This window comes from Hypomesus nipponensis, chromosome 2 (genome assembly GCF_054491055.1).
Source record: "Hypomesus nipponensis isolate SF chromosome 2, ASM5449105v1, whole genome shotgun sequence".
Lineage (NCBI taxonomy): Eukaryota > Metazoa > Chordata > Actinopteri > Osmeriformes > Osmeridae > Hypomesus > Hypomesus nipponensis.
The window spans coordinates 8,811,395-8,933,290 of record NC_140362.1 but is presented as its reverse complement, the minus strand read 5'-3'; the positions used below and the strand labels follow the sequence as shown (position 1 = coordinate 8,933,290).

The window sequence follows — 121,896 nt, the reverse complement described above, 5'->3', positions numbered from 1 at the left end:
AGCTTTGTATTAGCTCAAATTGAGGAAACAGTCATGGCTGAAATGTTTGGCGCAGACATACAAAACTTTGTGAAGTTGTGTCAGTGCATTTCCAGAGAAAATACAATTAAGACACTGGGTCTTCACTGTAAAAATACTTTAATTTTCCTTTGTACATCCAAACTGAGCAAATGTAATGCTTCGTTCGTTTGCAAGCCATGATGTCTCTCGAGGATAAAAACCCTTGCACGGTCATGGCTCAGTTTCTCATGGGCGGGCCAGATTATCTGGGCGGGTAAAGCAGAGAGAAGGGAGGTAACCTTCCTCCTCATATGTCACAAGGAGGAGATTTTCAAACCGAGCGTTTGAGCTTTCTTTTTCTCAAAGGCAGAGAAGAATACCCAGGACTAGGTTTACACCTATCGAAATTTCTAGACACTGGGGGACCAAAGGCAGGCTAGGGGAACTCATATTAATGTTAAATAACCTCCTAAAGTGAAGTTTTCATGTCATGTGACCTTTAAGGCTGCTTAATAGACCAATTATTTGTTTGTAAACATTCGGGATGCGCGCGCAATGTGGCTGCAGAAAACCGGGAAAGGATAGCATTTTAAATGGCAAAAGGACCACACGGATAATACAAATAGTTAGATTTAAAAAGATCAAAAGGGTCGAGGAGGACAGCCTTTGAGAGAGAAAGCAATTACCCATTGATCTGTCGCATCAGTATTTTTTGATTCGGGTCACGAAAGTCTTGAAATTTGAGTGATAATGTCGCCCAGTAGGGCTACAGACCGCATAATCGAGCGGCAACCATTCACGTCATGTCACAAAGTTCATAATTTTACAGTTTTACAGTCAATTCTACATCTAAAAAGTCGAGCAGGGCAGCTTTCAAGAGGTATGGGAATTCTGCTTTTAGCCAACTGGTCCGATTATTTTTCAGATTTTTTTTAACTGGCAATCTGAGTGAGACTGCATCCCTGTTACACTGTTTTGACGTTAGCCTCAGTCAGACTGGCTCACTGGCAGTGTGCACAATGTTGTATTTCACTCCATACTACACCAGAAACGTCAGGGAGGACTGCCTATAGTAGATACGAGCCTGATGAAGATAACCTGAATCTCGGATTTCTTTAACCGAGCCTGTTTCATTCGTCATTTGCCTGAGAAAGCGACCTCCGTTAGCCAGGCTAGTTTTGCCCGATCACTTGGTCAGGCTATTTAAGAGTATTGGGTTCAATTGACTTTTGTGCATAGACAAGTGAAACGTAAATGTATTTGTCCAAAGGCCAAGAGCCTCAAAAAGTTAATATCAAGCCCTGTAATCCAGTGGTCCAGAGATATATGATGACCTGATCTACACTGTAAGTGCAATAGACCGGGGAGAAGTTCGTGTTTTTCAACCGACATGCGCAGTGGAGCCACCTTGACAATTGTGTGACATAGGGTAATAATTGGTCTATTGTTCCCCTTCTAATGCTCATGCATAAGCTCTTTTACTATTTACCACATACCACATATTTTTGTTGTCAACCATAGAAAACTAACACTATCTTTATAGATATATCATAGTGCCATGACTCCAGAAAGTCATGGCACTACATTTGACTGTAAAGTTTGTCAGATGATGGTCAGCCAACATGGTCACCCTAACTGATCTGGTGTCTGTCATGAGTTACTGTTTGAAATCCAAGCTTACCCGGGCCCAAAAAACATCAGGACAAAATCTCTAGTTTATATTTTTATATATAAATTAAAGTTTTATACATTAGCGATAAAGAAAAAATACCAAAAACAAATCCATCTTTCACGTGAAAATGTACACAACATATTCAATAACTTACAAATTCTTATTTGCATAAAAATATAGCTCTTTACAAAATATTTTGGACACAGACATATACACTGGCTTTGAATTATTTTAAACCAAATGACTATTTAATTTGAAAATGTTAAGCATTCTAAACTGAATGACTAACTGACTGACCGACTAAGGTAGATTTTTCATCTATTGACAAGATGGTTTTGTCGTCAATAAGAAATGCAAAATTACAAAATATGTTACATATTAATGACACAAGACATTTGCCAAATAGAATGCCATCAAATATCGAAACTGTATAAATGTACAAAATATCACTACAATGATTGGATAAACCTAGTGATACAAACAGCAGCAATGTTATTTCAGATCATTTTTGGCAGACATGCACAGGTATGAAAGTATGAGCTACTATTAAACGTCTCTTCTTCCAGATAACAAAGGCTGACATCAAATACAAGAAATCCTCAGAACACTTTAGATTCTTCACGTTGTTGTTTTGACTGATTAAATAATAATAATGTCTTTACTTAATCTTGCCCCACATATTCAAGACACTGCAATGATACTTGATTTTACAATCAACACTCATTACTCCATATACACTCACAGAGACTGAAATAATATAACACTGACCAATGGGACACTGATCTTTGAAAGTGTGCACATTCTTTATATACAGAAATGTTGATGTGGAAGCCAATGGCCCATTAGACATAAACAGCCATGTATCATTGGATGCCGACTGAAAAACACACATCAACACAAACTATGGCACTCATTAGTTACATGCCACCAAACCCTAAGGTCTCAACTAATCAAAAACTTGATAACATAACTTTTGATTAATCTTAAACAACTGATCTCACTCAAATTTGCAGTCACTTGGCAAAACCATATAAAGTATAATTTGCCATATAGGTTCTATGGTACTGTGAGGGTATCTAAAGATTTATCTATCTTGCCTCCTCATCTCCTCTTACTCCTCTTTGATTACAAAATGAGCTTCACAGATTACCTTGATTGAAGCACAGTTGAGAGCTTTGAACTTCAGAATTATAGTATTTATAAGAACCAATGTACAGAATATATGGCTACCAGGGGCCATACACTTTGTAACAGTGGGAATAAAGGTTACATTTGGTTTGGCTGTGAAATACATTATATCCGCAAAAGCAGTTCCGAGCATAAATATACTCAATTTACAAATACACCAGAGGATATTAATAAAGCACACACTCACAGAGTGTAAGAGCAGTAGCTATAAGAACACTTCACCAACACCAATCTCGTGAAGATCTAAACTCATACACATAGGCGCAAACACACGTACAGACACCATACACAAACGCATAACTACAGTGTCCATTCCTGAAAGTGTGCTTTGAATTTCTGAGGATGCAGTCCTTCAGAAATGTGCCGTTACTAATGTCTTCATCCAGAATGAAAGCATGTGAGGCCAAACATCAGACCATGGTGCAGACAGTGTTGAGGTTGGGATCGAAACGGACAACTTTTCCCTCAGTTGCTTTTGCGTTGGTGTTGTACATAGGGTTTTCAAAGGTGGCTTGGCCATTGTTGTTTTCATGGACCGAGCAGCCTGTGTATTGAGTCTTATCTGTTTTCCTGAAAAAGCAAACCACACAAGGGACATCAGTCAGACAATCATGTGAAATTAGAGGTGTTAAGCTTTGACAATAGTATTGCTTTTGAAAGTCACAAGCCTGTATCGCTAACTTTTTATACTTCTCTCATGTGGGGCTACTGTAAGGATCAACCGTTATTTCCTAATTAATAATAATAAAATATTAGTGACAACTAATTAAATAACAATTACATTTTAGTATACAGTACCAGTCAAAAGTTTGGACACATGGAATAGGAAAATGTGTCCAAACGTTTGACTGGTACTGTACGTAATGTGAACAATGTGATACTTTGCCAACCTGTGTTTTGCTTGTGTGTGTGTGCATGTGTATCCGTGTATCTGTGTGTGTATCTGTATGTGTGTCTGTGTGTGTTTATGTGTGTGTGTATGTTTGTGTGTGTATGTGTATGTCTATCTGTATGTGTATCTGTGTGTGTGTGTGTGTGTGTGTGTGTATTTGTATGTGTGCATGTGTGTATCTGTGTGTGTGTACAGTACCAGTCAAAAGTTTGGACACATAGGAAAATGTGTCCAAACTTAAAATGTGTCCAAACTTTATATTTTTATACTGTATATAATTTAACTTTATACCCTTTACTTTCAGAAACAATGTAAAAATAATTGTGAAGACACGAGCGGTCACATGACACCTGATGGTCAATTAAAAAAAACATGTAACATATGAAATCACATGTGACCTCCATACCTCTTCTTGTACAGATAAAAGGCCAGGCCGGCCAAGATGAGGGCAAAGAAAGGCACCAGAATCGCGACGGCCACAGAACTACTTTTGGTGCCATGAGGGGTGTCAGGAGTCGTGGCATTCTCCTTAACAGTCATACCTGGCCAAAAAATAAGACGACATCATCGCAAACTCATTTTTGATCATTGATCACAGTGTCGAAATGAACCAGTGTATAGGATGCTATGGCCACCAAGCAATTCGGTGACCCACACAGCATCTTGTACTGAGAATGTGGTGGAAGTTTTGATGAGGATGGCCATGCTGAGGATGGGGATGACTATGACAATGATGATGTACAACAATAGGGGTGCTGATTTTAATGACCAATGACCTTGGAGTGACAGTAATTAGAGCTAAAACCTAGTCTCTGCAGTCCAAACGAGCCGTAGTCTTTGCCTTGTATGAAGCCTTGAAACACATAACTGCCACTATCGTGTTCAGCGGAAACCTTAAATAAGGCACAAATAAGACAACACAAAGTTTTTTCAGAAACATATTTGTCTCAAATTATGCTCAAATGACATCAGACACACTGTTGCAGAAGAAAAGCTATCTATGGAGCATGGCGACAAAACAGAGCCACATAATCAATGCTTAGTGTCATTTTGAAGGACATTTTAAAAGTTGGTGAGTGATGAGGCAGAACTGTATTGCACTTACAAAGCCATCCATGGCCCAGGTCTCGTTGGTGAACTTGCTGAAGGTGGTGTGGACCAGAGCCCTCATGTTGTACAGCACCAGCATCAGACGAGCTTCCTGGTTCTTATACACGCCTGCAGAGGAGAGTGTTTAACTAATACAGTCCATGACAACCTTAGACATATTTTTAAGGGGGGGCCAGATGTCTGAGTGGTTAGGGAGTCGGGCTATGAATCAGAAGGTTGTCGGTTCGATTCCCGGCCATGCAAAATGACGTTGGGCATGACTTGCCTCGGGGAGAATGTCCCTGTACTTAGTGTAAGTCGCTCTGGATAAGAGGGACTGCTAAACAACTAAATGTAATGTAATGTTAATCAAATAGTCATGGACAAGAACATACAGAAGGATAGATTTTGAGTTTGATTTAACCAACCTGACGATTGAAGGGAACAGGAAGGGGGAAAAGTAATTGAGGTAACTCACCCGAGAGCAGGAACTCCATGCTGCTGTCAGTCAGAGTCACGTTGACTTTTCCTGTGGTCATGTTGAATCTGGTGATTGTCAAAGTCATCGGCTGCTTCTGCCCCTTGTAGTGATAGGAGCCTTTCCAGATGAAATAAGGAGCGAAGACATCATCAGGGACTGCAGAAACAAGAAATCCATATGGTTAGACTTCTGACACCACGTAGTAGCAACGAGTCAGGTTCCAGTGGGATTTCCAGCACATAATCATGTTTTTTTGCCGTCATATTTTCCTTAGGTATTCTCATCTGGATGAGTTTAGCTGACATCTCTGAAGGCTGGCTATGAGACATAGGTAACAACATGAAGTTAAAGGTCAAACCACATGTTATTTTGAGGGTGAGTTGGCACCCTTGCTAAGACGTACTTAAAGAAACATTATTGGTAAGTACACAAATTGAAAAAAGATTTGCCATAGCACGTCTGATGGTTCAGTCAGGTGGAGTTCACAGATGTTCACAAATTGAAACACAATGTGTTTTCATGTCTTGAAATTTGTACATGCCTATAATTATAAATTGAGTTCTGTACTCAGAAGATTGGCATACTAAAAGGTGTCATACAAGTGAATGTGAACACAGTGTTGCTGTTGTATTCCTCCCATCACCTTTGGTGCAAGAATTATGTTGAATAATGGGTCAAGTCTACATTCGTATTAGTTTTAGTTGTTACATTTGCAGGTCGGACAGAAAGATAGAAACAACATTCAGTTTCTATCAGGATGTTCTTGTTTAAGGAACAAACGCGTGTCGTCTATCCTTCTGTACGAACTGCAAATGCCACCACTCAGCCACCACTCCTCTCGTCTTACCAATTATTTTTGGACTTGGTGTCCCTGGAAGTAGTTTTGTAGTTTTCTCAGTCAATTTGGAGCCTACTAAAGAGACATAAATATGCACAAATCAGCATCCACACACAGCACAATGAGACACCCTAAGGATGTCCGACAAATAAACACTGCTAGACTATAACATTTTGCCAACACAGCACATTCCCTTCATTTTGCATTCTGCTAACTCACTAGGATCTCTTGCCATGTCGATTTTTATGGTGACCATTAGCTAATCACCTAGTGGGGGTACGGTTGATGTTGTAAATGTCCATTGTAAGGGACGCAAACATGCACGCACACGCGCAAGATCTATGCAAGGGAGCCAATGAAAGGAGAGCCATGTGACAGTTGTATGAACCAATGTCGGTGAAGAGCGGTTTTGTTTAAATAGTTAGCTAGCACAAGATGCTAGTGGACAAACTTTGTATCACCATGTCGTGTGATGTTTTTGTCTCCTTGTGGGCTGGCCGCAAGCCATAAAGCTTTCTTAACCTTTTGACCGACTGACTGTGCAATACTAGATAGATTAATATTTCTGACACCAGGGCTTCCAAATCATCTTTGCAAGATCACTGAAGTAACATCAATGCAGACATCATACATCAATGACATATTGGCAAAGAGGTTTCCAGAGCAACTTCAAATTATTTATACATTTGTGTACAAGAAGTTGAGATAACAACATACATTTGAACATTACCAATATAGCTACGTGTTGGTGGTTTACATTACGTTTGAGAACTTGGAAAACACACATGTAAAACACATGGAATTAATCTTTTGTGTGTCAGAACATTTCTCAGTGATCACAAGTCTCTCTCGGATAAATCTAATCATATGAGAGCAGAAAGAGGCGTGTGTGTAAATACCTCGGCACACAGGGACCTTGCCGCTCCAGCTGCCGTCAGAACGACAGACACGATGCTCAGAGCCTCCAGATAGGATGTAGCCGGGCTGGCAGCTGTAGACCAGGGTGTAGCCATAGCTTGGTAAGTCCAGACCAACCACATCAGCATTGGCTGGGTTCTTTGGCTGCTTGCAGGAGTGAGCTGCACACACATATGCACACACAGACATGTGAATACACACACACACAGAAAGCAAGATGATTCGGTTTTTGATGTTCAAACTGTTAAGATCTTGCATACCAGTTGATATTCACAGGGACATTTGAAAGCATGGTTGTCTTATGACTGTTGATTATGACTGTGAATGGAAACTAATAGCAGAGTTCACAAAATATTATTTTATTTATAAATCCATCTTCACGTACCATAAAATGTCAATAATCAATTCATTTCAAACCAAAAACATACAAATACACTGTTAAAAAAAAGCCTGTGATAGAAGAACTGAAAAAGGGGTGCATTAGCAATGGAATGAATGGTCAGATGTCAAATACGAGACAGCTATCTGTGAGTCATGGCATCAAATTGGCCCTTCATGGCGTTGACATTAACTGTGATTGGGTGTGAATGGAAGCAAGGAAGATGAAAGCCAATGTTTTGCAGAGATTCAGATAGCTAGCAATTAATTAATAATAATAATACATTGTATTTTTAATGCATTTTTCTTGCAAACAAAGCGCTTCAGTACATTATGATTACAGTCTTAAAACATAATATATAATAACAAAAACAACAATCACAATCAAAATAACAATTAAAAACCCTGTTTAACCTAAGTTCTAAGCGTGCATGTCTGTGGATGTATGTGTCAGTTCATGCATGAGTGTATGTGTGCATCCGTGTGTGTGTGTGTGTGTGTGTGTGTGTGTAAGTCTGCGTGTGTGAACTCCACACCATGACATGGACAAGCTTCGGCCTGTTAGGCTGCTGGAGACAGTATGGACCAGTCCTCACATGCTTTAAAGCACCCTCCGTTACAACATGATGTTCTAGCAACACATATCTAGCAGGATGATGGGTGTACAGAGAGCACAATCCCAGATGACTTGTTCAAGTATATATCATGTTCTTTGCATTCAGAACATTGGATGACTACAACATTTCACGTCAATTGTGCTTCTAGCCTCTCAACAAAAGTCCAGTCAGTGCTTTGTGGCGGAAGGAGAAAGGGGGAGGACCAGCCTTGAAATTATTCCCAAGAGTCACAGCAATTCCTGACCTGATGGAACACACACCCATACAAACCGCAGTGCAGCAATGAGATCCTTCTGGACTGTTGAGTTAGGGATTACAATAGAACACACACTCTCTGTCTGCTGTCTCACCAGATTTCCCCTCAAAAAAGGGGATACATCTCCTTGGATGATTTAATAACATTAACGTCATTATCCCTTCCGCCCGCTCAAATATTTACCGTATTCTACAGAGTCAGATTCATATTGAGGTTTTGCAGCACTGCGTCAATCCGTCATAAATGGCTGTGCATGAAACTTCCTTACAAATATGAAACACCTGCTGACTACACAGGGTGAAAGTAATGATGGGAGCTCAGGCAGAGTTGTTGGGCAAATATATTCCCTGGTGGAGAGACAGCCACACTGTAATCACTGTCAAGACCCCATTCAGAAAGGCTGGAGAGAAGGGAGTCTGAGGCAGGGGCAGCCATCTTTGAAGAAGAGGAGGGAGGGGAGTGAAAAGGAGGCTGGTAGAGAGGAAAGGTGAACAAGAAAGAGAGAGAGAGAGAGAGAGAGAGAGAGAGAGAGAGAGAGAGAGAGAGAGAGAGAGAGAGAGAGAGAGAGAGATAGAGAGATAGAGAGATAGAGAGATAGAGAGATAGAGAGATAGAGAGAGAGAGATAGAGAGATAGAGAGATAGAGAGATAGAGAGAGAGAGAGAGAGAGAGAGAGAGAGAGAGAGAAGAAGAGAAGAAGAGACACTCACAGATGCATTTGGGCTGAGAGCCACTCCAAGTCAGGTCAGGCATGCAGAGTCGAGTGGTGGAGCCCTGGAGCAGGTGGCCCTGCTGACACAGGAACTCTACCTTACTGCCCACCTGGAAAATACACACAAACACACCATTTATAGATGTCAAGGCATTTAGATAGGGCCTAGATATCTACAACCCCAAAAAGTTGGGACGGTGTGTAAAATAAAATAAAAAATTGAATAAAATGATTCATAAACCCATTATGCTATTCACAATAGAACATATAAAACATGTCAAATGTTTAAACTGATGAAATGTAAATTATAAATATTTTTTGGAATCCTTGGACGCTGCAGCTTGTTATCAGCACTCAGTTAAAATTGTGCAGTCCAGGTGCTGAACTGGCCTGCTTGCAGTTCAGAAATGTCACCAGTTAAAAACATTTGGTGAATCACAAAATGAAAAATATGACAAAGACCCAGGACTGTTGAACAGCAATAATCCTGTATCAGACACAAAAGGGACAACATTCCTCTCCCACAACTCCAGCAAATGGTCTTCTCAGTTCCCAGACAGATACAGACTGTTGTTAAAAGAAGAGGGGATGCTACACAATGGTGAACATAGCCTTGTCCCAACCTTTTTGAGACGTGTTGCTGCCATCAATCTAAAAATTACCTTATTTTTTCCTTAATTGTACATTTAATCTGTTTAAACATTTACATGTTTTATATGTTCTATTGTGAATAACATAATGGGTTTATGAGATTTGTAAATCATTATATTCCGTTTTTTTATTATATTTCACACGTCCCAACTTTTTTGGAATTGGGGTTGTATATTTACACCATATTTACACATCACAGGTGCATTCCCAATCCAATGTAAACATTAAATATTTATAGATGACCGTAATACATACAACATAACCACAAGAAGGCAGGGAGGTTGTCACAGCAAACAGGTTAAGGCTGGCATCAGGGAAGCAACTGTTGTACATTGCGCAATATAACATCATAACAATCTGGTAGCAGAGTATGTATGTCAGAGAGTGCTTTCATGTAATTACAAATACATAATTATGGAAATAATTGGAAATGTGAGGAAAGTACTATTCTGTGTTGTCTACTGCATATTCAGTGGACATTGCTTGACATCAAAGCTGGTTTGCATAACGATTCAGTGTGAAAATGTATCTTGGTCTCCTTCACTTAGGCAAATCTCTCTGCTATCCTAATTGTGAGGAATTTACCACAGTAAACATACATTTTGTTAAGAACGATAAATATCAAATAGTCTTAGAGGACAAAGGTCTTGGACAAAATACGCTGCACTTCAAGATAATGAAAAAAAACAGAAAAACTCATTAGGATGAACAAATGAAAGATGTGTCTTCTCTGTGTCCTGTTGTGATCAAATATGAGTTAGGGGTGCATGTCCTTGCACCGACATAACATCATCCAAAGGAATACAAGATATCCCAGATCTTGGAATTATAAGATCTGGGATATCCAAAGCTATACAAAACAGTTGAAAGAGCCATTTTGTCCAGTTATAACAAAACAGTAAGGTTTTATAGCAAAAACATGGAACGGTTAATGACAGTCCCCTGAACTTTACTTACACTCACCGGCCACTTTATTAGGTACAGCTGTTCAATTGCTTTTTAACACAAATAGCTAAAGAGCCAATCACATGGCAGCAACTCAATGCATTTACGCATGTAGACAGCGGGCCCTATCTTGCACCCAGCGCAATTGACTTTGTACCCCAATGCATGTATCATTGCTATTTTGCACCCGACGCACAGCTGAGTTTTCCCTCCACAAACGCACGTTGATGCCAGACGGGCTGGTCTGAGTATTTCCGAACCTGTTGAAATGTTCACAACACGTCAAACCTTGAAGCAGATGGGCTACAGCATTAGAAGACCACACCGGGTGCCACTCCTGTCAGCTAAGAACAGGAAACTGAGGCTACAATTCGCACAAACTCACCAAAAGCAGGATAATGCACTATGTTCCAAACCTCAAATCATCTCAAACTAGTTTCTTGAACATGACAATAAGTTCACTGTACTCCAATGACCTCCACTGTCATCAGATCTCAATCCAACAGAGCACCTTTTGATGTGGTAGAATGGGAGATTCGCATCATAGATGTGCAGCCAACAAATCTGCAGCAACTGCGTGATGCTATCATGTCAATATGGACCAAAATTTCAGAGGATTGTTTCCAGTACCTTGTTGAAAGTATCCCACAAAGTTCTGAAGGCAAAAGGGTGTCCTACCCCGCACAAATAGGTGTACCTATTGTAGTGGCCAGTAAGGGTATATTTAATAGTTCAACCCGGAAATAATCAGGGTGTGTTTTTTGGGGAGCACTTTATCTTTTAATGGTTCATGGCAACTCAACTCTGTTATCAAGCCTGGGGCCTAATTTATAAACATTGCATATGCACAAACGAGTGCATATGCCAGTTTGTACCCAAACTTTGGGATTTATAAAAAATTAACTTGTGACACTGTGACCCATGCTTACACACAAAACCGGGAAATGTGAAACTGCGACTCCGATGGCAGAAGGATGAAACTGGTAGTTGATAGCATTGTGAAAAAGAAATCGAATCATAACTTCACACGTGTTCACTGGAGTGGATGATTTCCGATAAATAAAAATGGAGATATCTGTTTATGCAAAAGAACCCCCTCAAATAGTTGTACAGTTTAATCGGGAATAATATTTGATATCTATAATCATTCACCACGTCTTGCATGTTATGAATTGTATTCTCAAATAATTAGGTGAACATGCAGACAAATTCGGCAAAAACTGATGATGTTGCTTCAGTCAGGCAGATGCGAATGCACAGTGTCATACCACACCTGAAAATGTTACTAACCCTTTTAATATTAATTGGGGCATGTCAGTGACCATTTATAGGCAATTATGGGCGTTACTTGGGTGGGATAAGAAGCTTGGCATATGCGCTTAATTTCCAGTTATTTGTGATGTATAAAGGAAAACCAGAGTGGGATGTGCAATCTGTGTTTCATTCATATGCAACGTGTTCATGTTAATTCTACGCACAGTTTTATAAATGAGGCCGCTGGTATGGTAAAGTTTGTGTACTGTACCTTGAAACCCAGGCTAATATTCATAGAACCATTTTCAGGTGTTCCTGGGTTTTCACAGCTACTCCTGCTGGGATCTAGTACAAAGGAGAATGTGCACTGTATTTTAGATGATAACAATAGAATCAAATAAATGGAGTAAGAATCTATTAATCATCATGGCAGAACTAGCTTTAATGAAGGAAGGAACAGAGATGGCTTCATTTTACCAGACAAAATAGTCAAGAATTTACCAAACCCAAGTTTAGCTTTGCGAGCTAATCCAATTTTATGTCTGTGGTGAAATTAAATTATAATAAATGAACCTTTTGCAGATAGTTATTGTAGCCTACCAATGCAGCGTGGCTGTGACCCACTCCAGGTGCTATCCTCCTTGCACACACGTGTAGCTGAGCCCACCAGGACATAGGGAGCGTTGCAGCTGAAAGTCACTTCTGACTTGAATATGAAACTACGTCCCTCTCTCCTGCCTTGGGCTGGGGTCCCCGGATCTCCACAGAACTCGGCTGGAAGGACAAAAAAACACTTGGTCACTCCTGCAGTAACATGACAGGTTGGCTTGGCCATTGTGTTGGCATCTTTCATGTAGAATTCAGCTAAACTCAAATAGGATTTCAATAATTCCAAACCACTGGTTAATACTTGTGGGAATGCAGTAAATTCTCAGACTGTACTATCAGTGGCCTCAGGGGCGCATAGGGTGGACTCACCCCATTTTAGATCCAAATAATTATCCTCTGAAAATTAAATTTTCTGACAGTGGCTTGGGGTTAAAACAGCTGAAGCCATCTGTGCTGATCGTTTTAGAACCTCTACATGGTTCTCTGAGGGGGCTTCAGTACCGGCACCATCCCTAGATCAACCCTAGTTCACTGTACACCTCATCAAATGGATTATCATCACAGGAGAGTGGAATCAGCAGTCTTCCCCATCACTTGATACTCGTCAGCAAGGGGACTTGTTTCCTTGAGGCTTTAGTCTGCTTTATGAGAAAGCAAAGGGACCAGAGAATCTTGGTGTTCCATCACACTAGCAGCCCTGAGAAGCTAGCACGAAGGGGATCAAGTCAATAATGGGTCTCTAACCTGACATCTGTTCCACACGGAGGGTCTGGAGCCAGAGATAAGTTCCTGCTAGCTCGCTCTGCTCTAAGCGCAGCCAGGAGACAGTGTCTCAACAATATTACTACAGAATACCTCCACATAAGCAGGGGATGGGAATACTGGTGATAGAGGCAGACCCAGTAAGCAACAAAGTAACTATTGTCTAGCAGCACAACATATAAACTTTCCTGGTATTTGTCTCAATGTCTGACAACTGATTCTGTCCCCCCCCCCCCCGGCCCCCTTCAGCAAATAGCCAAGCAAACTTTTCATGGGCCAACAAAGAAATATGTAGATGAATCTCATGGGTGTGTCCTGACGTTTATAAATGAAACAAAATCAGTCTCTGTATTCCATAGGAAAACCAAGGGTGCGGGGGGAGGGAGGGAGATGATAGCCACCAAACAGGTGATATGTACATCACTCACAGGCTTTCAGAGACTCCGTCATGATCTTGTATTTTATGGAAATATAATGGAGATGGCCCCTCGCCAAAAACAACGGGTGCATATGAAATGTGCCTGGAGAAGACAAATCCAGAGCCTTAAACTTTTTATTATTTCATGCGATGAATTATCTATGCTTTTGATACATTAAAAAAATTGCATCTGCATACTGATGTAAGAACCCCACTCTCAGACATGTGAATGTCACAGACCAACTTGTTTGTTCTTGTTGTTGTCCCACATGATTGGTGCTACAGAACCAGTGATAATACATATGTCTGTGTTACTGATAACTGTTGGGTACCCTGTTTTGGTTCTACTCTGCTTTTGATAATGGCTAGGTAATGCTTTAATGCAGAGATGATCACTTCTGTTGCATTACATGTGTTCAGCACCTTCATCCCAAATCATTAAAATACAAATCTGCATTTACATTATGATGTATTCATTACATCGTCATTACAACACAAACTGTAAACATGTTCCTATAAATCTGTTTTGAAGAGCCTTCTCGCATTCTATAGGTATTTTAGTGATTAAAATAACTAATTAGCAACTAGAACAACAGATGAATACACAAATACCGTGTCTCTACGGCAATGTACAGTGTGTGTCCACTTTTGCGCTCCTTTGAAGTGCTATAGACAGCCTCTGTGGGGTGTCGACTCACGTAGACACTGAGGCACGTCTCCTCTCCAGGTGCCGTTCCCCACGCAGGTAAGTACTGCTGGGAAAGAGAGCTCATAGCCTTGCAAGCAGCTGTAACTCACGCTGGTGCTCCACTCAAACACAGTGCCCTCCAGACGCCCATTAGCAATGGGTGGGGGTGGAGAGCATGTAACCACTGGGGAGAACAAGAACAAGAGTTAGTGACAGACAATTTATTGCAATCTTTCTTCCAAAATCTTTTTCCCCCCCGTGCTGTGAAGATGGTGGAAGTATTCAGACATGTCTTTGTTAGAAATAGTCACAGAGTAAACATCAAATAGAGTTTCTCTATTCATAAATCAACATTGTTCCACCTTTGCAAGTAGGCAAGGTAGAGCTCCAGGTGCTGTTGTGGGTACAGGTGTGGGTGACAGAACCGGAACCAGAGTATCCCTCAATCTCAAACCCTGGCTGGCACATGAATGTCACGTTATGCCCCACAGCAAAGTTGTCCCCAAACCTGATTCCATTGCCAGGCACACCTGGATCGCCACAGGTGATTACTGTTAAGGGGTGGGGGTGGGAAAAGGGTGTAGAATGAGAGTTTTGTTAGTAATAGTGTGTTGCTTTTGAGGCTCAAGTTGGGGGTTCAAATTCTGCTCAGGTGACACACACAAATGGGTACATGGCCAAGATATATGTATACTTATTTCTAGCTAAGATTATTGAAACAATATTAAGGTAGAGAAACAGTATCAAGTCAGACATGTCCGAGAGTAGCTTACATCTGATATTTACAAACTATCTTCTTAGTTTTTGGGGCTGTCTAATCAGCAAACTCAAATGGATACTTGCATCTCATTCATCTCTTCACTTACATTGGCCGTGTTTCCCAAATTCGTTAAGAAGCTCTTAACGCTAAGAGCTTCTTAGGAGCGTTCCCTTGTGACTACATTAGCATATTTTGGCAGCCAAGCATCACTCACTTGGGTGCTACATATTCATAATGGATGAGGTGTTCTACAACCCTGCTCCCGGTCCCCCACTCCACCACTCTCTTCTTCTCATGGTGCCTGATACTGGCAGCAGAGTATCACCTAGGTGGGTGGCTCACAAGGGTTATGATAATGCTATGTGTATTGTTACCATAATGTATTGTTAAGCTGTGTGCTGTCAGTTTTCCAAACTATATTTGAACAGATACCCCCTCTCTCCTATACACACACATATAGCCACAGAAAATCTCAGCAGATTGGTAAGGGGAATATGCCGAGCTGAGAAATCAACACAGCCAATGGGTGTGCTCAGCAAACCCTATCACAGAACTGTTTGAATTTCAAAACTCCCAGCGCTCTGTCAAACTTTTTGTCTCCTACCTGTGTGGCTTTGATCTTGTAACTAAATATCTAAATAACTCATGAACCATGAAATGGCAGGCTCTCTAAATGGAAGCATAATGAGCCAAGCATTCCCCAGTTTTTGTGTCCCTGGACTGGTCGGATAGATCTAAAGTGAAGCAGTTGCGAGCATCTGGGTTATAATAGGGGGTGAAACATCCAGAAAAAAATCTAGCTGCATAGGGGCCTTCTGCATATCTGAACACAAACTCTTTTTATTGTTCCTCATTTTGCTTCTCCACCTCTGTCTTCCTGTTACTGTAGCCCACCCTCTCTTCGAGGGTTTCTTAATTCCTGAGGAGACTAATTTAACTTCAAATTGAAATGTTCAGATCATACATCTCTTCATTGCTATTACTATATAGAAGGAGAAGTGCAAAACATTTTTTTTAGCAATTAATCAAGTTCAAATTGAATATGGATCGACATGCTTCTTAATTACAGCAGGCTCGACTTGCAAGGATGCGGTAAATAAAAGCCTATTCTGTCAGTTTCAGCATCTTGTAGCAATAGAAGATTCATGACTTTCATTTCAGATTTGGGTCTGCATTTTACACACATCAATCAGCCTGTTTCGATTGGCAGGAAGGAAACACTTACGGGTACAGTTTGGGGCAGTGCCAGACCATGTGCCATTGGCCAGACATTGACGTGTGGGCAGGCCTGAAAGGAGGTAACCGTCCATACAGGAGTAGACTATTGAGTGGGAGAAGGTTGTGCCATCAACTCGGAATATCCTACTGTGGGCAGGGGTTCCTGGATTCCCACACTGCTTTGCTACATAACAGAATGGAGGAATACAAGATAATTTAATACATTTGTAAAAGAATTGTCAACAGTTTCCTCTTTCCTATTATGACATTACTGACTTGCCCCCTCTAGAGGTAGGAAATCATTGGCCACAGAACGCATCCATCAGTGGAGACGAACACAGAATCCCAGGGGTCATTAATAAATCCTGGGACAAAATTCTGGGACAAAATTCCCATAGTTTCTAAAGATTGGGAAACACTTGGATGACAAGTTACAGCTTAACAGATGACAAGTTTTCATCAAAACGAGGGAAAAGCTGGACTTGAGTGAACACCCCCTGTTGGGATACTGGAGAGCTGGAGAGTCTTTAAATCAGCTCCAGTACAGGACAAGGGTTGAGAGTGCACCAGCCTGTCAGATTAAAACTGACACTGTAGACATTGTTAGGCTGACAGAGTTTGTCCACCAAAAAGACAATATTGTCAGAGATTTACTTCAATTTCCGTTTGAAACCCTCAAGCAATATACAGCTCTGGAAAAAATGTAGAGACCACTGCAACACAATTTCTGAAACCTTGCTCCATTTTCTGAAAACATTAAACACACAACCTCATCTTCAAGCACTATTTACAAAACCTCTGACTCCAGATGCAAAATGAGACTTTCCCCTCAAAACTGTTTTACCTGTGCTCAAAATCAAACACTGCTCCCAAATCATGAACAAAATGATCAAAATAATATACACTATCAAGCAGTCATTGAACAATACACCAAACAATTGAAAACACATTTTTTAAAACATAGGTGTCAGGGAGAAATACATTTTTAATCTCAAAACAATTATGTATTTATCCGTCATTGTCTTGATGAACGAACACATGTTATCACAGTACCTCAAAATTGATCTAAAATGACTACTCTGCTCTAAACCAATTTGTCAAATCAGACACTTTTGGCAAAACACTACACACATTCTCATTCACTTAACACATTTTGCACTGTGATGCACTTGGCGCATGCTGCAAAATGGTAAACACAGGCAGCAAACAGTGAACACAACAACAACAACACAGTTGTCATCTGTTAAACACAATGACTCAAAATTGTTCACACTTGTTTCTAATGCTGGTTTGGGACAATGTCAGCTTTCACCGTGTACAAGAATAGTTCAACATCAACCAGCATTTTTTACAGTTAATGTTTGCTTTCCACCATACAGCCCTTTTCTCAACCCAATTGAAGAGTTATTCTCTGTGTGGTGGTGAAAGGTCTATGACTGGAATTGGCCTGTGGTGACATAGGTGTGGAGTGTTTTCGAGGCTGGATCCAGCACACCAGAGGGTTTTTCTTTGTTCTTTGTTGACAGTACTATGTAAGTTGTGAGGGTTACTTTACGTAAGAGATTTGATGGCAAAGAGTCATCTTGCAAAGGTAGTGTCAGGTTTACCATTTTGTGTATGAGCTTTTCAGTTTTGTGTATGCAGTTTTGATAAAGCCGTTGTTTTGAGAAACGTGTGTTAACAATTGTGAAAAACTGTAATATTTTCAAATCAAATTTACAGTATTTGTATAGCCCTTTTTTACAAGCAATGTCACAGAGGTCTTCACATACGCCCATAGAACTGCCCCATGCCAACCTCAAGCTTCAAGGAAGACAAGGAAAAAACTCCCAGAAAAACTCACTTGAGGAGAAAAAATACTAAGAAACCTTGGGATGAGGAATTCAGTGAGGGATCCCCTCCTCCAGAGATGGTTGGTGAAAGAGAGGTGCAGAACACAGGCTAAACATAGTAATACATCAGGAAAGTGTCAATAGGTGTGGAAACACCTCAACCAAAATCCATTGTCTTTATTGCTACGGTAAATTAATTTACTGTGTAAACATAAACAAATGATTCTTTACATGTAACTACATGCCCTGGATGCTGTGTTCTCCATTTTTTGTGTTGCGTCTAATGATTGCACCAGAATGTTTATATATTGATTGGTTGTGTTTATGATTTGAAAGCATAGTTTGATTTTGAGCACAGGTTACATGGTTTTGGAGCGAGTGTTTGATTTGGCCGGAAGAGTCAAAGGTTTTGGAAATGGAGTTTGAACATTTGGTTTTGTGTTCACAGTTTTGAGAAAATGGTTGACTGTTTCAAGAAATGTGTTTTCGCAATCGTGGAAAACTGTAAAAGGGACAAAAATCTAAGGAGTAAACATGTGATCAATGTGCTTCTTCTTGTCTTTGGGCTGGATCAGGCCAGAGCACTTCATATTTTTCCCACTTTCAACAACCTGTTTGCTCTCTGAACTGGCTTACATTTGAATCATGTGAAATCCATTTTGAGTGGTTGTGTTTCATCAATGACATGTTTTCTCTATTTTTATTTAATTGTTGCCTTTTGTGTTTACCAGTACGGATGACATATGCATTAGAGCAGCGGTCCCCAACCCCCGGGCCGCGGACCGGTACCGGTCCGTGGGTCATTTGGTACCGGTCCGCAGAGAAAGAATAAATAATTACATTATTTCAGTTTTATAAAAAATAAAATAAAAGTTTTATTTTGAAAAATGACCGGATTCCCTCTGGTTGTTACACCCGTCTATCACATACTCTTGTAGCTTGTCTCGGTTACTCGGTACGTTGCCGCTCAAATGAAACCTACAACTTGCTAACAAAATGAGTAAAAAACAAACGTCTTTAGAAAGTTTCTTTGGGAAGGGGAAAAGGCCCAGTGAGGAGACGGAAGAAGAGCCTACGACTTCCAAGAAAAAGAAAGCTGCATTTAACAGACACTATCAGGAGTCCTACTTAAAATATGGCTTCATCGCAACAGGTGATTCCCGTGCATCAAGCCCGCTCTGCATTATATGCAGCGAGCGGCTCTCCAATGAGGCAATGAAGCCTTCAAAACTGCTTCGCCACTTGGAGACCAAGCACCCTGCATTAAAAGACAAGCCTTTGGAGTATTTAGAAAATGCCACCGTTTGTATGCCGGTCGTATCATTTTATTTGATGTATTTATGCGCCACGCCTTAAAGGCCGGTCCGTGAAAATATTGCAACATTAAACCGGTCCGTGGCGCAAAAAAGGTTGGGGACCGCTGCATTAGAGTACAGAATGTATTTTGAGAATGAGAATGTGTTTAAAGTTTTGCTGAAAAATCAAAGTGAGATCTGCAAATTGTGTTTTACCATATGAAATGGTTTAAGGCATTGACAACAGACTTCACAGTTAGCTAAATGAGTTCAGGCAACTGAGAACTTTGTTCAGCCAATGGGTTTCAGTGTTTTAGCAATTGAGAAAAACTGTAAAAAAAAATTGGGAAGCACAATTTTGAGTGAGGAACAGTTTTCAACCTTTTTTTTAAATGAAAGAGGTGCAATGCCGTTTCAGAGTTAGAGTGGTAGCCAGAGTGGCACTGGACCCCCGTGATATTGGACTGGCAACCCCAGGTGCAAAACTGAATTTGCTATCCTTGGCAATTGGATGCTGATTGACATTTAATTCATCTTGTTAAAAGAAGCGTTGCGATTGACACCTGGCAGTAGGGTTGGCAACTTCCCCCCAACCTCAAATGAGGGACACTTTCTTCCAGGTGCACACACGCACGCCAATGGCTGACCAACAATAATGGAAATCGCAAACTTTCATTAGCCATACCATAAACCTACTAATTTCATTGTAATTTTGGCAAACCACTACTATACTCGCTTGGATGTATTGTTCTTAGTAATAGTCAAGACAATTATTACAAGTTTCTCATTTTGACACACGATAACTCTCACCTCACCAATGGCCAGTTCACACACACTGTCACCAACAAGCAACAACCGTGTCCCATAGCAACGTTTGCGTGAGTTTTGGCGCATTTACAGTAGCCTATTATTGGCCGGCGAGGCTGTGATTGGAATACAGGACTGGAGCTGTCCCTGACGGGACAAATCAAAATCATAATTCGGGATGTCCCGGACAATTCGGGATGGTTGGCAATCCTACTTGGCAGCGCATTTTTTAGATCAAGGATAGGTAACACTTTAGATGAGCTCACCAAATTCATAATTTATCAACCAAATTGTTACTTAACGGTTTGTTCACCATTAGTTATTTGTTGTTCATACAAAATGTATCATAAGTAAAGCATTAGTAAAGCTTAACCCTAACCAAAACTTAAATCCTAAACCTAAACCCTAGCCCTAAACCCTAACCCTAACTGTGTGAACAAATGCTACATTTTGTATAAACAATAAATAACTAATGGTGAACAAACTGTTAACTAATAGGTAACAAATTGGTTAATAAATTATGAATTTGGTGAGCTCATCTTAAGTGTTACGCAAGGATATTCCCACAGTTTACCAGTCATAAATCACTACGCCAGAGTCTGATACAGCACCATAAAACTAGAGTATTATATTCAAGTAATTTTTATAGGGTTTAGGCTTCCTGAACACATTTTATGAATGTTGAGTTGATGTGCAGATGCATAGCCTTCTGGCAATTTGGTTCCATAACAGAACCAGATAAGAGACATTTCTCTGTTGTTGTTTAGCGCTTGGCACAACCTGAGTAGCTAACAGTGCTACAGTGTTGTACTGTAGTGTAGCGACTGTAAGTCGCTCTGGATAAGAGCGTCTGCTAAAATGTCTAAATGTGTGTTTATTAAGATTCCTCCAAATGTCCACTTTTCAAAGTGATGGCATTACAACCCCATTGCTCCAATTGTTCTGAAACTTGGTGCATGCCTCATTTGTCATGAGGAACAAAAAAGCCTCAAGGACATTTACATTAAATGTAGTCATTTAGCAGATGCTCTTATCCAGAGCGACTCAAGGTAAGTACAGGGACATTCCCCCAAAGCAAGTAGGGTGAAGTGACTTGCCCAAGGACACGTCATTTTGCAAGGCTGGGAATCGAACCGGCAACCTTCTGAGTAATAGCCCGATTCCTTAATCGCTCCCTTAACTGCTCAGCCATCTGACTTCCTCAAGGACCCATAAGGTCCGCCATGATGGATTTTTGGGGGGAAAAACAAAAAAAAATCCTCTTCTCTTGAACCAATTGTACAGATATGTATACTTGATGTATTTCCAAAACGTTACTTTGGACAACTGTATCAAATACAACATGGCTGAAGGGATGTATGTAAATGTCCACATTGCTTAAAATGTGTTTGTGTCACTAAATCAAATGTCATTTTGAAGGATGGTTTTCAAATCTAATAAAGTTTCACCTTGATAAGTAAACATATGACTGAATTACAGCTATTTGAGCTTGGACCAAATCTGACAATGCTTGCCATTGGAGAAACGTCTTATTTTATTATCCAGTTACTGAACAAGACATTTTCAGTTCAAAATCAATCAGAGGCATAGTATTATTTTTTTATATATATATTCTGACAGAAAGGTTTGTAGTCTTCTGGTCAATCGTCCGGTTGTCAAACATAGCGAGTGTTTATTTGAGGAGGAATCCGCCATTGCTACTTGGAGCTATATTTCAATTTAGTTTTTTCCTTTTTGACTTGCATAAATAGGCGCAGCTAGTTCTGGCAGGGCAATTGGGCAGCGCGCGTCATTCATTTATCAGGGATGTAATGCGTCTTACTACACCTTCCTTTCCTCCGCCCACTACTACACCCATGTTAGCAGTGCATATTCATTGGGCCACGTCCGATAAGGTGTCTTTAAAAGACGCGCGGATACGCACACACTCACCCCGGTTGTTGTATGATCAGTGCTGCTGCCACCCTCCACCATGTCCTTCTCCCCCATGCTGTCTGTGTGTTCTCTCCAACAGGGAGAGTATATCTCTATTGCTCCCTGCCTCATATGTCGTGTATGTATGTGTTGCATTGAGAAGGCAGGGAGTGCTTCCCTTAGATCATCCACTCTGCCAAAGTTAAATCTACATCTCCATGTCATGTAACAATAAATGCTCAAATCTAATACGTGATTGTCTTGACTGAAATGTATATAATTTAAAAACAGCTGTTAACATTTAGCCATTTGAAATACATTTTTGTACTTTATCAAGCACTTCTGAGATGCCTTATCAATCTATTAACGTTACTCAAAAAGATTAACATTCAGTCAGATACCCTGTTTGCAATTGTAAAGCCTGTTTGAAATCCGTATGTCAGAGTAGGGCTAGCCATGATCTAGTAAAGTAAAGGTTGGTAATTGATTGAAGGTACTGTACAGTTATAATAATGGGGATATGTAAAATTGAGATTGGACTCAAATGTGGGTGTGAAAAGAAAGGGTGAGATAGCAGACTTCTTTAAAAAGCTGAGCAAATAGGGTCATGTGCAAATAGACCCCAGCCCTTGCACCCCCCTAATACCTCAGAGCAGCTCCCTACCCGAGGCTAGTCAGAGTCATTGTGGTCCGACTTCACAAGGACCATGTCTACCAGCACCAGGTCAGAGAATACTATGCAGTCAGTCACATGGCAAGTTTAGCTTCTGCTTGTCACAATAGGTGTTTTTTTTTTGTCAGATTAAGCCTCACTTTAAAATGTTGGTTGTTGATTCATGAGTGTTCTTGTTTTGACGGCTGTGGCATTTTTTTTGTGTGAATTTACACCAATAGTTATTTTAATGAAATACATTTATCAAAGGATGACACAGAGACCCATGGATAGAAAAAAGTGATTCAAAGTCTCTCCAGTTTGTGAGTACAGTACACTGTGTGTAAGAAATAAATTATTTGCAATTCAGGGGTAGAGACACAGTATTCATAGTAAATGTTGAATTTGAGTAAAGTAACCCTAGTGGACCACACTAGGCCACACTGAAGAACTCAGGCTTAAGTGAATTATAATTTATACTTCTAATCAGCATTCATATAAAGAATTTACACTCCTTAGATGCCAGGCTAAGGTTACACACACATTTTCAGTCATGGTCTCTGGACCCCCTAAAGTAGCCTTGGCCACCCCTTTGCCACCCCATATAGAAAAGTCTGATTCCACCACTGGTGCAGTGGTCTTTCTATTTTTCTCCAGAGCTGTATGCATCTTAAAGGGAGAAGTGTTACAATTCTATATTTATAAATCTGTTAACTGTTATTGAGTGACTTGTTGCTCTTGTAGGTTAGATATAACGAAGTTAAGGCTTGTACTCGCTGTGAAATATTTTACTGTTGATTGTTCTTCTACAGGTACAGTCCTGCACTTTTTGTGGTTCATGTTGTTTTAATTTGTAACTTGTATAACTGCATGCTCTTATGGGTCTTACCTTTTGGCACTTGTTTATTTTTTTCACAATGTATGCTTCATGTTTTGGCTGCTTGCAATGTTTGGGACTACCTCGTTGTTATGATCAGTGACCTATGTCCTTTTGTAAAGCTCTCTCTTGGAAGTTGCTTTGGATAAAAGTGTCTGCTAAATGCATAAATGTAAAGGTAAACAAATGCAATTTTTTTGGCAATCTGGACAGTAATGATGGCAGGCTCATGGAATGTACTGGAATGTGCAGTGGAATGTCGGTACTGTATTGGACACAAATTGTGCATATCCATCATGTATAACATTATGTGTATGTGCAGAGAGGAGAGGGTGGTCTTAGAGGTTCATTGTCATGCTTGAATTGTCTGCAACCTTTCAGCAATCCTGAATTTATGCCAGCTGACACACGCTTATGGATTTGCCCTCACGTTTGCAGAAGGGCTGTCTTCCTGACCAGGTCCCATTGGGAAAGCAGATCCTCTCAGCTGAGCCGTACAGCGTGTGGCCCGACACACAGATGAAGCGCACTTTACTGCGCAGCTTGAAATTGCCTGCTTCTCTGCTGGCATGGACCGGGGTGCCTGGGTCCCCACAGGTTCCGGCAGTGTCACCTAAAGGGTGGGGAGAGGGAGGAGAGAGAGAACAGATTAAACAAGACTGGAGTCAGGCAAGGCACTTCACCTTACTTGCCTCAAGAGAATGTCCCTGAACTTACTGTAAATCGCTCTGGACTAAAGTGTCTTCTAAATGACTAAATGTAAATGTAATGTAAGACTGCTGCTCCGGCATTGCTCTGTTGTCCCTCCCCACAGAGCAATCGTAAAACACAACGCAACAATGAACAATTGTCGTGAAGCCAGGAACCTCCACTGATAACTTACCATTACAACTGACACGGAACATCCAGGTTCATAAAGAAGCCAGTTAAACCAATCATGGTGGCAGGATTCGTATGAACAGTAAGCTCCTTCACATTATTATAAATTAACAATGATACTCCTTGGATGTACTGTACAAGTGTCATACCATCTTTGCATAAGTGTTAGCAGAGAAATGTCTCAAGTCTTCGTTTCCCTCATCCCATCCCCATCAGGGGCCTCTCTTGTGGAAATCTTTTTCTGAGGCGGCAGAGATGAGAGTGCGAGGAGTTTAGCTAGCTCCCTGTCTTCTGAACATTCATACTGTGATGAAAAGCAAGTCAAGCATAGAACACTGTGAGGAAGTCAGGAGTCTGCCCTATACACAGGGGACATCTGCAGAATGCAGAAAAGAAAACTACACTCACCATCTCTCTGCTATCTTGGAAAATGAAATGCAACCTTTCTCTCAAAACAATCTTAAACATGAAACAGGGGATGGAAGAAGAACATATATATATATATATATATTAGTGCTGTAAAACGATTAAAATATTTAATCGCGATTAATCGCATTAATGTCATAGTTAACTCACGATTAATCACAATTAATCGCACATTTTTATCTATTCTAAATGTCCCTTGAATTATTTTTGTCCCTTGATTTCTTTTTTAGGGTTCCTCCGTGAGGAGGAAACTTATTGTTTTTGTTGGTTTTATTATTATTATTAGGGTTCCTCCGTCAGGAGTACCCTATTGTAATTGTTGGTAGTATTATTATTATTGTAATTTATCTCATGAACATATTGGTAAAAAGTTTTGAAATTTGGCATATTGATACAACATGCCACAACTACGGCCCAAACACAGACTGGCCCACATCAGACCATAGGGGGCGCCACATGCAACGCCCAAATGTCCACTTTTCAGAGTGGTTGCATTTCCAGCCCATTGCTCCAATTCTTCTGAAACTTGGTGTGCATGCCTCATTTTTCATGAGGAACAAAAAAGCCTAGGACCCATAAGGTCCGCCATGATGGATTTTCCTGTACAGTGATAATTTGGGAAAACATTCAAAATTCCTCTTCTCTTGAACCAAAGGTCTAATTGACTTGGAATTTGGTACATATATGTATCATTGACGTATTGAAAAATGCTACTTAAGGCAATTGATTCAAGTACAAAATGGCTGAAAGGGGTGTATTTATGTAGATTTCCACATTAACTCAATATGTTTGTGTCACTAAATCAAATGTCATTTTCAATGATGGTTTTTCAAACCTAAAAGGCTTTAAGGTGACATCACTCTGACGTACCGTACACAATTTCACCTTGGTATGTCAAAATAGGACTGAATTAGAGCTGTTTCAACTTTCGCTTACCACAGGAGAAACAGCTTACTTTTTTATACAGTAACTGAGCGTGAAACTACTCAACACTGAGATTAGCTCACTGGGCTAAGACGTGACCTGCAAAGCATAAGGTCGTAGGATCAAATCCAGCCACAGTCGCTCAGCCCGTCTCAAATCTGAATATCTGTTTAGTTAAACAGGATGACATCGTTCATCATGCGCAATTTCACCTTGATATGTCAAAAGATCATTGAATTACAGCTGTTTAAACTTGGGCCGAATTGAACAATCCATGCTGCAGGAGAAACAGCTTCCTTTTTTGATACAGAAACTAATCAGAATTTCTCAGCCTTGCAGGTAGCTCAATGGGTTGAAGCGTTGTACTACAAAGCGTAAGGCCACAGGTTCGAATCCAGGCAGTCTTTTGGCCTGTCATTATTTTGATTACTTGTTTAATTAAACAGGCAGACATCATTCTGAAATACCATGCGCAATTTCATGCAATTTAACCTTGAAATGTCAACCGTTTCTTAACCTTTGTCCCAAAGCTGACAAAAAACTAATACTCATATCACGCAGTCGGAGCACTGCTCGATAATCAGCGTCAGATCCCTTGGGTACCCAGCATGCAGTGCTGCATGTCCAAAAACACAAAGACTTGTGGAAAATGGTTACAACAGCCTTGCGAGGGATTTCAGTTGTTGTGTTAGTTCAGTTAGATGTTTGTAATGTTAATGTTGGTTAGTTAATATAATCTTGTTGGTCACCCTGATTGTGTATGTTGTGGAGTTTAATCGGACCAGAGAGTCGGCTGCTAAACCGTCACAGGCTATTCTTGCAAGGAGCTGAATATGAACGCGGTCCTAGCCCAGTTGCCCACATGACTTTAGTTACTTGTGCATTGACTGAGAGTCTGGAATTATTTTTGGCCAAACATGAAGTCGTTTTGCTCTCTTGTTGTCCAAGTCTCGATCTTCTGCAGTGTACATGTTTATAATATTTTGCCATTTTGCGGAGGAACCCGCATCGCTGCTTGCAGCTATATTTTCTTTTTGTTCTTTTTGGAAAAGTGGTTCGGATTGTTTCATGTAAATATTCTTTTTTATTCAAAACAACATTGCAATTGCCTGGCTTTGACGAGGGGGTGGAGAATTTCACATCAGCTGTGTGCTTGGCCATCAAGTGGTATTTCAGACTGGACGTGCTGCGATGATAGCTCAGTTTACAACCACAAAACACACAGATCACTTTGGTCTTGTCAATGGAACCATTTGGCAACTTTTTAAAAGTAACATTTCCATTCAGAATCTTGTTGGCATCCATTTCGGTGTCTCGTGCTCGCCATCCATTCAAAACGTAACGTTAGCCTACTACCAGAGAATGTCTAATATCCGTAAACGGGCTCTGCTACTACTCTTTAGCCGGCTCGCAAGCAAAACAAGTGTGTGTGGCGTGCCTGTTTTTTTGTTTCCGGTCTAGCTAGATCCGGTGTGGTGTTGTAGTTTTTTAACGTAGGTAGTTGTTGCAACAGCATGTGAAAAAAAACTACAAAGTTTGGCACCATCAGAATTGGCACACATCATCATCAGAGCAACCCTCACTCAGGCATTACTTTTATATTGGATTTTCAAAACCGTTACAGCCAATCAAAATCCAGCCAGTCAACAAAGCAACCAAACAGGAAATTGGATCAAATCTCAGCAAATCTTTGAGATATCAACATCAAACTGGGTAATGCTGGGGACACACCACAGGATAATCGGGCCGATTTCGGCCCTCCCGACAATCCTAGGTAACATATGTCCCGATTATCTTGATGGTTTCGGGGATTTTATCAGATTGATGTGAGGTGTGTTAAGAGTGTAGGAGCAAAACGGCTAAATCTATGATTTTTTGTCCTCATGTTTGTGGTCTCTAACAGTTTGAAAATCTTATAAGATTTAAAAAATCGTATAGTGTGTCTCCAGCATAAGATGACTCGGAACCCTCTTCTGAGGATGTCCACGCAATTTGGTGTCATGTGATCAGTGGGCGTGGCCGCAGGATGCAAAAATTTGTTTTGGCCAATAACTATTGATTTTTTTGCCTTTATTAGGGGATTCCTTTGTCTCATGATATCTTGCGACATCCCGTGTGTGACTCATAATTTGTGATAATAGCCGAATTGATGCGGCCGCCATGTTGAATTAATTGAAAAACGTTTTCTCTACTCCTCCTACACATGTTGTCCAATCTTCAACAAATTTGGCAGAGATTATCTTCAGACCAAGCCTCATAAAAGCTATCACATGGTTTTTTGATTTTCGAAACCAGGTACAGGCAATCAAATTGCCGTTTAGCCAGCAAACAGGAAGTTGGGTCGTACAACAACCTGCATGTACTCGTTACCTTCTTCTGAGGATGTCTAAAATGTTTTCTGGGTCATTGGACAATGAGGAAGCATTTCAAAGTGTCAACAGATATTTGGCCAACCATTGTTGACTCATCTTGTTGACTTTACTACAAGTTCACCCAGGGTTTAGCACCATATGCAATGGTCTTTGTTTACAACCAGCCACCCAGCCAATGCAAATGTTTAGGGACCATCAACAAACTACTGAAGAAGTAGGCTAAGTGGGCTTATGTCTAGGATGGGCATTTGTTGTTGTGGGTTCATCGTCATTTCAATGCACTTTTTGTTCGTCCAGAGTAGGTTACATTCTTTCAGCAGTTATGCCTAATATAGGGTATTCAAAGAGGGGAGCTCAAAGATGGCCATATTTGTGTATTTTTGTTGTTATTTTTTACAGGTATATTGTGATAGGTATAGGTATGTTTGTTGGAATAATGTCTGCTGGAATACACATTTTGTAATTTAAGTTTTGTAGTATATTTTGTCTTTGAAAAGCATGACAAAAAGCACATTTAGGCTATTTAATTTATGCAATGGCAAAAAATATTTCCCCAAAAACATTTTACTGCAAAAAAACGTGTTTGGTATTCAGCATTTGGCCAAGTATTTCATTTTGTTCGTTTTTAGCCTAGAAATTGTAATTTCTGTGCATCCCTAAGCCTAAACATAACCGGCCGTTGGCACGGCCGGGAATTTGACTGGCAACCTTCAGATTACTAGCCCGATTCCCTAACCGCTCAGCCACCTGACTCCCTGTCGTTTATATTTATTAACCAAATGTATGTGCACTCGTTTAATTTAATCTCACTGTAGTAATCCACAGATATAAACAACCGCCAACTGTGTGCCGCGTCTATGACACACCATGTATCCATAACATGCCCGCTCCGCGTTGTTGTTTCGGGTGGTCTACCACCCCCCCTTGAAGAAACTCCTCGGGGAAACACTGTACAATATTAACTATGTACATTACACACAACCAGCATTATGAGGCTAAATATGGGGGTCTTACCTGAGCAGTGAGGCAATGGAGCGCTCCAGTGTCTGTTGAGCTGGCAGGTGAGAGAGGCCTCTCCTATGAGCTCTCGATCACCTTCGCAGGTGTACTGCACTGTAGAGCCAAACGTAAACCTGTCCCCGTACAGGACACCATAAGGAGGGCAACCGGGGTGGCCACAGTCCACCTCTGGAACACACACATCAATTCAACTGTCAAACATCACATTTGTCAGGTGTTAAATTTGACATCTAACTGTATGACAGTGTTACTGTAAGTGTAACTTTAAGTCAGATTTCACTTGGTTACACGCAATTGTTACACAGTACTGCACATTGGGTTAGCAGCATTGAGCTCAGATTAACCAGAATAGTACATATTAAGACATGTGGTTTGTAACTCTGGGCTCTATCCAACATAGCATTAACCAATGGTAATGAAGTAATACTTTGTTACAGTATTTAAGAATTATTTTGTGAGAATCTATACTTGAGTTTACATTTTTTGTGACCTTGCACTTTTACTCCACTACATTTCCTTACTAGAATGTATACTTTTATTCTGATACATTTCCCCTTAGCATTTTTTTTTTTTACTGTACTACAAAATAAAATCGGAAGAGCACAGACTACCAGGTTTGTCAAATCTATGGTCAGGCACCAGTTTGCAAGTAAGATCATTGGTTAGTTACATTAACACATAACGGCAGTGTTAGCGTTTGTGTTAAGATGACACATTTGGTCGTCTTGAACGTCTTCAGACGTTAGGACCAGAATGTACATTACATTTATTCATTTAGCAGACGCTTTTATCCAAAGCGACTTCCAAGAGAGAGCTTTACAAAAGTGCATACGTCACTGATCATAACAACGACATAGCCCCAAACATTGCGGGCAGCCAAAACATGAAGCATACATTGTGAAAAACCAAATAAGTGCCAAAGGGAAGAACCATAAGAGGATGTAGTTAAACAAGTTACAATTACACAAAATGAACCTGAGCAAAACACTTGAACAAAAGTGCAAGTGTACCTGTAGGAAAGCAAGCAACAATAATATAATTCAAAGCGAGTACAAGAAGTTAAATCAGTTACAACTAGCCAGTCTCTCAATAACAGTCATTGTGATCCTGGAGGGATATAGCATCAGGTCCAGAAAATCATTCCTAAGTACTGTTGTACTCCCGGAACAAGTGTGTCTTAAGCCTTTTCTTGAAGTTGGGGAGACAGTCAGTGTCTCTGCTGGAGGTGGGGAGGTGGTTACACCATTGGGGGTCAGACAGGAGAAGAGCTTGTGTTGGGACCGGGCGCTCTTAAGCAGTGGGACCACCAGACGGTTGTCTGAAGAAGACCATAGGTGGCGGGTGGGGGTGTAAGGCTGAAGGAGAGACTTGATGTAGTCGGGTGCAGTCCCGTTCACCGCTCGGAAGGTCAGTACCAGGGTCTTGAATCTGATACGGGCTGTGATGGGTAGCCAGTGAAGGAAGATGAGGAGCGGGGTAATATGGGAACGTCTGGGTAGGTTGAAGACCAAGTGGGCTGCTGTGTTTTGAATCCTCTCGAAAGGGCGGGTTGCACATGCTGGGAGACTGGCGAGCAACGAGTTGCAATAGTCCAACTTTTAGAGGACAAGTGCTTGGACTAGCAGCTGGGTGGAATGCATCCATTGCCATTGCTTCTATGTCTATGGACCCTGCCCCCCCAAAACCCCCATTCCACCCCCCTCCTGCCATGCTTGAAAATCTCTACACGGCTTTGAAAATCTCTTTGACCCTAATTTGGTGATGAAACGGGGCCAGAAATGTGAGCACACAAAATTGGAAGGGTGAAACAGTGAGTTCACAAATTGAAAATTACGAGGCTGGAAACGGCCATACCAAATGTGTCATCTTAACAGGAATACTAAATTACAGGTTTTACATAGGGATTTGCATATTTGGTTAACATTAAACCATTCAGATGTAACCAGCAATGTTAGCTAAACATTGCAGGTTGCAACGAACCACAGATCTAACGTCCCTGTACTTACTCTTCAAGTGTAATTGTGCAGTAGACTACATTTTAAGGTGGTGTACATGAATGATCAAAAGCATTAACTGCAGCTTAACTGTCAATACTTTTGTACCTTTAATATTAGAACATTTCTATTGATACTTAATATAATAATTATCAGAAACTTTAAGACTAGTAATTAGGGTTCCTCCGTCAGGAGGACCCTATTGTGTTTGTTGGTATTATTATTATTCTAGTAATTTATCTCATGAACACATTGGTAAAAAGTTTTGAAATTTGGCATATTGATACAACATGCCACAACTACGGCCCAAACACAGACTGGCCCATATCAGATCATAGGGGGCGCCACAGGCGACGCCCAAACGTCCGATTTTCTAAGTGATAGCATTTCCACCCCATTGCTCAAATTCTTCTGAAACTTGGTGTGCATGCCTTATTTCTCATGGCGAACAAAAAAGCTTCAAGGAGCCTTAAGGTCCGCCTGATCGATTTTCCTGTACAGTGATAATTTGGGAAAACCTTCAAAATTCCTCTTCTCTTGAACCAAAGGTCTAATTAACTTGAGATTTTGTACAGATATGTATCATTGACGTATTTAAAAACGTTACTTATAGCAATTGAATAAAATACTAAATAGCTGAAAGGGGTGTATTTATGTAAATTTCCACATTGCCTCAATATGTTTGTGTCACTAAATCAAAGTTCATTTTGAATGATGGGTTTTCAAACCTAATAGGCTTTAAGGTGACACGCCCATGAAGTACCATAAAAAATTTCACCTTGATATGTCAAAATATGACTGAATTACAGCTGTTTGAACTTGGACCAAATCTGACAATGCTTGCCATTGGAGAAACAGCTTTTTTTCGTACAGTAACTGAACATGCCAATACTCAACACTGAGAATAGCTCAACGAGCTGGAACGGTGACCTGCAAAGTACAAGGTCGTAGGTTCAAATCCAACAACACTGAGTCTGTCTTAAATTTGAATGCATGTTTAGTTAAACAGGATGACATTGTTCTGAAGTACCATGCGCAATTTCACCTTGATATGTCAAAAAATCATAGAGTTACAGCTGTTTAAGCTTTGGCCGAATCAAACAAGCCATGCTACAGGATATACATCTTTTTTGTCGGGGACAGAAACTAATCAGAATTTCTCAGCCTTGCAGGTAGCTCAATGGGTTGAAGCGTTGTACTACAAAGCGTAAGGCCACAGGTTCGAATCCAGGCAGTCTTTTGGCCTGTCATTATTTTGATTACTTGTTTAATTAAACAGGCAGACATCATTCTGAAATACCATGCGCAATTTCATGCAATTTAACCTTGAAATGTCAAACTTTTCTTAACCTTTGTCCCAAAGCTGACAAAAAACTAATACTCGTATCACGCAGTCAGAGCACAGCCAGATAATCAGCGTCAGCACCCTTGGGTACCCAGCATGCAGTGCGGCATGTCCAAAAATGCAAAGACTTGTGGAAAATAGTTTGGTTACAACAACCTTTGCGAGGGATTTCACTTGTTGTGTTTGTTCATTTACATGTTTGTAATGTTATTGTTGGTTAGTTAATATAATCTTGTTGTTCACCCTGATTGTGTATGTTGTATAGTTTAATCAGATCAGAGAGTCGGCTGCCAAACTGTTACGGGCTCTTCTTGCAATGAGCTAAATTCGAACGCTATCTTAGCCCAGATGCCCACATGATTTCAGTTAGTTGTGCATTGACTGAGAGTCTGGAATTGTTTGTGGCCAAACATTAAGTTGTTTTGCACTCTTGTTGTCTAAAGTCTCGATCTTCTGCAGTGTACATGTGTATAACATTTTGCTACTTGGCGGAAGAACCCGCATCGTTGCTTGCAGCTATATTATTCAAATTGCAACTGTACTGTACAAAACTGTAACATTTGCTTTTTATTTTGCAGTGCAGTAAAAAAAGAAAAGAGCTTTTCCGCCAATCCATATTACCATCACTACAATACAGGAAACCTACCAAGGCATTCTGGTAGAGGTTTCTCCCAGTGTCCAGCTGGTTGACAAGTGAGCACAGAAGATCCAAACAGGTAGTAGCCTGGGTTGCAATCATAGAACACCATGCTGCCGAAGGTAAAGTTGCCATGCTCGATCTTACTCTCTCGTATGGAGTTGGCTGGGATCCCTGGATCAGTGCAGTTGACCACTGAGAGGGAATAAAATACAGGAAATCATACAATTCACAGGAATGAATTTACATTAAAATCACAAATAGTCAACAAGAAACCTTCTCCTCATAACAGCATTGGCTTCAATATCAGTATTTTAACACAATAAAGTCAACTGACTTTTTCCATAATGGTACATACATCAGGCATGATGATAGTCATAATTTAGTAATAATATAGTAGTTTAAGTCCCTGTAAAGTGACAATAAAATATGTGTTCTGAGTTTGTCACACCACAGAAAAATCCACCCAGCCAAATTTGAATGAAACATTTTAAGTAACTAAAATAAGTGATCAAAATCTTGAAACAATTATCAGTTCTCTCAGATCTCAAATGCTGAGGTTGCTGAAACCACGCCCACTTGCGGTAAAAGTGCTTCTCTCTCATCTGTCAAATACCGCTACAACAAAAGGGTTAGACTCTACAACAAAAATGCATGCTCCAAGCAGGATTGGCTTTACACAGCAGTATAAGTTTGAGCCTCCAGAGCTAGAATCAAATTCAGAGGACATTGACCCGGGAATCAATCTAGTCCTTCTTGGTCTGCAACCGATTGGTAATCTCCATTTTATTCAAGTTAGCAAGATAGAGTAGCATGTTATCGAAATGTAACTAGCATGACTTAGCCAAATAACGTTAGGCTATCAATTAATAACAATTTATTAGTTTTTATAACAGCTTATTGTAACTATGCTCAGTGCCTCCATCAATACATTATTTCAGCCCCACCCAAAAATCCTGATCACAAAAACTTCCATCACCTCTTTTTGGAGTGTCTTTTGTGGCTGGCTGAGTTGCTCATCTGCACATGTTGTCAAGAGTTATCTGACTTTCTTCCTGCCCAATTGCCAGTTAATAATATAATCACTGGAATTATCTGATCAAAGTCAGTTATTTATGCCTTGAATAGACTCAACACTAGTAAATACTATGAATAGACTACTCAACCATGCTATATTAAGTATTCATAAAACTAATTATGTTTAAATGGCCTGTCGAAAATATGATAATTAAATTTGTTGTGACGCAGGCAAAGGCATGTCTCGGATATATTTCAAATTCCTTGAGTTGTACATTTTTAATTCTCTGTGGATAAGCTCGACATTCAGTAGTGGGGGACTCTGTGCTGGCCTCAACAGCTAGTGGTGTGATATAGTAAGAGGGTTCGAGGTAGAGGTGGCTGATATGAACGGTATAAAAAATAAAATAAAAACGGTATTAACTTAATTTTTTCTATACCGTGCTCATTGTGGTAGAGCCTTCCAGAAACCTGATTTGTCACAGCCCCATTCACACCAGGTACAGCATAACATTTGCCTACATACTTTAATGCGGATAGTGTCTTGCTGAGTGTACATCGTGACTGTCATCTTAACTGTAAGTAGGCAGACTTTGTTTCATTACTGTGTTTAGCTAACTTAGCCTCACGGGTAGAGCTTAAGGGGATAACAACTAAATAGGTCAATAGTAGCTAGCTAGTGAACGAGTTTCGGGGTACTTGACGTGGCGAGACCCGGCTTTGTTGACTTAATTAGGGGCGTTGTCAGCTGAGCCTTAGCATATTTAAGGCAGTTGGACTGGAGTGGCAGCCTCTTCTGGCAGCCTCGTCGCAGTAGACAAGGAGTCTAGCTGCAGGAGTCAACCGAGGATGGCCAACGCCGGATGAACTCTTCTGATAAGTATCACCCTATTTGTATTGTAATCCATCAATAACATATTCATAGCTAGTATGTGTTTCTTCAGCATCCCCGTTCATTACACCACTCGCAGCCGTAGATATGTCACAAAGTATATACGGTCCACTAACCCTAACCCTTCACTACCTATCCAGATCTTCTCCACCTGCCCTCTCTCTTTCTATAGGGCTCTGGAACTGCCAGACTGCTGTGAACAAGGCAGACTTCATCCCGGCGTTTGCATCCCATGCTTCTCTTCGTGCCCTTGCCCTAACAGAGACATGGATTCGCCCCCAGAACACAGCAACTCCAGCTGCTCTCCCCGTCAACCACTCGTTCTCTCAATCAACCCGCTCAACCGGGCGAGGTGGTGGGACAGGTTTGCTTCTTTCTCCGAATATCAAATACACATCGACCCCACTCTCCGTCACTGCCAAATCATTTGATTGTGATGCTAACTGATCCTATCATGCTCCTCAGCATCCTCCTGGATGATGGAACCCCGCTGATAATCCTTGGGGACTTCAACATCGCAGCCCGTCAACTTCATGTCTCTCCTGACTTCCTTCAGTCTGACACTGCTGAACACACCGGCAACCCACAAGGCAGGAAAACAGCTGGACCTCATTCTGACACGTAACTGTATCACTGACTTAACCTCTGTAACCCCACTACAGATTTCTGATCACTTGTTTATCCAATTCTCTGTTTCTCTCTCTCTTACTCCCCTTACTTCCCCTCCACTCGTAACTTTCCATCGCAACCTCCGCTCCCTATCCCCCTCCCATTTCTCCTCCACTGTAACATCCTCCCATTGATGAGTTCACGTCCCACCCCACTGACACTGCCACCCCTGTTATCCATATTAACTGGATCACTTGACACTCTCTGTCCCCTGTCAACAACCTAATTTTCTCTCATCGCACCTGTCCCCTTGATCCTATCCCCTACCCTCTCTTTCAAATCTCCCCCTCCATCATAAATTTTCTTCTCCATGTCCTAAACTCCTCTTTTACCTCTGGCACCTTCTCCTCTGCCTTCAAACAGGCCAGAGTTACCCCTCTACTCAAAAAAACTCCCTTAACCCTGCCGTCCTCCAGAACTACAGACCAGTATCACTGCTACCCTTCTTTCAAAAATGTTTTGAACATGCTGTATCTAACCAACTGTCAAACTTTCTCTCTCAGAACAACCTATTTAACCAATCGGGCTTCAAGACTGGCCACTCCACAGAGACTGCCCTCCTTTCAGTCACCACTGCCCTCCAGTCTGCCAGATTGGCTTCCAGGTCACCCGTCATCATTCTTCTGGACCTTTCTGCAGCGTTTGATACGGTTAACCACCAGATCCTGCTCCAGGGCATCACTGGCACTGCACTCCAGTGGATCTCATCCTACCTGTCGGGAAGATCCTACAAGGTCTCCAGGGGAGGCAAACTGTCAGGCCCTCGCCAGCTCTCCGCTGGTGTCCCACAGGGCTCCGTCCTTGGACCCCTCCTCTTCTCTCTGTACACCACCTCACTTGGACCAATCATCACCTCCCATGGCTTCTCCTACCACTGCTACACTGACGACAAGCAGCTGTACCTGTCGTTCCCCCCGACCGATCCGGGGGATTAGGTCAGCTAGGATTGAGGGCTGCCTCAATGACATCTCCGCCTGGATGACCGAGCTCCACCTCAAGCTGAACCTCGCCAAAGCAGAACTTCTCATCATCCCGGCTAAACCCTCCATCTCCCACGATCTCTCAATCACCCTAGGATCTGCGACGGTGACCCCTTAATCCTCTGCCAAGAACCTTGGGGTTACCATGGATGACGAGCTCTCCCTCACGGCCCACATTGCTGCAGTCTCCCGGTTGTGTAGATTCACCCTCTACAACATACGGAAGACAGGAGATACCTGTCTGAGCACTCCACCAAGCTGCTAGTCCAAGTACTTGTCCTCTCCAAGTTGGACTACTGCAACTTGCTGCTCGCTGGTCTCCCAGCATGTGCAACCCGCCCTTTTTAGAGGATTCAGAACGCAGCGGCCCGCCTGGTCTACGATCTACCCAGACGCTCCCATGTTACCCCGCTCCTCATCTTTCTCCACTGGCTACCCATCACAGCCTTTATCAGATTCAAGACCCTGGTACTGACCTTCCAAGCAGTGAACGGGACTGCACCCGACTACATCAAGTCTCTCCTGCAGCCTTACACCCCCACCCGTCACCTACGGTCTTCTTCAGACAACCGCCTGGTGGTCCCACCACTCAAGATTGCCTGGTCCCAACACAAACTCTTCTCCTGTCTGGCCCCCCTGTGGTGGAATGAACTCCCCACCTCTATCAGAGACACTGACTGTCTCTCCACCTTCAAGAAAAGGCTCAAGACGCACTTGTTCAGGGAGTACAACTCTTGCTTAGAGACTTGTTGCTCTTGTGGTGAGTGGTAACTGATTTACATTTTTGTACTCGCTGTGATATATTGTTTTATTAGGGTTCCTCCGCCAGGAGGACACTATTGTTATTGTTGGTATTCTTATTAGGGTTCATCCGGTAGGAGGGAACCTATTGTTATTATTGGTGTTCTTATTCTTATTTTTCTTCTTCTTGCGCCCCAATATCTCAAGTCTCAAGTCCCTGGTCATAAATGTTCTAATTTGGCACATTGATACTACATCCAAGTGGGTACCCCCACACCAAATATGGGCCACATCGGACTATAGGTGGTGCCACAGGCCACACCCAAAAGTCAAATTTCCAAAGGGATGGCATTTCCACCACATTGCTCCAATTCTTCTGAAACTTGGTGTGCATTCCTCATTTTTCATGAGGAACAAAAAAGCTTCAAGAACCCATAAGGTCCGCCATGATGGATTTTCCTGTACAGTGATAATTTTGGAAAACATTCAAAATTCCTCTTCTCTTGAACCAAAGGTCTAATTGACTTGAAATGTTGTACGGACATGTATCATTGACATATTCAAAAATGTTACTTAAGGCAATTGAATCAAGTACAAAATGGCTGAAAGGGTGTATTTATGTAAATGTCCACATTGCCTCAATATGTTTGTGTCACTAAATCAAATGTATTTTTGAAGGATGGTTCAAACCTAATAGGCTTTAAGGTGACATGCCACTGAAGTACCATGCAAAGTTTCACCTTGATATATCAAAATATGACTGAATTACAGCTGTTTGAACCTGGACCAAATCTGACAGTGCTCGCCATTGGAGAAACATCTTTTTTTATTATCCAGTTATAGAAGTTTGTGTATTCAATGCGTGGGAAGGGCTCAATTGGCTGAGATGTTGTGCCGGTAAGCAAAGGGTTACAGGTTCAAAACCAGTCAGAGGCATTTTTTATTTTTATTTTGACAAAACGGTTTCTAGTCTTCCGATAAATCCTCCGGTTGTAAAACATAGCAATGCGTGTTTATTTGAGCACATCACAACACTCCAATCAAGCGATAACGCTAATGGTTATCTCTAATGAAGTAAATTGATTGTTTGGGTGGATCCCTTGACTGTTGCACAAATTCATTTCAGTAACCTAAGCCTGGACAAATCCCTACTGATGCCAGGCATGATTTGAAATTCCCTGACAAGTTATGGCACTCCAAACAACCTTTTAAAAAAACTATAAGTAAGTTATTCTTTGCATCATCCCGTTGTCCCATTTTCATAGGAAATGTACAAGCAGTTTCAACTTTGGCTGAATCAAACAACGCTTACCACAGGAGAAACAACTTACTTTAACAGGCCCGGATGCAGCCTGCTTTGACTGGGGGGGCAGTGAACATTTCTGGGGGGGCATCATGATAACGGAAGGGGGTCGTATAATTTTTTATATAACCATTATGTTAGCATTTTTGAGTCTGCTTAACAATCCGAGTGTTAATCAGGCAAGGAGCCATACGTTATAAACATTTGGGGCTTGACCCAAACCCATGACATATCCTGGGTTTGGTGTGATGCTGAATATAGGATCCTCCAGAGTGCGAGCACATTTTTTGGGCATTCATTTGAGCGCAAAACAGTTTTTGGAGCTCTATGTAAATTAAACCGCCGCCGTTTTCCAATTGGTAAAAACCTTGTCAGTGAAGGTGATGTCTATATCATTTCTGGCTCCAAATTATCAACAGGGGAAGCAGAAACATGCATGTTGCTTGGCTGAGTCTAACCAAGTATGAGAGCGATGCCTACCTTGGCTGAAAATGTGCACGTTTGCAGAACAGTCTGCATTGGATTGCTGTCATTCAAACCATGCTCGCCTTCAACTACATCAGCGGTAACGTTGGTACCAAGAGACAGGGAAGTGCTTCCACTAGACCAGCACGCTCTGCCTGCTCTGGAGTAGGCTATGAGATTAATATCAGTAGTAGATGGTTTGGGGATCAGAAATCGATGTGTGATAAAAGGTTTTTCTCTGTAGGTACAAACACGCATGCAAAGAACAATCGATGGCTCACAAAGCTAAAAGACTGGTCTACTGTAAACGTCTAACTTGTGTATCTTCTACGAAAACAAATAAAGATTACAACTGAAACAGAGGTATGAAATTCCAGGGTTTAACATTAAACACCAATGCTAAACTTTGCTATTCTTCAAAAATCCCCCACAAAAGATCGATATACAATATCTTCGAGAACAAGTGAGTGGCAAGAGATTCGAGGTTGATTTCACTTTTATCGGTAAACGAATGCAGAGATACGTTAACGTTGCCCATTATCAACCAGACAATCACTGGGGAATCTTTTTAAAAGATTGGTAAAAAAAAAAAGCATATTACTGAAAGCACTAATAGACTTTTTCATAGCTTCAACATGTAACTGTATTGGCTGAAGTCAGAAGGAGCTTGGGGGAGGGGGGCGGGGGGGGGCAGAAATCTGGGGGGGGGGGGGCGCAGCCCAGCCCTGCCGGCCCTGCTTTTTAATACAGTAACTGAACATGACACTATTCAACACTGAGAATAGCTCAATGGGCTGGGATGGTGACCTGTAAAGTATAAGGTAGTAGGTTGGAATCCATCCATTGTCTTTTGGCCTGTCATCATTTTGATTATCTGTTTAGTTAAGCAGGATGACATCATTCTGAAATACCTTGCACAATTTCATGCAATTTCACCTTGAAATGTCAACCATTTCTTAACCTGTGTCCCAAAGTTGACCAAAGCTAATACTCTGCCCTTTCAATTCATATAATCTCAACAGTTGGTGTGTAGCAGAGAGTATAGAGACACTGACTTTTTTTAAATTATGCCCATGAGTTCAAATCCCCATTCAGCTGTTGTTGGCCTAACATGTAGTATGTTTGCTCTTTTATTGTCAACTCTCGATCTTCTACAGTGTACATGTTTATAATGGAACCCGCATTACTGCTTGCAGCTATATTCATTATTATTCTTGTAATTTATCTCATGAACAAGTTTTGAAACTACATGCCACAACTACGGCCCAAACACAGACTGGCCCACATCAGACCATAGGGGGGCCACAGACCACGCCCAAATGTCCACTTTTCAGAGTGGTTGCATTTCCACCCCATTGCTCCAATTCTTCTGAAACTTGGTATTCATGCCTCATTTTTCATGAGGAACAAAAAAGCCTCAAGGACCCATAAGGTCCAACATGATGGATTTTCCTGTACAGTGATAATTTGGGAAAACCTTCAAAATAGATATCCTCCTACAAAAAAGGTCAAATTGACTTGGAATTTTGTACAGTTACTTAAGACAGTTGAATCAAATACAAAATGTCTGAAAGGGGTGTATTTATATAAATGTCCACATTGCCTCAATAAGTTTGTGTCACTAAACTGAATGTAATTTTGAATGAGGGTTTTTCAAACCCAATAGGCTTCAAGATGACACCACCCTGAAGTACCCTGCAAAGTTTCACCTTGGTATGTAAAATTATGGAAAAAAGCGTCGGCTAAATGAATAAATGTAAATTATACTGTGATATATATTGTAGGCCATATCGCCCAGCCCTAGTTTAAGGTCTTTACCTCTGCATGTAGGTGGCTGTTGGTTCCACTGGCAGTTGGCCTGGCACTGGGCACTGGAGGGCCCCTCCAATGTGTAACCCTTGTTACAGGAAAAGCTGACAACATCGTTGTAGTTGAAGCCGTCCCCTATGGTACGACCATAGATAGGGCTTCCCGGATGACCACAAGTGATCGCTAGGAATTGACAGGTGACAAAAACACAATAGAGCAGATCAAAACACAACCTACCATAGGGATGTCATTATCACTTCACTCATGGGACCCCCTTGGAGAAAATGAATAGGTACGCCTGCTATAAACTAAGCTAGGCCTTTCAATGCGGCCAATCTTGCTTGATGGCTCGACAACACAAGTGGCATGTGAACACTTGTTAAAACAAGAAGCGCAGAGGGTCGTTTTGACCCAGTGAAGAAGAAAATTGTATATTGGCACTCGATTAAATTCCAGGACCCTGCTTTCTTGACTTTTCCTAGATATGTGTGTTTTATCACCCAGTATTTTACATTTTCATAAAATAAAAAAATAAAAAGATAATTTAAGGCTATTTCACTCCTGCTTGCTGTTAAATAGCTGCCAGGTGCGCGTTCTGACATTTTTTTTCCTGCATTCCAAGGCTACGATTCTCTTTCTATCAGAAGATGTTGCAAGGGCTCCCGTATTTGAGTCTGTTATTCAGACAAAGTTTAATATATAGTGTATATATACCTAATATGTATAGTTGATACAGATATATAGCTCTATATATATATATATATATATATATATATGTGCAAAATGATAACAAGAATTTAATCATACGAAGTGCATTTGTTTCACCTACATTTGTGTAGACCATGGTATAAGCGCAATTCTCATGTCCCGTTTTTTTAGAGCGGCAACAATAATTTTGAAAGGATTTTGTAAATAAGCTATGTTTTGTAATGCAGAGAAACGTAACTTATAAAAGCATTTTTGCATATTCAAATATGGATATAACAAGAGAGTTTGGTTCAAAAACGCTATAAATCCATTTTGATCAATTTGAGTTAAAATGTGTCCTCTTCATCAAGAAGATGAAAATCACTATTTTCTGTTTCAAACATTCACATAGCATCTTGAGGTTATAACATAAAAATTCACATCCAGATTATGATTTTCAAAGATTTATTTTAAAAACTGATTTTTTTTCTCTTCCCAAAATGCAATAAATCCATGACACGTTTTATGACACGTGACTTGATCCTGCTTGACTTTGGTAGATGCAGAGTAAAACGTTTTTCCATAGATCCCCTGGGGTCAATGTGTCTGCGTGACAGAAGTTAGTGGCCTTCTCGTGAGAACACTTAACTGTTGGCATTTTTCCTCCTCCCGAATGCCTCATTTTCTTACTTTTTGTAAGATTAGATTTTAATGGCTTCCTTTTTTCCCCCACCGCAGAAACCATCACAGGTTCATCCATACCATCAAATTGATTCATGTTGTGTTGTTTGTTTATTGTCTGTTTATCAATAAGATTACAAGCACTAGGATGCCGGCTGCAGGCACTTTTTTCAAAAGTAGGGTTTTTCGTTTTTTCGAACCAAAGTCATGTAAGGCAAATGAGTGGAACCTCAAACTTTAGTTTGCGATCAGAATGTCTATAGAGGGAGCTATTGAAATGGTCTCATAAACATTCAAGGGTCTGACAGATCCATCCATTATCCTGGAAAAACAGTTATTGTTCTTTATTTATTGACAAGGCAATGTGCAAGTATTGCAAAATGAGAGAAGGGTAGCCTATTCGTTTGAACCTTCTAACCGTTTGGACTAGGAGCTATGATCTCTGCTTGCTGTCCCGTTTATCCTGCTCTCAAACTTTTACTCCCTGAACAATAAATTAGACTGTGACTTGTTTGTTTACATCAACACGAAATGGTCCAAAGATTCTATGCTAGTTTCTACTTAGGCTGCCTACTGCACATCGCTGCTGGAGTTTATGACTGTCGTGTTCACACTCGTAGTTCGGTTCTCTTGGTCCGGACCAAAACATGTAATTATAACCTACTGGACAGTCTTCAAAGTCTAGCATCAAAGTTTGTTTTCATCAAACCAAACCTGCAAAGTGTGAACACACCCTTATGCAAAAAGCCCAGGCCAACTGGACATAATGACTACAGACCCGTCGCCCTGACCTCTGTGGTAATGAAGTATTTTGAGCGCCTGGTGCTGGCACACCTTAAATCCATCACAGACCCTCTACTGGACCCCCTGCAGTTTGCCTGCAGAGCCAACAGGTCTGTGGACGATGCAGTTAATATGGCCCTCCACTTCACTCTACAGCACCTGGACTCCCCAGCATCCTACGCCAGGATCCTGTTTGTTGACTTCAGCTCTGCCTTTATTACCATCATCCCCGCTCTGCTTCAGGACAAGCTCTCCCAGCTGAACATGCCTGATTCCACCTGCAGGTGGATCACAGACTTCCTGTCTGACAGGAAGCAGTGCGTTAAGCTGGGAACACAAGTCTCTGATTCCCGGTCCATCAGCCCTGGATCTCCCAGGGCTGCGTCCTTTCTCCTCTGCTCTTCTCCCTGTACACCAACAGCTGCACCTCCAGTCATCCGTCCGTGAAACTCCTGAAGTTTGCGGACGACAACACCCTCATTGGGCTCATCTCTGGAGGAGACGAGTCTGATTATAGGTGGGAAGCAGACAACCTGGTGCAGCCAGAACAACATAGAGCTCAATGCTCTCAAGACAGTGGAGATGGTTGTGGACTTCAGGAAGAACACAGCCCCACTCACCCCCATCACCCTGTGTGACTCCCCAGTCAACACTGTGGAGTCCTTCCGCTTCCTGGGCATTATCCTCTCCCAGGACCTCAAATGGGAACTGAACATTAGCTCCCTCACCAAGAAAGCACAACAGAGGATGTACTTCCTGCGGCAGCTGAAAAAATTCAACCTGCCAAAGACAATGATGGTGCACTTCTACACAGCCATCATTGAGTCCATCCTCACCTCCTCCATCACCGTCTGGTACGCTGCTGCCACTGCCAAGGACAAGAGTAGGCTGCAGCGTATCATCCACACTGCAGAGAAGGTGATTGGCTGCAATCGGCCTTCCCTCGAGGACCTGCACACCTCGAGGTCCCTGAGACGATCGAAGAAGATTGTGGCGGACTCCTCCCACCCTGGACACTCCCTGTTTCAGTCACTCCCCTCTGGCAGAAGGCTGCGGTCCATCTGGACCAAAACCTCATGCCACACAAACAGTTTCTTCCCTTCCGCTGTTGGCCTCCTCAATAAGGCCAAGAGCTCACACTGACTGAATGTCTTAAAAACTATGTACATTTTGCACTACATTCAACTCCTGTAATATTTGTATTTTATATTGTATTTTATATTGTAAATTGGCAATTTATTTTTTATTTTATTGTATATTTTATTTTAATTGTATTCCACTTAGTATTGCTAGTTTATGTATCCTTAGTATAGTTAGACCACTTTTAAGTTTAAGATTCCTATATGTTTATTGTATGCAACTCCCTGCCAAAGCAAATTCCTTGTGCAAACATTCATGGCGAATAAATCCATTTCTGATTCTGATGCAGACTATTTTTTTTTTCCACTGCTCTAATCCGCTAGCCTGGCACTGCCCTCCTACGTACTTCTGCTCAATTTAGATTTTGCTTCTGTACTGCGTCTGGGCATGAGGTACGTAAGTCAGATGTCTCAGGTTAACTTTCTACCTGTCCAATCAGCGAACAGAGGGAGTGGCTGAGAATGCTGACTTTGATGTTGTGAGCTAATGGCGGCGGAGAAAGATGCGAGCGAAGCCACATTCGGTCCGTTGTGGAAACGCTGCCGTATATCCATAAACTAAAGCCGGAGCAAGAACAAGTTTTGCTGAGTTTGGTTGGTGGCCATGATGTTGTTGGCCTCCTCCCCACTGGGTTTGGGATCAGTTTGATTTTCCAGCTACGACAGCTAGCTCTGTTACAGTAGTGGTGAAGGAATTGGCTAAATCGAACGCTAGCGATTGGTTATGGCAGATCAGAGTGGCTTTAGGCAGATCCAATAGTTTTAAACTTCATCAGAGTACCCACCTACAATGAAGTAAACGCTTGTCAATGGAGCGAGCCCAGACTCTGTACAAATGAAATGTACGAGAGTCTGGTTAGGACCAGGCTACTAATCTGCCCCCACCCTGGCTGCCTAGTCCTAAGACCACATCTGTTATGCTATTCCCTGCATACAGTAAGCTAAATGAAATGTATTCTTTAGCTGTAAGTAGGCCTATCAGAATGGAATGGTTGGAATGTTGGGTGCACATTTCAGTAGGCGACCCATTTGTTCTATTTAGTCCATTTGATGAAAAGGGAACAAAACGTAGGCTATTCGAAATAATCTGTCAGGCTAAATATAGTAGATAGGCCGCCTATTGATTTATCAAATGCAGCTCTTGTTTTCCATGCGCTACTGCACTTCATAACCCGCCATCTACACTTCAAACTGGAGTCCCAATGTTACAGTAATAGTCTATATAAAACCAAAATACACATTCTCAAACAGTATGATATTATTTCGGACATATTATCCACTGTGTCTTGTCATTCCAAAAGATGTTAAATTGAATAGGCTAAGCATCAGCAGGCTAACATCAAGTCTATAGCGTAGAATTTCCAAACCATTCGCTCTCATTTTTGCAATACTTGGACTGTGTTCTGACAGTAAATAAAGAACATTACATGTTTTGCCAGTATACCTGGATTTAATGAGAGCATTGAATGTTTAGTATGTCCCTGTGTGTTTGTTTATACCTATGACTAGGGACAACGCAATCTTGTCAGCCGACTAAAATGTTGATATGTCAGTAACAGCGTCCCTCTCTGTAGACTCATGGACCAATCAGCGCTTTAAGTAGGGAAAAATTACTCAGCGCTTCTAGTGTTAATTAATCTGTGTAAATAGGGCGTGCTGTGTAACCAGACAAATAAAATCTCCACATTCTATATGATGTAATCTCTGTAGCCTGTTTTAAATTTGAGGGAAAAAAAAATTCAGATACAAAAAATTCTATACATTTTTTACATTTAGTCATTTAGCAGACGCTCTTATCCAGAGCGACTTACAGTAAATACAGGGACATTCCCCCAAGGCAAATAGGGTGAAGTGCCTTGGCCAAGGACACATCATCATTGGCACAGCCGGGAATCAAAAGGCAACCTTCAGATTAATAGCCCAATTCCCTAACCGCTCAGCAATCTGACTCCCAATACAAAAATATTACATGAAAAATATATTGTGAAACAAGATTTAAACACTGCGTATATTTTTTTATGCAAGCTGACATAAGATATTAGCTGGGAATGATGTGGAAAGAGGATTTATTTAGAAAATATCAGGTACAAATCAGCCAAGCATCTGTAATTACAAGATCTTGATCTGAATACGCATACGTGTTGGCCAACATAGAGCAATCAACTCTCTATTCCTCACATTATCAATGATTGGAAACAAAACTACTACATAATCTTATTAAACTCATTATAGGCTTTGTTTTTCTAAGTATAGGATAGATCACTGTTACCTGCCTCTCACTGATTTGTGACAGCATGTTCAGGGAAGGGCAGGAGTTAAAAAAACAAAAATTCATCCAGAGGCCTTCTCTTCTCTGTTTTGCAAACCTGCTGAAAGGTCTGCTGATGTTACTAAAGTAGGCTTACAGCAGATCCAGAAAACCTGTCTGATGTTATGATTTGGGCCATAGGGATAATATTAAGATTAGTGGTGGGCCGTTATTGGCGTTAACATGCTGCATTAACGTGAGACACTTATCGCACAATAAAAAAAATATCACCGTCAGTCTATTCTCAAAGTTGGGTTGGCGCTGGGTATATACCATGCAAGCTATAATGACTTTCAGCTTGATATTTTAGAGCGGATGTATACCTAGCCAAATTGCACTGTAGGGGGCAAGAACGAGTCTTCGAACCTGTGTATGAAATTATCACATCAAACGTGACGTGCTAACAAGGATGCAGCTATGAAGCCACCTGGTTTGCTTCAGGGAAAATGTATTTTTAAGAAGCTTCCCAATGGAAACCTCGGAAAGACTAAGGTTGTTTGCACGTTGTGCTATGCGGAATTAGTTTACTGTAGGAGTTATTCCAGTCTCAAATACCACCTAAATGCAAAGCATCCCTTAGCTAATGCGGAAGATGCCAGGCCAAACACTGATGTAGCTCAGGGGAAGAGTCGTTGTCAAACTACAATGTTTGAGTGCAACCGAGGCAAGCCCGTCAGCACAGCTCTATCAGCCAAGCTAACTAATCTAATAAACAGTTAATAAACACAAGTAGGCTATCTTATTCAACATAATTGGTGATGAAAATAAATTATCATAGTAGAACAGCTTTCTCAAGCAGTTTGTGATGCATTTTGGAAACAGGAGATGAGCCCCTGATGCACCACCTGGCTTGAGAAACCCGTTCTCAAAGACTTACTTTTAGTCATTATTTGGGTAGCACACATATTCTGAATGCCTTCGGCGGAATTCAAATGAGCCATGTTAATCTAGATTAATCTAGATTAATGCCAAGATTACAGTGAGATTAATCTAGATTAAAACAATTAATCTATACCCACCACTAGTTAAGATGAATAATAACTAATTAACTTGTGTTTATTTACTTTTTGATTCATTTTATTTACGTATTACAATTGAAAAAGGTTTTGAGTCAAATTATTTAATTCAATTATCAAGCTACTCCAACTGAGGTTTGATATACTTTCAGAAAAGAGCGAGCAATGAGAATGATCCATAATTACAGTTAAATTAAAATTTAGGGTAGACAGTGACATTCATTTGTTTAAAAGGGTACATCATAATAAAATGTATGCAAATGTCTAGTTTTGCATTCCATCCTCCCCTTAATAATTACAGTCACCACTTGGTCATTGGTTTCACAATTTGCCATACATAGCTGTTATAAAAACAGCAACAAAGTTCACACTCACTCTCATTCAGTTCCTGACTATGCTACTTCTGTATGAATGCTAGTAGAGCAACACTTACAGATACAGGCTGGTTTCTGACCAGACCAGTTGTGGTCCTGCTGACAAATTCGGACTGAAGAGCCAATGAGGCGAAACCCTGGGTTGCACTGGTACACCACTGTGTCTCTGTAGCCAAAGTTCTCTCCAATCACCTGGCCATTCACAATGTGTTCTGGTATCCCACAGTGCCCAGCTGTGTGTTAAAAAAAAAAAAAATACACAGGATATCCTGTTGAATGTTTTCTTCACCGGATTAAATACAACTAACAACACAAAAACATATATACATAATACAATAACTTTCAATAAAACTTGGAAAACACCATTATCTGCCATCTAACTAGGAAGTGGAGGCAGGCCACTTATAAAGGTTTCCTGCGCTTTAAGTAGTACGCATGCAGTGTAAAACGTCACCTCCTGCATATTGTATACCCCACAATATACACTGAAGATTAGGACAATTCAGCCTTTGACACTGCAGGCACAGAAGGGAAGGAGATATGCTCTTTGAGTGTCCACAAGCACCTTTGTGACGGTTTACTACTTCCAGTATCCGGTAATCTGGAATTAATTCAGTCTGAATGATTGCAATCTAACCCTAACACTATCCATGAGGTTTATTGGACCTGCTTTAATTTCAATCACACTACCCCATTCGTTTTTTTTTTGCCTTTTTGCACATCACATACATGTGGCTTTGTGTTATGTGTATGTTTCTGGTTTAAGTAATGCTCTTGCAATGAAGACAGAGGTACAGTATTCAGCACTGTGAATTGAAACAGTCCTGGATATCCCCACCAGACTTTTAAAAGATCCTTTACCTAGGCAGTGAGTGTCCAATCCACTCCACAGTCCTGATAAAAGACACTCTCGGACCGGGGACCCCCCAAGAACATAGCCAGGGTCACAGCTGAAGATGGCTGATGCTCCAAAAGTTGTCTGCGTCCCAATCTTCTTTCCATTAGGAGGAGTCAGAAGATCACCACACGAAATAACTGTTGTAGAAGGAAGAGAGAAATAAAAGAGGGAGATAGTAACAGGATAAATATCTATAGCAGAGGTCTTCAACCCTGGTCCTCAGGGACCCCCTGCCCTACATGTTTTAGATGTTTCCCTGCTCCAACACACCTGATTCAAATGAATGGTCGTTAACAGGCTTCTGCATAACTAGATAACGACCCATTGATTTGAATCAGGTGTGTTGGAGCAGGAAAACATCTAAAACGTGCAAGACAGGGGGTCCCTGAGGACCAGAGTTGAAGACCTCTGATCTATAGGATAGGATGAGTATTTTAGGATACATATTATATCTCAGAGTTGAGTGGCTTGCAGGTCTTTCCCTTCCTGTCTCTGACTTAGATCAGTCAATCAATGCCCTTTTTATACCCTCTGGAACAGCGGTCCCCAACCCCCGGGCCGCGGACCGGTACCGGTCCGTGGGTCATTTGGTACCGGTCCGCAGAGAAAGAATAAATAATTACATTATTTCAGTTTTATAAAAAAAAGAAAAATGTTTTATTTTGAAAAATGACCGGATTCCCTCTGGTTGTTACATCCGTCTATCACGTACTCTTGTAGCTTGTCTCGGTTACTCGGTAGTTGCCGCTCAAATGAAACCTACAACTTGCTAACAAAATGAGTAAAAAACAAACGTCTTTAGAAAGTTTCTTTGGGAAGGGGAAAAGGCCCAGTGAGGAGACGGAAGAAGAGCCTACGACTTCCAAGAAAAAGAAAGCTGCATTTAACAGACACTATCAGGAGTCCTACTTAAAATATGGCTTCATCGCAACAGGTGATTCCCGTGCACCAAGCCCGCTCTGCATTATATGCAGCGAGCGGCTCTCCAATGAGGCAATGAAGCCTTCAAAACTGCTTCGCCACTTGGAGACCAAGCACCCTGCATTAGAAGACAAGCCTTTGGAGTATTTAGAAAATGCCACCGTTTGTATGCCGGTCGTATCATTTTATTTGATGTATTTATGCGCCACGCCTTAAAGGCCGGTCCGTGAAAATATTGCAACATTAACCGGTCCGTGGCGCAAAAAAGGTTGGGGACCGCTGCTCTAGAACAGGAGTGTCAAACTCATTTTCACTCACTGCGTTTACATGGAATTGAATTACTGGCTTATTTGGACTGAAATAAAAGGATCAGTTTCTTGTAAACACCTTTGTTCGAACAAATGCGGTCCGACTACGATCCGATCGACACCCCGAGATAACTTGATCCGAGTCGGTTCATAAATCGGACATCGCATGCTTGCAAACTGTGAATTGGACAATGAACTGGACTCTGCATCTTTGCGCATGCTTGAGATTCCGCAGCCCTCCCTCCCAGGTTGTGACCTGGAAGTCGAAAAAGACGATAAGTTGTCGCTGCCGGGAGCCGGCCCGGCAGAAACAAACAAACAACGCGAGCCAATAGCGCCATTTGCATTCGCAGTACTCCTATTGTCATCATGCACGAAATGTAGAGGGACGTAGCTTCACCTTGCTCTCCGTCTTTCTCGAAATGTTGATGTTGGTATTGGTAGTGGTGAAGAGATCAAGCGGAAAGGGCTGTATCACCACTAGTTGTAATGAAAACAGCGCCACGTATCGTAATGGGAAATAACATGCTTTCGGCCAAGGATTCTGTTTATTAACTGCCATATATATTCGGATAATAGCAGTTGGCCCAAAAATTCGCATTATCCGAATAAAGCTAGATTTGAATTTATACCATCATGTAAACGCAGTGACTGAGGGCCACATCAGCATTATGGTTGCCTTCAAAGGGCCGGTTGTAACTACGATGTAACAATGTTTAAGATGTAACTTTTGTGAAGATATTCTGCTGCAATTGCTGTCCGCCTTTTAATTCTTGGACAATCTGCTGTTTTCTTGGAGACAAAATTTGGCATATTTATCTTTTTGTACTCTTTAAAGACCGACATCGCCTCATAACACAAAAACATTTGTACTAAGCAGTCCGATCCACTTTTCCATGTTGATAAAATAATTTATAAAAACGAAAAGAAATCAATGGACATTTAGAATAGATAAAAAATGTGTGATTAATTGCGATTAATCACGAGTTAACTATGACATTAATGCGATTAATCGCGTTTGACAGCAATAATCAAAAGTGAACAATTTTCTAAGTATACTTCTTAAAAGTATATCAAAAGTGAACTAAAAGTGTACTATCCATTTTAAGTATACTTCTTTTTCGTAAGGGTTAAACTGCCGGCTTAAGTTTGACACGTGCTCTAGAATTATCTTTTTATCACCATTACAGAAACTGTCTCAAAGGTCACATTCCTGTCACAATGTTTACACATATTGTACAGCACATGTTTTCTTGTCTTTAGAAAGAGCACAAATTCGCAGTAGAGAGAGACATCTGTGTGTTAGTCATCTGCCCACTCTGCCTACTCACTCTTGCATCGAGGCCTTTCGTTGCGCCAGCTCCAAGCCCCGTTGGCCAGGCACTGAATGTGGGCTGGGCCGAGGCGGTAGTAGCCAGGGTTGCAGGTGAAGATTATCTTAGTTCTGTACTCGTAGTGAGAGCCATTGACTATCTTCCACTTTCCGTGGTCCAGTGAAAAGGAGCTCAGACTTGGGCACACCATGACTAAGATGGGGTCACAAAGTTAACACAACTTTAATGTACTGTACATGTGCTAGAAATCCTTTGCGTTTCCAGTCACTGTTTCATGGTCTTGCTTACTGAGTGCATCCTAGCATTGGTCTATAAACAAGCATTGAAACAAACATCCGTGCAGGATTAACTAAACTGGCAGGGAGAACAGCTCATCACTTACCTATGCAGCGGGGTATCTTGTTGTGGTTACTCCACAAGCCATCCGGTTGGCAGACTGTGGTCATCAGTTCCTTGGAAGACAATCGGTAGCCGATGTTGCAAATGTAGGTCAATCGTATGCCAACGGAGAAATCAGCAGCCAACACACCTCCATTTGCTGGAGCAGTGGGTACCCCACACGACACAGCTGGAGAGAGAGCACATGTGGTCGTCGCATGTAAAAAGAGGCACTTGCGTGCACCACACACACTCACTGTGAAATTTGCTGTTGCTCAGAAAGCAGCATCCATAAGGGCCGTGACACCTTCAGCAGTGAACCGAGGCTGGAAGAACCCAATTCGGGGAGTGGAACACGACAGCACTCTGAACACTAAATGCTAATGGAGAGTTAGCCAAGGCAATCTGAAGGAGTGGAAATTGACACATTAAAGGGGATTGATTTCTGGTGGTTTCCACCTGAAAGGACATGGTCCTCAATCAGCCAGCTCTGACACTAACATGAGGCTGAGACACTGGAGGCAGACAGAGGCCGATTTAGCTTTGGGGAATGAGGGGCTTAGGCTGGTAGAGGCGCAGGCAGATCTTAACCAGAGGAACAGGGAGATCTGGGGCTTGAGAGCAAAAGGTAGAGAGGTGGGGAATAAATACAGCTATGGGGTCTGGGGCTGGATGGCAGAGGCAGGAACAATAGCAGACATGGGGGGGCTGGGGAAAAGCAGTTTAAGGTGAAAACATAGGCCAGGTGAGAAACAGGATCAATAGGATGCCAGTGCAAATGAGCTCACCTTGGCATGCAGGAACAGGTGAGTCCCAGGCATAGTATCCATAAGAGGTATTTTTACAGACCGCTGTAGCCTTCCCGATGAGCCGATAGCCCCGGTCACAAGCCCAGCGCACCACACTATTCATGTGTCCTCCTGTTTGGCTCACCACAAAACCGTGCTGAGGAGAGTCTGGAGAACTGCAGTACATAGCTGTAGAGAATAATATAACAGCGCACAGAACAGTAGAGGAGAGATTAAATAGGCAAACTAAAACATTTACAGAAACTGTAAGGTACTATACAGAATATGTATGAAATAATTAGTTAAAGTCTGAAGAGTGTCACATCTAATTTGCACTCTGTGTTCAAACATTACAAAACCCCCAGTACTATCAAATACAGCCATTAATGAGCAAAGCCTATTTCAGGCATAGCACTCGGCTGGTGTCATCCGATCATCAACTACACCTTTGTAGCCTGCTTCAAGCCTATCAGGCCACTGATGGGCACAAATATAATGCCACACGGGTACGCGTGCACTCACCCCGGTTGTTATGGGAGGTTTGATTACGTGCAGGGACTCAACTCTTTTGGTTATGATTCATTCACAGATTCATGAACAATTTTCAGGGGTTCTCTCGTTCTCAAATGATTTGTTCCTACATTGGATTTGTTCACCATTTTGTGAAAGATTTCTGTGATTCTCTTGTTCGCAAACTGTTTGTTCTTTGGAATCTTTGTGCATGCATGCAGTGTAATATAATAAACTTTAGTGATAAATATTACATAGACTACCTAATTTACGAGTCAAGAGACAGCAATTTCAAGGTCTGAATTTGATGCGTGTCCTTTTCTACTAATATTATGTTTCGAAAGTAGTCTCTGGATACTGATCTCAGAGTGTTCCCGCTGGACACCCATTTCTTGCATCTTTTCAGAGATCTGTTTATATTTCCCTCCATTCATAAACATTTCATACATTATAGACATGTGCTGCTTGTGTGATATGGAAGTTTATTAGACTTTTTATTCATTTACATTTATGCATTAAGCAGACGCTTTTATCCAAAGCGACTTCCAAGAGAGTTTTACAAAAGTGCATAGGTCACTGATCATATCAACGAGACTCAAACATTGCGGGTGGCCAAACATGTAGCACACATTGTGAAACCAAATAAGTCCTAAAGGGAAGAATAATAAGAGCATGTAGACAAGTTACAATTAAACAGCAAGAACCTCAAAAGTGCAAGAGTGTACCTGTGAAAAAAGCAAGCAACAATAATATATTTCACAACGAGTACAATCATTTTAAGATAGTTACAACAAACCAACAAGAGCAACAAGTCTCTCAATAAGAGTCATTGTGATCCTGGGGGAAAACTAACATTAAGCCAATCATTCCTAAGTGCCGCTGTAATCCCGGTACAAGTACGTCTTGAGTCTTTTCTTGATGGTGGGAAGACAGTCAGTATCCCTGATGGAGGTGGGGAATTGATTCCACCATTGGGGGGCCAGACAGGAGAAGACCTTGTGTTGGGCTCTCTTGAGCGGTGGGACCACCAGACGGTTGTCAAAAAGAAGACCGTAGGTGGCACATTGAATTCAATGTGTAAAGTGGCAATGCAATCAACAATTCAAATGGTAAAGCATTTGTCAAATTGCAATTCAATGTGCAAATGAAAATGCAATCCCCATTCAGTTTGAATTATTTAGAATAAAATGTAGAATAAAAGATTATTACATTGCATATCATATTGACAAGGTTGTTTCGACTCTTCATTCAAATGGCAATGCATTTTTCAAATGGCAGCGAAACAGCGTCCCCAGTCTACTGCATTGTCATTTACTTGTCACCAACCTCTATTTTGCACCAAAAGTCAAATGGAAACTTCCAACAGGAATCCCTCGCAAGACTTCAGTCTTTGGAACTGTCGGTTAAAGAGAATACTGTTTCCATTTACTCCCTCTCCTCATTTGAGTTCTTCGGCAAATCGAAAATGTTACCAAAAGAGTTTCTTTGCTGGAAACAGTGGTTGACACTGTTACGAAAGAAAATGAAGCTCTTCGCCAGTCATGTCTGGAACTGGATGAATATAAATGGATATGGAAATTACGAGTTGCAGGTGTTCCCGAATCCAACATTGAGAATGTTAAACAAGTTGTCATCCACATCTTTGGGAATGTTTCACCGGATTCTTCATTGTTTCTTTATAAAAGCTGTTCACATTGTACACAGACTTGGACCCAATCTGCTGCGGTTCGTTCTCGTGGCATTATCATTCAGTTTACCTTGTGCAGCATCAGAGACAAAATATGGAAAGATGCTAAGTCGTCTGGTTACCTTAGACGTAATAACTTCAAGATTTTGGAGGACTTGTCTTCGAACATGAAGGAGGAATGCAACAAACTCTGGCCACTAGTCAAACTAGTAAGAGATGAAGGGAAAAAGGCTTGATTTAGAGGTGCCTATGTAGACCACTAGCAAAAAAAAACAAAAAACTTTAATTTGACTGTGAAATAGTATTTGGAGCTTAACAGCTTTTTTCACAGGTACAGACCGGTTAACGCATTCGTGCGTGTTTACCTTTAAGACCGGATCACGCATCTATGAGTAGTTACCATTAAAGCCGGCAAACGTGTCTGTGTCATTTTGAGCGGTGTTGTCTTTTTCAAGGCACATTGCCAATTATATGCACTGTGATTGGCTATAATATTATTGGGGTGAGTGACACAGACGCTGAGGGGTTTTTTTTTGTACTCATGTGACTAATAAACTGCTTTGTGATAGGTCGAAAGAAGCCGAGTCCACGTGGAGTATGTTTTGGTTTTTTAAACACCGTGCTAGCTATCCATCATGGCTGATTCAAGTGAAGGAAGTGATATTGATGAGGTAAATAATTCGGATTTTAATGAAATTAGAGAGGATGACACAGGACCAAATCTAAATCACAAACTGGATGAATTAGAAGTACCAGCCAATCGCGTAGATAGAGAACAGTGGATCCTAGAAATGTTTCGAGAGGGAGAGGAGGATACGCACAATTTCCTTGGCTTCCAAGAAGAGTGGAAGACCGACAACTTTCACTCACGTGAGAAGATCCCGTTTAATCGCAAACCAGGCGTCAAGATGGAGCTTCAAGATGGTGTAACACCCATACAGGTATTCTCCCGCGTTTTCACGGATGACATGAGGATGCAATTTGTAACACAAACAAATGTGTATGATGAACAAACGCGGACCGCAACGCCATCAAACAGCAAGTGGGTACCGGTGACAGTTACAGAAATGAAGACCTTCATAGGACTGTGTCTTGCCATGGGCATCTTTGATCTGCCAGCACGGAGAGATTTCTGGCGTCAGAAAAAGGCTTTTTCGGACGACCATCCCCCAAGCCATGTCAAGGGACAGATTTTTCATCATCTGGAGGTAGGCTAATCCGGGGGTGCAGCTTTTTGAAGATTTGAAGGCTCATGGTCTGTATGCATGTGGCACTTTTCAATCAAACAGAAAGGGAATCCCCAAACCACCTGCAATGAATAAGCATCAGTAAGTGTCTCAGAAGGATGACCTGACCTTCTGTGCTTGGCGGGATACAAAGGACGTCTTGGTACTATCAAATTACCATGAGCCCGTGGCAAAAGAGACTGTCAGGAGAAGACGGGGAGACATCCAGACAGAGGTCACAGTGCCAGCGTGCCTTTCTGACTATCAGAAGAACATGAAGGGGGTCGATCTACTGGATCAGATGGTGAGCTACTATCAGTTCCAGCATCGGTCCAAGAAATGGTGGCGGAGGCTCTTTTCCTTTTTCCTGTCGGTCAGCTGCTACAATTCCTTCATTGCTGCAAGGAGTGCTGGAGCATACAAAGTTGGCTACAAAGAGTGGCAGAGGGACCTTGCACAGGAACTTGTCACCCCTGTGACAGCAAAGAGTGCTCCTCAGTGTGCCACAGCACCTGTGGCAGCCTCAGCCGAGCATGACTTTGGAAAGATCTTCGACAAGAGAAAGGTCTGCAGGGAATGTTCACTGTCGAAGAGTGGCACTGAGGCCCATCCTGGTGCAACAGTATATGGCTGCTTACAGTGCAATTTGCCACTGCACACTGAGTGCTTCGGAAAGCATTACCGCAGCACTCGACAGTGAATGATGAGTTGTTTTGAGTTGAATGTATGAGTTGACACTGTACTGTTCTGTTGATCTCTACACTCAGCAAGTTGTGAATATAGTTACTTAGTGCTATGTTTTCTTAGTGCCTTGGTTTCTCAAATGCTTTTATTTATTTTTTGATGTATTTTATTAGTGACATCCAAATAATGCAGCAAAAACATTTAAAATAAATTTTAATATATATTTTTAAATGTAAAGCAGAAGTAACCCTCAGTTTTATTTCGGGGGGGGGGGGGTTCTATAACTTTGTTTCTGCAATGTTCACTTTGGTACCTCAAAAGTATGAAATTATGAAATAAAAACAGATCTGTACTGATTTTCGAAATATTCTCGAGTTTTTGTTGTTTATTGATTTGGAAAAAATGAAGTTGAAGATTATGGCCAAGAAAGTCATTCAAGTTGAAAGCCAAAATAGTATGCTCTCAAATGCTTTTTATTTCATGTTTTTATCTGCTATAGAGCCTGAGAAATTAAGGTTTTAGTAGGCGTTGACACATTTTGAAAAAATGTTCTGAAAACCCTCAGGTTTTGGGAGGGGGTTTACAGAGAAGTCTTTAGGCATTAAAATGTGTTTTTTAGCAGGCGTTTTAGGCCTAAATGGGTTAATGTAATATAAGCATTTTGTCGGACATATTGTTATATTTGCTGAATATGACAACCCAAATCTAATAGATTTGTGGCTTTTGAGAAAAGATTTGGGGCTCAAACTCTCTCTTGGAAGTCGCGTTGGATAAAGCGTCTGCTAAAATGCAAAAATGTCAATCCCCAAAAGCCAATCCCCGCTCGGTCCATTGACAGAGCTAACAGGCGCTGTAAACGTCACTCAGTTTGGCACAAGGTCTATGATACAAACTAGTAGGCTATAACAACTAAAATGGCTGCCCTGTGCATGTTCAGTGTTTTGGAATTGTAATTTAAAAGACGATGAAATAATAATAAATAAATTAGTTAAATAACGTGTTAACGCGTTATTATTAAATTACAGGATTAATTCGTTATTTTTGTTTAACGCATTTAACGTAATAACCACAATTTTTCGCTAGGTTCCTACAAACATGTCTTAATCTGCCAGACAAGCGGGTGCTCCTTCGTTCTTTTGGTGAGCAGTTTCACGAGCCCTTCTTACCCGGCGTCATGGAGCCTAGCAGCTAAATACTTATTTAGCACTAGCGTTGCTACTGTATCCCTGCCTGTGTTTGAGCTGTTGCGCTGTTATACTCGGCAAGTATTGTGTTGTGGTGTCGAAGGACTGATCGAAAAGTGCATCACACATTTAAGTCATTTAGCTAAGACTTGCATGTACAGTACGTAATGTCACATTAAATAATGTATTTAAATCCAAGATTATATGGTGCGTTGCAGGGGTGATCTAGGATCAGACCTTTAGGGGTGCTCAGCCCCCAATGAGAATGTGACATGAATACAGTGCCTTGCAAAAGTGCTAAACGTAAACCCCCTTGCTAATATAAATCCCTAATTTCACTGGATAACAATTAATACATTTATGTATTATTATGCAAAATATTGAATAAAAAAACTAAGGATGTCCCTTTCTTCATGAACTACCAGCATCAAATGATAATAAACAATATATTTAAGAAAATATTAAAAAAATATTAGGAGTGCTTGAGCACTCCTAAAAAGATCTAAATTTGCCACTGAATTGTACCCTCTCCAGTTACATTAATAAATGCATTGCAGGTCAATATAAGGTGTGCCCCTTAATTTTCTGCTTGCGCTCCTAAAATTTTCAGTCAGGGGCTACTGTGCTCCTAGTAAAAAAAGTTAGTCTGGAGCCCTGCTCTGCGGGAAGACGTTATCGCTCTGGATAAGAGCGTCTGCTAAATGACTGAATGCTAAATGACTGAATGTTATCGTTTCACCAAAGCAATACCAGCCTAAAGTAACCTATACCACCTCAACACGAAGCATGCGAGGGGAGTTCAAGTAGAATGCGCCAAACCACCCTCACTGAACAGTGTAGGGCCCTCACTAAGTCTGCCTGTGACAAGGTGACTAGCACAGTTGCCAAATGTATTGCAAAAAGCTGTAGACCAATTGATATTGTTGAGGACGAGGGGTTCACCAAAGTTTTGCGAGTGGTAACGGGTGACTCGAACATCAAGGTACCGCAAAATCAAAGATGCACACTATTGACAAAAATTCGGAAAATTGGTAATATGTAATTAATCATGATTAATCCACAGAAACCTGTGATTAATTTGATTAAAAATTTTAATCATTTCACAGCCCTAAAATAAATATAACAGCAGGCAGCAGCAGGTTCCTCCTCAACATTGCAAACTTTTGCTAAATTGACATGATACTGACATACATGTACACAACATTTCAAGACAATTGGAGTAATGGCTGATTTCAGTCTTTTTTTTTATTCTTCACAAATTGCCACTGTAGAGAAATTTCCATGCTGCCGATATTATGGGTTCTTGAGACTTTTTTGTTCCCCATGAGCAATAAGGCATGCATACCAACTTTCAGACATCTTGGCCTGATGGGTTCAAAATTTCACCCTTTTGAAAGTGACAACTTTGAAGCGTGTTCTGCAATGCCACCTGTGCTCTGGTAAGGCCCATCATGCAAAGATATATTCTTTAAAAGCGTTGATTAAGGACTTTGAATGACATCACACCCGAGTTCAGGGTTGCCAGGTCCAGCAAAAATTTCCAGCCCAACGAGTGCTCAAAACCAGCCCAAAATGCCTGAAAACTTGCCCAATATTTGTTGGGTGTACAACGGAGAAATTTCTCCAATAGATGCCTCCATAGTTAAAATACAAGGGTTACTCATTACTGTAAGTAGGGTTACTACTTAATCATGCTGCTTCCTATTACCACCGAACAGAGACACGGAGCAACAATTACTTCATGAAAGTGAGGAAACACTACTAGGGCTGCAACAACGAATCGATTAAATCAATTAAAATCGATTATTAAAAGCGTTGGCAACAAATGTCATTATCGATTCGTTGTGTCGCGCGATTATTACATCACTCTATAAATTGCGGAGATGTTTGAGTATATAAAAAAGTGTAGTTGTTCGCAGAGCAGAGCGGAGGTAGAGAAAAGACCATCGGAGAGACGTTGTTGAGTGACGTTGTTCTGAAACACATGGTGGAGAAATCAGTACGTTTAAGTCATCCAAGGTGTGCAGCATTTTACACTAACTATGTCGAAAAGGTGTGTTATTTGACCGAGGTGAAGTTAGTTTCATATTCAACATTCGTCTCACAATGGCTGTTTATCAATCCGAAGAATGCTGAGAATGCAAGTAGAATCTTTTGAAGAACGTTCTCGCAAGCCTCCTTGCGAGAATGGTCTTGCAAGTCCGCAAGGACTTCTGGGAAATCAGAAGCGTTCTCGCTGGCATTCTTGGTGACTTGTGTTCTTTGGAATGGAACCGTACTGAGCAACGAAAGATGACGTCTAACGAGTTCGCAAGAACACAAGAACGGAAAAAAACGTGGATTGATAAACGGCCATTCTGAAGACGCTACTTTGCAGCGTCGCGTTAGGGACCGGGTGAAAACTACCCACACCATTTAAAAAAATTGTGTGGGTTTTATAATATTCGTATGAATATAAAACCTCAAACAGACACCAGAGTATCTGAATGTCTGGTACACTTCCACAGCCTTTACTTTTTCAATTAAGTTTCAAATAAAATGATAGAAAATCACTAATGTTTGAAAATAGCTTAATCCTCACAAATCTTAACTTTTTTCAAATTTGTGTCAAAAAAATCTTACATATACACCAGATTATTCTAATAAAGTCTGGCCTACTTCCATAACCTTTCAATTTTCAAAAATGTTTTAAACAAAACTCAAATAAATTGCTAATCTCTGAAAATAGCATTAAATCCACGCTAATATTAATAACTTTTTCAAAATGGTGTGCCTGTTTGTGCACATTCTGAAGATTTTTTGCACTGTGAATTTGCACTGTCAGTTCTATTTTTGAATAAAGGGTTGGAAATTAATGCTTTTTAGTTTTTTTATCCGATTCATCGATTAATCGAAGATTCGATTACTAAAATAATCGTTAGTTGCAGCCCTACACATTACTGAGGAAAGTTCTTCAGACTTCACCTTTACCACGAGAGTACAATGTGGAGAATTATGAGAGGGATATTTGTGTCATTTTTGTTACTTTGTTTTAATGTTGTGTTCACTGAAATCTTGATTCTAGTAACTACTCCTTCTTACTGAAAGATAACCACGTCATTCTTGGTATGTACACAAAGCTCTCATAATAAAACAATCATTCAACTATATTTTGTAACAGTACCAAGATGTCCAGAACAATATTTGAACAATTCTATGAACCAGCCAGAGACCAGACCACACCTTTGGTAGGTGTGAAGGAAGGAGGGTGGAGTTGACAACCCAGCTTCCCCCAATCAACGTCTGACCCCAGACAGGTCCTCCCTCGAACTCTGAACTGTATAAAACTGTAAGATGACCATCAATCTTAGACTCCAGCGAAACCAACAATGGCATGAATGCCATCGGGATTGGCGTTCCAAAGGACGTCCCCAAGCAAATCCCCAAGATTCAACTTTATAGTGATCGCGACACTATCTGGACGTTTCAACGTCGAACTTTATGATAAATTAAGTATTTATATTTTAACACGAGGAAACCCCGCTACACCACACACTTTCCCCATCCGTGCTATTTCCCTCTCTCCCAGTGCAGGTCACCCCAAGGCACAAATGCGGCAGCCGCATGAGGTGTAGAAGTAGCCCAAAAACCTGCCACCCACTATCAATATATTTTCACCTGCGACACTGTTTTCAAATGTCCCCGATTTGGCAAGAAAACAGTGGATATGGTAACTCTTCCTGAGTTGATCTAGGTCCTGAATCTATGTCAATATACAAGTGACACGAATCATAAAGACAACTGGGCTAGGACAGAGAGCATGTTCAGATGCTTGCGAGTGTAACTGGTGTGAGTACAGCGGACTCGAAGACCATGGTTAGACTCTCTGGTCCGAAACTACACAACATGCACAATCAAGGTGACCAACAGCATTATTTTAACTAATATACAATAACATTACACACATTTAACTGAATTACCACAACAATTGAAATCCCCTGCACCGCTTTTCTAACCGAACTGTTACTATAACATCCACGGTAGCAATCTCGTCAAATCTGACTGCAGTACTCGAGCACCTAGTTTCAACATCCATTTACACATTTAGTCTCAATTTTTTACTATACTCTTAATGCATGACTATGTTTAACTTGCACCTCTCGGTTACCAACTGTCTCTGGAGTGAGAGGTGGGGGCTTGGTCAGGGCAGCCAGATTCATAATGCCCAAACATTGTTAGGCTCTGACATGCCATTAATCTACACAACATGCACAATCAGGAATCAGGTGGCTGAACGGTGAGGGAATCGGGCTAGTAATCTGAAGGTCGCCAAATGATATTGTGTCCACTTCACCCTGTACTTACTGTAAGTCGCTGTGGATAAGAGCGTCTGCTAAATGACTAAATGTAAATGTAAATCAGAGTGACCAATAGGATTATCTTAACTAACATTACACACATTTAACTGAACAAACACAATGACTATTTTCCACAACTCTTTCCCTTTTTTGGTATGCTGCACTGCATGTTGGGTACCCAAGGTCGCTGACGCTATAGTATGATTATCTAGCTGACAACGTATACGTAAAGATAACATCCAAGCTAGCAATCTCTCCACATCTATTCCCCGTTAACATAAGTGATGTGAATTGAAAGCAAAGCAAGGCTAGTTTATTTATATAGACCTTATTCATACACAATGGTAAACCAAAGTGCTTTACAAATGAACGGAAGTGTAACAGTGCGTGTCCACTACAGCGTCGGCTTCCAATCCATTTTCAATGAAACAGGGCGCTGACGCTCGCGTACGCTCCCACAATGCCCTACACGAGCATCAACCCCCGGTTTAATTGCTCCGCGCCTCTCCGCTGTAGTGGACACTGATGAAGAAAGTGTTTTATCCGTCTCTTCATAAACGGAGTGACTAAGTTCAGTTTAGTTCTGGATTTTATTAAGTATTTATCAATCTGCAGATTGGGAGAGAAAACCAGACCTCTGACAATAAATGACAACACAACACCAGGCTTAGGTCTCAATCATGTCTCTCTCCGCTCTGAAGGCCGGAGGACCATCTTTTATAGGGCACAAGAATGTAAACATAGATAGTGATTGTCAGGCAGTAATGACATTACAACAATCTCAGAGAAAGAGATTCACAGCTCCCAACACATGACCACTCAGACTAAAGATTTCATAGTTGGAGCTCTCATTGTAGTCATGACAAGGAATATTTAGCCAGTACTTTCTCCTGATCTCAAACATCTATTAACCCTGACACATAGACACAATCTACTCTTATTAATAGCAAGCTTACATGAGAACATACTAACTAGTATCCAATGACGAGTTCTCTTGATTAGTGAATAATGTAAGCACACAGGAAATCTAAATTTCTTCCACAACATGCACCGTAAGTGTAGTGTGTATTTATTAAAATCAACAAACAAATAACTATGTGTAAAATAATGGAAATAATTAGTTGCTAAATTATAAAGGAGAGAAATATTCGATTTTAAATTAGAACGGACGAAAACGGTATAACGAGGCCAACTTATTTTGCGCAAACATGTTAGCTGTCAATTGTGAGAGTGCTCTTGAGTGTGCGTAAATGCAGTTTTTACCCAGGAATAAATCCCAAATAACTAAACATTGGTGAATGCCAAATTCCTTTTACCATTTTGCATACAAAATCTGGAATGCAATTACACCAATATCCACAATGGCTTTTGCTAAAAGCCAAGGAGTGAGGGTGGGGGCTTGCTCAGCCCACCCTTTCCAGAAAGCCTTGTATGTGCGTTTCGCCAAGCTTGCTTGTGTGTCAAGGGCCAGGATGAGGAACGCGCGCTGTAGAGCAAGAGAGGCAGTATTTGAGGAAGCCATAGCAATTAGCCAAGCATGCCCATTTCAAATATTCACAATAAATCTACTTTTCATCTTACATTCAACCATTTCTCAGATTTGAGGAAAGCCCAGGCCAACTGGACATAATGACTACAAACCCGTCGCCCTGACCTCTGTGGTAATGAAGTCTTTTGAGCGCCTGGTGCTGGCTCACTTTAAATCCATCACAGACCCTCTACTGGACCCCCTGCAGTTTGCATACAGAGCCAACAGGTCTGTGGACGATGCAGTTAATCTGGCCCTCCACTTCACTCTACAGCACCTGTACTCCCCAGCATCCTACGCCAGGATCCTGTTTGTGGACTTCAGCTCTGCCTTTAATACCATCATCCCCGCTCTGCTTCAGGACAAGCTCTCCCAGCTGAACGTGCCTGATTCCACCTGCAGTTGGATCACAGACTTCCTGTCTGACAGGAAGCAGTGCGTTACGCTGGGAACACAAGTCTCTGATCCCCGGTCCATCAGCACTGGATCTCCCCAGGGCTGCGTCCTTTCTCCTCTACTCTTCTCCCTGTACACCAACAGCTGCACCTCCAGTCATATGTCCGTGAAACTCCTGAAGTTTGCGGACGACACCACCCTCATTGGGTTCATCTCTGGTGGAGATGAGTCTGATTATAGGTGGGAAGCAGACAACCTGGTGACCTGGTGCAGCCAGAACAACATAGAGCTCAATGCTCTCAAGACAGTGGAGATGGTTGTGGACTTCAGGAAGAACACAGCCCCACTCACCCCCATCACCCTGTGTGACTCCCCAGTCAACACTGTGGAGTCCTTCCGCTTCCTGGGCACTATCCTCTCCCAGGACCTCAAGTGGGAACTGAACATTAGCTCCCTCACCAAGAAAGCACAACAGAGGATGTACTTCCTGCGGCAGCTGAAGAAATCCAACCACTTCTACACAGCCATCATTGAGTCCATCCTCACCTCCTCCATCACCACCTGGTACGCTGCTGCCACTGCCAAGGACAAGAGCAGGCTGCAGTATATCGTCCGCACTGCGGAGAAGGTGATTGGCTGCAATCTGCCTTCCCTCGAGGACCTGCATACCTCGAGGACCATGAGATGAGCGAAGAAGATTGTGGCTGACTCCTCCCACCCTGGACATTCCCTGTTTCAGTCACTCCCCTCCGGCAGAAGGCTGCGGTCCATCAGGACCAAAACTTCACGCCACACAAACAGTTTCTTCCCTTCCGCTGTTGGCCTCCTCAACAAGGCCAAGAGTTAACACTGACTGAATGTCTTAAAAAGTATTTACTTTTTGCATTACATTCAATTCCTGTAATATTTGTATTTTATATTGTATTTTATATTGTAAATTGGCAACTTATATTTTACTTTATTGTAAATTTTATTTTAATTGTATTCCACTTAGTATGGCTAGTTTATGTATCCTTAGTACAGTTAGACCACATATTTAAATTTAAGATTTCTATATGTTTACTGTATGCACCTTCCTGCCAAAGCAAATTCCTTGTCTGTGCAAACTTTATGGCGAATAAATCCCTTTCTGATTCTGATCTTTCTGATTCTGATTTGTGTACTTAAAGGGGCAATTGACTGTTTTTTGGGGGTATTGCACACTGTTCCTTAAGGTCTCCAAATAGGGTATGTAACATTGGTTGGGTTGAAAATGGGCCGGGTGCTGTTCTATGCCCACTGACAGATCCTCTGAAATGTTCCCGGGAAAAAACACTAGCTTTTCTCCTTTCATGGTATGCTCATTAATATTTAGATGAGCTGCGCGCTGATTGGTTGGTTTTCAACGAGTGAAGCTGGGGAGCAAAAACGCAACATGGCCAACAGCAGCACTCGCTGAAACACCGAAGTTGAAGACTTGAAATAAAAACGTGCAAATAAATCTATTGTGTCTACACAACACTGTTTTCAACAGATTGACTATATATCATTTGAAATGATAACATTACTTGTTTCCACTTCTGTTGTTGAAGCAAACTGGATTGACTTGAGTGGGTAGAACGTTAGGCTACAGCTTAGCAACCAAACCATATCCTGATTCTACTCGGCTTCAGTTAGCTAGCTAGCTCTAAATAACTTGCTGAAAAATAACATGACCAAGATCTGGACAAACATGCATCTTGAATTGTAGATTTACATTACACAGGTTATTTATTTGAATGAAACACAGTCAGGAACATGAATCAACATTAGCCCCATTGCCAATAAATGTTGGGAAAATTGAAGATGTAACACATTTATCCTGTATAAGAATTATTCTGTGTTCAGCATTCCTTGTGTGTACAGAGAGGCCTACCCCCAAATCCGAACTTTGGGGAACACTAGGCATATGTAAACAAGGTGACCAGGGGCTTGTACTACGAATCAAGATTTGGCGTAAGCGAGGTAACTTCAGGTTCAACCCATGGTTTTCTGTACTACGACGGTGGATTACTTGTTACCGGGGTAGATCGCCATGGTAACATATGCTGAACGGCTAACCTGGTCGGGAGCAGGATAAGTTGGAGATCAGAGATCAACCGGTATGAAAACCCTGCCCATTAACTAATTCTTGACGATAATGTCGTCACCGTTCATAGTAGATCCTGTGCAGCTTGGTGCGCTGATAGTGAGAGGTGCGTTCAGAAGAGCCAGAACATTTAGAGACTGACCCCTTTTGCATTCCCTCATGAGTATCTTTCTGAAAGATATAGATTCTTAGCAGAGGGAATTACGTATATTGCCAGTTTCTTGAGCCTTATGTTGCCAATGCGACACATTGAAGCTGTGCACTCCCACAGTCCCACAGACTGAATGCATAGCGATTCGTTATTTTGCTATGGGTAGCTAGTTTTATAGTGTGGGTGATGCGGAGAACCTGAGCAAGAACACGGTCTGCCGCGCAATTTTGAACAGATTTTATTTAATGGCTGTTGCCACCATATTCTGATTAATGGAGTGATGAAAAATAGATATCCAAAGTGCCCTTTGTAAAAACTTTGGACTCCTAATATGTTGACAAAATGAAAGGAGGTTTTTCACTCAATGTTCTGATTTCTGTTCTGGAAATATCATATTTTACAACGTCATCATTTGCTCATTTAAACATAGGCCTACATTTACAGGAAACTAGTAATGAAAACATTATTTGACCTACTATTAGTTATCAACTTGGGAGGTTTCATGTTGATAAGTTATCCCTATTCACTGTGTCTCCCCTTAACCCTTTTGTCCTTGGGTTGCTTTGACCCATTTTCTAATCATTTCCATATCAGAAATTGGGGTTTCTTTCAACCAAAACCTTTCAAACCAAAAAGAACAATGGGTATCTGTACAAAGCTCTTCACAAGTGATACATAAATGATCATTCCGCTACTTTCATAGATTTTTGATGTTTCATTCACTCTTATAGCATTTTTCAAAAATAATAAATAGGACATTGAAAGAGAAAAGTGATGAAAACCCCCACAAAAGATTCAAAAGGCACAACAAAAAAGGTATAAAAATATCAAAACGTAGACAAAACCCTAGGAACAGGAAAAATATGTCAGTGTAACTAAGTTTAGTGTCGTTCATTCAGTCATGTACGATCTCTTCTCATATTCCAGTTTTTCTGTCTCCAGACTTGTTTTTTTTTATTAAAAACCTCTTATAATCGAGCTCCAGGGTTCTTTTATACAAGGCCCTCACACTGTCTGCTCCAACCTGAAACAAATGAAGAACATTGTCCCTTTGCAAGGCACACTTGGAGAAAGTTGAAGGTGTCCATTTGACTACTGTGGTTTTTTGCTTATACCTTGTGTCTTTGTCTTGGCCTTGAAGTGGAGACCCTAGGCTCAGGGGGAGGAAGAAGTTCCTCTTCCTGCTGAGTTCAACACCATAGAAATGTAATCAATTGAGTCATATTTGAAATAAGCACTTTAAGGACTTGTGTCTAATGTTGAGACCACCACAATTAGTAAGTCATTACAGACACTTCAATCACAGTCACACGTTCACACACTCTCACCATCTGTGTTGCAAGTGGTAAATAAAACTCAAAGGTGTACCCCCAAAATGAGCAGGCAGACACAGTTTCCTGATCATCTAGGACCTCCACTTGAGAAAGTAAATGGTATGTTTCATCCATATTCAGCAACCACATATGGCATACATACTGGCGTATGACTATTTGTTTCACTGTTACCTCTGTATGGCACAGTGGGACGACAGTGGGTGGTGGCAGCAACACCACTGTATTTCCTGTCACTGCAGAGAACAGTCATACATTTCACTCCTACAATATTCACAAATAATTGTTGAATGAACATGGTCACATAGATTACTTGAAACATACATATGCCTGGGCTTCCAACCTGCTGCCACCAGTTGCCTAATTTTTCTTCCTGTTGGCTGCAGGCAATTTCATTGTTCTATAGGCCTTTTGTAGTTCAATATCCTACAAAAGGGACTAATTCATGCAATTCAGCCTTGTACTTGTTGGCCTTAAAATATGTGCAAGTATTGCCTACTGCTACTTACCGTTTTGAATTATGGTTTTATATTTATTTAGCATTTGCTCCCACGATCATTTGCCACTGCAGGGTTGCAACTAAAATAATACAGTAACAAAAGTTTAACGTTGTGGAATGCACCCATGTAATTATGGTCACATCTTCAATAAGTCATGTAGCTTAAGCATTTAACATTTACATTTAGCAGACGCTCTTATCCAGAGCAACTTACAGTAAGTACAGGGACATTCCCCCCGAGGCAAGTAGGGTGAAGTGCCTTGCCCAAGGACACGTCATTTGGCACGGCGGGGAATCGATCCGGCAACATTCTGATTACTAGCCCGACTCCCTCACCGCTCAGCCATCAAACTCCCTATTTACAGCGTATACTATTTTTTGCCAGCTTGGCAGCAACGACTTTGTTGAATTTTGCCTGTATTATGTCTGTATTCCTGATATGCCTGTATTACAATATTTCACGCAGGATGAGTAGACAAAGTTTGTAAGATTGTCTGCTCCTCCTCCATGAAATATGCGGCTCTTGTTTCGTCAATGTTTAAGATTGGACATACGGTTCAAACACCGCCCCTTTATGTGAACGCGCACGTCTCAAGATTGGAAAGATCTGGGTTGAGTTAGAGAGTTGATAACCGCCGTCGTAGTACCGCTTATCGTGACTGCAATTGTTAGGCTTCGCGTAGCCGGGTAACTGAAAGTAACCCAGAGCATGTTGATCTTGATTTGTAGTACAGGTCCCTGGGCTGACCACTCTCTCTTACTGGAGAGGCCATAAAAGATGTCTGGCCTTATCTGTGTTGGGTGAATCATGTGGTCAAGCTTACAGGGGTCAAAAGCCACACACACTCAAACACGCACGCACACACGCCTGCGCCAGGTCTATGCAAGGAGCCAATGAAGAAGAGCAATGGAACATTTGCATGCCTTTGTCTTAAACAATGACTGTAAAGAGCGGTTCTGCTTAAATAGCTAGCTAGCACAACATGCTAGCGGACAAACTTTGTAGCACAATGGCGTGTGACGTTTTTGTCTCCTTGTGGGCCGGCCGCAAGTAATAAAGCTTTCTTAAACTTGTTCACTGACTGGCTGTGCAATGCTTGATAGATTAATATAAACTAGGCTAAATTATCACACATTCTACCTATGCTCTTGCGTTAGCAAGCTAAACTTGTTTACATGCCTACAGGTGTTAGTAACAGTTACTAGCAATGCTACCGTATCCTGTATCAAGCACCTGCCTTTCTCCAGTTCTTTCAAATAGATTATCTAGACAGGCGTTAGCAACAAGCCAGACTGCTGTTCGTTTTCTGGCTATTTTTCGGAAGCTTCCCTTCTAATGCCGACTACAGCTAGTCTAGCTAGAGTCATTTGATGTGTGTAGAAACTTATGTAGCATTCTACCTGGTATGCTATATTATACAGGAAACGTTAGCATTGCTAATAACTGTTAGCACAACATCATACTGTCCTTATAGGCGGTTGCAATGAGCATACGGTCGGAACAGCACCTCTTTCCAGGTTCAGCTTCCTAGCAAATCCTGCTTGCAATTGTCCAAGGTTGTCAAAACTGTCTTGGGTAAAATGTTCAGAGCAAATGAATGATTGAGTGTCGAACTTCGCCGGGATCTTCTCATAAGACAACAGCAGCCATGCTTGTTGAATGTTTGGCTCCTTGGGAAGACTGTGAGTGTTAGCCTTCCCTGTAGGCTACAGCCTGGAACACAGCATTTACGACCGTGGTCCATTTTCAATATCCTTGTTATAATTCAAAACGTTCTTCTTTATAATTCCTCATAAGTAGCTTACACAGAGCAGCGTGCAGCTAAACTAGTATCGGAGATAGACGCTACCTCGGGCTGGTCTGGATGTAAATTCTGGGGCGTGACAAAGATACAGACCAGAGCCAATAAGAGGGCGATCACCGGTCCTACGTAGGACCGGTAGCTTTGTTGAAAAGCTAGCGTTTTACAGCCACATTTTTGGGGTGTGCTTGCCTTCGGCTAGCACAAACCATTGTAATCTCACATATATATTATTATTGTGAGAATGCTGTTAAGCATTCTCACTATTGCTTTTCAACTTCTCAGTTCTTCCGCCGTTTTTTGGCCTTTAACTAGTCCTGCATACTTTCACCGATTCCTACAATTTTTGTATCAAAACGTTCAGCTCCTTCAGGAGATGATGGCTATGACTTCTGGTATTTCTCACTTTTATACTTTTTAAAGAATTAAGGTTTTTGTGCAAATGAAAAATGAAGCTCCTTTTGTTCAGCATTCTCACTATTGCTTTTCAACTTCTCAGTTCTTCCGCCGTTTTTTGGCCTTTAACTAGTCCTGCATACTTTCACCGATTCCTAAAATTTTTCTATCAAAACGTTCAGCTCCTTCAGGAGATGATGGCTATGACTTCTGGTATTTCTCACTTTTATACTTTTTAAAGAATTAAGGTTTTTGTGCAAATTAAACATTTAGCTCCTTCTTCAAGAAGGTGGAACCTAACAGGGGGGAATTTTGTTAACTATGTTAGCCCTAACTCTGTGAGTGATCATGATCTAGCTAGCATTAGACCCTATATGTATACAGCCTTTTAATTCTTATATAAAACCATATTTGAAATTATAAAATGTTATTTATTTTCTTAACAAAGTAGCCTAACAGGGTGGAAATTTAAGGTTGTGACAAACAGGTTGACATTATGAAACTTGGAAAAAAGATAAATCTGAAAGTTCATACTAACTTCAGTTGGCCAAGTTGAATTCCTGCCATAGGAAATGATGTCATTTCATGAACTTTGTGACATGGGAAGTGTAGGCTATTTTCTTAAGAGGGAAAAACTACAACCTAACAGGGTGGAACTTTTTGGGGGGGACACAAAGTAAATCTCCCCAAAAAGGGTTAAAATTTATTTTTTTAATAAAAAATATGTAAAAGTAGAAAGATTTTAACTTGGTCTACAACATAATGAGCAAATCATTTGAATATTTTATTATTTAATGACTGATATTTATTGTAAGAGTTGATCATTTGTGATGGGGACATGGCAAAATGAACATGTGTACAAAATACAAAAGTGGTTAAAATATAAACTAATTGTCTTAAAGACACTTTTTGGTTATTTATATGATAAGGAAGACCTAAACCTATAATTAAAGCCTTTTAGAATAAACATTTGTAACATTTTACAGCAATTATGAAGTAGGATTTCCTGGGGACATTAAAAGGCACCGGTTAACAGGATTGACCTTGCTACGTTTTCCAGCAAGTTCAAGTCATTCCAGTGTTGTCCTCTTACCTTCAAATTCGTTCAACCCAGATTTAAGCAACTGGTTTTCTGCTAGGTTTTCACATTTTCCTGCAGCTCATCTTTCTGAAATGTTCCCCTTTTTAACATACATTTCAGGCCTTTTGAAACTCCAGAAAATATTTTTTCGCTAAATGTTCACATTTTTATGCATTGTTTCTCTTCATTCAGTTTTTTTCACTTTGTTTTGCATTTTTCTTCTCTTTCCTGTAGTTTTATGCCTTCGTCCAGCCCCTATTTAAAATACCTTTTCGATTGCTTTGAAGCTTCAGCTTATAACTTTCTAAAGAATTTCACAATTTTCAGCTTATTTAGCATGGTCAGCTATCCCCATTCAGGTTTTCAGCATTCTCACTGCTGTTTTGCAGGAACAGCCTTTTCTAGTTATTATTATTGTTGGAATGCTGCTTCAGCATTCCAAGTATTGTTCTTTGAATCTTTATTCAACTTATTATTGTTGGAATGCTGCTTCAGCATTCCAAGTATTGTTCTTTGAATCTTTATTCAACTTATTATTATTATTATTATTTATCTTCTATTTCTTCCGTGGCACCTTTCAGCGCCTTCAAATCTTCAGCTATTTAAACCATTCAACTATCAAAAAATTCAGCAGTTTCAGGCCATGGGGGCTATGACTTTTCAGCTTTGTACCTCTTATAGTTGAATTAATATAAATCAATATTCATAATATTTTTAACATGGGTTTCCAATGGAGTTTTCTTTCAAATCCTTTCAAACTTCTTCAAACTTCTTCAACTTCCAAATCCTTCTTCTTCCTCAATCCTTCAGCTAGAGCCACCATTTAAACTTTAAAACGTTGACAAAACCCTAAACTATTTTTATATAATTCAGCTTTTTGATATCTATTCAACTTTTTTTGATATCACTGATTATGTTTCATGACTTTTTCAAACCGTTTCTGAGATTTACATGGGTGTTTACGAGAAAGCCCACAGTGCAGACTCAATCGCTTAGAGCGGAGGAGAGCTTCGGATGTCGTTGAAAACATATTTCTAGTTTGCCAGCATTGCCACAATTTTCGCTCTTCATGTTTCGTTTTTGGATCAATAGGTAGCTAATTGTGTGCTAGTTGTAGACAGTTGTCTGTGGAATCCAAAAGACTTACACATTTGTTCAGAGCCCCACGAAAGCGAGACAACGTCCAACTCTCGCCCCATAGAGTCCAATGCAAATGTGGTGGCAAATTCGTCACAGAAAACAAAAAATAACAAGATTTATAAACTGCCGTTATAGTCGTATTTCTGAACGCACAGACATATAAAGGACATATCTGGTTTCGGCAGAGTCTTGGGTCTCGGAAAATATCTTTATTATTTGGATTGGACGTATAGTTTTGCATCTACGTTAACTTGTTTGAGGTGTGGATTCTTGCTAAATTTCTGGTAGTCTCTGCCCTCAGCGCATTAGCAGCCATAGCTGCACCATCACCGTGGCAACCACACAAACAAGCGCCAGTCTCTTACACAGGTGATTGGTATTGGCTGATTAGTGGAGACACAAGACAAGCGATTCAGTCAACTCGTCTCATTAAAAGACTAAGAGCACCACAACACAACTACTACCACTACTTAGTGATGGGCAAATCGAGGCTTTTCGAAACACCGAGACAATTGAAACATTTGAGTCGGGGCCTTTGAAACGCTCAAAACCTTTACCCAACAGCGACATCTGCTGGCATTTACGAGTATGGCATAACGAACAGTTTTATAGCTAATTCCACATTGATTGTGTAATGAGCTGTGTGGTTGAGTGGAATTATTGCTGTCATGCAGACAGTGTGGTATCGAATTCCAGAGAGATCTTTCTCATTCAAAAATATAAATGGCCCAAAGCATGGTTTTTGAACAGTTTGAGATGGTAAACTAAAAATATACATTTTCATATTTATACATCTTTTGCATTGTTTCCAAACCAAAATGAAGGCCAAAAATATATATTGTTAGTCGAGTATGGATTTCGGGTGGATGTGTGTCATGAATTCATAGGGCATTGCAAACACTGCATCTTGTTAGGGGAGACCAGATCAAAGTGCTCCCACACATGGGACCTTTGTCTCTTGTTGGCTCTATACTACAAACTATCTACACTATTTATCTGAACTATCTATCAAACTATCTATCAACTAATACTGAATATAAACAAACTATGGAAACACACAATTAACTAACTAAGGCAGCACTAAACTATGAATAACTACACTGAAGCTCATACGGATAATATCTATACATATATTTTAAAAAATTTAAAAAAACACACAACAGCACACAAACAGACAAATGAACAAACAGGATTTCGCTAATGGCACACAAGTAACTCACTTTCTCTAACGTTCTCTAACTGTCTCAATCTCTCTCAAACTGTCTCAAACTCTCTCAAACTGTTTCCAACTGTTTCAAACTCTCTCAATCTCTTTCAAACTGTCTCAAACACTCTCAATCTCTCTCAAACTCTCTCAAACTGTCTCAAACTGTCTCAAACTCTCTCTATATTTCTCAAACTGTCTCAAACTCTATCTCTCTCAAACTCTCTCAAACTCTCACAAATCTCTCAACCAATGTCTCACTCATTCAAAACCTTTGGCTTTGCCGCCTCATTTTATACCCCGACACATCAGTCTTTTGGCAAGTTTGGCACAGGTTTCGTTCAAGATCACGTCACAAAACGTTTCGAAACATTTTGCCACGTGACCGGAAGTGTTTTTAAAACCCGTCTCGAAACGTTGTTCCGATGCAGTGAGTGTTGAATGTGTCGGGACAGTATCGACACTGTAGTACCGAGCAGCCCATCACTACCACTACTGATACTGCTATATCTTATGCCACACTACAACTACTAATTCTGAAGATGCTGCTAATATCTATTTTGCTAACTACTATGATAATGCTACTGTTTTGTTCTACTACACCACGGACTGCGTTCACTTGACCATGAGAAACCCGATAGCAATTGTCAGTTTATACCAATAATACGATTACTCCGTTTACATGTGTAATTAGTTATGCGATTACTCAAACACGTCTAGGCCTACATGATTCTTTTTATGAATCGTTGTGCTCCACAGACAAAACTTGCACCCTCATTCTTCTGCAACAAAGTGTCGCCGTGTCTTCCTGTATCAGCCCTACTGCTGTATGTTTCCTTTAAATCAAAACATTGAATCCTACTAAGAAAGCCGAGTAAACGCACTCAATGATAGGCTACATCTGCTACTGATATTACTATCCCAACTATAATTTCAACTGTTAAAACTACAATATTCTTGTTACAACGATAGCCAACTTCTTCTTCTGTTTAACAGTTCAACTTTCAGATTATCCCGCATTGTAGGCAATTTAAGCTCTTATAGCTTTGTTGATGCAGTTCAGCTTCCACACTGCCTCTTGAAATTAAACTTTTTCTTCGATTGCTTCACAACGTTCAAAGGTATTCTCCCGCATAGTTTTTAAGCACTGAGCTTCGTTAGATGATGCAGTTCAGCTTCCACACTCCCTCTTTTGAGTAAGTCATACATTTGTTAAATTAATTTCAGTTTGAAGGTATTTTCTCATTTCTGTATTTTCAGCCATTTGAAAAAGAAAAAAAAAATCAGATTTCAGCATTCCAACGCATTTTCAGCAGGAAATGCATGTTCTAGTTCCAACTCCTTAGTTCTTCCGTAGGTTTTTTGGCCTTTAACTAGTCCTGCATACTTTCACCGATTCCTACAATTTTGGTATCAAAACGTTCAGCTCCTTCAGGAGATGATGGCTATGACTTTTGGTATTTCTCACTTTTATACTTTTTAGACAATTGAGGTTTTTGTGCAAATTATTCTCAGAAATTAAAAGTAATGGTAAGCTCCTTCTTGGTTGAGCAGCCAGCAGAGTGGCACACTCTTTTTTTTGCTCTTTTTCTGGTATTCAACTAAATTGTCAAACAAATTCCTCTGACGTTCATATAGTTTAACTTACAGAAACAAGTTATACCTTAAAATGTAGGAAAACTTGTCCTCTTTCAGCCAATGTAACTACTAAAGAGCTCACATTTACAGATTTTCAGCTTTGAGCCTTTAAGCGAGAGCAGCCTTTCAAATTCTCTCACTAACTTCAATGGAGAGGTGGGTAAAATTCGTCAGATAATTTCGAAAGTAGACGTATTTTTAAACTGCCGGTAGAGTCGTATTTCTGCACAGACATATAAAGGACATGTCTGGTTTCGGGAGAGTCTTGGGTCTCGGAAAATATCCTCATTTTTTGGATTGGACGTATAGTTTTGCGTCTAGGTTAACTTGTTTGAGGTGTGGAATCCAGCTAAATTCGTGTTTCTCTGCCCAGTAGGGATGGGCGTGGTTAATCGAATATCCGGATATCCTAAAGTAAGTTAGTATTCGAATACTTTTTTCGAATACTTATGAGCGTAGTTTGATTTAAAAAAATGTTTTATTGAAAAACCGTCGCGTCGTGTTGTGAATTCTAATAGTTGTGACGTTAGAAAATGATGAAAACCACCAAAAAAGGTAGGCTACGCCTGTGATCTGCTGCGAGTCTCCTTTCATTTCATTTGGCGCTACAAGAAGCATAGTGTCCTGGCTAAGCAGTACCTCGCAGCAACCTCAGTTCCTGCAGTCTTTTCTACGCCGGCCTGCTCGTAAATCGACTCCGTACTCGCCTCTCCCCTGAGCATGTTTACATGCTAATTCTCCTGAATAAAAATGCGTATGGATAATGCAGTTGTGGCTTATTTATTTTCTTACCAGTAGTAGTGCTAGCGTAATCGGCTGTTTATGTTTGCATTGTGTGGTGGCGCACCGTATCCTATAGGATTCCGGTTCCAAGTTAATATCCAAGTTAATATGCAATATTTCTCCGTGTGTCTTTCGTTTTTATGGAGGATAGCCTACCCAATGTGTTTAATTTAGTCAAATGTAGCCTACCTTTTATTTCACATAATAATAGGCTAATCGCTTTTCCGACAAATTAAGAGCCTAAGTCTGAAGACGCAACGTTTTTTCAAGTTCATTGTCTTTTCGTCATGTTAATAAATTGATCTTTCATTTGTTTTCTTTATTCAACCCTTATTTAATCTAATAGTTTAACAGTCCCAATTATTGCCAGAATGTGTGGTGGTTCATGTGTTTACTGCATGCTTTGCGTCACGTCAGGCTAATTACATAACGGAACCACATTAACAAAATAGATTATCCGGATATTCGAAAATAATTTCGGATACTATTCGAATAGTGAAATCAGTTCAAATCTCCATCCCTACTGCCCAGCTCGTTAGCAAGCACAGCTGCTCCATTGCCGTGGCAACCAAACAAACACACACCAGGAAACCAATAGGAACACGTTTTCAAGACTGCAGGTAGAGTCTATTTCTGACTGTACAGACATATAAAGAATATCTCTGGTTTCGGCAGAGTCTTGGGTCTCGGAAAATATCCCAAAAAAATTGGATTGGACGTACAGTTTTGCGTCTAGGTTAACTTGTTTGAGGTGTGGATTCTAGCTAAATGTGTCATTCTCTCTGCTCAGCTCGTTAGCGAGTACAGCTGCTCCATTGCAGTGGCAACCAAACAGACACGCACCATGAAAGCAGAATTGGGTAACGTTTAGGAAACTGCAAAAAGAGTTGTATTTCTTACCGCACAGACACATAAAGGATATCAATGGTTTCGGCAGAGTCTTGGGTCTCGGAAAATATTCGTTTTTTAGGGGATTGGACGTGTAGTTTTGCGTATAGTTTAACTTGTTTTAGGTATGGATGCTAGGCAAATTTCTGTTATTCTCGACGAACCAATAAAGTTCATCTGCTATTACTATCTCAACTATATTTTCAGCTGTTAAAACGATAATATTCTTGTTATGACTAGCTAGCCTACTTCTTCTCTGTTTAACAGCTGAGCTTTCAGCTTCTCCCTCATTGTAGGCTATTTTAGCTCTTAGCTTTGTTAGATCATGCAGTTCAGCTTCCACACTGCCTCTTTTGTGTGACTCACACATTTTTGAAATTCATTTCAGCTTTCAGCTTGCTGGTATTTTCTCATTTCTGTATTTTCAGCAATAAAAAAAATATATATATAATAAAACAAACGTTCAGCTCCTTCAGGAGATGTGTGCTGTGTTTTGGTATTTCTCCCTTTTATACTTAAAAAAATGTTAAGGTTATTGTGCAAATTATTCTCCCTTTAAAAGTAATGGTAAATACTTTCAAATCATTAAAAAAGCTTCCTCTTTCAAACTTAACTTCTTCAGCATACTTTCAGATAGAGACACCATTCAACCTTTAAAATGTTCACAAGACATTCAGCTTATAACTTTCTACTAAATGTTCACTATTTTCAGCTTTTTTAGCATGGTCAGCTATCCCCATTCAGGTTTTCAGCATTCTCACTGCTGTTTCGCAGGAACAGCCTTTTCTAGTTGTGAGAATGCTGTTCAGCATTCTCACTATTGCTTTTCAACTTCTCAGTTCTTCCGCCGTTTTTTGGCCTTTAACTAGTCCTGCATACTTTCACCGATTCCTACAATTTTTCTATCAAAACGTTCAGCTCCTTCAGGAGATGATGGCTATGACTTCTGGTATTTCTCACTTTTATACTTTTTAAAGAATTAAGGTTTTTGTGCAAATTAAACATTTAGCTCCTTCTTGATTGTTATGATTGAGCAGCCAGCAGAGTGGCACACTCTGCTAGCTGCTCTTTTTCTGATATTCAACTAAATTGTCAAACAAATTCCTCTGACGTTCATATAGTTTATCTTACAGAAACAAGTTATACCTTAAAATGTAGGAAAACTTGTCCTCTTTCAGCCAATGTAACTACTAAAGAGCTCACATTTACAGATTTTCAGCTTTGAGCCTTGAAGCGAGAGCAGCCTTTCAAATTCTCTCACTAACTTCAATGGAGAGGTGGGTAAAATTCGTCAGAGAATTTCGAAAGTAGACGTGTTTTTAAACTGCCGGTAGAGTCGTATTTCTGCACAGACATATAAAGGACATTTCTGGTTTCGGGAGAGTCTTGGGTCTCGTAAAATATCCTCATTTTTTGGATTGGACGTATAGTTTTGCGTCTAGGTTAACTTGTTTGAGGTGTGGATGCTAGCTAAATGTGTCATTCTCTGCCCAGCTCGTTAGCGAGCACAGCTGCTCCATTGCCGTGGCAACCAAACAGACACGCACCATGAAAGCAGAATTGGGTGACGTTTTGGAACTGCCTAAAGAGTTGTATTTCTGACCGCACAGACACATAAAGGATATCAATGGTTTCGGCAGAGTCTTGGGTCTCGGAAAATATCCGTATTTTTGGGATTGGACGTACAGTTTTGCGTCTAGGTTAACTTGTTTGAGGTGTGGATTCTAGCAACATTTCTCATAATCGAGCTAGCGTGATGCCTCTCCATAACTAGGCTAATAACGGTTCGACTTTTTTTCCACAATCGACCAATTTGGCCAAACAAGCTATGTACATTCATCTTAAAGTGTACATAATCTAGCTAGATCGTTTTCATTTTAGCAAGTTTCACAGAAATCTGCAAAAATCGAGGCTCAAGACAGTCATAGCTGACCGTCACGAACAGCCAAACCAAGGCTGGGGTAAGTGTTTGCTGCAGCTGGCGTTAATCCTACCAACAAATGCTTCGTAACTGAAGTATTTACTTTTTATTGGCGATATTGACAACAGAGGTTAAGGAACTTGTCCTTAATCCAAAGATGGTCTCCGTTTTCAATTTGAAGCAGTAGATGTAGCTTATGTAGGAAATCTTCCATTGCATCCTCTCTCTACCGGTTATGCCTACAGTACGGTGTTAATAAATACCACTTTGACACACTTGCAAGAAATGATCCGCTGGTTAGATGTAGCATGATCTTATTATTTACGTATAAAAAACTCACCAGGGACAACGACAACATCGGCAACCCTGCACTATTTATTATTATGATGTCATCTTACCTGCGTGAAGTTGGCCCCCCTTCCAACGCAAAACATCGTCAAAATAGTCTCAATCGTTTGTGCTCCGTTTGTGCTGGTTTGTGCCGTTAACATTTTCGTTTGTGCTGCTATCATTTTTTAGATATTAAAGAATGTTTTATAGGTCATCCTGAGGTCACTCAGCCCCCCCACATATTCCGAATGAACCCAAAATAGTCTCAAACGTTTGTGCTTCGTTTGTGCTGGTTTGTGCCGTAAACATTTTCGTTTGTGCTGCAGCGGTATTTTTTATATTAGACATTTAATTATGGCCGATGACGTCACCAGCCCCCCCACTTGCTCCAAACTGATTGTAAATAGTCGCAATCGTTTGTGCTACGTTTGTGCTGGTTTGTGCTGTCAAAATAAATATTTGTGCTACTATGGTTTTAAAGATATTACCGTTTCATTTTTCACACATGACGTCACTCAGCCCCCCGTCAACGTCCAAATCTCATAAAAATAGTCTCAATCGTTTGTGCTACGTTTGTGCTGGTTTGTGCTGTCAAAATAAATATTTTTGCTACTATGGTTTATAAGTTGTTACAAATTAGTAAATGTTTGCAAAAAAAAAAGTAGCCCATTGACATAACCTATTGTGAAGTTATAAAATAGGGGCATATGTGAATGAATGAATCACAAAAGCATCTGTATGAAGGTTGAGTGAATAGGTGCCAATCGCCACCGATTGTCCGGTAAGAACAGATGATGTCAAAGTCCCAATGACAAAGTAAGAACGGCATTTATTTCCACACACACTCAAGATATGAATGGCAGGATGAACATGATTTGACTGATGAACCGTGGTGTAAAATTGTCCTGATGGACTGCTGCTGGTAGGCTACAGTAAAATAGGCTACCTTATTTTACCCCCGGCCTGTATTCGGGCCCGGCATTTATTTGTCCGTATCGACCACGCCCCCGGCTACTATCTGAAGCCCGGCCACAATTTGAGGATTTACGGTATTACAGCAATCTGTACTCTCTGGTGACTTGTTCTTAAAAATGAACCAACTTCAACGAACTGCAACAAACTTCATCTGTCAGAGGTAAGATAAAGCACCCAGTATTACACGTTTCTTTGGTAAAACGCAAGATTTGACCAGAAATGAATCAAATTGAACAATGTATTGAATTTGTGTTTATTTCAGATTAAATTTGGGCTCAATATAGCTCAATATATAACCATATACAGTACACAGAGCTGGAATGCATAGTCTGAGTAGGTGATTGTACGAATGTACCAGATCAAAATGGAATTGATCAGAGATATACATTTGTTTTAGGAAAGAAATGTAATGCATATGATAAAACAAGCGATTAGCATTAGCAAACTGACAGCTCATCGTGGGAAAAAAGCTCAATGTATCAATTTTGAGCTGACATGAGTGGTGGGGGATGGGCATGGCTACTGTACAACAGGTTTCGCCGCCAAAAACTCCTTAGTGCTGCTTAATGCTAGGAGTGCGAGGGCACATTGTATCTCATTCTCAAATACAGTAAAGAAAAATCCATAACATCGGCAAATGCATTGCCCAAATGCAAAGGTGTTGATAGCATATGATAGGCTGATTAGATATTTGAACAGCTGTAACCACTTTTTTACTGTATATGGTTATATGTAGTATAATATATCTATGACAAACCTATGGAGAATGTGGGCATCTCATGTTGAATTTGATATCAGGTTACACATTGTTTTACCATATACAATACTTTAAGACCTCAGATTTGTAAGAGACTTTGTTAAACCATTCTGCAGATCTAGAGAGTTTTATTGCATGTCAATGAAATCCAGATTTAACTGAACAGTCATCACATTTATTTTAAAGAACACAAACTTACAACATAACAAGCAAGCATCGTACATAAAAAACACATGAAATTACACAACATTACTGACTGAAGACATTAATTACATATGTATTGGTTCTGTAACTTTCCCTTAGATGCCGAGGATCCCATCTTGTGGCCACGATGAGGTCACTCAAATTATATTGGCAGCCAAGGACCACATATTGCACGGCCAGGACATTGTGCCACCCTCACATGCAATCTGGACCAATATAAGTCAGAAGCTTGGAGGCAGAATGACCCCAAAAGCCGTGTATACCTTCATAAAAATGAATAGGCATGACATTTGGGAAAAGCTGGGGAAGATACAGATGGAGGAGCATCCTGAGGAGTCTCCCAGTTCAGATGACTGCCACTCTGACACAATTGTGTTTGAACTGCAGATTCCTTTTCAGGAATGGAAGGAGCAGTTTTTGGAGGAAGCACTGTACCAGTGCAGTGAAACCCAAACCAATAAAAGGCGCTATTCAATCTTAAAGCCCTCTTGGACTCAACTTCTAAGTGAAAAAATTTGGAAAGCTAAAATTTCTGAATGTACCCTTAGCTTTAAAAGGGCAAAAGTGCACCCCAACAGTGCCTCAAAGTGCATAATTATAGTTGGTCACTGCACAGAATGCAAAGGAACACTGCAGATAACCTCAGACACACTGCCAAAGGAGCATGAACCCGTGATCATGGACTGCTCACTGGAGCAGGTGAATGAAAGTCTCCACAGCGGCAAAGGGAAACGACATTTGGCCGGTGAAGAGAGGGTGAAAGTGTCGGAGGAGCTCTGGCGGGGGAAAGAACTTCCTCATGTGTGGAGAGCAGCAAAGGCCAAAAAGCTGATGTCTATGGGCGACCCTGAGCCAAGCCACCTACCCAGCCTATCTACTCTGAGAAAGGCGAAGTCAGAGAGGGGAAGTAAGGAGTTGCAGCACAAAGATCCAGTCTTGTCACTGCAGCTTCTGAAGTACAGTGCCAGTTTGAGTGGGAGCATTTTCGACATTGGGCTGGACAAGTTCTTTTGCCACTACTGGACCCCTTCGCAGATGGAGGTGTACAAGTCCCTTTCAAAGCTCCATGGGTCCAGTGTTAGCTTTGATGCCACTGGTTCTGTGGTAAGACGACTGAGCAGACCAACAGATAAATCTGGCCACATATTCTTGTATCAAGGAGTCCTGTCTGCTCACACTGGTGTACACACACCTGTAGTACAGATGCTGTCTGAAAAGCACAACATTGACAGCATTGCAAACTGGCTAAGTGAGTGGCATAGAGCAGGGGCACCAATTCCAAAAGAGGCTGTGTCGGATTTCTCACTGGCATTGCTAGGGGCTCTTGTCAAGGCCTTCACACCTCAGCCCGACCTAAGGTCCTACATAAATACCTGCTTTGGTGTACTACTGGGTCATGCAGACTGTCAGTTACCTCCGTGCTTCATCCGAGTAGATGTTGCCCATTGCATCAAACTGATCACTCGATGGGAATGTCTACAAAAAAAGGGACGCCGAGTAAAGGACTTCTATGTGAGGGCATTTGCACAGCTTTTGCAATGTCACTCAATTGAAGACGCAAGACACCTCATCCAATCCATTGCAGTTGTAGCCCTTAGCGAGTCAGAGGGAAATGATGAAGCTGGCACACCAGTCATGTCTGAAATTTGTAAAACAAGTCTCAAAACACGAATTGCAGAGGGCTACAACCCTGAAATATGCCTGGATGATGATATGGGCCAAAGTGGAGTGACTGAAACATCCAGCCATTCAGTGACTGAATGCAACACGGATGCAAAATCTTGGGTTGCCGAAATATGTGCTGAGAGCAGAAGACTTGCATCACATGGGGGTGACCGGGATAATCTGCATTTCCTTCCTGAGCTGCTTCCTCACTTAATCAGGATGTGCTCATACCTGCCAATATGGACTGGTGTGATGGTCAAATATTTTGCAGGCAGCACGGCCACCGGCAGTTCTGCTCATGTAGAGGCAGAATTCAAAAACTTGAAACGTGGTTTATTTAAACACGAAAACCTACCCATACGCCTGGATCGTTTCATCAGCAGACACCTCTGTTACATCGAAGGACAGATGCGGCTTTCCTCTGCAGCGCTCTCAGTCAAAACAGAAGACACAGAGCCAAATAAAATGGACACACCTCCAGTTTACTGTGATCAAGGGGAGGCAGAAGACAACCACATCGAAAACTGGAGAGGCCTTGCTGTACCACCAAAAAAAAGAAAAAGCTATCTAACCCCATGCCCTGAGTGGCTTCATGTTGACACGGCTGCTAAAAAGCAAAAAATGCACATTGGCCTTCTACCAAACGGCAATCTGACAAAACCTATTAAGGTCGACAAGGCACAGGTCAGTCTTAGCAACACATGCGCATTTGACTCGTTCTGTCAGTGTCTCTGCTGTGCATTCTGTGACAGTGAAAATTTCAGAACATACATCCAGAGTCACCAGGAGAAGACTGAAATATTCAACATAGTGACAAGCATTGTGACAAAGGGAATCAACCATGATGCCTACAGACAGAGGGCAAAAATTCTCCTCAACATTTTCAGCTACAAAGTACTGAGGTCAGGGGCAAAGCAGGTCGATTCAGAGTGTAACATTGCTTACATTATCACAAAGTTGATGAGCCATGCTCCTAGTCTGGTGATAGAGCTCCAGTGCTCAAATTCAGACTGCAGTAGGGGTTTGCCATTCAGGAGGCCAGTTCCCCTAGCACCTGTTGATGGGGGCATTTTAGAAAGAGAGGGTATCCAAGGTCTCCAGGCAGCACTTGTGGAGGGAGTCCAACTGCAACCCTCAATGTGCCTAAGACCTCTACAAAAAACAAAAGCAACTGAGCCATCAATAGCAGTGGACCCTTCCATGCCGGAGTCGTCGTGCATTGGTGAAGTCAACCATAGTTACTCCACAGGAGCAGCACTGTTTGTCGAAATCGCTGCAGAGCGCACCTACAGACTCCAAGATTTTCCCATGCACATCACCATTGGAAATGAGCAGTTCCTCCTAAGGGGCATTGTTGCTTTTATTCCAGGGCCTTACAGGGAAGCTATGGGACATTATGTGGCATACTGCAGGAGGACGTTCTCGGCATGGGAGCGGTATGATGACCTGTCCAAGGGGGTTTCCACAGCACCGGAAAAACAGAACGTGCAACCTCATGTTGTGTTCTACACCAAAGAGTTGTAAAAACATTCCATGTTCCGTTTCATGTTCAACAAGGGATGCTATTTTCTACATTTAAAGAATCTGATTTTATGCTATTTTTGCACATTGCTGGTTGATTAATAAATGGCACACACAGTTGTGTTGTCAACGTGAGAAATTGCCTTTTCACTTCTCTTATCACATTTCCCAATACATATAATCCTTTGGTTTTCATGCCCAGCCCAGGGTCATGTTGGAAATGATTAAGGCCCCTAACTGAAAAGCACTGCAGGGGCAGCTGACTTCACACAGATGCATAGGCAGGTAGCATTGGCTATCTTAACAAGTAGGCCTAGAACAATCAATTATTTGAACAGCGCAAACCAGCACAAACGTAGCTCAAACGATTGAGACTGTTTTTATGAGATTTGGACGTTGACGGGGGGCTGAGTGACGTCACGTGTGAAAAATAAAACGGTAATATCTTTAAAACCATAGTAGCAAAAATATTTATTTTGACAGCACAAACCAGCACAAACGTAGCACAAACGATTGAGACTATTTTTATGAGATTTGGACGTTGACGGGGGGCTGAGTGACGTCATGTGTGAAAAATGAAACGGTAATATCTTTAAAACCATAGTAGCACAAATATTTATTTTGACAGCACAAACCAGCACAAACGTAGCACAAACGATTGCGACTATTTACAATCAGTTTGGAGCAAGTGGGGGGGCTGGTGACGTCATCGGCCATAATTAAATGTCTAATATAAAAAATACCGCTGCAGCACAAACGAAAATGTTAACGGCACAAACCAGCACAAACGGAGCACAAACGATTGAGACTATTTTGACGATGTTTTGCGTTGGAAGGGGGGCCAACTTCACGCAGGTTGTCATCTTAAATTAAGTGTCTGAACAGGAATGGGTGTGCAGGCACACATGATTAGTTTCTCCTCCGTCTTGAACCTGAAACCTAGATTCTGGGTTAGAAATGTTGCCAATGACCAACGGTTGCTACGTTACAAGAAACAAGGAACCAATCCGATTGGCCAACGCTCTTCACTGTTCCACTGTCCTTCCACAAGTACTTTCCTGCTCTGAAAAGAGTTCCAGCAACTACATTTCTGCTAATTTTGTCCTTTTCTCAATTTATTTAGCATCTTTAGGTGACTTCATTTTATAAGGATTGAAAAATAATTCAAAATATGAACATAATTCGTCTCCCATCTTCTTTAAACCTTCAACTTTTTCTGCTAGGACTTATAACTTTTTTTTCAGCCATTTAATCAATTCTGCCTTTTTTTTCAGCAAGTACAAGTCATTCCAGTATTGACCTTTTACCTTCAAATTCATTCAACCCAGACTTCAGCAACTGGTTTTCTGCTAAATTTTCAAATTTTCCTGCAGCTCATCTTTCTGAAATTTTCCCCTTTTTGTTTTGCATTTTCTTATTCTTTTCTTCTGTTTTCTGCCTTCATCTTGCACCAGGTCCTTTCAAAAATACATTTCAGGCCTTTTAGTATTCAGCAAATACTATTCAGCTACATTTTCACATTTGTATGCATTGTTTATCTTCTTCCTGATTTTTTTCACTTTTTGTTTTGCATTTTTCTTCTCTTTTCTGTAGTTTTATGCCTTCGTCCAGCTCCAGCCCCTATTTAAAATATCTTTCGGATGCTTTGAAGCTTCAGCTTAGAACTTTCAAAAAACTTTTTTCAGCTTATTTTTTTTCAGTATCCCCATTCAGGTTTTCAGCATTCTCACTGCTGTTTCGCAGTAACAGCCTTTTCTAGTTGATTTTTATGATTGAGCAGCCAGCAGAGTGGCACACTGCTGGCTGCTCTTTTTCTGATATTCAACTAAATTGTCAAACAAATTCCTCTGACGTTCATATAGTAACTTACAGAAACAAGTTATACCTTAAAATGTAGGAAAACTTGTCCTCTTTCAGCCAATGTAACTACTAAAGAGCTCACATTTACAGATTTTCAGCTTTGAGCCTTGAAGCGAGAGCAGCCTTTCAAATTCTCTCACTAACTTCAATGGAGAGGTGGGTAAAATTCATCAGAGAATTTCGAAAGTAGACGTGTTTTTAAACTGCCGGTAGAGTCGTATTTCTGCACAGACATATAAAGGACATGTCTGGTTTCGGGAGAGTCTTGGGTCTCGGAAAATATCCTAATTTTTTGGATTGGACGTATAGTTTTGCGTCTAGGTTAACTTGTTTGAGGTGTGGATGCTAGGTAAATGTTGGTTATTCTCTGCCCTCAGCGTGTTAGCAATCATAGCTGCACCATCACCGTGGCAACGAAACAAACAAGCACCATGAAAGCAGAATTGGGTAACGTTTTGGAAACTGCAGGTTGAGTCGTATTTCTGACCGCAGAGACATATAAAGGACATCTCTGGTTTCGGCAGAGTCTTGGGTCTCGGAAAATATCCACATTTTTTGGATTGGACGTATAGGTTTGGCCCTCGGTTAACTTGTTTGAGGTGTGGATGCTAGCTAAATGTGTCATTCTCTCTGCCCAGCTCGTTAGCGAGTACAGCTGCTCCATTGCAGTGGCAACCAAACAGACACGCACCATGAAAGCAGGGTTGGGTACCGAGGTGAAGTTAGTTTCATATTCGACATTCGTCTCACATTTGGAAGACGCTACTTTGCAGCGTCGAGTTAGGGACCGGGTGAAAATTACCCATACAATTTTGAAAAATTATGACATTTATAATATTTGTATGACTATAAAACCTAAAAAAAAACAGCAGAGCATTCCAACAATGTCTGACCTACTTCCACTGAAAATAGCATGAAATCATTGATAATCTCAATAACTTTTTCAAACTTGTTTCAAAAACTTTCTAATATACACCAGATTATTCTAATAGTGTCTGGTCTACTTCCACACTCTTTACTTTTTCAATTATGTTTTTTTTTAAATGATAGAAAATCGCTAATCTCTGAAAAAAGCATGAAATCCCTTCTAATCTCAATAACTTTTCCAGATTTGGGTCAAGAAATCTCAAATACACACCAGATTATTCTAATAGTGTCTGGCCTACTTCCACACCCTTTCCTTTTTCAATAATGTTTATTGTGGAATATTGGTGTATATTAGAGAGTTTTTGAAACAAGTTTGAAAAAGTTATTGAGATTATCAATGATTTCATGCTATTTTCAGAGATTAGCGATTTTCTATCATTTAAAAAAAAGTTTTATTGAAAAATTAAAGGGTGTGGAAGTAGGTCAGACATTGTTGGAATGCTCTGCAGTTTTTTTAGGTTTTATAGTCATACAAATATTATAAATGTCATAATTTTTCAAAATTGTATGGGTAATTTTCACCCGGTCCCTAACTCGACGCTGCAAAGTAGCGTCTTACGAATGTGAGACGAATGTCGAATATGAAACTAACTTTACCTCGGTGAATTGGGTAACGTTTTGGAAACTGCAAAAAGAGTTGTATTTCTGACCGCACAGACACATAAAGGATATCAATGATTTTGGCAGAGTCTTGGGTCTCGGAAAATATATTTCTTATTATTTTTATTTTTTTTGGATTGGACGTGTAGTTTTGCGTCTAGGTTAACTCGTTTGAGGTGTAGATGCTAGGCAAATTTCTGTTAATCTCGACGAACCAATAAAGTTCATCATTCATCAAACCCGATTACTAGCAATTGCCGGTTTATGCCAATAATACAATTACTCCGTTTACATGTGTAATTAGTTCAGTCAAGACAATCACGTATTAGATTTGAGCATTTATTGTTACATGACATGGACATGTAGATTTACTTTGGCGGAGTGGATGATATAAGGGAAGCACTCCAAAGGGACTGCCTCCTCGATGCAACACATACATACATGACATATGAGGCAGGGAGCAATAGAGATATAATCCCCCTGTTGGAAAGACAGCATGGGGGACAGCATGGGGGAGAAGGGGACGGTGGAGGGTGGCAGCAGCAGCACTGATCATACAACGACCGGGGTGAGTGTGTGCATATCCGCGCATCTTTTAAAGACGCCTAATCGGACGTGGCCCAATGGATAGGCGCTGCTAACATGGGTGTGGTAGTGGGTGGAGTAAGGAAGGTGGAGTAAGACGCCTTACGTCCCCGATCACTGACTGACGCGCGCTGCCCGATTGCCCTGCCAGAACTAGCTGCGCTTATTTATGCGATTACTCAATAAACACGTCTACATGATTATTTTTTTTTATTAATCGTTGTATGCTCCACGGACAAAACTTGCACCATCATCCTTCTGCAACAAAGTGTCGCCGTGTCTTCTTGTATCGGCCCTACTGCTGTATGTTTGAATCCTACTAAGAAAGCCGAGTAAATACACTCAATGGTATGGCTATAATTTCAGCTGTTAAAAAGGTAATATTCTTGTTACGACTAGCTAGCCTACTTCTTCTCCTGTTTAACAGTTCAGCTTTCAGCTTCTCCCGCATTGTAGGCTATTTTCGCTCTTAGCTTTGTTAGATCATGCAGTTCAGCTTCCACACTGCCTCTTTTGTGTGACTCACACATTTTTGAAATTCTTTTCAGCAATAAAAAAAAAAAAAAAAAATTTAAAAAAAACTTTCAGCTCCTTCAGGAGATGTGTGCTTTGTGTTTTGGTATTTCTCCCTTTTATACAAAAAAAAAAGTTAAGGTTTTTCTGCAAATTATTCTCCCTTTAATAGTAATGGTAAATCCTTTCAAATCATTAAAAAAGCTTCCTCCTCTTTCAAACTTAACTACTTCAGCATACTTTCAGATAGAGACATCATTCAACCTTTAAAATGTTCACAAGACATTCAGCTTATAACTTTCTTCTAAATGTTCACTATTTTTAGCAATTTTAGCATGGTCAGCTATCCCCATTCAGGTTTTCAGCATTCTCACTGCTGTTTCGCAGGAACAGCCTTTTCTAGTTATTGTTTATTTTCGCGCCCCTAAGGCTCAGTCAATACTGGACTACATAGACTATGGTGGTGTCAAAAGTTTCGTCTTGGTAGCGATTGCGTTGCTTGTATCTGGATTTACGTTCGGTTGCACAGTTTAGGAGGTTACAACGTTTTTGTGGGGACAAAGTGCCTTTTGTCGATGAAGGGTAATCTGTGCTAGCTACGTCACCACGTCAACACACGTTAGCAACGACGCATGGATACAACGTGATAGAGACTTTCTAGCTCGCAAATTGGAGCTTGGATTACGAGTGAAAAATACCATCCCCAAAAAATTACAACCATTTGGCTTTGTAGAGAAAGCGATTTCAAGTGGAACTGCAATCTCGCATTTTTTATTTAGGTTGTGACAGTCTTTGAAATTTGAGCAAGTGCAGGTCGCCCGTGAGACCGCCTCTAGCAACAACGGATGGATACAACGTATCCGTGTTAGTGTGGACGGCAAACATTTGGAAAACGATGTGAAAACGCTAGTGTGGACGGAGATCGTTTTCAATTCGAATACGCGTATTTGTATTTACCCGGGCTAGTGTGGACGGGGCCCTAATCAGAATGTTTTTAAACAAATGTTGCCAAGACACTTCCGGGTGGAACTGTCATCCTGTCAACAGCCGTTAGTATGGTAGCATAGCATAGTAGTTCATAGTAGTTCATTTAAAAGATTAGATCGAAAAGATTAACGTCATGCCGAAATCTTGTTGTGTTTGGGGTTGTAATGTCAAATGTATGGTCTCGCTGCATTTAACGGTACCAATGAACAGGCTGGCAAACAACCACTCATGACCGTATTTAAGGAAGACATTTCTTCACATATAATTTATAAAATGTTTTTGTTGGGTTGCTGTTGGGTAGCATAACGTTGGGTAGCATATCGTGCAAGCTTGCTAGCGTGAGAGTTACTAGTCCAGTTGATGTAAATAAACAAACCACACACAGTGGCGTGATCTGGCTTGAGTAATCTCGCAGGAAATTAGAACGTTTCTTCAATTTCAAGCCCAGGGCCTAGACCTCAGGTCAAACTACAAACATAACACACTCAAGGCTCTAATAGGTATCAAGCCCTATGGCTCAATATCATTTGTTTCCAAGATGTGGGGAGGAAGAATATCAGACAAGGAGATCAGTGCACAGTCTGACATATCAATTCAGGAGATCAGGTTATGACAGACATGGTTTTTTTGATTGTTGAAGAACTGGCTAAATGTGGTGCCACACTGGTCATGCCTTCATTCCTCAAGGGGAGAAAGCAGCTACAGTTTAGCTAGGCCAAACATTATTATAAAATGGCCATGAAAGCAAAATACAAATATTTCATTATTTACAGTAATTTGTACAGTACACACACACAGTAAACACAGTATTTACAGTAAGTACAGTACACACAGTATTTACAGTAAACACAGTATTTACAGTAATTTGTATTGTATTATTTATAGATATATGTATATTTAGCAGGTTTACTTATTTAAGCTTAGTATAGATGTAATTTATGTTCTGTGTACTTATGTTAGGCCTATGTAAATGCCAGGTGCTTGCGTTGTCTTAAGAATGTGCATCGGACAATAAAACACTTGAACTTGAACTATATGAAAACAATATATATATGCTATATACAGACATATACCTACTATATGAAACACTCAGTATTTAACTGATAAGAAATCTTAATGTTTGCTTTATCCAACATTTACCTTTCTACTGTCAACTCTGCTTGCTCATCGATCCACAAATCCTCAAAACTGCTCATAATTACAATGATAAAGTTTCCATAGTCAATAAAATAGATAGGTACTTAATTAACCTCTGAATGAAAATTATTGTGTCCAGACAGATAGCTAGAAAGCTCACACAGTCCAGAAAATCTTTAATCGTTAAGTTGGATATTGTAGCTACAGCAGTAGCTAGCGATCTCAGTCACTGTATACAAGTTTGATATACCGTTACAATATACCGCCATTATTCGCTAACAATATCAACAGCAACGACATCGGGAACATCTCGTTCTTCAGTTCACAAGCATAATCATGAAACGTGTTATAATCATAATAATCATAAAACGTGTTCGTGGTTAAATGACATGGAAAATCCTGTTGGCTTCAATGGCTTGTTAAGGTTAACTATCGCTAGCCAAGATCGACGTTATCCACCCGGAAGTAAGATATTTGTTGTTGTGACGTCAGGCTGAAATGTCCTATATCGAACTTATTTGTATTATTTATAGATATGTATATTTAGGAGGTTTACTTATTTAAGCTTAGTATAGATGTAATTTATGTTCTGTGTACTTATGTTAGGCCTGTGTAAATGCCAGGTGCTTGCGTTGTCTTGGGGGGCTTTTTTTCAGTTAGCAGACGGTACTATTTGAATCGCAATTCCATCTGAAATACTGCCATTGAAAACGTTGTTACAGTAGCTTGTTTCAAAGGGGGTTCCTTGTTTCAAAGGGTGTTCTTAATGCTTGAAATGCTTGAAAATATCAATAGAAGGGAAATGGACCCACCTGCAACTGAAGCAAGCAAGCACACCCTACAATTTCCCCAGAAACCCAGTACAATTTCCCCAGAAATTGTACCCTCTCTAGTTATTTTTGGGGTTCCTCCGGTAGGAGGGAACCCTATTGTTATTGGTGGTATTATTGGGTGTGCTTTGCCTTCGGCAAGGGCACAACCATTGTTATCTCACATATATATTATTTTTATTTATTTTCCCATCCCTAAAATTTTGTCAATATTTGGACTACATAGGCAACCTAGGTGTCAAAAGTTTCGTCTTGGTAGCGATTGAGTTGCTTGTATCGGGATTTACGTTCCGTTGCACGGTTTAGTAGAAATTACGTTTTTGTGACGAAAAGTGAAGCTAACGGTGGCTAACTTGCTAGCCACAGTCACTGACGCCACTAACGTCACTAACGTCCCAGTCACTGAAGCCACTAACGTTACTAACGTCACGAAAACTCGCGTGACTATCTCTAGCAGAACATTAGTTTAGCAGCTCGTTAACTTCTGGGAGATGGCTAGGCTTAGGCTAACTTCTTTACAGCAAGGCAGCTGCAGAAACGCCACAAACAAAGAGGCCTTGGTGATAACTATTTGCTCATTTTACTTTGTGATATGACACACAATTGTGATGTGTAATGTACAATATAAGGTAATATTATTAAGGAAGTACATCTACTTTTGGAAACGGTAGTCTACAATTTCACTGAAGCATTAGCATCATGACATTAGCCTCTGTTGCCCGGGCAACACATCTTACTGCGGTTTATGATGCATCTGTTTTCAATCGTTAAAATAAACATTCCTCACAAATACATTTTCGTTGTAGGATTTATTATGACATTAGATTACAACTAAACGATTTGTTGGTGAAATTATCATTACCTGTGGTTTCAAACCAGTGTAGCTCACTGCAACGCTGTACTGTAGCCTAGTCTAGAAGAACGCTAGTAGCGTAAGCTAAAAAAAACATCTCCACACTGCAGCTGTTAACAGCTCGTAGGATGTCAAACGGCGGCTCATGTTCGGCACTACCCCTTACTTCAAAAGTCTTTCAATAGGTGAACCTATCTGACTAGTGACTACTAACCTGAACTCCATCGCCACAGCCTAAACTTTGTCAATCTGTTCATGAAAATAATTCATTTCAGCCTAGACCGTACAACGGAAGTAACGTTAAATCGAATTAAACCAACGCAATCGCTACCAAGACAGGCTAGTAAGTAGTAGTAGCCTACAATTTACCGGGGCAGCTTCTCCACACAGCAGGGCTATATCGCATTTTGCCTTGTTACTGACAATGATCGCTACCACTGACATTTTTGCCGCAAGCACACCCTCACAATTTCCCCAGAAATTGTATGCTCTCTAGTTATTATGTTTTACCCATGGGAGTGAATGGCAGCCCCTAGAGCACAACGGTAAAAAGTTGTGAAATTTGGCATGTTGAAACTGCAGACCATTAGTAACTACCATACCAAACATGGGCCATGTGAGAAAATAGGTGGCGCTACAGGCCACGCCCCAATATGTCAATTTTTAAAGTGATGCCATTTGCAGGCCATAAGTCCCAAAATGCTGACATTTATTACATATGCCTTATTTCTCATGAGGAACAAAAAAGCCTTTAGAACCTATAACGGCCGCCATATTGGATTTTTCTGTACAATAAAGATTGAGGAAACACGTTTTTTCGCTACTCCTCCTAAATTTTTGGTCGAATTTTCTTCAAAGTTGCCAGAGAGGATCTCTGGACTGAGCCTCACAAAAGTTATCAATAGGATTTTTGATTTTCAAAATCGTTTGTCCGGTACAGCCAATCAAAATCATCAACAAAGGAACCAAACAGGAAGTTGGGTCAAATCTCAGCAAATCTTTAAGATATCAACACCAAACTTGGTATATCGGTGGAAGACACTACAACATGTTCCCATGTGAAAAAAATTGAAAATATTATTAAATATAATATATAATATTATTAAATTGACTTAATATCTTAAAAAATGAGTGATATAAAGCAAATCTAATTTATTGCTAACGCTAAAATAATGCTTTACACATCCACTGGTCTAAAACGGATACTCTGATACTATCACTAGTTCTTATGAAGACTCTTGAGAATGTTTAGTATTAAAATCTGGAAAAAAGTTGAATGTAAGATGAAAAGTAGATTTTTAGTGAATATTTTAAATATACATGCTTGGCTAACTTCTAGAGCTTTTTTGCAAAATCCTCTCTCCCCTCCTCCTGCCCGCACGTGCTCCAAATCCCCACACACTCAGCCTTCCCTTGACACACGCGCGGGCTTGACAAGACGCACACGCAACATCTCCAGAGTGTGGGCTGACCAAGCCCCCACTCATTCATTAGTCTCTAGCAAAGGCCTTGTGGATCTTGATGGTATTGCATTTCAGATTTTGTATGCAAAGGTAAAAAGTTCCCAAAATCCTGAAACATTGATAGTATAGGCCATGAGTAACTACCACACCACAATGACCCACCATTATCCATAGGTGGCGCTACGGCCACTCTCTTGGAAGTCGCTTTGGATAAAAGCGTCTGCTAAATGAATAAATGTAAATGTAATGGTCTAGGGGCTGCCATTGACTCCCATGGAACAAACAATCAAACAATCAATAACAATAGGTTTGCCAAATCAAGGGGGCGTGCTCAAAACCTGTCACACACTGTGAAGATGAATGGTAGCTGATGCGTTTGGGCAGGAAAAAATAAGCCCATTCTGATTTTTTTTTTTCTCGTGTGATTTAATCATGTGAGTGTAGCATGCGTCATATCACCCATCGCCGTGTTCTCAGCCCATAGGTTTAGCTCCGATAGGCGCCACTATAAGTTGCACAAATGCACACATACGCACTCTCAATTACCTTTATGTTCTGTGCTGCTGCCATTGCTGGTCGCTTCTCATTATATCTATTGTGTTGGCCTGTCTATCGTTCGGCCCTGCACCGATGGGGTCGGTTAAGACTTGTGGCGCCGAGTCCGGCTCAGTTACCGTTGGCCGTGAATCGACCAACATTAAGCACTGGCCATTGTACAGGATCTTTGAGGCCCTGTACGACAGGGCATTACAGCGCCCATGGGCTTCGGCCACGAGGAGCTGTTCCTGTTTGTTCCTCGAGTGCAGCGAGGCCACTCCATCCGCTTCCCTGCATGCTATCCCGGGGAAGGCTGATGCGTTCCGATTGGCTGATGCGCAGTCAAGCCATCCGCGTGGTGACCTAGTACTACGGCAATACAGATCCGTAATGCCCTCAGACAAACGGGGGGGGGGGGGGGGATCAAAATAATTCCTTTGTTAATAATTTGTTACACAGAACTTTATTATATTAAATATTCATCCAAAATGATTCACACCTTCACAAAATCAATCAACCACAAACAAATAATTTCTGCATATGCAGGTAGCAACGCTAGTGCTAAATAACTATTTAACTGGTCGGCTCCATGACGCCGGGTAAGTAGCTAGCTCCCGAGACTTCTCACCAAAAGAACGAAGGGGAATTTTCGATTAAGACATGTTCGTAGGTACCTAGGGAAAAGTAGCCTGAACTTTCCTGGATCTTTAGCTACGGCACTAATGCTGAATGCTCGCTGATATCTGCCTGTCTTACTAGAAGGGTGTATGTATGCATCGTTGCTAACGTGTAATGACGTTGTGACTGTGTATGTGAGAAAGACGCGTAAGTGACAGAGAGACGGAGGGAGAGCAAGGAAAGGATATACAGCTGAAAGAATTTGTGGCGTGTTTAACCTAAATAGTGTTAAAACATTTTTTTTACAAAACGCAATGTGTGGCAGCCAGTGTTGATTCTGTGACGCACCGCCACAAATTAGTAGCCTGGCTCTACCCTCCTATGTACTTCCGCTGAATTTTGATTTTGCTTCAGTATTAGGCCTGGGAGCTGGAATCTGAAGTCGGTTTTCAGAAACAAACTTTTTGTAGGTCCAGTCAGCGAACAGAGGGAGTGGCTGAGAACGATGACGTTAATGTCGTGCACTAGTTTGAGTAGTTCAGTAAAGGCGGCGGAGAAAGATGCGAGCAAAGTTATTCTGTGGTTGTGGCAATGCTGCCGAATATCCATAAGTTAAAGCCGGAGCAAGAAAATTCCTTGCTGAGTTTTGTAGGTGGCCATGATGTTGTAGCCCTCCTCCCCACGGTGTTCAGGAAAAGTTTGATTTTCCAGCTACGGCAGCTTGCTCCGTTACAGTAGTGGTGAAGGAGTTGGCTTAGACGAACGCTTGCGATTGGTTGTGGCAGATGTGAGTGGCTCTGGGCAGATCCAATAGTTTAAACTTCAACAAAGGACCCGCCTTCTAGGAAGTTAACGCTTGTCAATGGGGCGATCCCAGACCCTCTGTACAAATGAAATGTATGAGGGTCTGGTTAGGACCAGGCTAACAAATTAGTCCATGTGTGGGAAACACTGAAAAGTATACCGCGGTTGAAATGGTATAGCCAAATCTCTCCCGGTAGACACATTTCTACCGTTGCACGGTATATACCGTCATACCGCACAGCCCTATATGCAAGCTGTAGCAAAGGCAAGAAGCGCTTCTCCATGTACATCCAATCCGCCAAAGTCAAACCTATTCTTATGTACGGAGATGAATAAATGGTGAAATCAATCACGTGAGTGTCTTGACTGAAATGAGCAAAGCTAGTTCAGGCATGGCACTCGGGCAGTGCACGTCATATCACCCATTCTCATGTTCTCAGCCCATAGGTTTAGCTCTGATTAGCGGCACTGTAAGTCGCACACATGCACGCACACGTGCCTTCGGGTACCTTAGTGTTCTGCGCTGCTGCCACCCTCCACCATCCCCTTTCTCCCCCATGTTGTCTGTCTGTGCTCCCCGTTGGGGATTTCACTTGCTCCCTGCCAATGAGGCACCTTCCCATGTACATGTAATCCGCCTACAGTACCAGGCAAAAGTTTGGAGACATGGAATGGGAACATATCTCCAAACTTTTGACTGGTACTGTACGTGATGTGAACAACGTGATACCAACGTGATGCCAACCTGTGTTTTGCTTGTGTGTGTGTGCATGTGTATCTCTATGTGTATCTGTGTGTGTATCTGTATGTGTATCTGTGTGTGTGTATGTGTGTGTGTGTGAATCAGAATAAGAAAGGGATTTATTCGCCATGAAAGTTTGCACAGACAAGGAATTTGCTTTGGTAGGAAGGTGCATACAATAAACATATAGGAATCTAAATGTTAAATATGTGGTCTAGCTATACTAAGGATACATAAACTAGCAATACTAAGTGGAATACAATTAAAATAAAATATACAATAAAATAAAATATAAGTTGCCAAATAAACTAGAGAGGGTAACATTTCTGGGGAAATTGTAGGTTGTGCTTGCTTGCGTTGGTTGCAGGGGTCCGTATTTAAAATACATTTTACAACTGATATTTCTGTATATTTTATAAAAAAAAAAAAATGCATAGCCTAATTATTTATAAAGATTACATATATTAAAAAGCATATTTTTTCTGCTAATTTACAACTCAAAATACTAAGAGTGAAGAGTAGAATGAAATAGTTGTCTTCTCATTTCCCCTGCAAGAGGGAATGGTGATCAGCAACCTCATAGTTGAATCAAAACGAATACATTTGGCAGACCGGTGTAAAAATTGTAATCTCTATGACTTAAACGTCATTGTAAGTTTTTCCCTTCTCGTGATATTATCAGGCATTTAGCCTATTCCTATTGCATTCATTCATTAATTAAAAAAAAACCTTTTGAAGCTCATTTTAACAACGACGTTACCTATGGAACGCCGAGTTAGTCAAAATTAAATAAATAAATAAATAGGTAAATACATAAATAAATATGGCTATGGAATAAATTCTGAAATTAAAAAAATATGGCAATAAATATATAAATATAGCATTATATAATTACATAGCTGAATCCAGCTAGGTTGTCCCTGCTTAGGTCGTTGCCCCCGCGACCCGATCCCCGGACAAGCGGTAGATGACGACGACGACGACATAGCTGAATCCATTTACCGACATCAATAAATAAATACATTTATTTATTTCAAAATGACGTTTTTGTAAAGACAACATTTATTTATTTCATGGGACTTTTACATGCCACATTTATTTCCACATGTATTTCCACACCACATTTATTTCCACACTACATTTATTTCTGTCCTGTATTTATTTCAAATCTCACATGCAAACGAGAGGGGCGTGGTTATCGTCAGACCAACGCAGCAGATAGCTATGCTACCTGTATGGGGGTGACAGTGGAATCGCACTGCCGAACGGCATGGCTTGTCAGGATATATTATTTTGGCACAGATAGTAGATTTTGTAGAGGTACTTGGGCGGATAAGTGCTCTACAGAACATAGATATTGAAGTCTTAAATAGTTTGAGACTTATCGAGCACTGTTCATGTGCAAGATGTACAGGTAGTGGGGGGTGATAAGTGCCAGGTAATGTTAGCTAACACAGCTAGCAACAAAGAAGACAATCACTGCCACCACAGCTACATCGCTCTGCTATTATGTGGATAACTAGGTCGATAAGGTCGATAAGGCAGATCAAGCCTCACCATTATGCCATGCATTACCATTTAGTGAGACGAGACCTGAAGTGAAGCCAGACCATTCCAGACATTACCCATACCTTTGGATTTACAGTAGGCTACTGCTTCAAATTGAAGTCAAGTTTCTTAACGCTTTGTTATTATTGGCAATTTAAAGTTGCAACTAACCAAGACGTGTCAAGACCAAGACCCATTCAACACGGTACACAATAACCAAACCCAGATGTTAGGTACGGGTTTATGGAATTATTCAATATTAAATCAAACCACTACCACTGGACTCGTTTTAATGACCATTCAGTGACAAAACGGGTTTGGCTGTTCATATGTGCCAATACAACACCACACTACTAGCTCTACAGTAGCTAGCTCTAGCTGAAATGGCCACACTGATGTCGTCCTTTTATTATTTTGTCAGCTAGCTAGCCGGATAGCCAGCCACTTGGCCTACAGTTGCCGTCTTCGAGACCGGTGACAGCCAACATACCACCTAGGAAGACATAGTGTTGGCAGTGATTGTTAGCTTTGCAGACGAGTTTCCACGTCACACGAGCGAAAGCCATGTTTATAAAGGTAACTTCAGCGCAACCTCATAGCTATCACAAGTCCCCACACGTAGGCTACTAAGTCAACGCCATCACTCCCATACAAAGGCAGAGATGACACAGACATTATGGGCAAAGCTTGTCTACATTGTATGCTTTTCGGCAGTGCGATGCCACTGTCACCCCCATACAAGTAGCATAGCTATCTGCTGCGTTGGTCTGACGGTAACCACGCCCCTCTCATTTGCATGTGAGATGTGAAATAAATACAGCACTGAAATAAATGTGGAGTGGAAATAAATGTGGTGTGGAAATACATGTGGAAAAAAATGTGGTGCGTAAAAGTCTCAAAAAATAAATAAATGTGGCATTAGGAAATAAAAGTCCCATGAACTAAATACATGTTGTCTTTACAAAAACGTAATTTTTAAATAAATAAATGTATTTATTTATTGATGTCGGTAAATGGATTCAGCTATATAATTATATAATGTTATATTTATATATTTATTACCATCTTTTTTTATTTCAGAGTTTATTTCATAGCCGTATTTATTTATGTATGTATTTATCTATTCATTGACCTATTTATTGATTGATTTAATTTTGACTAACTCGGCGTTCCATAGTTACCAGCTGTAGCTATCTCAGATGGAATCACGATTCAAATAGTACCATATGCTAACTGAAAATATGGCCCCAAAAACGTAAATAAGCTTGACATCTATTTAGGGGAAAATCATTCATTCATAAACATGTCAGTGGTAGCAATCATTGTCAGTAACAAGGCAAAATGCGATATAGCCAGCATCGGAAATACACAAGGGCAAAGGGCAAAACTGCCCCTAATGCTGGGGACACACCACAGGATAATCGGGCTGATTTCGGCCCTTCCGACAATCCTAGGTAACATATGTCCCGATTATCTTGATGGTTCCGCAGATTTGATCAAATGTACCCTTGGTGTGAGGTGTGTTAAGAGTGACCACACACTATAGGAGCAAAACGGCTAAATCTAGGATTTTTTGTCCTCATGTTTGTGGTCTCTCACAGTTTGAAAATATTGTTTGTTTTTTTAAGATTAAAACAATTGTATAGTGTGTCCCTAGCATAAGAAATATCATTTTGCCCCTGATATCACTAGGAGGGGGGCAAAAAATGCCCCCAAAATGTCCTCTAATAATAATGATAACTTTTCAAATCGTGACCCGATCCAGTTGCTATATAATGCTTTTGATTTTCACCTTGACTGATGTGCGTGTGCGTTAAGAACCAAACGTTCCAAAAAATGGAGCGCTTCTTAATCAGACTTGTGAGTGACTGCGAGTGTGAGGAGAACTAAGGAAGCAGCAAAACACAGTCTCCGTCACAATCTCAGGTTCCAAAGATGAAATTCACTCGCAGCGCCCATCGAAAAATGGAAGCTAGATTGTCTTGGGGTGGACCCAATTTTTTTACAAAGCATGTCGAACTTGTGGACAACGAGTTGCCAAAGTTGTTGTCAATCTGGCACAGGCAAATTCTTCTGCTGAATCTAGTTGAGCGAAAACATTAAGAAATACGTGGCCTTTCGTCACCAGCGACCAAGCTACACGCCATCGCCTACGGTGATAACTAGTAATAATTATTTGTAAATTATTTAGTTCGCTTTAGCTAGTTTAACGTTAGTGGGCTAACGTTAGCTAGCTCTGATGCGGTAGTCACAAAGGCTTGCTTGCAAGTTAGCCTAGCTAACTTGGCTAACGTTACACAGAGTGCAGTGAATGATTTCCCCCCCATGCTCATAAGTAACTGTCATCTTGTGGTTGAAAACCAATCCTCTATTAGGGTAAAGTTGAGTGTGCAGTTGAAACAAAGTTTTAAAATGAATGTAATAATAACAATTAATAACCACAGAGAAATAACATCAAATTGAATATGATGGTCTGATTTGTTTTCTGTTTTTTGTTAAAGAAATCTAATCGTGACTTTGAACACTTTGAATCTGTAGACTAGTCATATTATTGCCATTTGATGAAAATTGCTCATACTGTAAGCCTAAATAAGTAGTCGAAAGTTATAAGCTGAAGCTTCAAAGCGACCGAAAGGTATTTTAAATAGGGGCTGGAGCTGGACGAAGGCATAAAACTACAGAAAATAGAAGAAAAATGCAAACAAAGTAAAAAAAATCAGAAAGAAGAGAAACAATGCATAAAAATGTGAAAAAGTAGCAGAACATTTTTTGCTGGAGTTTTAAAAGGCCTGAAATGTATGTTAAAAAGGACCTGCAGCAAGATGAAGGAAGAAAAGTACAGAAAAGAAAAATAAATGCAAAAGTACTGGCAGTTGGAAGATACTGCTGTGAAAGGTATTTTTGAAAGGACTTGGAGCAAGATGAAAATATCAGAAAGATTAGCTGCAGGAAAATGTGAAAATTTAGCAGAAAACCAGTTGCTGAAGTCTGGGTTGAACGAATTTGAAGGTAAAAGGACAACACTGGAATGACATGAACTTGCTGGAAAAACGTAGCAACCGTTGGTCATTGGCAACCGACGAACAAAATTTCTATCCTAGAATCTAGGCATCAGGTTCAAGACGGAGGAGAAAACTAATCATGCGTGCCTGCACACCCTAGCCTGGCTGCCAACCCAACTTCTCCGCGCCCACAAAAAAATTTGGTCGGGAAGTTGGGTCTTGTATTGGGAACAACTACTTAAAACCAGGATCTGGACGGACCAATGAAATTGCCAGGGCGGGCTTTATACGATGATGGACAGATGATCAACAGTAACGTAATCAACAACGTCACGAAAGAGCCCTTGGGTTGAATTCAGACTCATATTCTGTCTAGAATTAGTAACGTCAGGCTATGCACACCCAGTCCTGTTCAGACACTTCATTTAAGATGACATCAAAATAATAATTCATAGTGCAGGGTTGCCGATGTTGTCGTTGTCCCTGGTGAGTTTTTTTATACGTAAATGACAAGATCATGCTGCCTACATCTAATCAGCGGATCATTTCTTGCAAGTGTGTCAAAGTGGTATGTATTAACACCGTAGGCTTGAATAATAACCGAAGGCGTGAAGCTAGAGAGAGGATTCAATGGAAGATTTCCTACATAAGCTAGATCTACTACTTCAAATTGAAAACGGAGAAGATATTTAGAGTAAAGACAAGTTACTTTACATCTGTGTTCAATATTGTCAATTAAAAGTAAAAACTTTCCAGTTACGAAGCGTTTGTTTGTAGGACTAGTGCCAGCTGCAGCAGACACTTACCCCAGCCCTGGTATGGCTGTTCGTGACGATCAGCTGTGACAGTCGAGCCTCAATTTTTGCAGATTTCTGTAAAACTTGCTCAAATAAAAACAATCTAGCTCGATTATGTACATTATAAGCTCAATGTACATACCTTGTTTGGCCAAGATTGGATTGTGGAAAAAAAGTCGAACCGTTTTTAGTTATGGAGAGCCATCGCGCTAGCTCGATTATGAGAAATGTAGCTAGAATCCACACCTCAAACAAGTTAACCTTAAACGCTCTCAAACCAAACGCCATCATTCTCAGACAAAACGCTCTCAAACCAAACGCCGTCATTCTCAGACAAAACGCTCTCAAACCAAACGCCATCATTCTCAGACAAAACGCTCTCAAACCAAACGCCGTCATTCTCAGACAAAACGCTCTCAAACCAAACGCCATCATTCTCAGAAAAAACGCTCTCAAACCAAACGCCATCATTCTCAGACAAAACGCCCTCAAACTAAACTTTGTCAGAATTTTTTGGGTCAAAGTTAGCTAGATGGGGGAACTGTGTCCAATCTTTTGACTGGTACTGTATGTCAAACCTATTCTCATGTATATGAATAAATGGTGAAATCAATCTTGACTGAACTATACATGTCTGGCCCATGGGAAAACAAGGTTTTCAACTGGCTTTAACATGTAAAATATGTTTGTATCCTTGTTATGCAAAACGTTGTTGCTTTCTAATCAAATTCAAACACTTACAATGCACTGAATAACATAAAAAACCTGAATAAGCTGAAAAGATAAGTGCTAGTCCTGATAAACTAGACATGTCTAGTACACCAAAGCAAGACTTTAAATGTCCAATTCAAACAGATACTGCTCAACAACTTGATCCAACAAATTAGGATCAATCTGAAAAAATAATCTATATCCTACTCAAGGGGAAATCCCAGCAAATCTTCCATCAAAAAATAAGAATTTCCAAAGAGTTTTATGACAGGAGGACATGCCAATGAGTAGTAGATTATTATTAGCGGATACATACTTTGATACTCACCCACATATCTAAGGTGGAAGCCGCGGCGGTTGGTGCCATGGTCGGACGACCATCGGAGCAGGAGCTGGTGACCAGTGGTGGTCAGACTGAAGGGTGTGACCACATCACCACTGAGCGATGCCAGGTTCTGGCTGTAAATGTTGGGCCCTGCGATACACACACAGAGTTAACACCTACACACACATAAAACTGAGTTTAACCACATGCATGCCAACTCAAGATTCAACCATGACTGTTGTACAGTACACAAATACAGGCAAGTACATACTGTCTATAATAATTAACACGCATATACACACTCAAACACACACACACAATGCTTGTAATACACACACTTAAACGTAAAATATGATAGTATTTATAATTATTGATCAAAAAGTTTAAACTGTCTTAATAAATATGTAATAACAGAATTACTTTGTGAGGGGCATGATTAATTGTGCTGCATATCTAGATAACAGTGTACCGTCAAATATCTCCAGGATGTCAAACTCCTTCTCTGTCTGGAAGAGCCCAAAGTGGAGGGTGATGTTGTAGCCTTTCTCCACATTAATGAGCCAGGAACACATCTGCAGATTGGGGTAGCTTTCTGGGTATCCCGGACTCAGAATCACACCAGTTGAGTCAAAACGCACCTCATGGGCAGGGCATTGTACTTGAAAGAAAAAAATGGTAGTAGGTAGATGATGGAAGGATGAGGGAAATAAGGGGAGAAACAGGAGAGGTGTGGGGAAAAAAGAGAGAGGAAGGAAGGACAGGAAAATGACTGAAAAAATAACTAAGGCAGAAAGAAATTCTGAATTTCCCATAAACAGTGATTCATGGTTACTGCCTGTTCTCCTGTCATCTATCTATCAAGTAACCTCCTCTATTGACAATACAAGACACATACAGATTTTTATGGTAAAATGACCCGTGTTTATCAGTTTTTAGAATTATATTTGTCCTGGAGGCTGACGTGTTGAAAATGTCTCTAATAATGCCAGGAATTTCTGTTTATTTATCTGTGTATCTAGAATGGGATTTTATGGCAGCGAGTTTGCAAAATCATCTCGAGAACCGAGCACTCAAAGTTCACATTTTGCTGGTGTCCTTTTAATAATCCAATGGAGTGCAGTGCCGCAATTGACGTTGTTTGCCATTTCACTTGTAAAGTTGACTTAGCTGCACCAGAGAATAAGTCTTTCGACATGTGGCTCCATGACACGGCCGGCGAGAGTTGCCGCATGCAGTCGGGGAGGTGTTCCGTAAAGTCAGACAGTCCAGCTTCTTGTGGTTTGCTGCGTTGACGTCAATCAGGCCGATCAAGCATTGTTTGCTTACTTTATTGTTGACCAACGTCATGGTTGCGAATTTACTTTTTTTCGCATTAGAACTTGCACGAACCAGTGCACTGAAATTTGTCATTTTATGTATTGGGCTATGTTAAACTCTTTCTCCAATCAGATAATACAACCAACAACTCAATTAAACATTTGCTTTACGTTAGTGAAGAGACGGACTAAAACCTTTTCATCAACAAATACTGAATTCTATTATACAGTTTGGTCCGGATTTGAGCATTGGCGAAGCTGAAGGTGTCAGATTAAATACAAAACACTTGCAACTACCTGTATACGTCATACTTTGCGACAACCAGTCGCGAGCTTGAGCTACGGCATTGCAGAAAACTGTCAGGATGTGGTACAAGTCCGATCGAGAAGCTACATGTTAACTTTACGAAAATCAATACTATTAGTACTGTAGTGTTGTACGTCAAGGCCCTATAGGTTGTTCTTTTTGCTTCATGTTTTTAGTTGACTGCTTAAGTATTGTGTCGGATTAAAGAAACTGTCAACTTGAATCTGGTTCCTCATTGTTCTATCGGCAAAGCAAGCTAAATTAAGCCTATACCTATCTTACTATTATAATGATGAGTGTTGCTTACTACTACTAACTTATTGTTAATGCCATCGTTGTGGTGTTAACTCACATAACGTTCTAACAATATAACGACCATAACAATATTGTGGTTATCAGACATGATTTATTAATCTTTGTCTTTACTCCAGAACATGTCAACAATCTACAATGACGCCGTACATCACTAATTTCATTATATGGCAACAACAGTACGAGCGCTTTGATTGGCTAATGGGTAGTCATGCCAGCTGTTTATTGACCTCATCGCCGGTCTGCGGTCTGATACGGATTATTAGGTGCGTTCCACTTCATTCAGCGCCAGTGTCGCCTGCAGCCGCCTGCAACCCGGCTGACTTGAAGCAGCCAATGGCATTCTCAGCTTCAAGGCAGCCGGCTGCAGCCGTCTGTCGGCGGCGCCGGCGCTGCATGAAGTCGAACACACCTATTATTGCCCTCCTCTGACATCATCTGCGGTCTGATACGGATACTAGACGGGGGGCCAAGATGGTCCGTGTACGTGAGATTAATTCCTTATATCCTTATAACGGAACACGCATGAATACGAAAAACGTTTGTCAGTCCGTTTTTTCGTTTTTCTGCAAAAACGGAAAAACGGATTTTGACGTGTTATTTTGTTTTCTCGTTTTTTAAACACAAACCATAAAACAACTTTATATTTGGATTTTTCTCACGTGGGTGGAGGTAAGCGTGAAATGCCTGTCATTGGCCGAATGTGTTGTCAGCACTACCTGTTCTTTCAAAGTAAAAGTTTCCCCCATCTAACTCGATTAGCCTAATATGGGTTATCTATCAGTTACATTTTAGGGTATTCACGTTTATAAACTTGCCAATTAATCTTTATTGACTTGGGAGTTCACCCTTCCAACTTCATTCAATGCATCTAATTTTTTAGGGCCTACTGATATCTACAGGCTAAATAAACTAATGTCAAAATGCTGTAGGCTTAGTTGTGTTTTTCCATTTATATTTGTATTAGTAATATTATAAAATCACATCAATCAATTTTATTGGCCCCTCAGTGTGGTAGTGTTGCTGTAAATTGTTAGCTAACTGATAGTGCTTATAGATCCAACATTCCATTGAACTTCTTTCACACAACTGTAAAAATATAAATGTGCAGAGGAAAATGGAATGTGCAACTGAAATGCAGGGATAGCAGCATGTGAGGTTCTTATGCACTGATGATCCTGTGCACCCTGCTCAGACACAGTTTATGCATGCCGCTAGGCGCTTGACCTATAGGCGGCAGGAGGAGGAGCATGGACCCCTACTCATCAATGGATCGGAAGCGGAGAAGATCAGCTGCTTCTAGTTCCTCGGGGTGAACATCAGCAACGACCTCACCTGGTCTGTTCATACGGACAAGGTGGTCAAAGCGGCCCGTAAGCGCCTCTTCTTCCTGAGGAGACTGAAGAAGTTTGGTATGGACTCAGTCATCCTCATTAACTTTTACAGATGCACTATAGAGAGCATTCTGACCGGTTGCATTACAGTGTGGTATGGGAGCTGCACAGACAGGGACCGCAAGGCCCTACAAAGTGTGGTCCGTTCTGCTGAGTTCATCATCGGCAGGAAGCTCCCAGCCCTACAGGACACCTACCACACACGTTGCCTAAGGAAAGCCTGCAGGATTGTAAGAGACTGTTCCCACCCATCCTTCAGTCTCTTTACCCCGTTGCCTTCTGGCAGGCATTACCGCAGCATCCGGTTGCGCACACGCAGACCGGACAACAGTTTCTACCCAAGGGCCATCAGGCTTCTGAATGGACACGGATGTGGACATTGATTTACTGCACACTAGTCACTTATACTCTGTCACTTTCAGCTACTGGTTGCACTATCAGTAACATTGCACTACTGTACCTCACTGTACCTTGCCACCAGGCTCCTGTATGGTCATTGACATAGTCACTGATCTGCAAATTTGCACTATTGTACTGTACTCCACTTAGGTCAAAATAGGTTATAGGGTTGAAACAGGTTTTATGTGCATTTAGGGTTAGTATAGTGTACTATTTATTGTTATCTGTAATTGAGGAAGTTTTAGTATTAGTATAGTCAATTATTTATTGCTAGCTGTATATTTAGGAAGTTTCACTTATTTAAGCTCAGCATAGATGTAAATTATGTTACGTGTACTTATATGTTATGTTATGCCAGGTGTTTGCGTTGTCTTGTCTTAAGAATTTCAGTGCCCAGTCTAACCTTGTGTTGTTCTGTGTACCTGACAAATAAAAGACTTGAACTTGACCTCCCTGTAGTCTGTCACTGACACAGAGTTTCATGCATTCAAATTTCCCCCCAGTCATCTACACACCATACTCCACTAATTGAATGGTTACTTTTAAGTGTCAAAAATAAGTTGCACTATTAATAATACAAAAGCTGTGTCAAGTTGCATGGGTAGTTTTGATGGAGAACAATCTTCAAGACATGCCACACATCTTTCATTGGATATAGGTTGGGGCTCTCACTGGGTCAAGGATATAGACCATTTTATTCCTTAGACTAGTGGTCACCAATCCTGTTGCAGGAGAGCTACCTTTGTGTATAGGTTTATCTCCACATGACCTTAGCTTCCGTTACTGAGTGGTTGCACAACTAACTAGCACACACATGGTGTACTTTTCTCTGTTCCTTGTTGCCCTATTAAGTGTTGACATATACAGTTTGTATATAAAAAAGCTCCAAGTTTAACGCCATGTTGCCCTTTTTCATTTGTCTGTAATTAAATTGATTTGAAACCTGAAATGACCCTTCTTCAGAAATGACATTTTTTACAAAGTTTAAGTGCATGAATGTTTGTTTGGATTTCAGAGTTCCTAAATGAATGTAGTATAACTAACACATGTATCTGGATATATGTAAGATACAGTATTTCATGCAGAAAGAGAAGGTGCAGTTAGGTGTTGAAATGTATTTGACTTTGTATGGTACTTGAATGTTGTATCCCAAAGGAACAGAGAAAAGTACACCATCTGTGTGCTAGTTAGTTGTGCAACCACTCACTAACGGCAGCTAAGGCCGTGTGGAGTGAAACCTATACACAAAGGGAGCTCTCCTGCAACAGGATTGGTGAACACTAGTCTAAGGAATAAAAAGATCAATATCCTTGAGTGACCCAGTGAGAGCCCCAACCTATGTCCAATGAAAGATGTGTGGCATGTCTTGAAGATTGCTCTCCATCAAAACTACCCATGCAACTTGACACAGCTTTTGTATTATTAATAGTGCAACTTATTTTTGACACTTAAAAGTAACCATTCAATTAGTGGAGTATGATGACTAGGGGGAAATTTGAATGCATGAAACTGTGTCAGTGACAGACTACAGGGAGGAGGTCAAGCGCCTAGCGGCATGGACAAGCTGTGTCTGAGCAGGGTGCACAGGATCATCAGTGCATGAGAACCTCACATGCTGCTATCCCTGCATTTCAGTTGCACATTCCATTTTCCTCTGCACATTTAGAATTGCCATGATGTATATATTTTTACAGTTGTGTGAAAGAAGTTCAATGGAATGTTGAATCTATAAGCACCATCAGTTAGCTAACAATTTACAGCAACACCACCACACTAAGGGGCCAATACAATTGATTGATGTGATCTTATAATATTACTAATACAAATATAAATGGAAAAACACAACTAAGCCTACAGCATTTTGACATTAGTTTATTTAGCCTGTAGATATCAGTAGGCCCGAGAAAATTAGATGCATTGAATGAAGTTGGAAGGGCGAACTCACAAGTCAATAAAGATTAATTGGAAAGTTTATAAACGTGAATACCCTCAAATGTAACTGATAGATAACCCATATTAGGCTAATCGAGTTAGATGGGGGAAACTTTTACTTTGAAAGAACAGGTAGTGCTGACAACACATTCGGCCAATGACAGGAATTTCACGCTTACCTCCACCCACGTGAGAAAAATCAAAATATAAAGTTGTTTTATGTTTAGTTGTTTTAAAACGAGAAAACAAAATAACGTCAAAATCCGTTTTTTCGTTTTTGCAAAAAAACGAAAAAAAGGACTCACAAACGTTTTTCGTATTCATGCGTGTTCCGTTATAACGATATAAGGAATTAAACTCACGTACACGGACCCAAGATGGCGTTGGTATGAGAAGCTGTGTTATATCGAGCTGAAACTTTTTTCCTTGGATGTAACCATAGTAATTTTTTGTAAATTGATGTTTGCATAAAAAAGTCATCTGTAAGTCATAAATGGCCACTTTCTGATACATTTAAACAGCCTATACATCTTTTAAGATAGCTTTTGATATCAACGTGTTTGTTGCTAGCATATTTGGCTAATCCAAATCTCTATAATGGAACGCCCTGACGGGATTGAAGATATGGGGACCGCTATCGCTTTGGAAAAAAGAAAGGTCAAGGATATCCACTCTTATACTGCGTTCACACTGCAGCGACGCCAATTGCTTCCCGTTGCTCGCCTTCCCACAGTTCACCACGCTGGGGGGGCGTTTCAAACAGATTATTTAAAGTGTAGTTCTCTAAAATCACTGTTGTAGTTGTCATGGCCAAGTGTGCAGACTTGGCTTTACGTACTCGCAACATCGATCAAAGTACAACTTATATACAAAATACAAAACAGTTTCATAAACATACACGTTGACATGTGTAAAAATGTTTTATTATATTACTCATAGTCTCTGCTAATCTGTCGATACGACCAGGGAGTTCCAGCCGGGCTCCTACTGTAACTAGCTCGAACAAAGTTACGTAATGTGACGAGAGACTGAATTTGAAAAGTACAGAAAACCCACCAGGAGCACCGACAACGTCGGCAAACCTGTGCCAGGCCTCGTTCTTTTTATTAATGTCTTTGTACAAATACAGGGACATATCGTACAGGACTGGATATGCAGCCACACAGGCGATAAGCTTCTCCTCCATCTTAAAAACTGAAAGCTAGAAATGTTTACCATGGTTGCTATGTTACGAGAAACAAGAAAACACTGCGACTGGCCATCGCTAGCGAAAATCGCTCCTCATTTGCATAAAGTTGAGAAAATCTCAACTCGATCGCGTCGCGACGCTTCCCACAATGCACCACGCAAGCGATTTGCCTGGCTCCATAGAAAATCTATGGAAAACATGTTGTCGCTCGCATCGCGTCGCTGCAGTGTGAACGCAGGGTTATGCTCCTAGTGCTGAAGATGGTGGCATTTGTGACTCTTCCCCAGTCACTCCAATCAAACAGAATGCTCCAAAGAAGAAGAGAAGTGAACCCTCTTTGAGTGATGTACAGGATAACATTATCAGCATCCTCACGGCCAAAATCAACGAAAAGGCTGACCATATTGAAGATGTGGTGAAAAGAAACGCAGTTAGCATTGTCAATCTTCAAAAAACCATTGACTTCACGACAGAAGAGGTTAAGACTCTTAAAGAAGAGAACAGCCATCTACAAGAGAAGGTAGAACAACACGAGAAGACAATCGCCCATTTAGTAAATAAGTCTAATGAGGCTGAACGCTATAGCCGTAGATGGTGCCTCAGACTTCTCGGTATGGTCGAAGGGCCAGAAGAGAATGTTAAAGAAAAAACGAGAGATCTGCAGAAAGGTACTGCTGGAAGATGATGGAAATACGTATAGGCAGAAAGCTCGAAGATGGCAATCGCAGACAACTACCACGTCCTGTCATCATACATTTCACCTCCAGAACGGCAAGGGATTCGATATGGAAAGGTTCTAAGAAAAATAACTACCTCCTGAAGAATGGTCTGCAATTCAAGGAAGATCTCACGTCCTCTGACAAAGCATACTTTGTAGGCACCAAAGCCTTCATAGATGGGAAAGAGGGTAGAAAAGAAATACGCCATAAATAATCAGTATGATAGGAGGTCTTTGCGAGTTGGGTTCTCAGGTTCTTTTTTCTATACGGTTGCACACGTTGATACGTTTAAGAGATTTATATAGGTAGACCTATGGTCATTTACAGATATTTTTCAATACCAATGTATCAGATGGACATGATAGGATGTATAATTTCTATGCGATGACTTTCACATGCTAACTTAGAATATGCATTAAGTTAAGGTTACTACGTAACCTTACTACGTTTTAGGGCTGCACGATTATGGCCAAAATGATAATCACGATTATTTTGATCAATATTGAGATCACGATTATTTGTTGATTTTAACATAATCTAATTTTATTGTCAAAATGCATTGTACCTGCAGAATGGATGTGAATAAAACTCAAAATGTACAATCAATAAAAAACTAACATTCCATAACAGAATGTAACCAAATGAGAACACCGTCCGTCCACACAAGCGTTTTCATATAGTTTTCCAAATGTTTGCCGTCCACACTAACACGGGTACATGACAATCGTTGTCATGGTTACGCCACTCCTGGCCCTCCCTCCCGCCATGGTGGCCTGTTTACATATTCCTCTGGCAATAATATTCGGTGTTTTAAAATGGTCCCACCAGCTAGCTATTAAGCCAGGTCTCACCCAGAATCTCTGCTCTGTTTGGTTTAAACTTTAAACCGTCTTCTCTGCCTTGTCCCCCTATCGTTCAGGCACACCGAGTACAACGCTCGCCTTTTGCGTACAGTAGGAGTAACGCATATCTATTAAGTGATAATACTTGTACCTGAAGTACACTAACAAAACTGGTAAATAAATTATAGAAATATAGCAGCATATTTCTTTCACCTTCCATGTTCATCTTGACATTATAGCTATACAGCGAAAGCTACCCCCAATGCCGTTGCAACTTAACGTCATTGTTTCTAAAAAGCTCAGTGGACCCCGTCCACACTACTACGCGAACCCAGCGTTTTCAAATGTCTTCCGCTAGGGGAGCGTTTTTGAAAAGCTCCATTTTAAGTATCCGAATATGCCGTATTAGTGTGGACGGGAGGTGCAAACACAGACAAATGTATGCGTTTATTAATTTACTCGGGCTCGGGTGGACAGGGCCTCTATCCTCTGTACATCTAGAAACTAAGCTGCGTGCTGCAGGGAACATCTTGTGATCAGATATTAAGTGTATTCGACTCCATGCAGCGCCGCAGCCGACTGCAGCCTGCAGATTGGAGAAAGAGTTTATCATAGCCCAATACATCAAATGAGAAATTTTCCGACTTTACAGAATCGTTAATAACTCCTTCCCGACTGCAAGCGGCAACTCTCACTGGTCGTTTCATGCAGCCGATGTCGAACGCATCTTTTGGTTTACGGAGCGCTAAATTGGCTTTGAAAAAATGACCTTGATACGGAGCGTTCTATTACATTTACATTTATTCATTTAGCAGACGCTTTTATCCAAAGCGACTTCCAAGAGAGAGCTTTACAAAAGAGCATTGGTCACTGAACATAACAACGAGATTGTCCCAAACATTGCAAGTAGCCAAAAACATGAAGCATACATTGTGAAAAAGCTAAACAAGTGCCAAAAGGGAAGACCCATAAGAGCATGCAGTTATACAAGTTACAAATTAAAACAACATGAACCACAAAAGTGCAGGACTGTACCTGTAGAAGACAATCAACAGTAACATATTTCACAGCGAGTACAAGACTTAGCTTCGTTATATCTAACCTAAAAGAGCAATGAGTCACTTAATAAGAGTCATTGTGATCCTGGAGGAAACTAACTAACAAGTCCAGCCAAGCATTCTTAAGTGCCGTTGTACTCCCGGAACAAGTGCGTCTTGAGCCTTTTCTTGAAGGTGGGGAGACAGTCAGTGTCCCTGATGGAGGTGGGGAGCTGGTTCCACCATTGGGGGGCCAGGCAGGAGAAGAGCTTGTGTTGGGACCGGGCAGTCTTGAGCGGTGGGACCACCAGGCGGTTGTCTGAAGAAGACCATAGGTGACGGGTGGGAGTGTAAGGTTGCAGGAGAGACTTGATGTAGACGGGTGCAGTCCCGTTCACTGCTCGGAAGGTCAGTACCAGGGTCTTGAATCTGATACGGGCGTTGATGGGTAGCCAGTGGAGAGAGATGAGGAGCGGGGTAACATGGGAGCGTCTGGGTAGATTGTAGACCAGGCGGGCCGCCGCATTCTGAATCCTCTGAAGAGGGCGGGTTGCACATGCTGGGAGACCAGCGAGCAGCGAGTTGCAGTAGTCCAACTTGGAGAGGACCAGTGCTTGGACTAGCAGCTGGGTGGAGTGCTCAGACAGGTATCTCCTGATCTTCCGGATGTTGTAGAGGGTAAATCTACAAGACCGGGAGACTGCGGCGATGTGGCCCCTGAGGGAGAGCTCGTCATCCATGGTAACCCCGAGGTTCCTGGCAGAGGATGAGGATGTGTCAATCCTATTAACGGATTGACACATTTTAAATATTGCTCGATCGCGTGAATTTGATCATGGGATGCCGAAATCGTGATCGTGTTTAAAATTCGACTAATCGTGCAGCCCTACTACGTTACATCCGCTTTCCTCCTACTTAACCCGTTAATTAGTAGCGTCACGTATATGTGATCGTTCAAAAGCGAGCCCCACAGAGTACCGTCACACATATGTGATTCTGAACATTCCAACCGACTATTTTCCGATAGACAAAAACTATATGACAAACGCTATAGTATGGCTTCAAAATTTACAATTAGGAGGCTAACAAGTAACACTAGCAGGTAGTAGCATTGCTACGAGTATTATGCTAGGTTGCTAGGTAATGGAAGCTAACTAAAGCTAGCTAGCTTTCGTTTTGAAAAAATAACTCACTCTGGTGGCAGCGTCGGTGATATTTAGAACTCACTCCTCTAAAGGTTAAAAGGTAAGCAAGTTCTAAATACTCACTACTTTCTGTCGTTGTTTTCTGTAAAGTTTTATTTATGTCTATTTCTCTATTCTGTTAATGCCAAAGGTTTAAATATGCTGAAAAGGAAATCTTTTTTAAATATATATTGTAAAGGTAAGCACACTGATTTTATTTGTATTCAAGAAACTCATAGTTGCACTGATGATAAGGATTTTTGGAGAAATCAATAGGGGAATGATGTATGGTTTTCACATGGCAGTACTCGGTCAGCAGGGGTTGCTATTCTAAAGGGTAACTTCAGAAGTAAAATACTGACACACACGAAGTATAATGCTGGAAGGTGGATTATATTAGTAGTAACTTTTGTAGTAATCTAATTTTATTTTGGTTAATGTATATGCCAGTAATAATAACATAAACAATAACATTTTGTTCCCAGACATACAATACCAAATTGATAATATAGCTGCAAGCAGCGATGCGGGTTCCTCCGCAAAATATTATAAACATGTACACTGTAGAAGATCGAGAGTTGGACAACAAAAGAGCAAAACCACTTCATGTTTGGCCAACAACAGGCTGAATAGGGATTTGAACTCATGAGCATAAGGTTACAAATCAGTCTCTCTATCCTCTCTGCTAAACACCAATGTTGAGATTACATGAATAGAAAGGGGAGAGTATTAGCTTTGGTCAGCTTTGGGACAAAGGTTAAGAAACGGTTGACATTTCAAGGTGAAATTGCATGAAATTGTGCATGGTATTTCAGATTGATGTCATCCTATTGAACTAAACAGATCATCAAAATTATCACAAGCCAAAAGATTATGGCTGGATTCCAACCTACGACCTTATACTTTACAGGTCACCATCCCAGCCCATTGAGCTATTCTCAGTGTTGAGTAGTGTCATGTTCAGTTACTGTATTAAAAAGTAAGTTGTTTCTCCTGTGGTAAGCGTTGTTAGATTCAGCCAAAGTTGAAACTACTTTTATTGGCATATCCGAGGAGCGACATTTGTTTGCAGGTACCATTGTGAATCACGTTCAGGTTTCTCGGTGCACAGACCTGTTGGACAGGCGTCTGATCGAGTGCAGGGTGTAGGGTTGGACATATCGTGCAAGGACAATGCAATGTGCACGTTTCTCAGTTTACAATAATATGGGCATTAATGCTTTGCTGCACAAGCCCGCATTCGAAAAAGCAGCCAGAGTTCGCTAGGTAGCTGCTAGCCATTAGTAGTGTTACTGTTACTAAGCCGCCCTGTTTGTCACTGCTTGACCAAGCCGAACAGAAGTGCTTGCTGTATTCGCGCCGTTTAAATTGATTGTTAAAATCGTGGAGCACATCCAATCTACTCGCTCGCATTTGATGACGTTCTTTCAATTCCGTGCAGCGGTATTATGAATACAGCGGAAGCACTGGAGTACATCGTCCTAGTGACATTTTAAGTAGCCTAACAATGGAGACGGCAAACGTTGTCGGTTAATAGCAGTAATAGTTTACTAGGATGCGTCCTGTAAAGGAATGAATACACAATGCTAATCCTGCTGCAATTCCATATACTACTAGTTATGTCTCTTACTAATTAGAGACGCATATAAAGTCCCTGACATGCTGTTTTGAATACTTTATGCAGGCTGTAGCGGTCCCCTAATATTGTAGCCTATCTGCATGTTGTCTTGTGACATCCTAAGAAGAACGTGTTCAATTGGAGCATTGAGCTGCGTTTTCTCAAGGCAGAGAAGAATACCCTGGCCCGGTTACACCTGTAGATATACCAATGTGTACTGACAATGCTGAATGTGTGTCTGATGTAATCAATGTGTCAGAAAATGAGTAACGATAATGATGAGCCGAGAAGCTTGTGAGACGGTCCGCATGAAGCCAACTATACTGATTGCAATAGGTATCAGCATGCTGCAGGTAGCCTGCAGGGACGCTTCCTCGATCTGTGCCCTCGTCAAAGGGCAAGAGAAGTCAACCCCTGCCTAGCTTTGATATTCTTATACATACCATGATGCATTCTCTCTGAGCCCTCTGCCCGTAAACATGTCTGTGCTGTGCCCTTTGTAGGGTGCACCGTTTTGAGTCCCGCAAGCTGCAACCGTGTCTATCAAAGCATTGGTGGCAGGTGTCCAGTTGTACGTTCGGTGTGCGGATCCTTCATCATGCAGCCTTTTGGGGAGCCCGTCTCTCTGTCTTGTAATGAGCGGTTCAAGGAAGCAGCGGGCCGAAAGCAGACAAACGTCTTCCTAACACTCCACCTTTACTGCACAAACGACCAGTGAGACAGGGGTGCTTCGTGCTAAGTCGACACCCTGCTCGATAGCGTTTCTCGGGTTCTGCTGTGTAAAGGTACCCCCACTGTGATGGTCCACACTAACTACCTTTTGTCCCCTCTCCTTCATGCGCCAGTGCCTGCTGTACTGCCCCGGGTGACACCTGATGAGCCCCTGTTTACCAGTGACGCAGCCAGCAAGGCCACGACCGGATCGTGGCTCATGCAACTCCACTAAGTTCTGCGCGAGTGCTATGGCCTGTCCCCGGAGCTGTATACGGCGTATTTCTTCCGGATCGGGGCGGCTGCTTCTGGTGTCCACGTCCGCGCTGGACATCGTGGAAGCGCAGAACTCATGAGCGCTTGAGAACAGAGACCGGGACCGTGTTGGGCGATGCTTGCAGCCGGTACACAAGAAGCTTGCATTGGATAAAGCTCTGCGACTATCTACTCTAGGCCGAGCAGCTGAGCAGGCGCTCAAGAAGAAGCCGAGCAGGCGCTCAAGAAGAAGCCGAGCAGGCGCTCAAAAAGAAGCCGAGCAGGCCTCCAAGCTGAGCAGGCGCTACGGATGCTGAGCAGGCGCTCCGGATGCTGAGCAGGCGCTCCGGAAGCTGAGCAGGCGCTCAGGAAGCTGAGCAGGCGCTCAGGAAAGTGGGCAGGCGCTCAGGAAAGTGAGCAGGCGCTCGAGAAGGCGCTCAAGCTGAGCAGGCCCCCAAGCTGAGCAGGCGCTCAGGAAACCGAGAAGGCGCCCGAGCAGAAGCCGAGCAGGAGCCCGAGAAGAAGCCGAGCAGGCGCTTGAGAAGAAGCCGAGCAGGAGCTCAAGAAGAAGCCGAGCTGGAGAAGAAGCCGAGCAGGAGCTCGAGAAGCAGCCGAGCAGGCGCTCGAGAAGAAGCCGAGCAGGCGCTCAGGAAAGTGTGCAGGCGCTCAGGAAAGTGAGCAGGCACTCAGGAAACCGACAAGGCGCTCGAGCAGAAGCGAACAGGCGCCCGAGCAGAAGCCGAGCAGTAGCTCGAGAAGCAGCCGAGCAGGAGCTCGAGCAGCAGCCGAGCAGGAGCTCGAGAAGAAGCCGAGCAAGGCGCTCAAGCTGAGCAGGTCGCTCAAGCTGAGCGGGTCTGAGACCTACGGTGACCAATGTGGTCCGCATGTATCTTGTGGTTGGGTGGCTTTATACATTGCAATCGTAGTATGTCTCTTCGGATCTCCATGCAGCCGTGGTGATCCACAGACGTCCTCTGATGCGCTAAGTCGCCATCAGAATCCTGTGTCTACATGGGGACGTCCGTCCAGATGCCCTGGGAACAGCGAATGCACCGTTGATTTGTCTCACACATAGTTTTGTTGCTAGTAACAGTGAGATGTCATGTGGTCCTCCTGAGGCTCAAGAGGCGCGACGCTCCGCTCACATAGTATAGACTGGCAGAGTGTCGGTGTTTTGGGGATTTAACTTGTTGCTCCCTGCCTCATGTCATGCATGCTGCAGTGAAGGCATGGAGCGCTTCCCCATGTACATCCATTCCGCCAATGTTAAACCATGTGTCATGTGTAGGAATAAGTGGGGAAATCAATCACGTCAGTGTCTTAACTCAAATAAGCTGAGCTAGTTCAGGCATGGAACTCGGGCAGCGCGCGCCATATCACCCATCGCCGTGTTCTCAGCCCATAGGCTTAGCTTGATAGGCGGCGCTATAAAGTCGCACACATACACGCACATGCGTCCTCGCCCCCTTGTGTTTTGCGCTGCTGCCACCCACCACCATCCCCTTCACCCCCATGTGGTCTGTCTGTCCTCCCCGTGGGGGATTTAACTTGTTGCTCCCTGCCTCATGTCATGCATGCTGCAGTGAAGGCAGGGAGCGCTTCCCCATGTACATCCATTCCACCAATGTTAAACCATTTGTCATGTGTATGAATAAATGGTGAAATCAATCACGTGAGTGTCTTGACTGAACTGACGTTGAGAGAGAGGTTATTGTCCTGACATCATGATGAACTACTTTGCAAATATGTGTGCCACCTGTATGGCCTCATCTGCCAAAACCGTGAACGATGCAAGATACAAAGCATTCTGCATGGCATCGTCAGCTTTGCCAGAACTATCCATGCGTCCGACAAGTGACGCTAAGAGACTGTTACCACCCATCATTCAGTCTTTTTACCCAGTTGCCTTCTGGCAGGCAATACCATAGCATTCAGTCTCACACATGCAGACTGGACAACAGTTTCTTTCCAAGGGCCATCCGGCTTCTGAATGAACATTGATATGGACACTGATACACTTCTCACTAGTCATTTTACACACTGCCACTTTCAGCTACTGGTTGCACTATCAGCTATATTGCACTATTGTACTTCACTTATCTTAGGTTAGCTTAGGTTTATAAGGTTAGCATAGGTTATTATGTGTATTGTGTATTTAGAGGTTTACTATACTGTATTGTATATTATTATATATTAGGAGGTTTATTATATTTTTGCTTATCATAGATGTAATTTATGTTCTGTGTACTTATATGTTATGTGTTAGGTTGCTTTGCGTTGTCTTGTCCAAAGGATTTTTCAGTGACCAGTCTGACCTTGTGTTGTTCTGTGCATCTGACAATAAAATACTTGACCAGAAATCCTGCCCCTGAAAGTGTGTTGCAGGTAGTCCACTGCAGTTGCAAGCAAGGCAAATGTGAGTGTGGAAGATGTTCCTGTATGTCTGCAAGACTTTCTTGTATTGATTTGTCGGTGCCAAAATTGTGCAAATGTTACCCAGGAAACAGAGGAAAGGGCTACATGGGATGACAGCTCTGACTATAGCAATAGGGATGATACTGATGCTTAAGGATGATAATTATGATTAGGGATGATTCTGATGAGGAAAGATGATACTGATGAGTAGGCATGATACTGATGAGTAAAGATGTTACTGATGATTAGGGATGATACTGATGAGAAGGGATGATACTAATGAGTAGGGATGATGCTGATGAGTAAAGATGTTACTGATGATTAGGGATGAATCTGATGATACTGATGAGTAGGGATAATACTTATGGGTAAAGATGATTCTGATGTGTTGGGATGATACTGACGAGTAGGAATGATACTGATGAGTAGGGATGATTCTGATGAGTATGATACTGACGAGTTGGGATGATACTGATGAGTAAAGATGCGCTGTGTTGTATTTTAGGTTTGAGCTGCAATGAATCTATTGTAGAATTGTCAAATGTTTGGCATTATTCAGAATTGAGTGACGGGGTAGTATTTTGAGTCATTTCAGCCAACTTGGGCCAGTTTGCTTCTTTCTTTTTATCTTTCTGTGATTACACTGTGCCTACTGAACATTTTGATGTATAAAACATCACAGTTTTGCTAAATTTAGAATGTGTATGTTTAATTTAGCTTGGTCCCAATTCATGAAGTATTAGCATATTTTCTACAAATTTACCATATTTCATGGTCTACATTCACACTTGAGTATAGTAATGCACCATGCATACCTGTCTCAAATGTTTAAGTACATGTATAAATGACAGTTTGAGAACTATTTAGTGTTGCTAAAATGAATAAAAATAAAGTTACAAGCAAAACCAGCAGCATAAGAATTTCGTTTTTTTAAATGTACAATCATATACATTTATGGATTGTGACAAAAAACTGCAGGATATTTTGCGGAGAACTTTTAACATAAGGTCCATAAGGGTGTTGTCTATGCAAAAATGCATTTAAAAAGGAGTGCCCAGGTGTGGGAACTCACTTTCTAGCCACTTTTTCCTAGTTCACCTTATGTAAGGGATAATGCCCGACGAGGTGTTCAATATCATCTGATAATGGACGCCGCGGAGTCCGTTATCAGATGATATTGGACACCTCGAAGGGCATTATCCCGCTTATACCATGGTCACTTGCCAACGATTTTTTTTTTTACAAACATTAATTTATGTTTTAAGGCGTTTTGCAATAGAAATCTAACGTTTTTCAACGTTAGCCAACTCTGATATTTATAGTCCGCTCAGCTCATAGAACCAACACCGGCTTTCCTTTGGCTGAGCTATTAGCCCAAAAGCTAACGTTATGCTAGCAGGATTCAAAGCCAATAACATTGTGTACGGTTGACAAACAGTAAATATAATTTTACAGTATGTTTGACAATAAGATTTGCTAGCTAACCAGCCATGTCACTGTCCCAAAATCAATATCAAGATTTTCACGAACAAAGTACACAGTCGAATAGCAAATTGTTTTGAGATGATCGCGTCAAAGTTGACATTATCTCCTAACAGTAAATATATTTTGACAATAAGTTTAACATCCACAGTATAGCCAGCTATCCAGCCGCGTCATTGTTCCCAAATCAATATCAATATTTTCACGAACAAAAAGTATTGCTGTGACATAAAGTATCAGTAGGGGGCGGTGTAGCCTACTACTTGAAGCTTTTTCATTAATTTCTAATGTTTTGTCCGCCAAAAGTTTATGCCAATGCATGACTATACTTGCCAGAGTAGATGTAGGCTTGTAATGCAACAATTTAGCTGTCGGGTCGTTTTCATAAGTAATGTTTTTATTGCAAAGAAACATGTTATAATTATACAATAATTGCGCTCCAAAGATTGGCGCCAATGGAAATCATCGGTTATAAATAGAAAAAAAGAAGAACAGCCATTTTGCACCAGATCAGCATGGTGCACAGCAGGTAAACCATTTTGCTAGCAACAGGCCGATTTTTTATTTATTTAAAATTGAATTTGACGTTACCATTTATCGTGAAATTTGATAGTGATATTGGCAATTTAGGTAAAGGGGCCTTGGAAGGAGGCTGTTTAGGGGGCTGGCCATGATAGGCACTGCTCTTCGGCGTATTGGAAGACAAGATGTGGCTCCAATCTCTTCTCTCCTGCACCGACGGAGCCCAGTAAGCCCGCAGGCTGCTCTCGCATCGGTGGCCTGTCACAGACATTATCTGGCGGCACTCCAGGCCAGCATCCGAGAGCCGACCTACAGCGGTGCTGCGAAGGCTGTGATTGGTGTAGACCCTTGAAAGACCCACCTGAAAGGTAGAGGGATAAGGATATTTAGCCTATCAACCTATATTTTGGGGATGGAGCGAGAAAATGTGGTCACACAATTAGACTGCCATGTCTTTATTAGACGCGACAGACATTAGGCTATAGGCTAGGTTAGGAGTAAGCAAATAACCTCTTCGCTGATCTTTTTCAGCATGTTGCCTACACCCATCGGCTCCCGGCTGTACCATATTTTGGAGGTCATCATGCCACGTTTTGGGTGGAGGTATAACGATTTGGCATCAGATGGACATTTGGCAATGTATACTTTAAAACTTTTGACCGGACAC

General features: G+C 41.1%; 2 protein-coding genes and 1 long non-coding RNA gene across 3 annotated transcripts; 1 reads left to right on the top strand and 2 right to left on the bottom strand.

Moving 5' to 3' along the window:
• Window positions 1-1,792: 1,792 nt before the first annotated feature.
• On the bottom strand, window positions 1,793-13,712 carry LOC146300669 (CUB and sushi domain-containing protein 3-like). The gene is made up of 11 exons (XM_084667296.1): window positions 13,691-13,712; window positions 12,492-12,665; window positions 12,163-12,236; window positions 9,040-9,151; window positions 7,060-7,239; window positions 6,170-6,235; window positions 5,320-5,478; window positions 4,858-4,970; window positions 4,558-4,645; window positions 4,159-4,294; window positions 1,793-3,430 (listed from the first exon to the last, which is right to left on the bottom strand). The coding sequence occupies exons 1-11, from the start codon at window positions 13,710-13,712 to the stop codon at window positions 3,271-3,273; spliced, it is 1,284 nt and encodes a 427-aa protein (XP_084523422.1). The 3' UTR covers window positions 1,793-3,270.
• Window positions 13,713-14,472: 760 nt separating this feature from the next.
• On the bottom strand, window positions 14,473-52,998 carry LOC146300668 (CUB and sushi domain-containing protein 3-like; the record flags this gene model as incomplete). Its single annotated transcript, XM_084667276.1, has 12 exons — window positions 52,812-52,998; window positions 52,028-52,213; window positions 51,643-51,837; window positions 49,046-49,219; window positions 48,244-48,417; window positions 41,206-41,379; window positions 33,330-33,515; window positions 29,339-29,512; window positions 24,154-24,336; window positions 16,354-16,530; window positions 14,731-14,919; window positions 14,473-14,552 (listed from the first exon to the last, which is right to left on the bottom strand). Coding segments are annotated over exons 1-12 (2,079 nt in total), but the record flags the coding sequence as incomplete, so codon positions are not given.
• Window positions 52,999-105,955: 52,957 nt separating this feature from the next.
• On the top strand, window positions 105,956-107,771 carry LOC146300667 (uncharacterized). Its single transcript, XR_014766462.1, has 2 exons — window positions 105,956-106,202; window positions 106,749-107,771. It is a non-coding gene; the product is annotated as an uncharacterized LOC146300667 (long non-coding RNA).
• Window positions 107,772-121,896: the final 14,125 nt, after the last annotated feature.

Coding starts and splice junctions, on each gene's coding strand:
- LOC146300669 (XM_084667296.1), bottom strand. CDS start 13,712: ATGACGGAGTCTCTGAAAGCCT. Junction 12,666..13,690: donor GACGGAGTCTCTGAAAGCCT/GTGAGTGATGTA, acceptor TTGTCCTTCCAG/CCGAGTTCTGTGGAGATCCG. Junction 4,295..4,557: donor GTTTGGACTGCAGAGACTAG/GTTTTAGCTCTA, acceptor TTTTTTGGCCAG/GTATGACTGTTAAGGAGAAT.